We start from the raw sequence: 142,791 nt of genomic DNA, 5'->3' as shown, positions 1-142,791 counted from the left end.
CCTTTTTTAATTTGCTACAGTCCCATTAAGTAGCTCAAACATCTTCCATTCACATAGTGAAAGTCAACTACCTACACTAGGACACTAAGCTGGAGTCCTGTACAATAAAACAATGTCCCCAATTTAGTTGACGCTGTCACCACTCTTGCCCAGTACTTTCAAAGAGTTCAGAGCTTTATATTTGGTGTCTCCCAACTTAAATGTCCACAAGAGAGTGAATTTGCCAAAAAAGACAGAGCAAAAGTTCTAGATAAAGAGAGAGAGAGAGAGCGATAAAGTAAGAGGATTGTTCTTCCACTGAAGTGCGACCGAGACCCTCTCAGCTGCTTCGGCGGCAGAGTGAGGAATGAGTTGGCTGCCTCGCCGGGGTGCTGAGGGGAAGGGTGGGAGAGTGGGGTGTGTGGGTGTTGCGCTCCACGCTGACGCCAACCCCACCACAGGCTCCGCCAACCGCTGATGCCGCTGCCACGCTCCAGAGGCAAGAGGCTTCCCCTGCTCCCTCCGCCTCGCATATTAATGCAGCGCTCCGTTGCCTAGCAACCGGCTCAGGAGAGCCACCCGAGAGATGCCTGACGACAAGCAGTGCTTGTGACAGGAGCCGTGATGATGGGGAGGAGGAGGAGGGACCTCTCAGACCGCGGCTCGATATAAATACACAAATTTCATATGTATGACTTTTTTTCTAAATTTTCTATATTTGTCCCTTCAGTGAGCCCTTAGTGCTCTGTGCCCTGTTAGAGGGATTTGCAGTGTACATGCTGGTATATGTGAGTTTGTGTGTGTGCGCGCGTGTCTGTGTGTGTGTGTGTGTGGCACCACAGGGGACGCGTGGACTGACAGGTCTCCGCGCACATCCCCCCGTGGCCAGCGAGGCACAGCCTGGCCCGTTTGGGCCGACCGAGTTTGTCCACCAGGAGACACAACAGCGGCCACGCATGCAGCACTGAACCCATCCAGGCCTGACGGTCCAGTCCGCTCCAACACCAGGGAACCCCCACCCCTCCCCACCCCAGTGTTAGTCGCTCCCTGACTTACTTTCTCACTCCCTCATGTTTGCCCAGGGAAAAAAAAAACTCAAAAAGACACGATGAGCTCAGTTTGCCAGAACAGACCGGAGGGGCTCCCGTCATGGCGTGGCAAAGCATGCAGCTCCAACATGAATCAGCCTGGACAGTGGCATCAGCACACACGGGACTGAACGGGACATCCAGATTGGCCTCTGCTAATCCATCTCCTCATTTATTCAATCGTGTTAAAAGTTCCCCTCAGTGAAACACATCTCTATCTGAGGGGTAGCACAGGGGAGAGTAAAGCACGGTTCATTAAAGCTTTTGCTTTTCGGACGTTGGGGATACGTTTCAGGGAGTTATGATCAAGGGAGACAATGGTAGAGATATTTCATCTCCTCAAAGCAGACAGGAAACAGCTGTGTGAACTCAATGGTGCCTGTATGTTTCTGTGTCGGCGTGCTGCTCTGATCGTTTATGACATGCTTCTAAAAACCCATTTTTGTCAGTAAAAAAGATTAAGCATGCTTCTCCATTCGTTACCAACAACTAAGTAAGGAAGTGGTTCACTGTCAGACCAGTGCTTCATGACTGATGTTGCTGCTGTCACTACTAATGACAATGATGATAATTGATGATAATAACTATGATGATGATGATGTTTATATTAATAATGATGATAACAGATGACACACTGCCCTTACATTCTCCTTCATCCTTGATGCATAATTGTTATATGTTTAGTGTACTCATCAAAACACGCTACAATCGATTTAAGAAATTGTGTTTAGTTGGGAAGGCTGTTTTTGTGAAGTAGAGTGAAATAATTTGGAATGGAGCTTGTTATGATGAAACTGGCATTTGTGGCTTAAGATGCCACATACCGAGGGCTCACAATTTCATCTGCTCCCTTTTGTCATTTGCAGTGGAGGGGACATAACATTTGAGCGGTGTTCATAAAAGGGCCACCTGTTCCTGCATGCTTTGCAGATGTTCCATTACTCTGCACGGAGGAGAAACCTTTAAAAACACGGAGTGACGAGACATATAGCATGTTTTGCAAGTCCCAATGACAAATCACCCCTGTGAGTGGGTGACTGGGTTGCCCTGCTTTGAAACTCCAAGCTTGCAACACACAGCAAAGGAAAGTCAACCTAAATCACCATGTTGCTTAAATGCTGAATTCACTGTCCAGTGAAACCTAATCATGTTTCAGGTCATTTGGTCATATACTGAAACATCCTCTTATGATTTTTTTCTTCAAAACGTTAATGACACACAAGTGTAAGTCAAACTACAGCTCTGGAAAAAAAATAAGAGACCACTGCACATTTTTCTGATGTCATCCTACGGTTGCTGAGTGACATTCAAATGTGTTGACGGTCATATTAAAAATGAAGAGACCTCTGCAAATTTGAATATGACCATCAACTTAAAACATTAAGTAAAATAAAGCATAAGACCAAAAAATGTCTGTAATAAAGTACATGGCACAGGGTTTGATCTAATTTAATGGTTCTATGGAGGAAATTGTTAACACATTTTCAGTTTATCTACAGTTTGTTCTACTCCAGATAATTGTGAAGGCTTGCAAGAGAGATAAAGCAGTCGTTCTGTTGAGTCCAGTTTGTTTTCCTTTCCCAGTCGTTTTTATGTTTTCGCCAGACCGAATGCTAATACCACATTCTTAAAGGCAACATAAATGGACATCTTGATGGATGCTAGTTCTATGGCACTGATCAAATTCAGGTTTCTGCTCCATAAAGTTGATACAAATTAGATAACTTTATAGTCCCTGCTTAGTGATCCTTGATATGATTAGATTTATATGTTACGCAAAGTCCGCGTCCAACATTTTTTACATAGGCAATATTTCATTATGTGGGAGGGATGTTAATGGAAAAGTTTAAAGAAGAGTGGAAAAAAGTCCAAACAAATTGGTCTAAAGCTTGATGTTACTTTTGCGCATGAAATGGCCTGGAATGGACAGCAATAAAAATGGAAATGCACAGGAGAGAGCCTACAGACGGAAACCGCTACCACGCATAATTTCACTTCTAGCTCTCATTCCTTTCTCAGCTCGGAATTAACCGACTCTAAGAGTCCATATTTATCAAAACATTAACAATTAATAATCAGACAACCAAAACCCAATCCTTAACTGTCATTTATCAACCCAGTCATTGGGAGCCATTTTAAATTGTGATGTCCATAAATACATTTAACATTCTACTTCAGAATATGGGGAGCACACTGGTTCAACTCACCTGCGCGTCCTTTTGCTGACCCCCATGAGCAAAACATAGTCTGCATGTCTTTGCAGAATAAAGACAACAACGGCCGCAAGCAGTAACATTAGGTCCTTTCATTCTCAGTGTCTCCCAGCAAGTTGAAAAGGGCTTCGCAGGCATCAGGCATTTGCTTAGCATGGGGAAAAACAAACAGTTCAGCTCTACCGTCAACAGCACTATTTTCACTTGGTCAATGATGAAAACACTGACCTTGCTTTGGACTGTTTTTTTTATCCATGGGCACTTAATTGAGAGGCACAAATCTGTCCTTGATGTAGACCATGAGATGCATTTTTTAAGTCGATCAAGAAGCTACCGCCTTAAATTTGTATAACAGTACATTGTCTAATGTAAAACAAGTGCCATGGTAGGGTTTGAACATGTTGACAAAAACACATTTCTGCCAGAAAACTTGTTTTCAAAAGACCAGAAACTTCAAATCAAAATACATTACATTATGCACCCTGGATGATTGTGTGTGTGTGTGTGGGTGAGTGAGGACCCACAAGGGCTACAAATGTTCCATTTGGCCCCAAAGACAAACCTATTGATCCTCACTAATGAGGAACATGACAAGTCCATATGGAAGCCTGAAGGCTGGAGAACAGGGCCAATTCCAAGATCATGCTAGCTTGCCTACAGAGGATCTATGCAGAACAAGTTGCACCACCTCCCTGAAATGAACCTTGAGCTATGATTGAGACTATGAAGATTCATGAGCAAGAAGCCTAATTAGAAGCCATTTCTGGTTGGAGAGATCAGAGACATCCACAGTACAATTGATTAATATTGTCTCAGCCCGAGGTTATGCAAGTGTCTAAACCAGAACTATTCTGTAAACAGAAACTATAGATTTTGTGTTAAAGTGTTTGGTATGGTCCACTTGATCTAGGTATGGTCCACTTCCTCAGATGCTGCAGAAAAGTATGTTGATATAAGGAGGCATCCTCAGAAAACTTGGCCACAAGGTCTAAATGTTATTAAATTACCCATTCAAAAGTAATTTAATTTTGAACATTAATTCAATATGCATATAAAAATGCAAACACTAAGCTGATTGCAGGCAAAATGTTTCCAACAAAAAAAAAAACTCAGGGTTATTTAACATTCAACCATCCCTAAGGATTGAATTACGCAGAATAATTTTATAGCAGATGCATAGTCTACAAAACTAATGAAGGTTATAAATAATTAATATCATTATCATTATTTACTCATTTTGAACATCTGAGTCAATAACCATTCAGGGAGGAAACATTACCATGATTAAAGTCTAAATGAGAATTTCATCCTGGAATAAAACAAATATTACAATCCCTGACAAGCACTAAAAAGCTCTCAAAACTGGTGTTGTCTGGAGGTTACTTTTGGACCTAACCTACATTACATTAACCTATATCAAACGTGTACTATGCAAATATCAATTAACAAACATCAAATCAACACACATAAAGCGGCTACCTTTACATGTTGATGGGGTTTAAAATCAGTGGGGGCCCTGGCTGCTCTAAATATTATCTGTAAAATTATTAAGCCTTTTAATTAATGTGATAGACACTTTGTTCAGTCTTGAAGGTGCAGTGGAACATCCTTTCAGCCTCTAGTGGGAGAGAGTTTCAAAATAAGAGGAGTCCCACAGAGTATGGACTGACAAGAGCAATGCACCAAAAATTCAGCCAGGATTCCCTAACTTTCAAAATTAATTCATTATCTCCTTATTTGACTTTCTGTCTAACTTAGTATACCAGCCATCATATAATCTGTCGAGTGTTCAATACCTATTGAGAATAAGCATTTTTGAGGATAGCCTTCCTAAATGCTGGTTTTGCTTGAAATATTTAACAACCAGGACTTTCAAAGTTCAGTCTTGATGCAGCACTTCATCAGAACCATGAGTTGTCCAAAGCAACAGAAATGGCTGGTCAATTTGATTGGGTATAATGTGTGGAATGTACTTATCCAGTTACCCAAGCTGCTTGTGGAATTAGCTACAAAGCTATCCAAGTATATGCTGTATCACTTCCATCAGCTAAATTGTGGATTTCTTTTGCGTTTTTATGACAAGGGTTTGAAGGGGTAGGGTTTGGGACACCAGACTTTACTGCTCTTGAGCTCTTGTGATCTTCATCCACAACACATGTAAAGGAAGACAGCCACTTTACAAACCCTTGACAACTTGACACCTAGGTAGCTCCAGGAGGCTTAGTCAAAGTACGGAGAATCCTTGTCATAAAGTAGTAGAGTTTTCTTGTTATGTTAGAGTGAGGCGTTCTTGATGTTCTGGCCCTGTGTGTATACACCACGTCTGATGTTCCTGTCTGGGTGTCTAGACAGAGTTCAGGGGTTTATTCAGCCATGACCTGGTTCATATATCTACCGGTCTGTCCTACCATATTGCCTCTCACTAAACTGTGTTCCTATCCAATGTTACACCATGGCCTTGTCCAAGGATATTTCACCCCACACCCTTTATCCATGGTCTATGGGTGCTTAAAGACAATTTAGTTTTTCTGTTGAACAAGTGGGAAAGGTGATGCACAGTGTCTTTTTGTCATCACAGTCAAAAGGCAGCTGAAATTGAACCTGTTCTGTTAATTACTGAATACACTCTGGTTGCTTGCGTGATTGTCTGAATGAAATAGCCCTCACCCTCCTTTTGGACCACACCATGATTCTGTATAGGTCAGAAAACCACATCCCATCATGTCTGTCATGGAAAGAAAGTAAAATGTTAAAGTTGAAAATAAAAGCCCTAACCCTAACCCTAACATACTGTATACCAACTCAGCTTCATTAATCTGATGAGAACATGTTCAACTGACATGCTGTCTGACTGTGCTGATGCTGAAAGAAAGGCAAGCATGACTAACATCAACTGAGGGTGATGTTTTACTTGTCAAAAACACTCATGACTCCAACCTTAGCGTCAGACATAGACACGTTACATCAATCAGCAAGTTTAAGGATGCCTTATTGATTACTTTTACACATTTGTCTGTGTTTTAGCTCAGCTTCACTTTGTGGTAAGTGTTGGGCACTGAACTTATCCTTAAGACCAGCTGAAAGTACTGGGAGATCATTTTAAGCAGGTTTTCAACCAATGGTAGTTAGAGTTAAACCAATATGCGAAGACAGTGAATCAACAATACTAATGGATATTTGGAAAAGGCAATAAACCAGTCATCATTCAACCAATGTCTATCAGTAATTCTGTCCATTACTGTTGCCCAATGTAACATCATCCAAGAAGACCCATGTGTCTGCTGTGGAAACTGTTGCATAATTCCTCTGAAAAAAAGATGTTGCCTTAAAGTTTTAGATGTATAAACACCAGGTAGATTCTCTAAAGGAATCTCTGACTGAAACGCAATCTCATGACTCCAAAACCAGAATGTCTCCAATCTCTCCACTCCACGGCTTACTTCAAAAGCCTGTCAGGAGGAGAACATGAAAGCTTGCGAGCTGAGACAAAACAACCAGGAGAGTGGAGCACTGTGCCTATTTCACAGACTTCTTCGGGTCAGCGAGTATACACTTAAAATTGTTTTAATCTCATGGAAATGCATTCAAATGTATTCCCCTCCACCGCTGCTTTGTACAGTATGCGGCATATATTATATTTTATAATGACTGGGGTTACAGCTGCACAAACAACCTCCTCAACATCTCCAATATCATCAATCGGATGTGACTTTGGGAACAAAGGATTGATCAGTTTCGCTTTTACGGTCGTCTTCACCTATGCAAAAGTATCTTTTCAAAGATGCTGAAGGATCTCTTTGCAGGAGTGAATAGATGGCAACGAAATAGGAATAAATGAGACAACAAAATATGAGAGAGTTTGAGAGGCAATATGTAACGCTGAGACTCCATCTGGATCTTAAAAGTAGTTTTATTTAACCAGCCACCGTTCCCAAGTGATATTAAGCTCTTTAAACATCCACATTAAATCTAAACAAACTCATCCTTAGCCAGTGAGACCAGGACGCGTTGGCTGTGTGCGGCTGCTGCTAACATTCATGATTGATGTTTTCCTCTGGTACTCTGCTGATGCGAATAGTCTACAGAGGTTGCACGCTCTGAAATCCCATTTAAAACACAGTACTAAACGGATGGAGCAGCACACAAGTGATTTTCATGTTGGGTCTACTGGGTAATAACAATGTGTGCCTCGCCATCTGCAGAGCACTATGTTTTTTTCCCTCTAAAATTATACTACCACCTAAATGTTTTCATCACATACCACCGCCACACATCGAACTGGATAGAAGCTTATGTGTCAGACCCAAAAATAGGACAAAATGTAGAAGCAAAACAGGAAAAGAAAAAAAAAAAGCTTGCATCATAATGCAGCTGTCACGCTTGAAATGGACAGTAACATCTCTGCCAAGTCCTAGACATAATATCCATTTGGTAAGAGATATTAACATATTAACCATGCAACTATCTTGCAGTGGGATTAGCAAGAAACATGATCCTAGATACATCAGAGTGATCCAAGGTATTAAAAAAATGAAATAAGGAATCACTGGCTCGCAGAGTGAGGACCACTCTAAATTCAGGATGATTCTGAGGATTTAACAATGGTACTTATCCAGGCCAAGATAAGGCTTGAGCATTCTCTCCCTCTCCCTCGCTTAGGGATTATAGGATCTGGGCTTTGGCAGTGGTTCAAGCCTATCCTTCAGATCTCCTGTCATGTGGACACCTCAGTAGGTGGAGTATTGACTTGGGAGCCAGAGACAAGCTGTCTGCGTGTAGCCAGAGGATATTTGGGGAGGTGGAGGCCCAAGTTTTCCGAGCGGCACAATATGCTTGGGGAGAAAGAGAGAGGGAGAGAGAGAGAGGGGAGCTCGCTCCCATTATCAAACGCGGAGAGCGAAGGCAGCATGGATTTCATCCCTCTTTCAGTAAAAAACAATGGGGTTTGTGTGGTTTAAGCACTACACAATATAAGTCTGTATTTAATGGATCAATCCGTACGCTTGAAGCACACAGGCAGACAACTCTTAAAACTGAACAGGTGCTTTATGTTGCAAATAAAAATGTTACGGAATGCTTTTACACAGACTCTCCATCGCAGATGTCAATTTTGCCCTCATTCCCTGATGCTGTCCAAGAGAAAGAGAGACCCAGTTGCTTGGCAGTTGGCAGCTGCTGTTTCTAAAATCTCAAAGGAGAGGGTGGGGGGATACGGCAGCACATGCTGCCCCAAGTCTGTCAATCAGCAGTGCAAAGATACGCTGACACAAAATGCTTACTGTACATTACATATCTTGTGAGGATATACTTTCCTCCGCCTTTCATCTCATCCTCCTTTCCCTCTCTTCTTGTCGACATGGGACACATAAAACACTTTTGCAACACATTTTACGATTTCCAGCGTTTATTCCTTAGCGACTATAAGTTGCCAACCTTTCAGAATGAATCGGGACGTCTGCAAGAATGAGATAGTGATTACAAGAACGCGCAGAATGCTCATCACGTCTCAGCCTCTTTGTCAACACGCACCTGTTAATTACAGAAGCCTGAGTACATTTATGTAGCGAGAGCTCAGACGTTAAAAATGCAACCGCATCCAAACATTACAGTATCTGTTGGAAATTAGAGCACATCACAGTTTGATAAACGTTCCCGTTGATGCAAGGGTGTAAAATGAACGGTGCCTATCCAGATTGTGCTGCGACTATAAAAGTGTGGTGTAAAACATGACAGTTTTGAGATGATAAATTTAATTCTGTGGTCTGAGAAGACGCTGAGCATATGCATACCCGAGAATGTATTATTGAAACGGCCAATTCAGCTGCTCGGGTGCAATAAGTGATTGGGCGCTCCATGTTAATCTTACAGGCATTCCCTGGTGCTGACTGCGCGTGTATCAGAAGTTGAGGCCTGTGATTTGGGGTCTTATTTCATAATCAGGTGCAGCGTTTGCATATTTCACCTCCAAAAGCGAATGGGACTCGGCTTCTCTCCTCCTCAGCATAGTGATGGCATTTCTTTCTAGAGAATCAAGAAGTCGCTGTTCACTTGTGTTATTCACAGCTGCTTGTGCCTCATCTCCGTAGACAAAGTTTTGAATAAATCTCCACATTCAGTTGTGAGATGAGACAAACATGTCTAAGTCTACTTGGCTGTGTGTGTGTACAGTAAGCTACTGTATCTGTGCCCTGACTGTCAACTGGAATTTCTATTCTAATCCTCATGAGATTGTATTAAGAAGCGTAAATATTTGAATAGATGCTGCTGATAATATGGAATGAGGGGTTAGAGGGGTTTAGCAGGACTTTTTGCCTGAGGGATGTAAGTACAGTAGCTTCATAAACTGGGCTCTGTTATTGTATTAACATAATTACTAAATGGACAGTGAAAAAAGCCATTTCTATCATAACTGAAACTGGACGCCAGTGCACTACCATTGTGGAGCCAATATGAATGCTTTAAAAGTTTTGCTTAGGTTGACCTTTGACCTCTGATGTTTGGTCTGCATGTGTCATATGTGTGTATCACCAAGACAGGGTCACCACAGCAGTACAGTCTGCTCTGCAGTTCTGTGCTCAAAACCTATAGCCCTACTTGACCTATGTGGACTGCCAATGCAGTCTTTTCCCAGAATAAATTAAACTTTATTCACCATTATATTCACTTCATTTTTATTCATTCTTTTATTATGATGAACCTTCAGTATTTCCCCTCCAAAAAAGTTTCACATACCTCACTGGGAGTTGAAATGCAGCCCACGTTCGCCCTCTTTCTCCCTCTCAAAGCGGCACTCTGGAGCTCTTGAAACTCACTGCGCTATCTGCAAAAACGTTTTCATCAGCACTTTTTAAAGAATTCATTAAGGTCTTTAGGTCACAGTGACTGTCATATTCAGCTCTCACAATTTCAAGGAATCCCATTAAAATGCTTGTCTATTTTTAGCCGACTGACTGTAGTAGATTAATGAATACCTGTTGGTTCATTATACTGTATTTAACCTTTGTTTACCCAGGTAAAAAAAAACTATTAAAAGTATACTTTTTGAAAGTGTACTAAGTACAGTTTGTACTTTTTTCGTCAAATCCAAGTGTAATTAAGTGTATTGAATTATATATTAAGTTCAACTTAATACCAACTTGACTATACTTTGAGTGTAATTAGTGTGCTAAAATGGAACAACTTTTTTCAAACTTTAAGTGTTCTTAAGTACATTATACAAAAAGAGATTTTATGAGCATTCGGAACACAGTCGCAGTACAATTTTGTAACATCTCAAGTGTATTGGAAATGTACTTAAAAGGCATTACAGTATAACTAATAACAGTGCAGTAGTGTAATTTGAATACACTCTTATCATCCTCATTTCTATTCATTTGGCATGTTTCTGTAATATTTTAAATTAACTTCAAATGTACTTCCTGACTACAATAAGTGCCTTGAAAGTTTGCAGTTATGTTAATAAAAGTATAGTCTTAAGATACTTTATAAAGGCATTATAAAGGCATGCAATTTAAGTATAATATTAGTGTGATTTAAAATTACTACTAAAAGTACTATTAGTACTCTCCTACCTATTCTGTTACATGACAAATTACACTTTGATTATGAGAAAAACATTTTATTGACATGAATGAAAACAAAACATAATATTCATCCATAACAAAAGTACATTTTTTTCTGAAAGTTATGGATCTCTTGAGCATATCTTTTAAAGTTGAATGTGGTAACGTGATAAAACATGCATTTGGGCGTATTATATTATTTCACATGCATAGATTTTTCGAGTGGCTGTTTGGAGCACTGGTCAGATTTCTCCTCGCTCGCAGCATTTTCTTCCATGCTTGGGGAGCAGTTTCCTCTGAGTGCGCACGCGCAGAGAGAATTTGCGCGCAAGACGCATTTAATATATACGTGTGTGAAATAATATATAATATAATATATAATAATATATAATATAATATAAAATGTTTTATCGCGCAAGTGCTTTTTGCCACTATTGTGTCGCGATACTCTACAGCGTCATTGGTAGACCATCAATTCAAAATGCAGATTTCATGAAAAACAAAAGTTGTTTACCCTCCTAGGTGAGAGAATTTGCCCTCTAAGCTTGAAATTGTTTACTGGACACCCAGCCTACAAGCCAACAACTTAACAGTCTAACATGGCTAAATTTGTAATGCATGATCATTTATTGCTTATTTGTTTGCAAAGTCTTCTGGCCCAGAAAGAAAACCATGGTGGTTACGGATCATGGCTGAGGAGGAAAGGTACAGCTGGTAGAGTTGTGCAGTGAGTGAACTTCCCTCCCAACACTGAGATGTGGTGGCAAAAGCTGTGGTAGCTAGCTTCCTTACTAGCACACCATCTTCCAGTCCAAGATGCATAAAGTTTTCGGTGGCAACCCGGGGCTGGACAGCAGTCAAATGCATTGACCTTGATATTAGAGAATTTGTCTCTGTTGTCTGTGAACAGAAAGAAGATGGACAACATTTTACAAGATAAACAATATTTTACACAGAAATCCATTGGCAATGATGAGATTAATACAAATTATCTGTACCTATTTGACATTTACTTTTGGTCAAATTGGTATTGACACCATCTGTTTGCCATCCTGGTATGGGTAGACCTGGCTAGGTAGTCTTTCCTTAAAGCGTTGTGCAACTTGGCACCGATATGAGTGCAACCACCCTGTTTTCTGCATTTGATTACCTTAGATTCCTTTGTTTCCAATACAACCAGTATTATCGTTTTTTTGGTCAAATGGCATTTTAAATGGGAGTCGAAGGGGCACTAGCCTACTATTTTGATGCATGAATCAAAATCATCATGTATCAAAAAAGTTCTGCCCCTACGACTCCCATTCAAAATGGCATTTGACCCAGAAACGACAATACAGTCAAGCTTACACTCAGGTACATTCACAAAAAGACCCTAGGTTGCATTTTGGCTTGAGTTATGCTTTAAGAGTAATGGGGCAAGGTCCTGAATGAAGAATATTTACCTTTACTGCTGATTATTTGAGGCGTTCAGACATCTCGGTTTCAAAACTGTCCAGGAACACCAGGAAGAACATAGTTAGGCTACAGATTAAAACTAGGTAAATTACAAACACTAGCTTCTACCATGAAATGAATATGAATGCTCTGTCAAACACGAATAATTAAAAAAATCTAAATCTATCGCATAAACCAAGGCATAATATCAATCATGTAGCCTAAGCTTCATAGCACTAACTTAGAACACCAGGTTTAATTCCCCCTCTAATATCAATGGTGGAAAAAAACGTTCTACTTCATAAAATACATGTAATTTGTCCTGTAGACTCATTTTAAAAGATGTCTCCACGACTAAATAAACTTCTTTACCATTTAAAATACACTAACAACAAAGTACACTTTTAAAAAGTACATTACAAAAACACTTTGAATATTGCACAATAAGTATATTTAATTTTAGTACACTGAAGTTGAACTTAATAACATCTACTTTGAAGTATACTTTCTAAAAGTACACATTAAACATACTTTACATAAAGTACAAAAAGTGTAAGCATACTTACACTTACTTCATATACTTTAATCATATTTCTAACACACTAAAGTATACTACTTTTTTACCTGGGTACCCATGGGTAAGGAGACTGGGCAGCTACTGATCAGCTTCTGCTAGCAGCAATGCCCTGCCAAGTACACACACACACACACACAGACACACACACTCTCTCACACACACACACAAACACACAGCACACACACATGCAGCCATAGTATATCTAAGTCTGAAGCCCTCTGGGCTGTTCCGCTGGAGTAATGTGGGGTTAAGTGCAGTGTTCGGGGTCTTAAAGACAAAGTTCAAAAAGGAGTGGGAAGTGTTAACCTGTAACTTTCTGATTCCACATGGGTCTAAAGTTCCAACAAGCAAAGTTCCACTCCGAGATGTCGAGGCTACCACCTATGATATTAACTTCTGTGTGATAAATTTTAGTGACTTGTGCAAATCCCTGCATGTGTGTCCATCATGTTGTGTCATACATTTATTCTGAAACACACTTAATCCCTCATGTCTACAGTGACAGTTTCAGAGGATACAGCTGCAAAGGATATTTTGATGTTTATTCCACTTGCATTTGGGGAGTCAGCTCCCTTGTGAGGACTGCAACCTAGAGCAGAAACTACACACACTTTTTATTCTGTTCAATGTTAACACAACTTGGATGGTGGTGCCTGGGATAGTCTTGAAGTGGAGGAAACCAAACTCTCTTGTGTAATATACTTTTAAAAGGATTTATTGCACCATGCCCTTGACTACAAACGCGTCTCGGTGTCAAGCCGTCTTCAGTGTAAGTGCCTGGGACAGCACAGCGGAGTTATTCAAGGTCATACGTGTATCATGTAGCTTGCTTCTTAAAACCTGTGAGGAATTGGGAATAAACACACCTGGAGCACTGCAGTGAAAGCTCTGAATCCTAACTACTACATTCAAGGAATGTTCCAGTACAGAATGGTACACATTCTCCAACTTACATGCACCACATTATGGACAAAGGGGTGTGCACAACATAAAGCATTAAAAAGTGACAGGATACATTTTCAGAGACAGAGCCGAATGATTAGCTGCACCTTGCACAACTTAATTGAAACAAGGAGTAAAATAAGTAGGGTGGTCAATGATCTTAGAATAAGCCTGGAGGAGAATAAACTCTCAATTCTAGTACTTTTAGAGCTGACCGCCATGTTTGATATAGTTGACCACAGTATAGTTATAAGCAGGTTGCCCATCTGGGTTGCTCTATCTGGCGCAGTCCTAGGCCACTTAGATCAGCTGGTGCTAGCCTTTGAATCATTCTAGAAGTGAGGACTTAAAATACTTAGGGGTAGCTTTTAGTGTCTATGGTCCCCGTCTCTGGAACAGCCAGCCACAGGAGCTGAGAATCTTTCTGTCTTATCATTCCTATTATTTAATTTAGAGGTTTACTGTATTTGTGATCATTTCTCTACAGGTCATTCTTATCTGTCATGTCTTTTTCTATGGACTGGTGGAGTCATTCAGAACTTTGTATTTCAAATTTGTAGGAAAGGCACTATTAAATATAAATTAGATTGCTAAAAAACAAAATACAATACTGGCTGATACAATTATTGTTTTAATAGTATCTGAACACTGGAATTGCATTAGGCGGCTTGAAATGACTTTAGACTAGAAGGGCACTTGGAGAGCACAGCCCTCATACAAGGCCAAATGCCCTATCTGGCAACATTTGCGGAAATGAAACTAAATGCATGGATCAAGCCAGTGATTCAGATCCGGTCCAAAATTGAATGGATTCTTCCATTCAGTAAAAACAATCGAATATCTCACATTAAGGGACCTTTCAGCATGCAATAGATTGTAATTCAGGGAAACCATATTGTGTTTCAATAAATGTTTACAAGAGTGTATAGCATACACAGACTGGATGGCAATGCAATTAATGATGTTTTGTCAATTCAACTACAGATGTCAACTAAATGCTATTGAGAGGAGTTCGGGCTGTGAAGAAAAATGTGTGCAGGTGAGCGTCGCCATCGGCGCTGTATGTGAGTCTATCAAATAGTCTGAGTCACAGTGACCCTGTCACTCCAGACAGAAAAGCATTCGTGGCCGATGACCTCCATGATGGAGCTTGTTCTCACTAATGAACACTCTGTGATTAGCACAACTTCATTTTGGAGTCCAAAGCCAACATAGACAGCAGAGCAGAACAAAGGGGGAGACGGAGGCTCCAGTCAATAGCGCTAAGCCAATTAAAATCAGTCTTCATTTGAGCTGTGATCTCTATCGATTCGTCTTTCAATTCCCGTCCGCCAGGCCGTCACACTGCAGACTGCCTTGAAGGGCTCAGTGACTGACTGAAACTTCTTACAAACTTACATCTGCCAGCCAGCTCCTGAAAACCGTACAGTTATGTCCCAAGGTTGTTTTTTTAATTTGTTTTTATTTTGTCTGTACAGAAACCTTTTTCATCTTTCTACTCTTTTGTCCTTCCAGCAGAATACCTTGAGCAGCTGCGTCTCGCCAACTGTGTTTTTGTTTTCAAAGTTCAGCCACATCAAGTTGCCCTTGATTATGCCTCATGTTTTTTCATACTCGGTATGAATATGGAGGACCTGAAAGTAAACTATGACCAGTGCTACTTCTAACACAATATTTATGGAAACATACATGCAATGGGTGTTTCGAAAAACTGCTTTTGCGACGCTTGCTACTGTGTTCAAGTGAAGTGGTGGTGACAACTGTAATGGAAATGGTGTGGAAAATGGCAGCACATAGCAGCGTTTTTGATGTACAGCGCTGCAGCTCTTTTTCTTTTTTGCTTACTGTGTTTTAATACTGTCTTGTAAGCACACCTAAATGTTAATAATACGAGTGCTTACAGTAGCAATTCCACGCCGCCCAGTTTTTTTTTCTTCTTGCAGTCTCCAAGGCCTTGGACTGTCAGTACCTTCCTCCTCAAGGCGCAAAAGCAAGTTTCTGGTTCAGCAAGTTTGATAATAATCTGACCTCATCTGGTCTGGTTAGCTGAAATGTTGGACTGATCTTTTTTTCCCTCTTCTTCTTTCAGGGCGTGATAAATTCAAACTAGCATTTAGAATTCCATTGATGGCCGGCTCGGCCGCTCACACGGACAGCTCACAGGGCTGAGGTGGGCTGTAGCTGAGCCATCTCATTTACATGCAGTCAGAGGGCAGACCCTTTAGTCTGACATGACTTACTAGTGATGTGGGGTGCAACAATAAACAAAAATGTAAAAGCTTTTTTGAAATAGTCAACATGGCTGCACTTAAAACATGGAACTGGGAAAAAAACACACCATCCATATACCGTAGGTGAATTAAATAAACAGTTACATAGTATTATGTAATTACGTTCAACAAAACACACTTAAAGGCCTCATTTTGATTAATGAAATGTGAATCGAGGTGGTTTCTGAGATCTCAGTGATGGAGCATCTCAGTATTTATTGTCTGTCCTGCACATTGCACACTGTCCAGTGCAGGAGGACTGCCTGCTGTTCCCACCTCATGCAGAGAGAACTGGGCTCAGAGCCTCTGTGTGCAATCTGGCCATTGTTACTCCAGCCCAGCTCACCCAAAACCGATTCCAATTAAGAGTGTTGCTTGAGCACAGAACACAATGCGAACTGTGAGCAGATTTCAAGCAGTCACTTCATTTGTAAGCTGGCAGTTCTTCTTTGCGCTTGACAACAACTAAGCTATCAAGTCAAGGAGAGGCTCAAAAACCATCCACTTTCAGATGCCACCTTGTGCATACAGTGAGAAATTCCTTTGAAATGTGGTGTCCAAAAATATGTTTTGTGACACAAACACATCAGGAAACATTTGAAGTGATGAACTTACAAAATGCATTGTTATCACTATAAAAAAAAACCTAGCTCTGTCTCACCATCAAATCACAAATCAAATCAATCCCAGTGGTTTCTTTTAGGATGATGGCAGTTTCAAACAAAGTCTATTAGTTATGGTATGGAAAGTTGTTGAAAAGGGCTGCTTCCCACCGAGTCTTTGAATTCCTGGCTTCCCTCTTCATCTACCACGCGGTGTCCTCAAGGTGAAGAGCAGGCTGAAGCTGAGCCCCCAACCCCTGATAAATACCAGCTGACAGAACGTGTTGACAGTAATGGCTTTATGTGTCCACATGTGCAGCCCTGACTCCATTTATTATGCACACCAATGGAGAGCACTGTCCAAAACATTGGATCAACACAGGAAAAAGGTCACGTTGACAAGGTGGCGAGGCATGACAAGGCATTTTGCCATTAGAGCAAAAGAACACAAGGCAGGTGGATGGGGAAAGGTTTTTGGTTCACGATATGCAAAACCTTTTGGTATTTAAATGGTAACTCAGTACAAAACTGATGGAAAAAAACTCACCTTTAGGAACACTGTGATATGAAACAGCTGGTTTTATATGATGCATTATAACTGCCATCAAGGTCCCACAATCCACTACAATGCACTTTTTCCTCATGGGTGCTCAAGAGGCGAAAGGGCTGGGGTAGAGGGAATACAACAGCCATCATTAGCGTGAACTAGATGACAAGACTTCTGGGGATATGATATGTCAGTCCCTCAACAAATTTCCCTGTGACATTTAAACACCTGAGAACGGATGATCTGCGCTCCAAAACAAGCGGGTCCCCGCGGGAGAGAGACGGGGGAGAGCTGAGCGGAGCGGGCCCACGGGAGAGCATCTTGATATGGCAGCCAACAAGCTCTTCTTGGTGCTGGGACGGTCTTGACTGGGGCCCTAATGTTATTCCGTCAGCTTTTTTGGGGGTGGGGGTCGGGGGTGCTGGGGTGGGAAGGGGTTGTGCTGCATCCAGCAATATCAGTGTGAAGAGTGCCATGATGCTGCCTGGCAGAGCTCTCCCTCTGTCTTTCTCTCTCTCTCTCATGCCTGGCAGCCCTGGCTGTTCCAGGCCCGGCACATTGTTAGAGAGGATGATTAATTATGGCCCTGATGAGACGTGATGGCTGGGGGGAGATGTCACGGAGATGACACCGCTCGTCAACATGCGGCTGCGGGAGGGACGGATCACACGCCGACATGTGGACGCTTTTGCCACCCCAGCCACTCACTCGCTACCTCACCGGAGAAGGCCTCCCCTGTACACCCACAGCCTGGAACAGCTCGCCAGAGCATCTCCACGGCACTGATTTATTTCATAAAGTGACAATGTGTGCATGTATGAGGTATATTTGAGTCATAGAACTGATATGCTCTCCACAATGGCTCATATAAGTCAATATAATATGTATGACACATAACTTTGATCGGTCGCTCTGTCAATTGATTGAGGTAACAGGACAATAAAAAGCTTCATGGGCTTCATTGAGTTGATGTGGGTGGCAAGACGAGTAGTCATCGACAATCTTGACACATCTCGATACTGTCAGGCACCGCACATTCCCCGAAAAATACACTGAAATGAAGCCAGTAGTGCTCAGAGCTCGTGTCTGAGCATCGAAGGCATGTCTAGTATACGGCATGAGCCAGTTTCGTCCAGTCACTCATCCTGGCGAGCCTCTACGGCGCTTATTTATTTAATAAATGTGACAATGTCACGTGTGTGAGAGGCATTTCAACAGCCGGCTCACAGAACCAGTGAATGGCTGAGTTGTGAGTCATTCCCACTTGAGGGCAAACTTTCTCCCAGACTAAAGTTAGGCCGGCATGCTGCCAATCCTCACCATATCGTCATCATTCCCCTGCCAGGGCCTTTCTGGTGTCAGGCTGTCCATTGGTAACAGCAAGGTTTATAAGACTTTCTACAGGACTTCCAGTGGCTGAACCTGATTTCACGGTCGACATTTTGACATCTTTTTTTCCTCCTCCGTCTCTCCCAAAGCCTTTTTAATTTCTCTGATGTCTGCAGAAAGTTTTAATATAACCGTGGTCATGACAGAGCAGTAGGAAGGTGCCTCTGGCTGAAAATCACAGACGACACACCAAATTTCCCAGATGAATAGCTCTATTTACTGAAATAAATTGAACTGATGTGAAAGTTCCCAGAGGTGCGTAAGACTGTCCAGCTGTGGACAAAAGCCCCTCTCGTGCCCGCTGCCCTCGGCTTGTTCAAAATGAAACGCCAGAGGGATTCCAGTCCCTGGTGATTCAGTTATGTCAGAGCTAAACAAAAACACAAATCCGATGCAGTAAGCCATCTCTAATTCAGGTTTTGCTCATCCACTTCCAGACAGAGGTGAAAAGGACTGGGTGACGTGTCATTTCATTGTCTCATATGCAGAATTTTTCAGTTTCTTCTGCCGCTAAACTTGGCCAAATCCACAGCTTTACATTTTTTATTCATCTTCCTGCTTTTATATGATAAAGCTGAGCATGGCAGTAAAAAAGAGACATTTTGAATCCACATGAAAATTCATCCAGTCGTTTTTTTTTTTTTTTTTTTCATGGGAAAAACACTAACCATTGAATTAACCACTGAATGCAGACCCCTGCTTACTTGACAGCTGGGCTTATACGAGGAATGTCAAAGAAGACTGTTCTTCAGGCACCTCTTAAAAGACACCTCCATAACACACATATGGCCACTCTTCATCAACCATGTGTTTCAAAGGGCTTCTCATCTCTCTGAGCCCAAAGAGGAAGAGGGAGAGACTACCCACACAAGACTATTCATCAAAGCCAATGGTGAGCCAAAACTCTCCTCTATGATGGTTTTATTGTCTCAAAACGCACAAAAATACAGTAACATGCTCATGTAAGAGAGAAGTGTTGTTGATATATGTGGGGAAAAAAGGCTCTAACATGGGCATCCCGGAGGACTGAAACATTGACTGCATCTTCAAAAGTAGATGTTTCCCTTGCAAAAAAGTAAAAGAGGAAAGAAAACATGTATGTGCTCATATACTTCCAGCCTCTTGCAGTAGAACAATGTGAGCCACTGTTTAAAATAATGTACCGTAGGATACAAATCAAATCATATAGATAAATAAAACAATCCGTATAGTAACGAATACAAAAGTCTATGCTAAGTGTCAAAGTGACTGGTAAACTTTCCGCCCTGTGATTTCATCACAGCATATCTTAATCTCTGTATAAATACTGTGTTAAGCAACTCCACCTCCCCGATATCTCCTCATTGGGCTGCGCTGGCGCTGAAGCATATGGCAGACCTGATTCCCAGCCCTTCCTGTTCTATCAGCACGAGAGCAGATGTTATCTGCTGATTAAAATCCAATTGATCTGGAATGATGAGTGTCTAACAGAGCATTTCATCGCGGTGCGTTTTTAATGAAGCGCACACCGCTGCAGCAGTTTTCCTCTCGTGCTTTGCTTGCCATGCACATTTGGTACCACTGATTTCAGGCCAAGGAGGTCACAAGCCAACTTCACCATCTAGATCCCCTCATGCATTAGAACTCCCAAATTGTTTTCAGTAGCAGAGTGATTTAAAGGCTGCCTTGTAATAACTAATAGACTGTGCCTCTTCTAGCCAAGTTATGGTTGGCTTTGTACTTTTTCCTCTGAAGCGCATGAAAGTGTTGGTTGTGTAAAATATGTAGAGATGAATTATATGCTCTGTGTTACATAGTTTGGGTATTATCCAGTCTGCTACTATATTTTCTCACTGCATTGCTATTGATCTTTCACTTTGACAAACTAAGATGTTTCAATTAGCTGTGATTTGAAAGGACATAATACATTAATCGCCATCAACCCGTATTAAGCTGCTCATTTATCAAACCATTGATTTGCAGAGCAAGCAGTCAATTATCTTTTTATCAAGTTATTTCGCAGAGCCAAATGATTGCTTCCAAAAGGGAAAATGTCCTACATAAACCGCACCTCAGGGAATGTGGGATATTTATTTAAAAATGGCAATGATTTCAAAGCCTGATTAAAATATTAAAGAGATCGCAAGGGCAGAAGTCATTCATTTAATGCCTGCATCAGTTGTAAGTAAGAGATAATACAGCAGCATTTGCATGAGAAAAACATTCTATAGCGACGATTTGCTAGTTTGGCCTCAGATCCCCTTCAACCCTTTGGCCTATTGTTTTTTAAGCTCTCTGCGTAATATGCTTTCATGGTGAAGTGAGCACACACACTTTGTTGATTATGCATGCTAGGTTTTGTTTGATGACTCATAAATAGAATGTTATATTGACTGTAGGGTTTTGGGCATTTGATTGACAGCTGGAATTAGCAGGCACAGCACACTTAGCAGAGACCAGTGGTTATACCCAGTGTGCATCCCAAGAAAAGCATATAAACAAAACAACAGACTCCAGGTGGACACAAATAAAGCCATTAAAAAGAAGAAATTGGGACCTGGGTGAATAAATATCCAATATATTTTGCAAGAATCAAGTGTTTGTAGGTATCACTTGACCATCAACACTATCAGTCACGCAGAAACAAAACAGTTCTCAAAACCGATTGATGCTGAAGGATCACATGGAAAACAAAATGTTTGTGTTTGTTCATCCTGAAGAAAGGCAATCATATTCAAAACATAAGTGCAATCCCAGTAAGAAATGGTTGGCACAGTTTGTAACAGGAAGGCCAATCTTGAGCGGGCTTGGCCAGAATGTTTTGCACAGTACTTCTCTGAGGGTTTTTCCCAAAGCCAAGCCAGCACCTGTGGGGGGAGGGGTGGGGGTGGAGGTAGAGTTAAGGAGGTGTACTTGAGGTCTGTCAGGGTTGTGGTTTTTCTGTAGATGTTTTTTCTTGGGATCAATGACCATTAATCATCTCGGAAAGCTACTGGCTGCACTTTCAGGAGCAGGATCGCTGACCTAGAGCACTGGGCGGTTTCTGTGGCACAGCACAAAAACACACTTTTTCCTCAAAGTGCTTGGTGGCCTGATTGCTCTCTATGGGAGATTTCATCCGGACAGAGTTTAATTAAATCAAGTGTTAGATGGTTTAACTTGCGCTATGTGTTGTTGATTCCATAAATATCCACTATTATTATATTGTACAGGATTAGAAAGTCCTTGGACAGAGTCCAGTCCGCAACCCTAACTGCTATTGACATACAATGGCATCCAGTCACTGACTGTATTGATTGGATGCCTCCTTTAGTACAAACCTATTTTGCTCTGAGAGTCAACAACCTACTTAAGCACCGAAAATAACAATCCAAGACATTTGGGGGCATGCTATTTCTGCTCCCCATTCAGCTCCTATTAGGGGTGTCAAGGTATACAAACTGTATATTCGTACCAAACTGTTTAGGTACAGGATGTTAGGTCAAATTCAGATGTGTACCAAATGTACAAAATGCAATATTTAACAGTAATCAGCAGTAGGCTTTTTTGGGTGCGGCCAATGTTTCAAATTCAAGTTCCCAGACAAATGTATTAAGTGGCGGACAACATGCCAGTCTAGTCAATAACGTCAAAAAACATTTGACACCTTTTCAAAATACTATTCCTGCTGCGCAACAGCAATATTGTGAGTGAATTTTAGGCTAGCAGTACCTACAGGCTTACTGGTTTTTAGCGAAAATTGACCGAACTGTGACTTCAACACCGAGGTACACATTAAATCATAATTTTTGTGTACTGTTACACCCCTAGCTCCTATGCATAACACATCCTACGAGACTGAATGAGAAATCCAGGTCTAAGTCCTATAAACCACCTCACACTTTGTCAGCAAAGATCAGTCTGTCCTTTACAGCTCAGCACCGGTTACTGAGATATAGACCTCCAAATGACCTTGTACAACAGCAGAGGAGTTTAAAGACAGGATCACACACATCAGGACCCCCCTGCTGCTTCAGCAGGGCTGGGATGAGACGAGATCAGATCGGTGATGAGAGGAGATCAAATGATCAGATGAGATCAGATCAGATCAGCTTTGCAAACTGTGTTGCTCATGCCAGTGGAGGCAGAGAGACATGGAGTTCCTGCCACCTTCAAACCACTGGGGACTTGATGGAGGATATACAGAAGCCATTCACATTAGAACATCCCACAGAAACATGCAAATTCTCCATCTGCAGCACAGGGTGTGGTCATTTTTTTTCAAGAGGGCCTAAATTGTTTGGGTTTTGCTTGAGTTGAGCCAAGAACACTCCTGATTGGGGGTGGCATGTAACATAAAATGAATGAATCAATGAGAGTGTCATGAGATGTAAAATGAATGAAGGAATGAACGAGAGTGGCAAGAAATGCAAAATAAATGAATAAATAAATGAATGAATGAGTGGCATTAAACGAATGTAGAAATGACACATGCATTGAAGAGAGAAATCACAAGCCCCCCTTGCATGGAGAAGTTTTTGGTGTCAGAACAGGGCATGGCATACAATCGTTTTTATAGCATGCAATGGCTGTTAATGGCTGCATTCGCCTCATCTGTTGCCCTGAATAAATGCCGGCTCCCAGGGCTGGCGTCTCTCCACCTACCCCCCTCCCCCCAACCCCCCGACCCACTAAGCAGCCCACACTGGCACATTGATATGCTGAATGACAAAAAGAAAGCAAAGCAATAAAAAGGTGTGTGTGTGTGTGGTGAGGGGAGGGGAGGGCAGTGGAGATGAAAACCACTAGATTGCAACTATTAGAGTCAATACACAAATCAAGAATAAAAAGAGACAGACAGGGCAATAAATCAATTTAATAAGCTTCCTCCTCTGTTCCTTTTTTTCTGTTGTAAATATATAGGCCTACGAGGTATTGCAGCACGGCACGAGTGTTGGGCAAATTTACTGGCGTCTCCTTTCTGTTGTGTTCACTTTTCCAGGTGTCATTAAATCTTTAGCGTGAAGCTGTTAAATACCCTTTTGCATTTATTTTGACACCAAAGCAGATGGTGTGCCCTGATCTAAAGAAACGCTGAAATGTGTGAAAATGAAACAGACGGGAAAACTTACACAGACATACCTGTGGCAATAGACTGAGAAAAAGCTGTGAAGTTTTAGGTAGAACGAGTGGAAAATGGATTGCTACAGGGGTCAGTCCTAATATCCACACCACACACACTAGAGCCACATGATACCCAATAAGTTGGCCATTATTAACACGACCCAATTTATCGGCTAAAAACCTTGTTCAAATTTCCAGGAATTCTTTAAACTTTTTCATGGACTACACAGACCTCCATGCTCAGTCTATTCCCTGTGTGTTCCTGAGGAAGATACTGGGGGTGTTTTCCACAGCCAGACTATATAAGGGCACAGACTACTATCACAAAAACACCCAGGATATATTTTATGCATCGCAGTCATTATTCACTATGACTAATTAATGCCAAGGGGATGCTGCTTCAAAGCTCAGCACATCGCCCTCTAGTGGCAAGTCTTTAGCCTCAAACCAGTCTGTTTGTGTTCCAGCTTTCCTTTAAAATTAGGAAATTGATGTAGATTATTATTTTTTACGGCTCACAGCACAATTCCTTTGTGTATATCCACCATGGAGACCTGTGAGCTTGCTCCCTGAAAGTTGTCACAAAGAGCAGATGCTGAAAACGGGTGCGTGCCTCACAAGCAACCTTGCGTTCGTCACAAAGCCTTGCCCAGGGAAACAGGAGTGGAGGCACATCCTCATCAGTGAGGACATATTACACAATTTCAATTAGAGGCTTCTTCCTCAGTCGCCTATTTATTTCAAACCTCCAGGAGTGAAATAATGACAAAGAAATTAAAGTTCAGTCTTAAATGACTCCAGAGCTAGAGTGTATAAACAAGCTCTTGTTATTGCCTGAGAAGAGCTCTGCCCTATGGCTGTGAGAGGGATTAAATAATTAATGTTTCTCTCCCCTCACCCCACCCCCAGTGGGTCTCCAAAAAAAAAAAAAAAATCCATAGCTCTCATAAGCCTTTAAAACTCAGAAGCATGTAACTCCTGATAGACTGTGCTATCATATCTCAACCCTTCAGTCCCTTATACTACAGTTCCCTTGACTGGGGAGAAGGCGGATGGATCTGTGTTAGGAGCCGTGTGTTGAGTGCAGCCCAGTTATGGGCCATGGGGAGAGTAGAGGTTAGGAGCAGGAGGGCCAATGGCAGGATAGTAGGGGCAACCGCTGCTTCAGGCTTATAGGCGAGGGATCCCAGCTATGACTTAGCATAACATCATGACCAGAGTAAGCCAACGGTATATGGAATAATATGTTCACACACACGCAAATACAAACAGAGAGAGAGAGAGAGAGAGAGAGAGAGAGAGAGAGAGAGAGAGAGAATAAACAGATGTTGCAGTTTGTTTTTCAGGGTGAATATTTGAATTGTGTGTGCGTTGGCTGGCTGCTCTCTCAGAATGTGACACATCGGTCAACAACACATATAACTCCACACAGGACAAAAAAACACATGTAGGCTTAAACACCCCCCTATAAATGGCAAAAAACGCACCTATAAATACCTAAAAACAAGTACAATTGCACATAGAATAAAATACACAAGTAGGCTCACATACCACTCCCCTTCTCCCCCTTTTTCTGTGTCATGTTTTGTTTTGTATACATTTTTCTATCATGTTTTTTTTTTTTTTCATGTATTTTCTTATTTCTTTTTTTAGGTATAAAATAACAAAAAACAAAAATGGCAATGTAACATGTGAAATAAGTGAAGTGGGCACCTGACATGGATGTAGATAAACAATTGCAATAAAGTATATATATAAAAAAAGAATGTGACACACTGAGAAAGGAGGAGGAGAGATAAGCAAAGTAACCATCTACCCAGGAATAGTTTAGTTTATGATTATAACACCTCTTTCCTTATTTTACCAGACATCAACATGTGTCTATAAATGTACTGCTTTAGTCGTCAAGCTGAACAACCACAATTAGCCAACCCTGTGTCTCTTTTGCCCATAGATACAGAGTCTAGTCATCATCATGGTTAATGCCCCTTCAGAGCCACCTCTGCAATTCTACGCGGACACACACACACACACACACACACACACACACACACACACACACACACACACACACACACACACTCAACATTGAGATATTGGAGGTGAATTAAGTTGACAACATTGTTAGATAAACATTGTTAGATAAACATGATTCCCCCTATGATTCTATCATTTCCAAGAGATGAAGAAGAAGAAATAGCATGGGGCAAAAAGCAGCACCTTCACATGCACAGCAGAGTGTGAATAAGAGCTAATGCTATGGGGAGGACTTAACCTTAAGAGATGGGTCTGGTAAATAAATAAATAAACTTCCCTTTGATAGACAGTTTTATCTTTTAATGTGCTATATTCAAGAGCCAAGTTTACTGCTCTCAATACCCTCAATGTGGTGCATTATTGACGGTATTACATCATAGTAAATCTTTTGAACTATGTAGTATGATAAAACATAATAAACTTGGAAACATAGTGGATATAGATTACTTTAAACATGAATATAAAATATCACCCGTTTTAATCTGTGACAATTTATGTCAAATTAACTTTCCTTTATGCGTTACCCCAGATGATTATTAAATATTACAAACTTAGCAAACAAAAACAAATCAAACCGCGACATCAGCCAAGGCAAAGATGAAAGCATCTGTCTTATTGTCAGCGAGAATGAAAAGACCCTGTCAGGTGTCTTGGTGATGATGACTTCAGGCAAAATATTAAAGATTCAGGGGAAAACTTGACAGAATGTGAATCTAAGGAGTTTGGGAAGAAATGGGAAGTGGAGGCTTCTAGAGGTGAAACTCTCTCTGGCACAGGGAAAGAAAGTTGAGGGGAAGAAGATCCCTTCCCAATGATCGACAAGGCTATGGGTAGTAACGTACAACCAAAAAATATTGACTCACCTTCTAAAAAAACAAGCTCACAAATCACTACAATTTTAACAGACATATGAATATACTACGATACAGCAAGATTCTTTTTTACAATGTTAGCATTTGTAAACATGGCCAATTCTACACATGGTTCATCAAATAGTAAGTAAAGTGAGTCATCATAACCCAGAAGGTATTTGTTGTTGCCTTAGTTGTTTTCTGATATACTGCTTGTGTGTCATATTGGATTTAGAGGAAATGGCTAATATCAACTTGGGAAAAGACACTAAATGTGCATTGAATATGCAAGTCATTTAGCCTGGACCATGATTACAGGGAGGACAATATTGCACTCAACGTGTTAAGAGAACATGATTAGTAGCAACTTTGGAAATTGTGTGAAACTTGTTGCATTGCCACCAGTATAGTGAGAACAGTTGTGACATTAGACGCCCATTAGTAACTGTAGATTTGTATTGGGTGATGGCCATTTGATGCACAGGGGTTGGGAGATCCCATTTCATTGTTAATCCTTCTGAAGGGGTCACAGATTTAAGTGACATAACAGTAGCTCAATACCATCATCAGCAGCCATGTTGCCAGCTGCACATTAGTAGGCAATTAAGCCGTTGAGAACTAAAGTACTGCCTGGTAGTTTTTCTTGGGCACTGGAACAAGTTGGCGCATTTTCATAAATCTGGGTCTTTGTGTAAAGCCACCTAAATACCAGCCATAGACACTGAACATTTAATATATACTGTATTTCCTGCAAATTATAATGGTCAGTATATGTCCACAAACCAATGACGACTGTGTTTAATTTTTCCTACAGCACAGATGGTCCCTTCTTTCAAAATGATACTGTATCATTCCATAACTTCAATAAATCATAAGTCTTCCAAGACAAAAGCAGAAGCAGATGTACCTGTCCAAGGTCCTATTAAGTGCTCTTTTTTAAAATGCACATCCTAGTCCATCCTGCCAAGCAAAAGGCCAACTCCGATCTGTCCCTGGCTGAACATAACAAAAGGTTGTGGTGACCTTCAAGAAGGAGAATTAGAGCTGTTGTGACGTAGCATAAATGAAACACGGCATTAAAAGTGGCCATTGAGAGAGTTTAATTATGATCTTGGCAAAAGGTCAATGAATGGACCTGTTCATTCTCTGTCATCTGTAGTCTCAAAGATTCACGGTACCAGTCCATGCAGTCCATAGCATGTTATTCTCATGCCTCTACTGATCTACCATTGCTTCTTAGTTATATAATTCCCCTCATGCCTTACAGCTGCTTCATGTAAACCAAGCTAAATGGAACTCTCTCAACATCTATGGCATCTGTACATTCTACTGGGGTTTCTCTGTGTGGTTCAATACATTACCTCTTTTCTTTTCCAGCACTTTCTTAGTATTGCTGGGGCAAAGATCTGCTTTGGGAAATCGCATCCTTGACTCGCTCAACAGAAATAGTCTTCTACATGATGAAATTCCTCTAAAGACAACTTCAGCGGTCTCCTAGTCCTTCGCCCTACGCACCATATATTCTGATCCTTGTTCACTACAAATAATTCACCATGACCGCCTTCAATGGAGCTCATCAAGCTACAAGATGGCATCCAAGCATTTACATATACTGCCTGAATGAGCAGCTTGTTAAATGCCTTAGTAACAGTCCATGTCTCTTAATTAGCACAGCAACATGAAGGGACAGCTGGCTTTATGCTGGCTGGCTGACACACAGGGTAATTGCATTGCTAAAATGTCACCAGCTCCTCCACCCCAGGTGAGTCACTCTGCCTATTAAATGTCACAGTCTTACAGTATATCTCATATATGATATCAGACATGGATGTGAATGAAAAGATTTTAGTGAAGCGAGAGGATGCTGAGGCAGTATGAGGTGGTACCCTTTGTGAGGTGGGCTGTATCTGATCTCAGCTGTATCTAAAGATGTAAGGAATTCAAGATTCACTTGAAACAATTCTCGGTACTAGAAAGGCACCTGGAGTATAGACCTCACTCAGCCTCTCTCTCACAAAATGAAAGTAAGTGAAACAAAATTCTTGGTTCTGCCCCAAGAGACAGATCAATATAGAAATTTAGCGGATTGGCTCAGGCTACATACCTCCACCTGCTGACAACCAAACAAACAGCAATGAAAATGTAACGTCTCTTGTGGAACAAACAGCAATGGAAACATAATTTCCTTTTGTGGTGGCACACCCATGAATTCATGCAGCACTATAAAACAGTTTAGATTATTCTGAAGAGCTGCAAAGCTTGTTGCATCATGTTGTTACCTGTCACAAGAAAATAGTTTTATGGACTGTTTTAGTACTGTTTTGTCTAGTACTTTTTTACCCCATGGGACCCAATTATCCTGTCAGTGCATTCTTCTGGCCTTTAACTATGACTAAATATTCATATGCTTGGTCCTCGTAAAGATTGACAACTCAATTATGCAGAATGTGTTTGCACAATCAAGGCTAGCATGCTGCACTCAAAAATATGGAACATCTTTGTGACATTATGATTCAATAATAATACGACATCAGGAAATTAATATAAGTATATATACTATAATTGATAACCTAAAAGAAGCTCAAACTAAGCTGTGCTCCTGATAGGAGCTTTTTCATGGGAGTGAGATCTCCAATGAAAGGTGTGTGGTAGGTACATGCATGTTTGTGTGTGTGTGTGTGTGTGTGTGTCGGTGCTAGTGTGTGCATAAACATCCCCTTCAAGAGATGCTGAGAAAAATGCAGGAAAAAAAACTGTGTACGTATAGTAATGATGGGAACCCCCCTCCAGGACATATTTATCAAAGGAAATAATATTTCATGGATGATTTATCCAGTTTTGAAAACAAATGAGGGCCAACAGATGTTCCCTCCCTTAATCGTGACTGGGAACAGAAAAAAAGGAGCTGTTGAAAACTGTTTTGGAAAAATACCTGAAATTCGCTTTTGATCTGAAAGAAACCTTAAGGGAATTAACCCAAGAAACAGAATTTGTACGGTTGGAACGTGATGGCTTTGTTAAGGCAGAGACTTCAAAGTCGCTCTATGATTAAGTCTTCATAGCATGTCACTGCGACCAGAGGTCAGACTAAGGTTGTCAGGTGAGGGATGTTCCTACTCTGAACAACAGACTCCACTGTAATGAGGTGAGAGGGGCCAACTGGGGCCTTTGGCTACTAAAAACTCCCCACACCCATAAACTGGTATCCACCATATTTGTTTTATTTTAGATGAAGGGTATGAGTGCATAATATCTCATTACAATCAATAAGCTTATTCCTAATCTTCCAAATGATGGTTGTGCATACGACACTGGTTCTGTGCGAGAAGGTCCAAACAGCTCCTATAGAATTAGATAATGTCATCTGTAACTACACAATAGGTTAAAGTAGCTGAGATATTATAAATCTATGAGATATTATAAATCTTTGATTATCGAATACACAACATTTGCAAAAGTTGGAAAATGAATAAGGTGGACTGAATTGGGTCAAATACCAGTCAAATACCTGTGGGATGAGTTAGTTCTCAGCCCCGCAAGATATTTCACAAGCTTGCTCCCTGGGTGTGTCTGTCTGTCTCATATTCACCAATAATCCACCAATGGGGTTCGATTCCTGAACCCACCAGTGTGAGTCTGCTAAAAACCAGTCAATAACCACAAAATGTGCACAGTGGTCCATGCTTTCAAAGTAAAACGTATAGCATGCAGACTGTTCATAACACATGCTGTGTACTACCAATCTGAAGAATCATCTTGGGTTTAGCCAGGACTGGCATGCAACAGGCTTGGCTTGACACAGGAAGCGCTCTGTCACAGCATGGGCATTCTCAACCTTTTAGAAGCAAGTTCAGTTTCCCTGCTGAAGTCCATCTGCACACAGTTTTTTGGTCGGCCATGTAAGATAAACTGGCCAAGCATTTGTTCTTTCTGAACATGGCTATAAATGAACATGTCATATTATAATGGCTAGCCTATAGCAAAACCTCTGTTTTCAAATATAAAGGAGCATGTTAAAGAGGCCGTGGCTTACTGTTTTCTCAGCAATCATGTTGGCCTCGTTATACTACACCACGGCATGACTGCATTAATGGCTATTGATTTTGAATGTAAATGCTCCATTGCTTTTGTTGTTTCCAGAAAGCCTGACTCGAGGCTTCCTCTGGCTGCCAATTGCAATTATGGCCTTTCACAATCCAGTCCTGTAACCTTCAGGTTGATTCGGTTAAATCTCAGGCTTTATGGCCCTGACACAACGTAAGAGGAAAGGGCAAAGACCCACAGTGTACTTCACACTCGAGAAATGTCAGGCATTGCATCTCAGGAGAGCATGTGCTCAGACAAATTCATTTGGAGGTCATTTGCATAGAGTCCAACAAAGATTGGATTCCCTCCCTGTAGTGAGCATTTGTGCATGCGGACCTAGAATAAGAGTACACACAATGAGACAAATTGTAAGAAAAGTTATTTGAAGTGCTTATTTTTTTACATTAATTGATTAACTGATTTCATTAGTGCAATTATTATTGTTGCCATTGATGCTAGTTAAGAGTTTATCTTTTTGTTTGTTTCTGAAGGTCTGAGTTCTGTTGAGGTGAAGTTTTGGGGAAAGGAGGCTTTGGTGCTCGTCTCTCTCCAGCCAAGCAATCATCCTCTGTCTCACTTTCTCCTGTCGAAGAGGAGAGAGGGGCCGCTGGGCCGTGAATAATTCACACAGTCCGCTGAGCTCGGGCTAACTCCGAGAGCAAGAGTCAGTACTAAGCAGTCTTCTGTAATACCAGGCGGAAAAAAACCCTCGCTATACAAGATGCGTACCTGACGGTGCACATGGGTCAAATTGGAAAACCTCTCTCTCTTTCTCTCTCTCACTCTTTCTCTCTCCCTCCATCTGTCTTGAAATGTGATTCAAGATTGCATTATTGATTTAAAGTTGAGTGACTTTATGTGAAATGATTTTATGTGTTGTAGAATGTTTAGTGTCTTACAACATGATTGTACCAAAGCAAGTAAGACTTAAATCGAACATGTTCTTTGCTTTATCAACACTGTATCAACTCTACCTTCAACCCTGCAAAAAGCGGAAGAACAGGAACTACACTAACAGAGCAAATTTAAACTCTTCACTTTTCAGAACGACAAGATACCATACAGAAACCTATGAAAAGTCTAGATCGGAAATCCAAAAAGAAAACAAATACTACAATTACTATTAATTGTGAGAAGTTGTGAAAAGTGTGTATGAAATGTAAGTGATTATAAATTAAAGTAGAAATCAATAGACTGTTCACCAAAAGTGCCCCTGAAATGCACAATGAAATATGACATGATTGCACTACATAAGCTATAGAATGCCACAAGAGGGGTCAAACAACATGTCCTATGTAAGCATGTTTTCTTTGCACTATCCATGTTCAGGTTGTTAACTTTTATGATCTCATAAAAACAGTGAGGGGCATCGTCAAAGAAAAGGTCAAGAAAATTTGATTAGAATAAAAACACATTAATTACAGCGGGCAATGTCATTGCCCTAGGGCCACTTTGTATTTAAAATACTTTTGTTTTACTCCTGCATTTAATTAGCAAATGAAAAAGGTAACTGGGAGACTCTTGCTTGCATCACATATCAAAGTCACTAACTTACTGAAAATTCCTCAATTGTTGATCTTAAAATCTATAAAAATGCATTAAAAATACAATGGTCTTGTTGAACACTGTCTTCATCTCACTAATTTGCAACACAGGCCAGCAAAGCTGATGCCCTCAGAAGAGTGTTAGATTAAATGAAACATTTGTCCAATGTTGTCTGACTATTAACTACGCCACAGTTAGCACATACCCATGGACACCAGGCCTGTTCAAATCTCACACTAGTCCAGTGAATCAAGCCCCTATGGTGGAGTTTGAGCACAACAGAGGGGAATGAACCAGCCAGTGACAGAGCAGGTACACAGCCTGGCTTATTAATGGCATCTCATGGGCCTGAAAAAGTCAGCTCATCTAACACCCAGAGACTGCTTTCATGGTAAATCTCACAAATGTGAGCAGGAACATTTTTTTTTACTATGGAAATGGGACCTGGCCCAATCCCTGTATAAAACAGCCCAAAAAACACTGTTTCTGGTCAATTACATAAATGCCACACACTGTTAGATTGGCGGCGCAGGTTATTGCCCTGGCCAATTACTGTCTCATTGCACAATGAGAGGTAAACTGCATCAGTGGGAGATTCAGTTAAACAAAAAGCAAGAGACTTCATTATCTACTGACTGAGAGAATGAGAGATGGCTTTCACTGATGGAGATCACTGAATAGAGCTACAAATTATGCAGGCATGCATATCATATTAGATATCCTGGAATGTTCAACTCTTTTAATTACTGAACATATATGCCACTGGGGACCCTGGTCACAAGTGAGTCACCAAAGAGCAATGAACATGTGTCCAGCAAGCAGCTGCCAAATGGCTGAAGTCTGGAGCAGAATCTCATGCCTCTTATCATTAGAGTGCCCCCCTATGGATAAGACATAATTTAGAGTGTCCCACTATGGATGACACATGATTTAGAGTGCATCTCCTATGGATGACACATGATTTAGAGTGCATCTCCTATGGATAAGGGGAATCCCGCAGTCTTGCATTAAATAGGATATTTTAGATGAGAAAAATCATAAGGATATCATGATTAAATGCAAGCCTGTATAAATGCATGATTAAATGCTAGCCTGAAATGACATAGAACATTGCAGAAGTGCTGAAGCAGACATGAGGCAGTGTAAATATACAGCAAATAATGATCAAATTGTTTGTGAGGACTAGTAATGGTCTTAAACTGTGTGAATGTGTAATGTTTTGGGGCTGAACAACGTAACTTGCCTGACCAGACCAATCATAAGTAACATATGTCTCCCCCCTTTCCAGCTAACGGAAGTTGATTCCTGCTTCTACTGGCAGTCTGAAAATGCTGTCCTCATGTCAGCTTCTCCTACAAAAAAGTGTATTTTCATTACTTCCTCAATTCCAATGCTGCGGTGTCACTAATTGCCATGAATGAGAGAGACATGGAGCCAACACCTCTGGGCTTTGTTACCTCACAACGCCTCTGCTTTGAGCTGTGAGGTTACAACCAAGCATTACAATTTCTTGAGCATTGCCAAGTGGCACTCAGGCGGGAGAGAAAACATCTATTAGGCCTCAAATTTTAAATCCACTCAAAGAAAAAAAAACTTTCTTTGAACTGAGCTGAACCCTATATTCCTGCAGGCAGTTCACTAGACTAACAATAGAGTGAATATTTTCAAATGAACCAGGCTCTCTCTGGGTTGATGTAGCAGCGAGGGCTAAATGTAGGTTAGCACGGCGCGAGAGGGGCCGCAAGGTTACATCACCTAGTCCAATGAAAAAGATTGATTTTCCAAATCTCTGCAAGACACTCCTCAGCTGGCGAGTAATTAACAGCAGACCAGACACATAATTGACTAGTCAGCTTAAGAAGCATGGAAAAGGAAAGCAGCAAACAAATTCAGCAGACAGCTGGAGGGATGAAGTCATCTACAGGTCAATCAGGACTCAATTTGGAATTGATCTGACTATAAAACCACACCAGTTTATGGGAAGATGGTTCAGATAGTCGTTAGTGATTGACTTCATTAACTCTTTCTATTATAAATGAACAAAATGTCTTGCAATATACACTAAAGCTGGAAGATATCTTTTGCAGGCAACAGGAGACAGTGTAAGCCAGAGTCGTTTCTGTCTACGGCTCTGGTGTAACTTAAGCATGTCCGCCATCCTGTGGTGATATGTAAAATTGCATGAGATGGGTGGATGTGTTGAGGGTTTTCTGTTTCTGAGGTGTAATTGGAATGACATGACATGGAACTGACATTAACTTTATTAGAATTTCAAATTCGAGGCCTTTGAAATCAAGTTCTGACCACACACACAAGATCCAGTGACTTCCAAAGTGCAACTACACTTCTGGAAATGAGCAAAACCAGAAATTGACACCTCATATGCAAGCACTGTATGAGACTTGTCCTATTAACAAAAATGGTGCTCTGAGCTTACAACGGTCTAAAAAGGTACTTTGCATGTCTGTTTTAGGTCAGCTACACAGTACACAGAACTGTTTCGAGAAATATCCAGTATACACCCATACATGCAAAAATGCAAGAGAAAGTGATTACGACATTTACATGTAGCCTATTAATTATTCATTCATTTGTAATTATTAATTAATTTGATTTAAGCCAATTCGTATTATTCCATGTGATTTCCTGTATACATTTAAGGTATGAATAGTTTTTTTTTCAGAGTACCCCATTACAAAACAGTTGGATGCATGCATAGCAGATTTGATCTGATATGTCTTCAACAACTGGAAAACTTTAGGTTGGGTAGAAGGTGACTCTTCACCTAGTTTAAACAAATGTACTGCCTTAAGGTGATTTATGGCATGGGATGACACCACTCACCTGTGTATTCATCATGTACTTTTCCAAGAAAGTAAATAACAAATGGTTACACCACTTCATCCCCATGTCGTCATGGTCACTATGGAGTGCAACTAGGACAGTGATGCAAGGGCTGGAAACACACACACATACACACAATAAAACATGCATAGTTCCTGTTATATCAGATATAAAAGTCAGCTGTTCAGTTCACAGATGGAGTGTGTGTAATGCCATATGTATTGTTCCACAAAGAGCAGAAACTAGTACTGTATCTGTGTAAGGTCACAAACATGACTCTAACACACTGTTGTCAATAAGGCAGCAGAATTCCCATTGCTTACTTAGAGCTGAGGCATCCTGTCAAATCCCCAGTAGATGGCACACACAGGCAAGACACCAGAGAACTGATTATGAAGCAGAGGGGTATCCAGCAACTACATTAGTTTGGCCATTTAAATGTGCAGTCAGTTCTTATCCAGTACACTTGAGACATGTCTGCCTAGGGAAATGATGGACATGCAATGTGCAGCATGTACAACTCTGGGGTTTTGGTTTTCTTATTAGTCCTGCCACTTTCAGCTACATTTGAAGAGGGTTGCATCTAGAACGGCTTGCAAGTTAAGTGTAAGAACAGTAAAAGTGAAACAGAGACAGAAGTGGGGTGCTCTCACGTTTCACCTGACTGTAATTTCTGACTGCAGTGTGGAAATTAAACAAAGTGCAAAAGAAGCTCAACAGTTTATTGTTTAATGTGGCCACTTTGCCATATTTTCTAACTCAGTGTTTCTCAAACTTTTTCAGACGAAGGACCATTTAACCAATAAAAAAGAAACACACGGACCACCTATAGCAAAAAAAAAAAAGATTAGACCTACTTCAACAGTATATTAGCCTACACAATAGGCCTACTCACTGAACCACCTTGCTTATTGTCTTTGCACTTTGCTTATTGTGTCAGAAGATTCATATGATTTAAACTGGCATATCTTACATAGACAGTGTTCCAGAACTGTTTGGATTTACATACAAGTTGGTTCAATATTGCAAGTTACTCATCTATTACATTTTACCATGTCTGCTCGCTGACCACTCGGGATAGCTGGTGGACCACCAGTGGTCCCTGGACCACACTTAGAGAAACACTGTTCTAACTGATTACCCACTGCATGTGAGATGTTTATTTATGGTATTTGGCATGACAGCAACAAGAGAGTGAGGGCTCTCTATGATCTCTATAAAAACGAATATGAAGAAAATAATTTTAAAAAGCTTCCAGAGACAACATAAAGTGTTTGAGTGCCAGTAATTAAGCAGCTTTTATTCAGTACATCCCCATTACTATTCAGAGGATGTGTTCCCATGTACCTCTGTGCGTGATGATGACACATGACCCATGAGTCAGTGATAAACATTCCCAACTACCTCTATCCCTTCACTATAAATAGGTCATCAGAAGCGGAAATCCAAAATATGCCAAAAATATCAAACATCAACAATGCCGTGCGTTACTTACACCAATTTTAAAATTGACTCACGTGGAACTAACCCAATTTCATGATCTCATAATCCAACTGTTTAGCCTGGAAAAACAATGGGGCCAATGGAAAATGTCATCAGATTTTTAATAGTTTTTCATAGCTCGTCTGTCTCAACCAAGAAAAAAAAATCCTTTCTAATGTTACAGTATGAACCGCTCATTTCTTTGATATGTAGACACATTGATTGGTAAATCAAACTGTCCTTGCAAAACGTCAAGATACAGATGGCTAAGGAAAAAAAGAAAGGAGTGAGGGTGGGGGTGTTTTCCAGGGGCGTTGTCTTCTCAGAGACTTCTCGCAGATGAGCACCGCTGCCCGGGGGGATCAGGCTGCATGGCCTCCGGTCACGACAATATGACTGTCTCCGTGGAATCTCCAGGCCTGACCTCCAGAGGCTGAAGGCATCCCAGCTGTGTCATTACGGGGATTGGTGCGGGGCGGTACTGCTGCTGCCGCCGCCACCGCCACTGCTGATGCTACTGCTGCTGTTGCTGCCGTGGAACGCTGCACATTCACCACTGGAGGGATCAAATCTGTGCCATCTGACGCCGGGGGATTTGCGGGTTTAGTCAAAATTGCTTTTTTTTTCCCTCTCCCCCCACCGTGGAGATTAACCACTGAGGGATGTTTACAGAGCGTGACGACTGAGTGAGAGAGAGAGAGAGAGAGAGAGAGAGAGAGAGAGAGAGAGAGAGAGAGAGAGGCGAAGAGAGAGTGAGAGAGAGATGCCGCTCAGGCTGGATGTGGTGCAGCGCAGCTGAAGAGAATGTCTCTGGACCTGGGAGCTGTTTTCGCCGGTGCGCCCTGTGGATTCGGACTCTGAGGACTCTTTTTTTTCTTCTTCTGTCTTGTGTGTGCTTGAGAGCGTGTGCTTTTTTTTTGGTGTCTCTTTTGACACTCCGTGTGGGGTAGGGGCATCATGCAGATGGAGGCTGTCCTTGTGCTGATCTGTGTGTGTCTGCTGGGAGTCACCGCGCGTCACAGGGACCATAAGCCGGATACCTTCAGACAAAGCAGGTAGAGTGACCATCTTGTTGCCTAGGCACCACACTTGGACAGGACATACACAAAAGTTGCTTGTGAGGAGGCTTACACTGTGTTGACCTGGTTCTGTTGCAAACAAGAGTCATTTGAGGTTGTTTTTTGTAAACAGTAATCTTTTTCAAAAAACGTGTAGCTCCCAGAAATAAAGTGAACTTCCAGTTTTAATGTTCCAGTTAGCCGAATCAATGGTTGTCACGTCCGAAAATATTCAAACTGATTTGGCATTGTGAGCTTGATTTGTCCTACTGTGATGAGCTGTGCAGAGCTCATCTGCTGTACATAGAGGTTACGAGGTGAACCCTGTCCCATTACTGTGGATTCTCTTAGGGCATAACAGAGAACCGTAATATGTAAAGGAAATCCTTTTGTGCATACAAATAGAGACCTACTTTAGTTCCAGAGCGGCATACAGATGTTGCTTTGATCTGGGTGAGCTGCAAATTCATAAGAGAATACACTGGCACTACATATTAGTTCCTTGAAAAAGAAACAGGCTGAAGATATATCTTAACAGACTCAAAACCAGAGTTAAAAACCTAACAAAACTATTCTCAATTTCACAGGCATTGTAAGTCAACATGTCAGACAGTCACATAACAACCACTGAACTACTTCTCTGTGCCAAACCAGTTCAGTCATGACTGCTCTCATATTCCTTTTTAATAGTATCAACATGCTGCCATTTAGGCCAAAACTCATTACCAGACTCCAAAATCCCCCACACTCAAATTACATGATACAATTGATACCGTTGCCAACGCTGAGCGACTCATGGTTTCTTAATGTGCCCTAATGGCTCCTCTCACATAATCCTGCTAAGATGTAGTAATGAGACAGCATATGGTACATGTGATGGGGAATGTGACGTAGTTTTAGAGTAGACAGAACTAAAAACCAAACACGAGTGAACCTTGCTGACATGTCCAGGAGGCCTGTCCAAGCAGTTGATGTTCCCCAATGTAAAGGGTTTTCCCACTGTAAACTTAACAGAATAGGTGACTGAGGGTATGATGTTCTACATTCAGATGGGATTCTGGCAGCAAAGGCATAAACAATGGAGTATAGCCAAAACAATAATAAACTGTTGGCCTTCCCTGACTTTGAAACCTATGCGGCCCAGTCTGTCCGCCTAGATGCCAACGCTCGACGCAAAACATTGCAGAGCGTCAAATACCATCACAGGTCACGTGACCGTGACCTGTGGCGTTTCGCAGTGGCGTGGAACGTGAAGGAAACACAGGGATTCAGGCAGACAGACAGTCTGTTCTCTGGGCCAGGGAAAAGGATTGAAAAGACCTTTCTGCCAAGCGGATTAGCAACCAGCTGCTGGGGAGGACAGAGAGGAGTAGCAGCCATCAAGCCCACTCTGGCCTAGCGCCCCGCCATTGTCACGGTAGATAATATCAAATGTCACTTTGTGCCACAGTGACCACGCAGTGTGCCCGCGAGTCAATGCGTGCTCTCACTCTTTTGTGCCAACATTAATCCATTTTGGGTTTTCAAATTCATCTACGGTGACCTACTTAGCACTCGCTAACAAAAGACAAGCCAGCTAGCATTGCCTCTTGCATGGGACCAAAATGCCTCTGGAAGTATGAAGGATGGCTCACAATAATGGCCATTTCTAAGGGGCCTTTACAAAACCCATTATGGTCACCAAAAAATGACAGGGCAATGTCACATTTCTGTGAGAACATCTGTCATATATGTATGACCAACACATGAAGATAAAAAATTAAAACTAATCGGCCTAAAATATCCTGATGAGAGGAGAAAAAACTTAATCGGCCTAAAATGTTGGCTGATATAGATTCAAATGGAGTAGGATGAAAAGCTTCATGTTCAACAGGTCTGCTATGTGGCATTTGAATATAAGCCTAAAGAATCATCATTGGCTGCCTTTAGACATATAATATCATATACACACAAGCATCCAAGAGGATGAAATCCATACTGCTCAAATTAACTCAAAAGACCAACCAAATATTACGAGTGGGAACACAATATTCAAGCATTAGATTTACTGTCAGTCAACATATGTAAAAAAATTGAATGATAATTCTATTTCCGTTCATATTATGTATTTGCCTTGAGGAGAGACTGTGGAGGCAGAAGCTGCAAGTTGTTTGTCTCAACACAACATGACAAAACATTTTTTGAACGTTTACATTTACGTTGAAAAGTCTGAAAACTATTGGAAACTTGTGTTAAGTTACTCAGGTGGTTGCCAAAAGTAATCTTTCTCCCCTCTGATTCTGATCTACAGATTAAGAAGAGAGACATCGAAAATAGAAGCAGTTCCTCACAAACCCGGCAGGTCAGATTCTCATTCTCTCTGAATCATGAATGAAATCAAATGATCTATTCAAGTTTTTAAAGTTTTGTTCAGATTTTTTTTTTAATTGTTCTTTTTATTTGTCAGCCCAATCTTCAGAAGGAGTCCAGATATGACAAAATCACCTGTGACAAAGTCGGAACAACTGTTAAGAATAGACGACCATGACTTCACTATGCGACCAGCATTTGGAGGTAATGTCACATTACTGTAATATTTCTGTGACAGGTATCACACTGGCATATGCAATGCAGCTACTGCACAGAATAAATGCCATTAAAACGGCAATGCATGCAATTGTGCAACATGCATGCAACTGCAACGTGCAATTTCTACCGTGCCCAATTATTCCATCAATCTATAGATTGTGTGATCCATGTGTTGTTGATTTGAAATACTGGTACTTCACTGCCAAGTTGTTTCTGTTTACATTTATTCATTTAACAGACATTGTTATCCAAAGCAACAAAAATGAGAAATAACATTCAAGTTACAATGCAGAGACCTTAGGTAGCAATTAACACTACATTAATCAATACTATTACCAGAGGTAAAGAGTGCAGAAGGTTTAAGAAGTAGTCAAAGTTGAATGAGAAGGTGCTAGAAGGAGGTAGAGGAGAGAAGAAAGGGAAGTGAATGGTAAGTGCAAGTTAGGTGTGTTGTGTTGTTAGAAGTGCATCTATCAGGACATATTAGTATATCTGTTCAGTCCCGTATCTGCCCGGTCTAAATACCCTGTCACTGAAGAACTCAAAATATGGCTTGTGAACAACGGCAAGCAGCCTACAAAAACACCTTGCCTTTGGCTATGTGTCAACATGGACACCTAAACCATGATCGTATTTACAATTACACAACCAAACTGGTCCTCTTTGCTTTGAAGTTGCATAAAGGGGGGTTGTGTCTTGCCTATGGATGGGAAATCCTAATATTGTTGGTAACTAGATGTACCGCCGCCCGGTACAAAATATGACCGCCGCCCAGTCCAGCCCTAGCCTGGTAAACCAGACCCTGGAATCTTTCAGATTAATGGACACGAGTAATGAAAATGGCCCAATTCGAGGGGCGGCACCAAGCATGCATTTGAAACTCTCACTGCATGCAGTTGGATAACGCTACGACCAATCACAACAATTCATCAGTGTCAGTCATCAGTGTAGCTCGCCTTTGTCCCGCCTACACCGATTTGATTGGTCCCTCTCGCTCGAGAGATAGAAGAAATTTGGATCATTGCTCGTGACCAGAGTATCTTGCGGGCACAATTCAAATTGTGCTCTCGTGAGAACTCTGGATTTCCAGGGTAGTCCAGCCCATTTTTTCCACAAAAATAAATCACGCTGAAAGGCCTATATGATTCTAACTGTCTCCCTAAATTGCATTATCCACACTCAATTCTCATTGGTATCTGCTAGACAACAAGTACCAAAACATGATTAGTTCATAGATTTCACATGTAAAATTCATTTTATACAACCCCACCCCCCATCTTGCCTGTTCATAATTCTGAGAAATTCTTGAATTGTGTGCATGTGTGCGTGTACACGTTTATGTTTATGTGTGTGGGTGTGTGTGTGTGTGTGTGTGCATGCTTGTGTGTTTGCCTGCGTATGTGTGTTTGTGCATGTGCATGCATGCGTGCATGTCTACTGTGTGAGTATGTGTCATACGGTGATTACTGTGAATGTATGTGTGTGCGTGTGTATCTGTTTATGCACATGTGTGCACATGGAATGGGTTAACATGACCCCTGGAGGCAAACATACAGAAAAAATAGGTCATCCTAGGCCCTACGGTTCTCAAGATATTCACAGAAAACTGTGTCTGCCCTACCCTCCTTTCGGGGGGTCCAGTACAGCGGGGAGGCTACAGATCAAAACGAAAAACGATGGTTCCATGCTATCCATGTGGGGTTACATGCCCACCAAATTTCGTGTACCCCGGCCTTTCAGTGTACCGGGAATCCTTGTTGGTGTATGGTCACTAAATGTACACATAAATTATTTTATTGTAAGGCCCCCACAAACTTGGCATGCATTCGGAGGGTGTCATAATGATCCTACACTTTCAATTTCGTGCAGTTTTGACTATGTCAGCCAGAGATATTGTGATGAAAACACCAAAGTTTTTGCTTTTTAATTTTTAACTAGGTGGTGCTATACATGAAATAAGTGGTAATGGGATGGGTTGACATGCCCCCTTAAGACCAACATACAAAAAAGGTGGACCTCCTAGGCCCCACGGTTCTCGAGATATTCACAGAAAACTGTCTCCGCCACCTACAGGCCAGTTGGTGTATAGTAACATAAATTAATTTATTGTGTGGCCCCCCATGAACGGAATTCCACGAAACTTGGCGTGCATTCAGAGGGTGTCATAATGATCCTACACTTCCAATTTCGTGCAGTTTTGACTATGCTAGGTCACAGATACCTGCGATTACAACACCTCATTTTTACTTTTTGTGTTTAACTAGGTGGCTTATACATGAAATGAGTGGTTATGGAATGGGTTGACATGGCCCCTTGAGATCAACATACAAAAAAAATGGTCCTCCTAAACCCTACGGTTCTCGAGATATTCACAGAAAACTGTGTCTGCCCTACCCTCCTTTCGGGGGGTGCAGTCCAGCGGGGGGGCTACAGATCAAAATGAAAAACGATGGTTCCATGCTATCCATATGGGGTTACATGCCCACCAAGTTTCGTCTACCCCGGTTTTTCAGTGTCCCGGGAATCCTTGACGGAAATTTGGACATGCGAAAAAAAAAAAATCTGACTGTCGCTGCACGGCGGTCATAATAATACGGCTAACCACCAGTCCAGTGGTCTTGTCTTGGTCTTGTATGTCTAATAAAAACAATTTGTGATGCTTGTGGGCACTGAATGAGTTTCAAATTGGAAGGGAATTCAGAGTTAAATCAAACTACACTTGTTCAGTCTTTTTCAGTCAATTTGAGATTTGAGATGAGAGAACATCCATAAAAGTGTGGTAATGCCCAAGGAGGGGAGGGGAAGGGAAAGCAACTTACTAAAGTTACTGACCTACACAGATGTATGGCAACCGAGATCATAATTGCAGACAGAAGTAAATAATGCCTACAAATCATTTACTGACTGCCTTAACTGTATGATCTTATGCAATGTTAACCTAATAACATTCCAAACTGAGCAACAACTCAGGTGTCCTACAATGATCAAACAGAAAAAAAATGAAATGTACAAGATGTCTCCTCAAACCTGTCGTCTGATATCTGTCAGGCAGTGTGGGTCTATTTGGTTCTATGCATTCACTTGATGCCTTTCAAATACTTATTGCTACAGATGTAGCCCATTCCAAAAGTAATAATCTCTAACACTCTTATGCAAATAATTCCCCCAATTATCCCCACTGGAGGAAAAATATGTATAGAAATAAATGAATTTGAATGAATAAGTGAATTTCGTAATACATATTGGAGTAATTAACAAATATTGTTTAATTATTATGCTGTTAATGTTTTGTGGACATGTTAACATCGTGTAAAAAAATGTTCCATCCTGATGATGTTTGTCCTATGAGACAGTAATGAGACAAATAGAAGAAGACAGAACAGAATGTGAATGAGCAAACAGAAACCAATAGGAATGGCAGTATACTGACATGAACAATTGCGTATTACACATATAAAACCTTTGGGGTCTTATTCTCTTGATGGAAGGTCAGCATAATTTTAATTTCACCACCACATCATTCATCATGGATGAGTGGAATTATGACATGATGGATGGATGAATGTACAGAATGGATAGACAGACAATAGACGGGAGAGATAGAGGGATAAACAGATGCAGCAAGTGGTCAGGAGGATAAAGCAAAAGAAGAAAAAAAGAACACTGGCACTACCCTAAGAGTGACCGAAGGGTCACTAGTGTCACTAGATTTAACTCCCGGGAACATTTAATGACACAAATGTTCCTCATGCCGTTGGAACGTGCTCTGGGCGAGCAGAGCATTCTCGATTTGTTTGCTGGTTTCATGATAATGCAGTAGAGGTCTGCTGGCCGGGGCTTTACAAAGCCGAGGATTAGAATACAGCCCCTCATGATCCTGTGTGTTTGCACAGACTCCAGATGTGTTGTGTGCAGCACATTTCAAATGTACAGATAACATGTGACAAATATGGTCAGTTCTGAAAGCATGATGAAAACAAAATGGCAAGCAGGTTGTTGGACATGGTATTAATATATTAATATGTACACAAAAATATTCAGAAATAGAATTTGTGCTATATGCCAATACACACAAAAAACAGCAAGCCTTGTTTACTTTAGTATGTGTGCTGAGCCCTTCACACAAAGAAAATTATGGGCTTGAGCTTTTCTTCCTGGAAAAAAAGGAAGGAACACTTTCTGTGTGTTGCTCAGAGACAACGCTAAATAAATAATATCAGTCTGAGAGTCTAATCTGCAGAAAACATGACACCGAGAATGACCCTTTTGGGCTTCTTTTGCCTTCATTTCCAATGCCCACTCCTGCCAACAAAAGAAAGGATGCTTAGCAAAAAATAAAACTGGAGAGAATCCAGATGTCAGACGCAACCACAACTTTGATCCATTGTGACCTAATTGTATTTACGTCCGACGAAAGACGCTGAAGCGTGCTGGCAAAAATAGGACAGAAATCCTGTGGCAGGAGCAACTGCAAATCCAGCCGCTTCCCTGAAACTTCCAGAATCAAATGCAATGGACATAAAGCTGGGTATATGTGCATATGAAAATATACATATGACAATGACCAACCGTGTTCATCCTCAAGTTAGAACGCATGTTTTTTTGTTTTTTTTTAAATTAACAACATTAACATATTATTATTATTATTATTTCTGCTAGATATTTTTATCTCTTCGCTATTGCTACTGACATTGTAGCATTTTAGGAGATTTGTTTTCTATTTGTATTCTATATTAGGCTACTTGTTTCTCTTGTGCTAGGACCTCCTATTCCAGTAGGTGTTGATGTACAGGTTGAAAGCCTTGACACCATATCTGAAGTTGATATGGTAAGTACCATGACACTTTAACTTCCATCAGAAAAACACCTAAATGCTAAATCCCCAGTAAAAAGTTTCTTGCCAGCTATCCGACTCATACCATCTTTTCTCTTCAATCTAACTCTCCATCAGGACTTCACCATGACCCTCTATATAAGGCACTACTGGAAGGACGAACGCCTGTCTTTCCCCAGCACCAACAACCAGAGTTTGACCTTTGACAGCAGGTTGGTTAAGAAGATCTGGGTGCCGGATATGTTCTTCGTCCACTCAAAGAGATCCTTCATCCATGACACCACCACAGATAATGTCATGCTTCGGGTGTATCCTGATGGCAATGTCCTCTACAGCCTGAGGTGAACATCCCTGACCAGTCCTATGGTACACCATGATTACCCTCGCCCCCAACAATGTGCAGAAGGTGGACAGAGAAAAGTCAGTCTGTCTGTCCATCTTTGTATAGATAGATAGATAGATAGATAGATATACTTTATTAATCCCTAGGGGAAATTCAAGAATCAGATGGATTATGGAGTATGGATTCACTCATGTAAAAGTACAGGGTCTGATTCACTTTAGATGTTGATGAAGAGGATTAGGATTCAGAAGCAGGATTTCTTTTCACTTTGCCATCCTCATATAGGGGCAAAGGTCTGCAGTCGCCTGACTGCTGTTGTCTTCGTGTTTAGATACACACACGCAAACAACTTTCTGGTAAAAAGTGGGATTGGATTCATTTCTCTAACTGTGCCATGTCGCCTGTAAACAGGGTAGATGGGCTAAATCATGTTGTGATCAACAGAAACAGCAAAATATGTCATCTCCTGCCAATGTTGTTCAGCAGACGGATTAAATGAAATAAAATCACACAGCTGATGGCTAGAGGGGACACCGCAGTCCAAATGTCACACACTGTAACAAATGTCAAGAGCACAGAAGCTGTAGCAAACCAAAAACATTTCATAAACGCAGAAAGTTAACGTTTCGCTCACAGCGTGAATATGATTATAAGGCACACAGCAGACAGCTTATGCGCTGCTTTTAAAGAAAATCAGTTGGCTATACTAGCTAAAGGTGTGTTTCATTGTGATGTCAACTTAAAAATGCAAGGGATTTCTTCTCACATCACATGGAACTACACATTTCTTTTCAACCAGTCAAAACCAGGCCAGGACCACTGTGAAAGGCTGTCATTCGCAACAATGTTGTTTTGTTTTTCTTTTAGGGTCACAGTAACTGCTATGTGTAACATGGACCTGAGTCGTTTCCCTCTGGACACACAAACATGCTCACTGGAGATCGAAAGCTGTGAGGACAAGCATCCCTTAAATCATCTTATCCATTCATAACATCCTCTACATTATTTCAACATGGCTTTTCTTTGAAATTCAATGCTTTCCATTCTCTCTTTTCAGACGCGTACACTGATGATGACCTCATGCTCTACTGGAAGAAGGGCAACGACTCTCTGAACACAGATGACCGCATCTCTCTGTCCCAGTTCCTTATCCAGAAGTTCCACACCACCACAAAGCTAGCCTTCTACAGCAGCACAGGTGACCGGCAAGTTCTAGAATATCAGGAAGTCTTGGTATCTAGTGGGCCTGAGAGTCCTGCATAGTTCCTTACTCTTCCCTTGTCCTTCCCAGGCTGGTATAATCGTCTCTACATCCATTTCACCCTGCGACGGCACATCTTCTTCTTCCTGCTTCAGACCTATTTTCCTGCAACACTGATGGTCATGCTGTCCTGGGTGTCCTTCTGGATCGATCGCAGAGCTGTGCCTGCCAGGGTACCTCTGGGTAGGATGGTCCTGAGCACATCCTAACATCCAATGTGAACAATTCAAAATACTCGGATGCTATGTACAGGAAAAGCCTAAACTTATAGGTTGTGTTTGTGTGATGACAGAATATTCTACACTTTAAAGAGAGTCAAAGATTCCAGACAATTGGAACACAAATGGGAATAATTCACATGTTGGACAATAGTCAACTACAGTAGATAACTACTGCACATGTAACTAAGGGGAGAAATCCAAATCCAGAAAACATAGGCTAGCCAATTCATCTGAGACACAGCTGAGGAGAACAAAAAACTGTGAGTTCAGATGGGCTGCACTTGTCTCAGATGATTAAGGTAATATACTAATTCAAAAATGTTTCAAGACCAAGGTGATAATGGGAAAGAGTGATGAGCCCAGTGGATTGATTTGTATATCTTGCAGATGTCATGGTCACTTGATGACAGAAGTTCTTAACCAATCTGAAACCACAAACCTGGAGTAGACATATTCAATTTTAAACAAAGAATTACATGTGTAGGCTGTTGCACATTGGTGTAGCAAATCTATGCAATAGCTCAAGAGGTAGCCTATATTTAGTTCTTAGTTCTGCTTCACTGCTGTGCTCAAATCACCAGACCATTTAACCTTCTTTCTGCAGCCTGTGTCCTGTGTCTACAGTATACATAGTTCAATTATGGCACAAGCTAAAAATGAAAATGTGAATATAACAGGTTTAAGTTTTCTGAACTATTTTTAGGGTCCTCTATACCAGGATGCCAGGATTGTTACAGTACCCTCCAGAATTATTGGCACCTTTGGTAAAGTTGACTAAAAACCCGTTTAAAAATAATCTTTTGGTGATTTATTGTACTCTCACAATGAAAACAATAAGGGAAAATCAACCCTTGAAGGGAAGCAAATTTATTCTGAGAAAAAGGAAAATCTCATAAAGAAATAAATATTTTTAACAAAAACACGTTGCTCACTATTATTGCCACCCCTAAAAAAATCTAGGTTATATACAAAACCTAACAGAAGCATTTTCCAATCTAATTTCAACTTATTTAAGTTAATCAGTAGTTCCTGACGTTCTTCTTCACTAAGGTATGAAAATAAAGTGACACAGGCTAAATCCTCTAGTCATTTTTCAACATCGGAAAGACAAGTGAATACACTAAATTTAAATAAAAAGAATGTGTGTTGACATTTGTAAGTCAGGGGATGTCTATAAAAACTAGGTACTTTGTTTTTACAGTTAAAACAATGATTAAAATGATCTAATCAACTGGAAATGCGACCAACATGCTTGGACAAAGACCCATGTTTATCTTGCCCCCACGTACAGTATGGAGGATGGTAAGATAGGGGGGAAATCCATAACAAACAACCACTGTGGGAGAGTTACAGAAAAAGGTATCAACTTGGGGACCAAGTCCCCCAAAAAATCTTCAAAAGTGACCTCACTGCTAATAGATTATTTAGAGGGCATGATAAGGGCAGATAAAAGCCTGATCAGTCATTTAATTACCAATGTAAGCGGCACAAGTTACTGAATAGTACAGTGATTTTGTCTGGAAGTGTGGTCTATTGTCAGATTAAATGAAAATTGCGCTCTTTGGCAAGAAACACGTTAGGTGTGTTTGGCGTACATAGAAGAATGTCCATACTGAAAAGAACCCCAGGCCTAATGAGAATTATTGTGGCGGGGCTATTTTTATTTTTTGTCAACTTTAGCAGAGGTACCAATAATTCTGGAGGGTAGGCTACTGTATGTAAAACAAATCTAGCTGTTATATTTAGTTTTGATCAAAATCCACATAAGACATTCAGATCTACCTCTGTTTACTATTAATGAACAGCAGTGAATGCTACATGATACTCAAATATCAAAGTTGTGCTCACTTCCTATTTTCTACATTATATGCATGCTGTTTCTCTCAGGAATAACGACTGTGCTAACCATGTCGACCATCATCACTGGTGTCAACGCCTCCATGCCTCGAGTCTCCTACATCAAAGCAGTGGACATTTACCTATGGGTCAGCTTTGTATTCGTCTTCCTTTCTGTGATAGAGTACGCAGCTGTGAATTACCTATCCACCGTACAAGAACGGAGAGAGAGAAAACTCAGAGATCGGGTGAGATTTAACAGTGTTTATAGTGTTTATTGTACACAGTGCCAGCTTACACCCGCTTGTTTGTTCACTTGTTTGTTCAAAATCACAGAAATTGCACATAACCACATTTATTTTGCCATAAAATATGCATTCACAGATCACAGAAACCAGTGTGTATTTTGCATTGCTTTACAGCTACCCTGTACGTGTGGCATAGCAAACCCGGATGACATGATGATGAACCCGAGCTACAGTGATGTGGACCCAAACAACACTGGGACCTACGGGATGCCCGAGAATGGCGGGCGCCAGGAGAGGATTTTAGCCCAGTTCACTCTGGGGGACAATCAGACCACCAGCCAGGTGAAGAGTTCCAGGAACTACATTAACATCTGGATCGACACGCATGCCATAGACAAGTACTCAAGGGTGGTCTTTCCTGGCGCCTACACCCTCTTTAACATCATCTACTGGTCCATATACTCGTAAATATTGGTTCTGCCTGGGAAGGGGTGGACCCTGGTCCTGTGCATAAATATGCTGTCTGTGGAGCACAACGTGATTTTGAACAACACTGTGTCCTTCAAGAGAGAGGGAAGTCTCTTAACGTCATCCTTTTTTTGCCTCTCCAGAAAATTGGATACTTTTGAAAGACGTTTAGCACTGTCCAGCTGAAGACGAATACTACTATATATTGCCTTCTTTATTCATTTCAAAAGAAGACATTTACAAATGTACTATACTGTTCTTCAGAGATTACAAACCTTCTTGAACAGCACATTTTCTGTACTATTTTTTTTCTCTAAATTCAAGGAGTACCTTTACTATTTTATGTATATATAATGTCAGTAGAAATAAAGGACCTGAATCTATGTATAATGCTTGTGGGACGCAAAACGACAACTCAGGTTTTAAAATAACCTGTGGTGTCATTTGTGCATAATGCACTTTGTTTAACCGGCTGCAAAGTAAACCTGAAATGGCTTAATGTAATGGTGCCATTGACAGACTGTGATGGGAATGTTCATTTTTTTAATGCTGAAGCAGGATACAATACATGACAAAGTGTTCTGTTGTTTAAACCACTTGTTAAGATAGTCAGTTCATTCATTCTGATGAAACCAGGTAGACATTTTATGTTTCAGTCTAGTACCATAAATTAATTGTCTTAAAAACTTGTGTGCAACATGTACATGTATTTTCATACACCAACAACTACTCAGTACACTAATGATGTTTGAGACATCAGTATGTATAGTGGTTATGGACAGACAATTATCCATAAAATAACATGGTAAGCATTTTTACACTTGAAAAGCTTTTTATGCAGAGTAGAAGTAGTCAATAAATATAGCGTTTTCGGAAAGCTGTTGTGATGTTTTGATGTGATGAAAAACCTATAATTATGCCTTTAAAATGCATCCATGGCCTTTGTCATAATTTAAATTGAGCATTTCAATACAGTACGTTTTTATCAAAGCATTGGAGGATGGACGAGTGGAGAGGTTTGTCTGAGATGAAGATTTACCTCACCTTTACCTAATATGTGGGCTGGCACAAGTCTTCACTCCTGCTTCAGCTTGGCCTGGGCAAACTCCTCCTTCACCCTCTGAAGCAGGTCTGGCCCAAAGAGGACATCAACAGCTGTCATGGCCAATGCTTTGGCTGTGCGAAGGGTGTACATTTGGGCCTTCTCTGCACCTGAGACATTTTGGGTAGTTCATTATTTCTTGTCAGAAGATTTGTGATTAATCAAAATTCATCACAACATATTATTATCATTATTATTATTATTATTATTTTGATGATTGTGTTACGATGTCAACAGCTGGTAACAAGTTCGGCCATTTGGCATAAAAATGCATGGCCTATATTAACATTAATTGACTAATCAATTTAACATAAACACAATTTAAACTGCTAGTCCAAAATATATAAATGTAACATATCCAGCTCTGTCTGTTTACTTTCACTCTTGCCATAACATAACTGTGGCTCGGAATTACCTGCAGCTTCTGTGTACTGTGCAGTGTGATTTAGAGCCTGGGATCCAATGTAAAAGAAGGGGTGTATTCCAGGGACCACAAAAGACACGTTTCCAAAGTCAGTGGACCCTATCAAAAATGTTGTCTACTTTAGAAATTGCGATGTTACTGAAATACTATCAAAGTATTCTAGGATTCTGCTTAATATCAAAGACAGGTACATGGAAACATAAGAAGAAAATAATGTTGTGTACATTTCATGTAGATAAAATACTTGAATATGTTGTAATTAATAAACTGTAAACCAGTGTGTATAAATTGTGTGTAACTAAATGGACAATATATGCACATTATAAACAGTGTTGATTCCTTTAATACAGTGATTGGTTTTTAAGGCAAACATTTTAACATTTCTTACCTGCAAAATGGTTTGAGACTTCCTTAAACTCCATTCCAAGAGCCTTTCCATTTTCTTTGTAGAGGTTTTCCAGTGTAGTGTTTTGAAGAATATTTGAATATGCATGATTTGGGTAAGTTATTTCTACCTGCAAAAAAAAAAGATCATTAAACAGATATTAAAAGGCGCGCTGTTGCACATTTCAGTGAATGCCATCTTGCAAAATATACCTGTACTCTTTCTAGTTGTCAGCTTACTTGGCAACCAGTGGCCAGGGCGGCAGATCTGAAGCAAGCCTCTGCTTTGACTTTGAGCTCAGAGAGATCTTTGTACAAGGGAGTGCGCAGATAAAACTCAAGTTCAGTGTAGTCTGGGATGATGTTCGGCTTCTCTCCACCATGTTTGATGATACCTACACAGGAGAGAAATACATGCTGAAAGGATGAAATCATTTTCAAGATGAGTGTCCTTTACAATATTTTAATGATGCATTACATTTAGGAGCTGCTGAGTTATGCAAATTACGTCATTTAATTATCCATCACCTCATCACTGACTATATTAATCCCCATCACTGACTATTTTAATTCCCTTGTCTTCCAACAATGTGTTCCAAAATAAAAAGGTGTGATTTCAGCACTTTATTTACTACAAGACTAAACTTAATGAATAAGAAGTGAAAGGAAATGGACAGAGGATAACTGCTTACCATGAAGTCTCCATTCGGGCTTAAGCTGCTGCCTCAGCACAGCAAGGTTGTTATACGCCAGCACAGCAGCATCCAGCGCGTTAATCCCTTCCCAAGGGTAGGCGGCCGCATGGGAGGTTTTGCCGTGGTACTTCACCGTGCAGCTAAAAATTACACAGCATCTAATTATGATTACAGTGCATCACAAATCCTTTGACTATTGCTATGTAAAGAGTTAGCCTTTCTCACTCTGTGATAGCGATGCATGGGCTAAATGATGAATCTTCCTGAGCGGGATGGGCCATGAAGACAACATCCATGTCTTTGAAAGCACCAGCCAGGATCAGGTCCACCTTACCCCCTCCATCCTCCTCAGCTGGGGTACCAAGTACAGTAACCTATCACACAGACAGCATACTGCAAACTCATACCCATACATATGTCTCTGACACACACGTGCACAATATAGGCTAATGACTACACACATGAAATTCAGGAATTTTCATTTCAATTTCGTGGCTCAATCATCCCATAAGAGTAGGCCTATGTCGATGGTTTCATTTAGGCTACTATTGTAAAAGTGACTAACTGACATTTCTTCCTCTAAAAATAAAAAGGGCAGCACTGTCATACCGTTACACGCACTGGACAGTTGGGCTCACGCTCAAGTGAACTTTTTAGCCCCAGAGCTGCAGCAGCTCCGACCTCTGCTATCAGGTTGTGTCCGCAGGCGTGACCAATGCTTGGCAATGCGTCATATTCACACAAAAATCCAACATTTACAACTGGATCGCCTTCTTTTCCACCGAATGGGCCCGACGATGCTCGGAATGCTGTTTCTAAAATGAAATGACTTTCAACAATCCATCCAGACTCATTTGAAAAAAAAACGTATGAGCGTATCATGCGACTGTTTCTCCTGGTATGCGAGTTCTGGACAGCTCCATATCTCATGACTTAGAGTTTGCAGTTTGAATTTTGCCTCGTCCACAATGCTGACAATGTCCTGTTTCAATTTTTGAGCAACGTTATTGCCAAGAGACGACATGCCACCAACGATTTGGCACCAGCTGCCCAATGGATAGCACTATTACTTTGGGGTAGGCTATAGCCTATAACTTCATAACTTTGCGGTCTCTGAATGCAACCTCAGCATTTTGTTTTGTTGAATGTTTACATGTTCTTTAGCTCCAGCCAATTGAAACGTCTCTTCGTCTTCTTCTTTGGCATAGGGCAGGCTATCGCATAGACATAATAGCCTAGCCTCTATAGACGCCGCATCGACCGCTACTTCCTACTAGCGCTGACGAGATTTGGAGCCGCCATCTTGGACCGGTCATCCACTCCACTCAGTGTAATGGTGCATTCAGAGCACCTCGGAATAGGGAGGGAAAGTGAAAACCAGCGCCCCAAGTGGTTGCGTTCCTATCGAAGAGCAGCTCCAATGTTAAGTCCCATAGATCTATTTTTTAAAAAATATTGTGAAGCCAAATCAGCGATGTTATCCAGCAAAAATATTTTTCAGTGTCTATACAGTAATAATATTCTAACTGTGAAAATGTCAGACCCTATTTTGCCTTATTTAAGAAAATCGAAATTGGCTCCTTTTGTTTCATAAACGAACTACAAAAAGAAGTCACGTGACTTTACCCTTCAACGTTACTCACGGTAGCATGGTTTGTTTATTAGCCTGGTTAGCATTGACACTTAACACTTACAGCTAGCTCTTCATGTGAGTAGAAGCACAACACCAGTTATCCTGACATAAAGGTTATCACCACGCGGTTTACATCACGCCCGTTATTACAAAAATATGTTAAGCCAGTTAAGCAAATTGCGTATTGATCAGTTAGAGATTAAAGCCCAAACATGTGACGTCACATGCAGCTGTAGTTCCTTATCACCGTGTTACGACAAAAACTCAAAACAATTCAACTGATCCTAAAAATAAGGTATGACCACTTGAAGCAATAGAGGTGACCCCAGTGCCTAACATATGGAAGGCATTAAATTAAGATCCCAATGTGCACCGAGATATATTTTTTCTAAAAAAAAATCCCATCCACTCCGCTAAACTCTAGGAACGCAACCACTAGATGGCGATGAGATTACTTTAACAGCATTTGTTAGACAACGCACCCCAAAAAAAAAAAAAAATCTCCTGTTTTTAGAAAGCTAAATGTTGACAGGTATGCGTATCGATGATGTCATCGCCACACCTCAGCTGCCCTGGACTTGCACTTATAGTATTGCCTAACAATACTAGTTTTCATACATGACATTACCTACGATTACACTCCGTAAGATAAATATCACAGCTGGTGCTGCGCAGCGCGATAGCTTATGACTTGGTGGACTGAACACTGTTTTTCCCGGTGTTTTTTTTTATGCATTCTAGCTACTGTCAGTGACGCGAGAGAACTTAAGTTATTAGGAAAGTGCGGTGTAAGTTTAGGCTACATAAATTTGTGCGTAGTTCCAGTGTCATTCATTTATTTTACAAGTCTTGCAACATATATACATGCATTCACAGTCGAGTGAAATCAGATATAAGCATACAAAGACGCTTAGAACTCACGTTAAGCCAATGGTAGCACACTGAATGCAAATGCGCGATTTGATGCAGGCAAACGTATTGACTGTTACTAACGAAGGTTTTATAGCAATATTATAAATGTGGCGACAGAATAGCCTAGAACTTGGGTAAGCCTTGGCGCTTAGTAGCCTAATTGCGGTGATAGCCAAAACTAATGTGAATCACGGACTATCCTACAACCAAAGAAAGTAAAGGTGATTAGTAGGCCTACCTCCGTTAGCCAAATAAAGGACGGACTGCACCCTTCACAAACCGTAAAATAAAGTTTATTAGTTTTACAGTTGACAGTTCACCATCAGTCCACACAAACAATTCTGGTTTCCTTGCACTAGCCATTTCGTAAGTAGCCTATTCTGTCTGTTTGTAAAGCATAAGTTTTGGTCAATTTCTGTAAAGAAACAGTGCCACCTATAGGCCTGGGGTATGAAGTAACGTGTTGAGTCATGTTGAGATGGATCCGTTTGGACGCAAATATTCTTGATACGGTTCCAGGGAAGACGGAGGAAAAAAACATCGGTTTGGTACGTGTGGACTAGGCTAAGTGTAACAGTTCATCAATTCAAGACAAAAAGGTGACTTGTCACTTGTACAGTGTCAATAGGTTCATCAACAGCATCTGTTATTTAAAGTTCACAGAAAGGTTCCAGCCCCAATGAAGAGATTAAATAAAGAGGAATTAAGAAACATTTTAGAAACTGCTAAGATCATCCCCGTTCATTGCAATCAGTAAAGAATCAGGTGGGACACAGAGTGGCACTCAATTTGAATCTTATTAGCTTAAGGACACTTTTACTCCTCAATCATGATAACATATTATTACAGTTTTTCATAGTTGCTTTGGTGCTTTTCTCACATCACTACTAACATTTGCACAGCAGTTAGTGCATTTCTCAAAACAATTAGTGCAAACTGCAAAACCTAGTGGATAACCTGCAAAAGCACACTTGCTCAAAATGGATAGCCCATTCCTCAAAAGCAAGTATTTATATCAATGAAACTGCCAGTGTCATCAAAATGAGAAGTCTTGACACCATCGTTTATGAACAAGATAGTCAAATGGCTTTGTCATGTTTTCATTACGACAGTTTAAAACGTGCAGTAGAAGAGGGGTTTAGTAGATTAAGTGGCAAGGGCTGCATAAGAAAGGTGGGGGAGGATTGGGATTGGGGGCACCAACAAGGAGCACCCAAGAGCAACAGGGGCAAGGAAAAACTCCCTTACCAAGGAAGAAACCTTGGGCAGATCCACGGCTCAATGGGCTAACCCAACTGCCAGGGGTCTTGGTGTGTGTGTTTGGGGGATGACAGGGGAAATGGGATAGTGTGCTGTGTATGTGGGGAGAGGGCAGTGTGCAATATGTGTGTTGGAGAAGCTTCCTCATGAGACAATGTGCTGTGTATTGGGGGGGGGGGCAGTGTGCTGTACGTATGTTGAAGGGACTTACTATTGCAAGCAGAGTACTGTATGTATGATGTGAGTGATGACAGTGAAGATGTGTGTGTGGGCGGGAGGGGAGTGGAGCAGTGACCGTGTGTGTGTGTAGTGTGTGTGTGGGTAGGTGGGGGCAGTGTGCTGTAAGTATGTAGAGGATGTGTGTTGGAGAAGATCCTGAAGACAGTGTGCTGTGTATGTAGGGAGGGGGCAGTGTGCAGCAAGTATGTAGAGGAGGCTTACTGTAGCAAGCAGTGTGCTGTATGTATGTGAGGTGATGACAGTGATGATGTAAGTGTGTGTGTTTTTTTTGTGTGTGTTGGGGATGGGGGTGGGGTGGGGTGGGGGCAGAAAGGCTAGGCAATCAAGGACATGGGTAGATGGAGGAGAAATCAAAAATAATAAATAAAAAGTTCTATGGAGATGTGCAAAAGTTGGAGAAAGTCAGATATATGTGTGTGTGTGTGTGTGTGTGTGTGTGTTTTGACGTGTGATGAAATAAGAAAATAAACAAAAGGTCTGTAGCATAGGGAGAGGGATGTAAAAGTGCTAAAAGTCTTGTAGGTGTGTGTGTGGGGGGGCATGAGTGCTGATGAGTGAATGAGTGCAAAGTCAGTATAGTGTGAGTTCAGAGTTGGGAGATGTTTGAGAGTGCTGAGGAGTGAATGTGTGCAAAGTCAGTATAGTGTGAGTTCAGAGTTCGGATGGCCTGGGGATAAAAACTTCTCCTGAGTCTCTCAGTTCTGGCTTTGTGACTACATGCGTCTTCTTGGTTTCAGTGGTAGGAATAATCCATTGTTAGGACGAGAAGAGTCCTTCAGAATCGTTTGGGCTCTTAAGAGTACTCTTCAGGAATAGATATCTTGTAGAGCAGGGAGTTGAGTTCTTATAGTACGTTCAGCTGAGCGCACTACTCTCTGCAGAGTACTACAATCTCTAACTGTGGAGTTCCCATACCAGGTGATGATGCTACCAGTTAGAACACTCAACCGCTGAAGTGTAGAAGGCCTTCATGATGGATGTAGAAACTTTGAATTTCCTTAGCTGACGAAGGATTAGAGTCGTTGTCTGGACTTCTTCAGAACATATTGAGTGTTAACAGTCTATGCTAAGTCTTCAGTAATGTGGACACCAAGGTATTTAAAACTTGTGACTCTCTCTACAGGTTGCCCGCTGATCATTAGTGGGGTGTAACTGTAGTTCTGCTGCTGCCTTCTGTAATCTACTACCATTTCCTTGGTTTTATTGATATTCAGTGTCAAGCTGTTCAGCATCCAAGTATAGTTCATTTTGACTGACATGACAAAGCAACTGATACATGTTCAAAAGCATTTGCAATTTGTTCAGAGGAAGGAGAAATTGCTACTATGATGTGCACAAATTACTAAATGTTGTGGAGATTGAACTAATAGTTAGGAGAATTTTCTGAGAAAAGCACCAAAGCGACTGAGAAAAACTTTAAAAGAGAAGTGGAGTAAGAAGCCTGAGCCTTAACTGGCAAATCCATCCCTTTAAGCTTAAAATAAACATTGACAGCAACTGAAGTATATTTAATTGGGGGACATGTTGTCTTCATTGGAAACAAACCTTATTGTTGCAGTTATAGCTCTAATTAACTGAAGAATTCAAGAGTGTAGCCTACAATCAACATTAGCGTTGTTTAAACACGCTGAGTTTTGCTATTTTTATGAGTAGCCTTATGGAGGACCACAGGTGTCACTTAAATGGCAAATGAAGTTGGTTAATTTGCCATTATAAACAGTATTAAAAAATATATAATTTACAAAAAGTATTTTGTAAATCAATTATTGATTGATTTACAAAATAAATACTCTAATTTTAAAAAGGGATTTGCAAATATAATTGCAAAATCTTTTTGCTTTTCCATTTGCCAAATCATGTTTGCCAAATCCATTTGGCAAATCATTTGGAAAAGAATGCCTTAAAAGAACTTTAATGAAACATTGTAACCAGTGCCTTAAAATAACTTTAATGAAACATTGTAGATCATCATGGGTGCATTAATAAATCTACACTGTGACGAGTTGACACAAATTATTCACTTTGACGAATTTATGTAGTCAATTACGTCGTCTCACCCTATAACTTTACTTTGAGCCATGGTCTTCCTTACTTGAAACACCTTTGAAAATAGAGGATTGAAATAGCCTAGTGTTTGGGAATGAATGTTAGCTCAGATGCTTTTTGAGACTTTTTGTGGTCTTAATGCAACATTTTACAAAGCACTGACAGGGCCACCAAGGACTGTGAGCTAATCAACAGCAGAAAAACTATTTAGCAAGCAGAAATGTCCCAGCCCAGTGTTTAGGATGCATCATAGTTATCTTTCAGGTATATTTTCCATTAAAGGAGAACTTGACAACTATTTCAACGTAATAAACTTGTTTAGAAATCATTTGGATGGTTAAATGACCTGTTCCGGTGAAAATGGTGACTTTCCCCCTCTGCGCTTAGCTGCCTCCAGGCGAAAACCAACCTTGCAACATTGAGACTACCGTCCCGGAAAGAGAGGTGAGAAACAAGAAACTTGTTTTAAATCGTGTTTCTTACCTTGTAACATCCACATAGTTCTGCCAAACTTATGCTAACCGTTCGCTAGCTTGTAAATAAATCCATGTGCTTTATCGTTACCTTTTCCCACAGTTTGAAATAGCATAATGCACAATTTCTCCAGAAGAGGGGGAAATTCTGCCAAGTTTCCCTTTAAAAAACCATTGCGTTAGCAAACGTGTTGTGGCTAACTCACTTAGCTCCTGTTAGTAGGCTATGGTCAGAATGAGAAATGAATGAGATGACAGTCGAAAGATACAATTACAGTGCTGTTATCAATTTGCTTGGTATAACCGCATTTATGGTTTTCTACAAATACCAATAATCAAATTGGCCTCCATCACTCAACCAATGCTAACGGTAACATTATTTTACCTAGGTCCTATAGGATATAACTTGTATTAGATAAAAGCCAAGCATGTCCGATAAACATTCTCAGATTTATTTTGGCTTCAAGAAGAAATGGGAATTACATTTCATGTGAAAATCATCCTACCCTTATTAGACATTCTCTGCGGTAAACTACAGTGTTGTCCTTGTAGAATGTGTCCATTGTTTTTCCAACCCACTTTAGACAAACTTACATCTCGCTGCAACGATGTGCCATTCGGTGGACAAACTACGTAACGCCAATACTGGAAATGCTGCCTAAATGATGATGAATATTCGGTTTACCTTTTAACCTACTGAATTTGTAATTATGTATTGGCTGTTATAATTGCCGATACCGATGCCTGTGCGTGCCTGTGTGTATATGTGTGTGTGCGTGTGTGTTTGTGTGTGCGTGTCTGTGTGAATGTTCATGTGTGTGTTTTTGTCTGTGTGTGTATGTGCGCGTGTGTGTGTGTGTGTGTGTGTGTGTGTGTTTGTTTGTGTGTGTGTGTGTATGTGGATGCGTGTGTCTGTGCCTGTGGATGTGAGATTGAGTGCATGTGTGTGTGTGTATGTGTATGTGTGCATATGTGCGTTAGTACGGAGCTCTAGAGGGGTCATCGCAAAATGTTTTGCATGTTGAGAGAATGTGCGCTCGTTTTACTACATTGTGCGCTCGTTTTACTAAATTGTGCTCTTGTTTAACTAAATTGTGCCCTCGTTTAACTATATTGTGCACTCGCTTTTACTAAATCGCATCGCGTTTTACTAAATTGTGCGCGGGTTTACTAAATCGCGGTGCACAATTTACTATATTGTGCTCTCGTTTTACTATAGTGTGAGCTCATTTTACTAAATTGAGCTCTCATTTTAAGCATAGTAAAACGAGGGCACAATTTATTAAACGAAAGTGCACTATTTACTAAACGAGCGCACGATTTACTAAAACGAGGGCACGATTTATTAAAACGAGCACAATTTGTGAACATGGTTATAGAACATTGTGAGCAAGATCTACTTAAACGTGGCCACAATTTGTAAAACGTGCACTCAATATTGTCTTGACACATGTAAACATGAGCACGCTATAGTATATTCGAGATCTCGATCTACTAAAAAACGCACCTCCACCTAATAATTAAAACATGGGCTCAAGAAATTCAATTGTGTGCACAAAAACATAGTGTGGTGTCAAGGGGTATCCCGGAATGACGTCGGGAGGTGTGTCGCTTGTAGTGACGTGGGGAATCTCATTGATTGCAGTGCACCTGGTTATAGCCCCGCTAGGTAGGCTGTAGGTGGGAGAGCAGATGATTGTGTGTGTTTGTACAGGCCCCTTGCCAACATCGTCCAGCTGGATGTTTGGCGAAGTTTTGAGTGTTTGTTGAGGTCCAAGTGTATGCAGAGCTGTGGTGTTTATCGCTAACGGTGTGAGCTGGGCTACATAGCCTGAGAAGCTGAGCATCGTGAACGACACTGTTTATGTCTCCCGCTTCATAGTCCGTATCAAAGCTTACCTCGTTGTGTGCATCATTGGTGTGCGCGGGGTTATATGGTGAGGCCCATCGGGCTTAGGGGAACCTTATTGTATTGGGTGGGTATTAGGCGATACTACTAATAATACGCAGTAGCCTATTTGTACCAACAGTAGGTCTACGTGTTGTAATTGTTTGGGAGCTTGTCGCTGTGATGTGCTTCGATTGACTTCTAGACCTCACAGTTAAGTCAACAATCCAGGAGATAGTGGAAACCGGTCATTAGGCTACAACAGAGCCCGCGAGTAGCCTTTGTGGTAGAATTTCCCCATTATGGGTCTCCATAGCTGGCGGTTGACACCACAGTGCCCCTGCTACAAAGAGTAGAAGTCCGCTATAAAACATGACCACCTAAAGTCTTTAATTAGCTGCTTACGGTTATCATCACATTACCAATATGAACTGTTACAGACAGCTGTAGGCCTAGTCCATGTCAAGGTAACATGAAGTTGCCACCACAGCACAGCGAAAGCAATGAGAAAATGTCGGAATTACTAAATGTGAGCACGAAATACATATTTCCAGAGCTCAATTTAGGCCTACAACGGGTCAATGCGTTGTATTAATTCGAGGGCTCAATTAAAGGAAAACGTGCTCACGTTTTATTAATTCGAGGGCTTAATTAAAGGAAAACGTGCTCACAAATTATCACGACCAGAAAAAATATCACTTAAAGTGAGCTCTCCCAGGCTCCGTAATAGGGCTGCACGATATATCTAAAATCTATCGTTATCACGATATCAACGCTTGCGATGGACATACCGCAAAGATTACTTAATTTTCAATAAATTTCGATACATTTTCTGTGCCGTGCGCATTCCATATAGTCTGGCGTATTCACATTCTCAATGTCAACATATGTTACCAAACCGATGCTGTCATGCTGCCCTAGAAGCCCGTCCCCTACCAGTTTAGGTGTGTGGTGTTTTAGGTGTTGAGGCGGGAGCTAAGTCGTGATGGCTGAAGATAGTGAGTCGAGAGAGGTAGCTACACTTGGGTGAAGAGGAATTGGTGACTAAAAGGAAAAGCACGTCTGTTATATGGGAATATTTTGGTTTTATGAAGGATGACACGTTAAAAACACAGCGCCAAATGCGTCCTTCTCCACCGTGTCAAAATAAACAATTTCTTTCGTTATCGTAATATCAGAAGATCTGTCTTTCACTGCTAGGCTTGTATTTCATGATTTGCATTTAGCAAAAGCCCCAGACAGCAGCAGAGAGGTAATCAGGATTCGTTTGTAAAAGTTGTTTAGCCTGCTTCTTAGCCTGGACTGTGCAATTGCAGCCCAATTACTTTCACTTTCCGCTGCCCTCGTTGTCAGCATGCCGGTAATACGTGGGATGCGCAGAGTATGAAGTTACAGACTGAGATGACCGCTGCGATATAGCTTAATATCCGTCGATATCCGTCTTTTACAAGGATTTTCTTGGAGCAGATCTTCCACACAACTTCGATAGCCTAGCAGTAGGTCTCTTAGCTGTCCACTTTCATCAGGCCATATAGCCTATACATAATATTTTAGTTAATAGTTTATGTAGAAAAGTATGCATTTATTTCTGTAATTATACATTTAACCCCAACCCTATCTATGCTAGCAGCAAGCAGAATGGAGAAAAACATTAAATATACTGCTCAAAAAACGAAGGGAACACTTCAATCATACACTGGATTGGTACTCGATCTGTTTGGTTCTGAGCACAAGTAAAACTTTTGAGGCAAGTGTTTTATTTTGCAAGAACTGTCAGACATTCTGTGAATGTAGTTTAAGATTGGAGAAAAGGGTGGAAGGTTTCAAAAAATGTGTTTTAACAATTGTGGAAAACGTGTTCCCTTAATTTTTTTGAGCAGTATATTTAAATATCGCAAGTTATATCATTATCGCAGTACTCAATAATGCTATCGCACATCGCATGTTTTCCTAATATCGTGCAGCCCTAAATGTGCGTGTGTGTGTTGATGTATGTATGTGTGTTTATGTATGTATGTGTGTTTGCGAGAAAGAGTGCGTGTGAGACAATATCCTCTTCCAGCAACCCTTCGCTCAACACCACCATCTACAGGCCAATGAGTGTACAGTCACTAAATGTACACATAACTTTACACATAACCCCCCCATGGATGAAATTCTACGAAACTTGGCATACCCCCAGAGAATGTCAGGTCAATCATACACATACAAGTTGGTGCAGTTCTGAATATCTTAACTAAAGATAGGGGCGATTAAAGCAGAATGATATTGCATTTTAATTTTTTACCGGTGCCATGGTTCAGGTAGATATTTAGGAAAAACTGAATTTTTGGGTTTCGGGGGGCCCAGCGCAGGGGGGGGGTGGAGTGGCCCCCGGGACCAAACGAAAATTTTCTGTATAAGTCTATTGGGGCTACATACCCACCAAATTTCATGTGCCCCGAAGGGACTTATTTTCACAGTAATGACCGGCGTTCTATACATTATCCTGCTTATTATACGGCTACTTGCCAAAACGAAATAATAAACTCCCCACGATATGACTTTAGCCTACATAACCTAGCCTATTTGTTACCGTTCATCGTGGCATTTGCTGAGAAACAAATAGTTCGCAACACACGCTGCTGAACTTGAATCAAACATTCTTTAGAACACAGCTGATCAACCGCCTGCTTTCACGCTTGAATGAAGTTCCAGTCCTTGCGTGAGGATATGAAAGACATTAATCAGAAGCACAAAACCCGCTGCAATTGACAGCGGTGATTAAATGCTTTGCCGGTGATTTATGTAGATTTAACATAGGCCCGAACGTTGGGAAGGCCCATTCATGTGAATGGAACGTTCTGCAGCACTCTGAAGAGCCGTGAAATAAGCTATTGTTATGAATACAACCACACAACCACCGTTATCTAAAGGAGTAGAAGTCATCTCCAATCTCCAATCACCTGATTTTTTTGTGAGCCACTGCCTATAACATCCCAAAAAGCTCACACTTAAGAAGATCTGATCAATAAAGATGCCTTTCCAAGCTAGGTAGCACATGGCACCTTTGTTCGGTGTAGGCATACTCTGTCCAGTGCTAGAATGAATATGAAAGGGAAAAAGGAGTACAGGAGCATTTGCAGCCTTGTGTGCTCCTATGTTGACAAAGTCTGACGCAGTTGACAAATAAAAGTTAACAAACATTTTGAAGCGCCTTGTCGTAGTCTATACAAGCAAGAGAATAGCTTACAAATGCTCCAAAATAGCTAAGTGAGATTTTTGGGACATTGCTTTGTGTCAGACTCGAAAACACCCCTTAGTTGTTCTAAAGTTGTTCAGCAAGCTCCTCAGGATGTTCTACCAGTCTGTTGTTGCCAGCGTCCTCTTCTATGCAGTGGTATGCTGGGGAGGAAGCACAAAGAAGAAGGATGCAGGGCGAATCGACAGGCTGGTAAGAAAAGCTGGCTCTGTAGTGGGAGCTGAACTGAAGTGCATCACTTCAATATCTGACAAAAGGACCCTGAACTAACTGATCAACATCTTGGACAATGAGTGTCACCCTATTAAGCAGAATTAAGCAGAAAGCCTATTATTGTTAAGCAGAAGAGCCTGATCAGCTGGAGACTTCGCTCACTCCCTTGCACAACAGACAGACTGAGGAAGTCATTTGTCCCCAGGGCCATTGAACTGTTCAATGTTTCACTTAAGGGAAGAGGAGAGATAGACTTCTCTGCATAGTCTGTCTGCCTTTTCACCCCCTCCATGTTTGGATACTGTCTGTCCACTAGCCACTTTTTACCACTGTCTTTCTGCCTCACTGTTTGCGTGCTATATTAGCACATTAGCACATATGCATAACCCCTCCCTCCATGCCACACTGTGGCCACACTTGTACCTTTTCTTAAAATAGTTATATAGACTTTATTCTTGCACTGTTGGACTTACTCACTTGCACTATCACCATGACCACTATCACCATTGCACTATCACCGTGACACTCACTCACACAGAGCACACCATACCTCAGCACAGAGAATCTGCCTCAGTCCCTGCCTCAGTCATTGATTGATTGATTAATCACCACTATGTGGATACTGTTTTTAGAATTGATTTAGATTAAGTGTTAGTTAGTATAATTTGTATTTTAGTATATTTAGTATATTCTTTATCTTCTACTGTCCTTATTGCTTAGTTGTGTTTTTATATTATATACTTTTAATTACTTTTTCTGCTGTTGGTGAATGTGTGTGTGTTGTCTGTATGCTACCGAGACCTTGAATTTCCCCTGGGGATCAATAAAGTATCTATCTATCCATCTCTATCTATCTAAAGTCACTGCAACCTACAACCTCATTGAGCTTATTATACACCTGATGGATAATTTATATAATTGACTGACACTTGTCCCATGGCCTCTTTTAACTTAATTGGCGTATAATTATTTTATGTGGTTGTTACATATCACATACAGTAGAGTCTTTGGGAGCACTTTTCTACTCCCCACTTTTAAACACTTGTTTTTGCAGTTTCACATTGTTACCTCTAAATTGCATGTTTTTCAGGGTAGGCTACAACGTCTGTATTTTAAGAAATTCCAATGAAAATACATAAAAATATATTAAACTGATGTCATAAGTATACATGGGTCCTTTATGTTAAACCTTTAAAATATTTGTCAATTATTATCACTGCATCCCTCCATCTGCTCCTTGATCCTCCTGCCCACCTGCAAATTTCGTGGGGGAGTGGAGCTGTGCATGGGGTGGTGTATAGGAGCTAAGCTCACTGCTTCAACTAACGCCAACAAACACCAACAGTTGAGTCAGTGTGGGCCTGCCGTCTGTGTTTGTTGCCGTTTGTTGGATGGAGACACCGCAGTGTGGACTGGCAGTTGGTTTTATGAACATTCTAAAGACTACCTACTGACCTATGCTGCCCTACAAAGGCAAAAGGCAGTAACTGCATTTTTGGTCAAAAATGAGTACTTTATTTTTGGGATATTAACAACTTCCTTTATCATGTGGATAAATATCCATACTCAATGTGACTGTTTTTTCGAAAAAATAGAGGGTTGTGTTTACAGTAACTCCCAAAACCATACTGCTCTACAAAGGCAAAAGGCAGTAACTGACCAGAGTGTTAAACTGCGAAAAATAACTTCAAAGGTTTTTGTTTTGTCTACACAAATGTATTATAGGTAGAGCAATGAAAATCTGGTGACTTGTTGCCCTGATGAAGAAATGTCTGTATATAAAAAATCTTGTGCTTAAAGTTGACCTTTAACCCTTATTTGTCAGATACTGTACTCTGCCTTTGTATTATGTACTAAAAATAAGGAGTTGTGCAAAGGCAAAAGGCAGTAACTGGGGCATTGAGGAAACAAAGAAAGAAGACATTGTATAAAACATTGTCCTCTTATGCCCCCCAATAGAAAGGCTTTTTGGCTCTCATGTCTTGTGGAGGAGTGACAGCATAATTCAAATCAAGTTTATTGCATCCAAAACAATGGAAATTACATTGCTTATGTTATGCCCACCGTCATAAGAAACCTCAATTTAAAGAATGGGTCACTTGTTTTTATCTCCATACATGAATTTTAAACCATCCATTCATTTGCTATCTTTGCGTTCTCTTTCAAATAAAGTATTGTTTTTAATTATCAGAGATAGTTGTTGTATTTATTCATACTGTACACTCTTGTGTCATCTATCTGTAGTCACCCTGTTGGTTTTGCTGCACACAAAATTGAAGTTCTTTAGTCTACGTGTTGACTCCAATTGAATGCACTCCCAGCACTGGATAGCAACAACTATTATGTCTAAGTAATTGTGTGTCATCTAAAACAAATGCCATGATTTAGAAGGTGTTCAATGATCTATATGGTGGTAAGCATATATGTCAGTTACTGCCTTTTGCCTTTGCACGACTCCTTATTTTTTAATACATAATACAAAGGCAGAGTACAGTATCTGACAAATAACGGTCAACGGTCAACTTTGAGCACAAGATTTTCTTCATCAGGGCAACAAGTCACCAGATTTTCATTGCTCTACCTATAATACATTTGTGTAGACAAATCAAACAACTTTAAAGTCATTTTTCTCAGTTTGACACTCTGGTCAGTTACTGCCTTTTGGCTTTGTAGGGCAGTATTTGCCACCCCACCACCTAATCTAATAGAAATGGTCTCTGTGTATAATGTAACAACATTGCATTGCCATGACAACCCCTGCACAACAGCTTGGCCCCCTCATTGTTGTTTGCAGCTATATTTATTATAATTATTATTATTATTAATTTCTCAATTTTTACCGCAAAACTAGATCTTCAAGATGGGGGACATGTTCTTTCCCTTATCTCAAGAATCAGTGAACTAAATTCCCAAAATGTTAATGTGATTCTTTAATTAGATATATGTCCTGTTAATGCTCAACTTTCTTTATTTGATTCATCTCCTGCTAAAAACAATTGCAGGGTTTTAAACTTTGTGCCCAATCAGGGGTGAAAAGAAAACAGGTCTGATTGTGGGAATAAACTGCAGTCTAAAGTAAATAAGTGGTCCCTCAGAATCCGGAATGATCCGGAAAAACAATTATCGTAATACTCTTTTGATCCCGTGAGGGAAATTTGGTCTCTGCGTTCGTGAATTAGTGAAACACACTCGGCACAAAGTGAACACACAGTGAGGTGAAGCACACACTTTCAGAACTTACACAGAGGCTAAATCCTCTAGTCATTTTTCAACATGGGAAAGACAAGAGAATACACTAAATTTAAATAAAAAGAAAGTGTGTTGACATGTGTAAATCAGAGAATGTCTATTAAAACTAGGTACTTTGTTGAAAATGCCTATTTATAGTTAAAACAATGATTAAAAGATTCTAATCATCTGGAAATGTGACAAACATGCTTGGACAAAGACCCATGATTTTCTTGCTCCACGTACAGTATGGAGGATGGTATGGGGGGAAAATCCATAAGAACCACTGTTGGAGAGTTACAGACAAAGATGCATCTTGGGGTCTCCAAGTCTCCCCAAAAAAATCTTCAAAAGTGACCTAGCTTATTTAGGGGGCATGTCAGGTAAAAGCCTGTCTCGTCATTTATTACCAATGTAAACCTAGGTGTGTTTGGCATACATAGAAGAATGTCTATACTGAAAAGAACCCCATGCCTAATGGGAATTATGGTGGAGGGGCTGTGGTATTGTGGGGCTGTTTTTATTCCCAAAGGCCTTGAGAACCTAATAGGTGCATGGTATCATGAACACCAAGAAAAACCTAAACATTTTCAAAGGAAATCTGTCAATCTCTGCCTAAAAGTTGGTCATGATTGGATCATTCATCAGGTCAATGAACCAAAACAAACACCCAGATCTAAACAAATATGGTTTGCTGAACACAAAATCAAGCTTCAGACATTGCCATCAGTCCCCTGATAAACTCCATAGAAAAGCAGTGAAGTGGAGAATGTACAAGTGTGGACCTAGGAATCTGGACGATCTGGGGAGATTTTGTAAAGACGAACGGTCTTAAATCCCTTGCTTTGTATTCTCCAACTTTATGGGGTGTAGGAGAATATTACAAGCTGTTTTATTGACAAAGGGAGGTTTAAGAAGGTATTACAAGCAGGGGTGCCAATAATTGTGAGCAACGTGTTCTTGCTACAAATATTTATTTCTTTATGAGATTTTCCCTTCAAGATTGGATCTTTCCTATTTTTTTTTTCATTGTGAGATTACAATAAATCACCAACAGATTATTTTTTATACAGGTTTTTCGTCATCTTCAGCAGAGGTGCCAATATTATAATATAATGTGGCCAATATTAGATTTCTACGCCAGTGAGGACTGGTGATATAGGCTATACTGAACTGACCCGCATGCACACAACAACAAACAAACACACACTGAACCCAACTGACTGACTTGAGTTGCTAGGTTACGGGGACGCTGGCGAGACACGCCGCTCCGTCTGGCATCATGTTTTTGTTTGTTTTTCAAGTCAAGTCAAGTCGGCTTTTATTGTCAATTTCTTTACATGCACTGGTCATACAAAGAATTGAAATTTCGTTTCTTACTTTCCCATGCAGACATAGACATACTTTAAATACAGACATAGACATACTATAGACATAGCCATAGACAATAAACATTAAATTAAAGTGCTGACTGAAATATAGAACATGGATGTATCAAAATAGAAATATAGGACATATATATATATATATAGAGGTAGTTGTGTTGTATATTTATATAGTCTTAACAGTTACATGACAAGTTTAAACTTAAACTTGTGCTTGTGTGACCTGTATATTTTACATTGATATGCAGTATGCAGTAATTTCAAGTATATCAGGCTTGATGTGAAGCAGCAACACGTTAGGGCTGCCCACTGAGTCACAGTGCAGTTCCACAGGGCGGTGTTGGGGGTAGACAGGATCCTAGTTTCCTAGGTTCCTGGCTGGCTGGTGGGTGGGGGCTGTCAGTGATGGGAGAGTGGGTAGAGTGTTCAGCATCCTGATTGCTTGCATTGCTTGCCAATGATCCTCTTAGCTGTGTTAACAGTGCTGGAGGGTCTTCCTGTTCTGATCTGTGCAGCTTCCCCCACACTGTGATGCTGCTGGAGACGATGCTCTCGATGGTCCCTCTGTAGAATGTAGTCATGACGGGAGGCGTGGCACTTGCCTTCTTCAATTTGCGCAAGAAGTAGAGGCGCTGCTGGGCTTTCTTAAGCCAGTGATGCTGTGTTGGTGGTCCAGGAGAGGTCGTCGCTGATGTGCACCCCCAGAAATTTTGTGCTGCTCACTCTCTCCACAGCATCTCCGTCGATGGACAGTGGTGGCAGTTGTTTGTGGCCTCTCTGAAAGTTGACAACAATCTCCTTGGTCTTGCTGACATTTAGCAGGAGGTTGTTGTCTTTGCACCATTTAGCCAGCAGGTCTACTTCTTCTCTGTAGTGAGCCTCATAAGCCCTTAGTGATGAGGCCCACCAGTGTTATGTCGTCCACAAACTTCACCAGATGGTTGGAGCTGTGAGTGGTTGTACAGTCATGTGTTAGCAGTGTGAAGAGCAGGGGGCTGAGCACACACCCTTGAGGGGCCCCCGTGCTCAGGGTCAGAGTGCTTGAGGTGTTGTCCCCGACACGTACTGCTTGTGGTCTCTGCAACAGGAAGTCCAGCAGCCAGTTGCAGAGGGAGGTACTGAATCCTAGCTTGTCCAGTTTGCTGATGAGTTGTTGTGGTATTATGGTATTGAATGCTGAACTGAAGTCTATGAACAGCATTCTCACATGAGTCTTTATTGTCTAAGTGGGTGAGGGCTGGATGGAGGGCAGAGCAGATTGCATCCTCCGTGGATCGTTTGGCTCGGTATGCAAACTGGAAGGGGTCCAGGGTGGGGGGTAGGGTGGCTTTGATGTGTGACATGACTAGCCGTTCGAAGCACTTCATGATTATGGGCGTGAGTGCTACAGGACGGTAGTCATTGAAGCATGATGGTGATGATTTCTTTGGCACGGGTATGATGGTGGCAGTTTTGAAAAGTGATGGGATGACTGCTTGCTCCAGAGAAGTGTTGAAAATGTCTGTAAAAACATCCTTCAGCTCTTCTGCACAGTCCTTCAACACTCTTTAAACACTTTAAACATAAAACACTTTTTCTGTAATGTTCGTAATTTTATGTGATGTCATGTTTATTTTTTGCATTGGTTTGTCTAGTTAAATGTTTTCCCTATTTATTTACGCTATTTTTGATAGTTTTCGTGTTATTCTTAGTCCTTTTTACTGCTTCTAAGTCAGCTGATGTCGTTGATATTTGTCCATTGGGAGCTTGCTATGGCTAGCTTTTGCCCTAGCTTGGCATCGGACATCCTTCCATCTATCCGTGAGCGGTGCAGCACTTCACTGTCTGGTGGAGGGGATCTCTCGGGACAGCTGGACGGTCCTAGGCTACTCTGCGAAAGATCTGCCGTGGCCGCCGAGCTGTTGCTGACCTGCGAGCTGCCATGCCAACTGCAGACTAACGTTAACGGTGAAGAGCTGCAATCTCACGGAGCAACAAACGGTCGCTGTTAAGTCCACCGAATTGCGGATTGTCGCATGAACTTGTATAACTTTTCAGACTAGGCCTACAAGTTGCATTGCAAAACATCAGACTTGTATTGGATTTAGCCTGGTAGTGTGAACCTAGCTTGAGTCGATACTAATAAGATGTTGCATGCAGGCTTGGAATTTCACCATTCTGGGGGCAAGGCCACTTGGCCTTCAGTTGGGCATATTTGGTGGGGGGCACCAAGGCCAAAGTTAACTATTAATAGTAGGCTATACAAATTATCAAAGTTGTATTTAGCCTATTCACTGCAGTAGACCTGCATCACTGTATGAAACATTACAAAAACATGAAATGAAAACATGACATATTACATAGAACTGTAAATCATCTTACTATCTAATATTTACAGATATCTAGGCTATATATAACATTTATTTTATATTTGGCCTGTTATGAAATCATGTATTGAACAATTTAAGCACAGCTCAGCTAATAGCCTAGATGCATGCTTAGCATTTTGTGATCATTAAGGCTACTTTTACAAACTCTTAGTCAGCTGTCCTCTGATTTATCAATATATAGGCGATATTTGTAACATTTATTTTATATTTGGCCTGTTATGAAATCATGTATTGAACAATTTAAGCACAGCTCAGCTAATAGCCTAGATGCATGCTTAGCATTTTGTGATCATTAAGGCTACTTTTACAAACTCTTAGTCAGCTGTCCTCTGATTTATCAATATATAGGCGATATTTGTAACATTTATTTTGTATTTGGCCCGTTATGAAATCATGTGTAACAATTTAAACACATTGTAAAACTTAAAGCCCAAATTTGGAGACATCCATGTATGTCGAACTTTACTGCAAATTCAAAACTGGAAAACCTCTGATTTTCAAAGGGGCCTCACGGCCAACGCAAGGGGCTACGCCGTCGTGGCCGCCGTGAAATTCCTACCCTGGTTGCTTGTATCATTTTGCACTTTTATATCATCACTGAACGCATTCTTCAGTATTTAGAGGATATAAAAATACAAACCCATTTTCTTCAAATCAATAAAATACAAATGACAAAATACTATTTTATTTTAGTAATATGTGTCAGAAATACTGCCCATCCCTGAGAAGGCCCTAAAGGCCTATGGAGCATAGACCACAAATTGACCTGAAAATGTATTGACCTTATGCCAACAATAACACAAATTATGTTTTTAAAGCTTCGTCAGTAATGCCAAAGCGATAGATATATGCCAAAAACTGTCATCCAGTGGTAGGTAAAAATGAAACTGCAAGCCAGGATAGTAAAAAAAAAAAAAGTAGTATAGCCCAGTTATGGTTGGTATTTGGCAGCCTAATTAATGGTCAGATCTAATGGTAAATTAACCTTGTGGAGGACAACGAATCTCGTAGATATTAAGTTTTCAACGCCAGACTAGCCATAATTAAAGCCATTTCCAAATGCAGTAGTCCAAATGACTAGTCTCTGACTAATCGTGGAGGACCCAGCCGGACTACAATTACCAGAAAAAATGAATTGCGCATGCCCATCAGTTCAAATTTACGTCATCAAAACGCAGGAAACGGTGGAGCTATGTTGACGTCCAAAACAAAAATTGTTCTCTAAAAATCTTCGTCGGCTTATCACCATCGGCTGCTAGATCGATAAAAAGGTCGATCGCCAGGAGATTCGTTAGGGAAGAAAAGTAGGGGACAATACAGGTGGAAGTACCTTGACCGCCTTCTGTTATTTTCTTGGGATTAAGAGGAGTTTTCGTAAGCTAACGTTAACGTTGGCTATATTGCATTATCTTAGTTAACGGTAGCTAGCGAGGCAGGTTACTGTGTGAAGTTGGCATTCGAACACGTTAGTCGTTTGGCCATCTCACAACACGCTAGCCAAGGCCCGACAATCTGGGAAAACTTGGTGGTGTGAATAAATAGTTTCTAACTGGATGGACTCAATCATCTCGTAACGTAGATTTTATTGGGGAAGGAACAACTAGCTGCTACGCAAGGCGTTTTTGCTTTTTAGTGCTCTTGGGCCTGTGCTAGCTAGCTAACCAACGTTATGGCGTGTGGAGCTACTCTGAAAAGGACAATGGATTTCGATCCTCTGATGAATCCCACATCACCTAAAAGGAGGAGGTGTATTCCAGTATCACCATCGTCGTCTTCACCGAGGAAATACCTTCGAAATGAACCCTCTCCATTCGGAGAAGTCTCCTCTAAACTTACAACAGGTTGGTAGCTAGTCAACTAAGTTAGCATAGCTTGCTAACGTTAATGCTCTGGTGTGGTTGTGTTTCAGTTAACCTACTTTGCGTTATCTAGTCGGGTCGTTACCCTCAATGATTAGTAGTTAAAGTGTATCAAAAACACAAAATTGACGACTACAATGTTGCCAACTGGTGTTCCAATTACCTCTGCATGTCTAGCTCTAACTACGTTATCATAGCAAACCACATTTGTGTTAAGCGTAGAGACAGGGCCTCAACTAACGTTAGCTTCCTTATTTAACGTTACCTCATTAGCTGACTTTAGGTAACGTTAACGTAGTTTACGCACGTTAATTGTTAATTTGTATCTTCCAAGTTAATGTAGGATTACTTTAGGGTTACAACCGCTATCAAATGATATGTCTGTGTAGGTATGTCCATTGTCTAAGGTTAATCAGATATATTACGTTTGTCCAAGTTGGCCTAACTTAGCTGTTAAAGCCTGCAAGTAACTTGAAGACATTCTTTGGCTTTTGGCTCTCATGGCCAGTTATTTAAAGTGACGGATTTCATAACCTGATGTTGCTTTTTATAGGTTATTGTATGTAATAACCGATGAGGCGTATACGGTGCTAAAGATTATGACTAATAGTAACGTTAATTGTAAGAATGACATGTAGCTCTTGGTAATTCGTCCGGCTAATTCATTTTGTGATTGGAATCGGCGCAGGTATTTGTGGATCTCTTAAATAACCCCTTTGTTTATACACACAGAGCAAATTCTTCATAACATTAAGCAAGAGTACAAGAGGATGCAGAAAAGGAAGCATTTTGACGGTAGTTTTCAACCGACGGATGGCCTTTCACCTGAGTCGCAGCCTGGCATGTCCATCTTAAATGGCTGCAGTCTTCAAGGTATGGATGGTTTATCGTCGTATTATCGAGCTGTTTAACTTGTTGCCCTTGTTGATGAACAAGTGCACAGTAGTTAGAATACTGTTTTGTTTTTTAGGCGCATCCTCAGGTTCGGTCTCCCCATCGAGGAAAGAGCAGCCGCTGTTCACCCTCAGGCAAGTGGGCATGATCTGTGAGCGTCTTATTAAGGAGCGGGAGGAAAAAGTTCGTGAAGAGTACGAGGAGATGATGACTTCCAAACTGGCGGGTGAGTATTCTAGTGTAAAGGTGGTGCATTTATGATAAGTATCATTTTGGTGCACCAATATAAAAGGACGAATTTTGTTTTGCAGAACAATATGATACCTTCGTGAAGTTCACTCATGATCAGTTAATGCGACGCTTTGAAGAGCAACCCGCTAGTTGTAAGTACCTCATTTTTGAACACCACAGTTGCATGAGTAGGCAAGAGTCGGTTTGCATTAGGCTGTAACACTTCGTTCTCTCTCCTTAGATGTTTCCTGAGAAAGACCCATCCACCACTAGGACACAAGCTGATGTACTGCTGTGACTGATTTGAATTATTCTCTGATGACGTCAATGCCAGAGACTGTGTTTGATTGCAAATAAAAAGTGCCATATTTCACTTGTTGGCAAAGGCTACTTAAAAGCTTCAGTCAGTGGTATACACCCTCTCCTAAGCATTTAGGTGCCTCTTGGTGTAAAGCTATGTTTTTGACCCTTCCTGATTTTTCTACCAGTGGCCTACCTATCACTTGCTGTAAGCCTTTTTCTCAGATTTTATTTAGTCTTGGCATTCCACATCCTTTGTGTTTTATATTATTTTTGTTACTTGTATATCAAAGTTATTCAGAATGCCATGTAACATTTACTGATCAGCCATTTTTAATGAATACAGGTTGATGTGGTCAGAAAGTGAAAGGTATCCCAGGTCAGTGTTTTTTCAAATAAAGGGCAATACATAGTTTGTAACATAGAAACAAGTATTGTGTGGGCCAGTTTTGGTTCAATCCCGTGGTTGCTCTCTCAATATTGGAAAGTCTCACTTATAAGTAACAGCAGTGAAGATTGAGGATTGCTGTTTTGGGTAGTGTGAGCCTTAAATATGTTGTACTGTAACACATAAGCAACTACTAGAAAACATCACCAAATCACACAATACCATCTCATATTTATTTTGATCTTTATCCTGTTCATTTTTTTTCCTGCTTACATAGTTGAAATGTAAACAATAAAACTTTTTAATACAGACTTCAACCCAGCACTTGTCATTATTTGCCTCGACTCCTCTGACACAAATGGCACTGCAGAGCAGCTCAGCAGCCTCCCCAGGTCAGTCGTGCAACATGGTCGGTTTTCTGCTTGGTGGACTTCACAAATCCCAAGAACTCGAGTTCTGATACTGCTTGGATGAATCGAGCACTTGAAACAAGCGATTAAGGAACATCACTGGTAGAAGGCATGCCTGAACTTTTTTCAGTCACTAAAGTAAATGGGCCAGAACATTACTAAGATGGTGTTTAGCAGTAAAACTGACCTGTCATGACTACAGATCTGAGAATCAGGCCATACACTTTGAAATAGTAATACAATTCTTATCTATTAATGAAATATGGCTTAAGATAATAAAACACTGCATAGTTAAAGTAAGGATACTGCTTTAGTTCATTCACTTTGCCGTAGTCACTAGAATCAGGATCTTTACCCTCTGCTGCACTGACAACTGTGGAGTAAGCCTTTGAGGAGAAAAAACATGAATTACTTTTCTGACATGTCAGGGACAAGGTTCCCACAGATCATGGAATTTCTGAAATATGACATTTTTAAAAGTCATTGCAGAATTTAATATATTTATAATGTATTTATAATACATTAATACAAATATATTTCCATGCCGAATTGGTGTATATCTGGTTATTAGGCTTAACTGCTTGCTTGAGTAGCCCAACTTTGTTTATTCAATGCCCATTTATTCTCCCACTCTAAAATACCAATCATTGGTTGGTATATTGTACTAGTCATTTCATAGTAAGTCATGGATTTTTTTGTCAGGAAAAGTCATGGAATTTTACATTTGAGTGGGAACCCTGTTTAGAGTAATTAAGGCATGTCAACACTTGAATAGAGGATTGTTAAAGTTTTGGATCAAACCTACCTCCAGCCAGTCAAAAAGGTTAATTAGTCTCCCACACTCAAGGTGGAGTTTGTATACAATGCAGATGTCTGGAGCTGCGTTTGAGACTGTCCCACTCTCCGTCTTCAGACCTTCATGCTGTACAAGAACACATTCCCATGAACTAACTGTCGGTACAAAGACCTACAGTTGGCACACATGCATATGCTTGGTTTACCTGTAGGTAGTAGTAGGGATGACTGAGGGCAGTCTGAATGGAGGTACGAGGGGTGGCATTGAGATGTCTCCGTAGGACCCCAGAGGAACCATAATAGCAAACCTCATTCAACGGCTGTGTCTCAGGTGGAACCAGGTGCACTCTATAAATGCATATAATATAAATCCATTGTATCACAAGAATATAATCTTGCAAATAGCTTTACTGCAATTCTTAAATGGTCTTGCTTGGCACAGTATGGCAGATGTATGTATTCTCCCTACCTTACAAGACTGTCAAAAAATTCCAGAATTTGATTTCGGAGCACCTCAAAAGGAGTCATCTTCTTGGTTCTTCTGGATTCCTTCATCTCTAGAAGAGTCTGATGAAATACAGAACATGAGGAGTCTCATGTAAAAAGGCTGACACCGATTGCTACCATAATATGCATTTTGACTTACCTTCTGAAGCTGGAAAAGGTCTGTTTTTTTATGAAGATCCTTTTCTGGTGAAACAGCCTCTTGGATAAGCTCCTCTGCCGATAGATCTAACAGACACATGATAAATGTAAACTGTTGCTTGACCGATGTTTCTGATGCGTTGCAAATTGTTGACAGCTGTATACAATTGAAGATTATGAACGGCAAACAGTCAATGTACTTGAAACCAATGTAAACATACTGTCAAGTTGATCGAACTTTGCCAAGTAGTTCTGAAGCTGTCCAAGTGCAGCCTTCATTTTCTTTGACTTGCTGGAACTCAGAATGACCTCACACTTCTGCAAAACTGTAACAAGCTCATCTTTGGCCAGCAATCTGAGAAAGGACAAAATTAGTCACCTCTATGAAATATTCACATTGTGTCTCATCACACCCTATATTACTACAATGTCTTACTTAAGTAGCTGCATTGCAGAGTTGTATTCTTCAGTCTCCCAAATATTCTTCTCCAAACAGGATATGTGTAGCTCTCTGATCTGAAAACAACAGTACCAGTCTATATGAGTGATGCAGCAAATCAACTTGACTGGTTTTACAGACATTTATCTGGGCCATAATTATTTCCCTCCTTTCTTTTAGCCTGACAGTACCTGTTTCCCCAAGGGGTATTTGGGTAAAGAGGATGTCAAAGTATGAAGACATCTGACAATGGGGTAGTAGTTCTTGTGATACTTCCTGAGAGCTTTCAGCAAAGTCTGACACACTTCCTGAAATGATTCCAAAGCAAATAAGGTCAATATTCTGAGCAGTTTTAAAACAATCCACAAACTGAACAACAACAAAGAGCTAGGCTATTAAAAGAGAGGCATTCAGTCACCTTTACACACTCATCGTTGGTCAGCAATTCAACCTGCTTTTGTGGCTCCTGATTTTCCACATACCTTAGAAGAAAAAATATGTGCCTGTGTTAAAGCAACGTGACAGGAATACTGCTGTTCACCAAAACAAAAGTCCTGAAAACAAAATATTCTGACATGGAATTCATCTTAAAATAATCTTCTTGGTATAAATGTTTATTAAATTATAGTACTGAATAATAACAAAAATGCACCCACTAGTTCAACACATAATGTACTGTAAATGTGTGTGTCTCTGACCAGAAACATCATTGTAAGTGTATGTTTTTGGCATGTAGTTTGCCCATTCATGTTTTTTAGGTGTATTGACTGAAATTATCACGAATGACATTAAAACACACCAATAAAAAGTGAAATTATTATTATTTTGACCACGTACAGAATTAAAAGTAACACTGAAGTATCCCTCTGTAGGACTTAATATTGAATAGTGTCCATACGCACCTCATAAAGGATGGCAGCTGTCTGACCCTCTCCACATCCTGGTGGTTGAGTGACTGGGCATGGGCCAACACCTCCTTCTTAGAGCAACACAGCTTGCTGAGGGGCTGGGAGTGGAAGTGCTCGACCAAGGCCAGCTGAGCAGGGCACAGCCATCACAGATACAACATACTTTAGGTTACAACCGAGAAACAACCACGGTCAACAAAGATTATAGCTGATCTGTTTTGTTCAGGGACTACAAGAACGAGGGGTATAGCTGTGTATTGACTATGCATTACAGCAAAGAATAGAAAGCTAAAACAATAATGGTGAAGGGATTTTGAGTATGCCAGCTATCTGAACTATGTATTGTATAACAAAAAGTACTTTGTGAGCCTGTGTTAACTTTTGTACTACGTTCTTAAACAGTACTCACCTGAAGGCCCTTAATGAAGTTGCGGACTGAGAAGTCGTGGTAGAGAAAAATGCTCACTAGCACCTGCAATACCTTGCCAGTGAGCTTGAAGGGGAACTGGGGATTCAGAACAAGCTGAAATAGAAATCATTTAAAAAATACATCAGACACAAAACACAGATGGTATGATGCAGTCAAAAATCCTTAATTTCCTGTATCCCACATGTTGGCCGTGCCCTATAATCTGATCAATCTATAAGATATAAAACAGTAGGACGATTCTAGGGCCCAGCACTAACAGGCTCCAATAATACTATATATGATCGGGCCCAGAATTATTCTGTCATAAGGCCCGAATTATCTAACAGCGCCCCTGCCAAGGACAGCTGCATGAAGTCAGTCAGTCAGTGTCCACGGCCATTTTGCAAAACAAAAAGAAGGGAGAACAAAATTACCAACAATGTTTACCTTGTCAATGACTGTGGCCAGGTGTTGTGTGCAGGACAGAGACTGAAAGAGCTCAATGCAGAGCAGAGAGGACACAGAGTGGGGCAGCATGTGCTGGATGGTGCTGGGAGACGTGGCGATGCCAAAGATGAACATCAAAGGAAGTTTCTGGATGTAGCGACTGAAGAACAAAACAGTTTGAGGGGAAAAAAAAAGGAAATGGAGGAGGTTCAGCTTCAGGTCTTACTCATTTTCAATCCTAGCTCTTTGAGTAAATGAGCTAGAGGGTTTGGTTTTTATTGTGTCCCTGAATACCTGCAGATCACAATGAAGTCTTGTAGCACCCGAGGGCTGAAGGCTTCAAGGTCTTTGAAAATGACTACTATAGGTGGCTTAGATAGCATGTATTTGGCTGCTGAAGTACGTTTTTTGCCTGGAGATGTAACGGCAAATTTCTGTAAAAACACACACACACACACACACATTTATCATGATACTCAATTAAATACTTAACGTATCTGAACATACATCACATAATTGTTTGTGTGTGTCCTGTGGTGTAGAGATAGGTGATGTATTTTTCTTTTAAATATTTCTATTTAAAACCACTTAATCTAAATATGATATGTTTGCGGGTGAACATCAAAAAGGGAAGCTCTTTAACATTTACCTTGGTTACCGAACTGTACCAATCACAGAGTGAACTGAGGGAGCAGTGCACCCTCTTCTGGTGGACAGGAGCACTGCACTGACCTCCATTGTCCTCATCATCATCCATGGTGACATCAACTCCCATGAGTCTCTCCAACACCTTCTGCATCAGGTGCTTTAGAGCTAAAGAGAAGCATCGGAGGGCTAAATATCTTTTTCATTGGCTTTTAAAGAATGAGATGGGTTTTTTAAATGCACCAATCACTGAAACATCAAGTCAACATTTACATTTATTCATATAAGCAGACACTTTTATCCAAAGTGACTTACACACGTCAATTATATTACAAGGGCCATTTGGCTTTTAGCAAATGGCTTTTTGTTTGGCTTTTAAATAATTATTTGGGTGCTTGAAAATGCTTGAATCACTGAAACATCATTCTAAATCCCAACATGGATCACAAAGCACGCTTACATTCATGTCACATTAGGAGACAGTACACTTGGAGACAAAACAGTTGATGATTAAAGTTGGGTTAAAACTTTGGATGGAAGCCCTAAGATGAGCATTATAAGTATAGTATAAGTATAAGTATACTCTTTTGATCCCGTGAGGGAAATTTGGTCTCTGCATTTATCCCAATCCGTGAATTAGTGAAACACACACAGCACACAGTGAGGTGAAGCACACACTAATCCCGGCGCAGTGAGCTGCCTGCATCAACAGCGGCGCTCGGGGAGCAGTGAGGGGTTAGGTGCCTTGCTCAAGGGCACTTCAGCCGTGCCTACTGGTCGGGGTTCGAACCGGCAACCCTACGGTTACAGGTCTGAAGTGCTAACCGTAGGCCACGGCTGCCCCTCATTCCCCGCATTCAGCAAGGTAATACTGAGAAACAGATGCCTTGTTTGCAAAAACACTGATAACAAGCATAAAAAAGAAAGCATTTGTAGCAACAAGAGCACACCTGCACATTCTTTGGCTTGCACAGAGACCACAAACGGAGTCACAGACTGCTGCAAGAGATCTGAAAGGCTTTGGAATGTCATGTCATGATCTGGTACATTCACTCCTAATTAAGGAGAAAAAGAAATTTGTGCTTTAGAATGAATAATAATAACCTATTAATAATAGTAAGGATTACTGCAACATACACACACACACAAATATAGAACTGTCCTTTAAGCCCACATCACCGACTTCCCCTTCCTTACCTAGCACCAAGGCAGCTGTAGGGATCTCACTGGCTCTCATAATAGAGGCCCAGTCATTCACTTGTGACTGAAAGTTTGAGGCACACTTTTTAATGAACTCAAGCAGGCTATCCAAGATGTTCTTGTTTAGCTCATCTTGCAGCATCTGTTGAGACATGACATTGGGATTTGGTTACATGTCAATCTATTATTGCATGTCAAATACTATTGCTTTATCAAAAGCACCACTAAATCAAAAGGCAAATAAGACATTCAGGGCCATATTGCTAATGATGGGCAAAGTCAGCCAGTAAGTAAAATATCACGTCATGTGAGCTTACCCACCGATGGTATTATCTCAGCAAATAGGTTTTACACAGTCATTGAATTAACTTTGGCTTCGAGCTTAGATTTGGCCTGTTATGAACATCAGAGCCCTAAATGTACATCATTTAATTACAGTGACTTGATAACTGTCCAAAGATGGAGATGAAATAGACCCCTTCATCAGCAGGGTGGGCAACTGTGGCACTTCTGTGCACTGCCAATAAATTTGGCATAAAACAGGCACTGTGGACTTCACCAAGCTGATGAGGAACAGCAGCAAAACAAAATAACTCATAATAGACTTGTAATAGGAGTGTCAGAGCCAGCACTGAACTAAACTTAACAACAGCCATCTCACACCTACCCACCTAATTAAGCCTGTCAGCCAGCCTTAACTGTCCATTAATACTTGTCCACAGTTACAAGTGCAATAGGACAATTTATTTTAATATCCAAAACCTGAATAAAAAGAACAAAAACATGTATACTACTCTAGCCATAGTACAATCAATAGACTGTGGAGAGAACAGTCTTCTTGATTAGGAACTGTGGAAAGACAGGGTCATGCTTACCTCAGTCTCAGATTTCGTCATGTCCCAAAGCCTCTGACAGATGCCGAACCGTATTTTTGCTGTTTCTCCATCATCACTACCTTGAATGAAATAGTCTTCTGGGAAAGACAAGTGGTACAAATGTTAGTGGGTTTTTTCAGTATTTTTCAAATAATTCGGCAAGACTTCAGAATCAGAGAGATAACCTTTGTTTATACAACCCCATTCCCAAAAATGTAAATAAAGTATGAATGTAACCATCTGCAAATCACTTAAACCCATACTTAACTTAAAAAAGAACATAGATTGTTTATCAAATGTTGAAAGTAACAAATTGTACCATTTTATGAAAAATACATGCTCATTTTGAATTTGATGCCAACAAAAACACGTTTTCAAAGTTGGGATAGAGGCATGCTTACCATTGTTTAGCACCACCTCTTCCTTTAACATCAGTCTTTTAACATTTGGGAACGGAGTAGACCAGTTGCTGGAGTTTTGAGAGCTAGATGTTCCATTCTTGCCCGATATAGGATTTCAAGCAGCTCAACAGGCTTCTTAATCATGTTTTTTATTCTATGCATGCACTATGCACTAAACTTGACAGATTTGGACTCCTTAACTATGGAGCCATACTGTTGTTGTATGTGCAGAATGCGCCCGTGCCATAAGCACGTACATCCAATGCCATCATCGATGCTGGCTTTTTAACTGTGAATTAATAACAATTTGAATGGTCCCTCTCCTCTTTAGCTCAGAGGATGCAGAATTCTAGCAGAATCCATGATTCTTAAAAATAATGCAAAAGTTTGATTGGTCTACAGGAGTTTGGGCCCAGATAAGATGGCTACATGTCTGGATCATGTCTAAATATGGTTTCCTCTTTGCATGGTAAACTTTTTAACGAACATTTGTGGATGGAGCATCAAACGGTGTACATAGATGATTATTGAATGTTTTCCTGAGCCCATGCAATGACTTTCATTAGAGAAACAGGTCTGTTTTTAATGCAGTGCCATCTGAGCCCCTGAAGATCACGGCCATCAATATTGTTGTTCATTCCTGTCACTACATGCAAGATTTCTCTGAATATTTCAATTATAATTTAATCATAATTCGTCACAATTTTACATTGAGGAATGCTTATGTTGCTGCATTATTTGCCCTCACAGTTTTTCAGAGTGATGATTGCCTGCATCTTTACTTCTGAGATATGAGGCATCTGTCTCTAGGATGCCCCTGTCCCCACGTTTTTGAGATATGGTTCAAAATAAGCATATGTTTTTGTTCAATTCAAAATAAGCATATGTTTTTCATAAAACAGCAAAGTTGTCAGTTATAGATATTTTTTTCTATGTCCTTTTTGTAACAAATTATGGATTTACCTGACTTGAAGACAAAGAATGTCACATTCTGTTTTTAATTTACATTTTACACAGCGTCCCAGCTTTGTAGGAAAGTGGGGTTGTATTTTGAAGTATAGTTTTGATCGACAGACGTACCCATGACTTGTTAACTTTTTATACTTCTAGCACTGTTACTTTGACCAACCTTTGATAATATCTTGCTGTCAGAGTTGAAAGTTGTCTCAACTAACTGTACGTTGCTGTCAACTATAATTCTCTTCAGGGAATGGTCTTCAGTGCATGAACTACGTTTTATATTACTCACCAACACCAGAAATCTTCTTCTTCTTAGAACTTGGCTTGAAAACAAAACATCCCTGTGGATTGACAACATATGTAATTACATATGTTTATTTTATTAGCCTATATTCAAAGATTGCCCTGCACACTATCTGCATTCAATTACACAACGCTTGCTCAAACCAAGCTCGTTCAATTCCGGACTAAACTCCCTTAACTTACCTTCGACACAGATGATGTGGCCATGTCTAGCGTATGTCCGTTATTTGGATAATATTCGAAATAGCTTTGTTCCTTATCTCATAAACGTAAACAGAATACTTTATTGCAACAAGCTGATAGCTAAACTTCAACGAGTTAGCTGGATCTCACATTGTTGCACTACTTCCTTGTATGTTTCCCGCGGTTGAACACGTCATGAGAGAAGAGAAGGCTATGCGTATGTGATTGGTTATTTTGATATGTCACTTCTTTGTTGATAAAAAGGCAGGAGGGGGTTACAGTAGATGCTTCCTTCAGAGTATGTCTAACTTCAAACATTCTCTTAAAGAAAAATCTAATTTCGTTTACAAATGTCTTTTTTTGACGAAAATGTACTTTTGCTACACTTTGTTTCGCCTTATTCTAGGTAGATTCTGGAACATTTTAAAAAAACAGTGAGTCTAAGCCTCCTAATATTCTACATCAATTACAAATCCACTGAACTGAGCATATGGGCTAATCATGCACCCATATCTTACTATAAATACTGTTGTCATTGCCTGTCACACATTTAATTTACCTTAATTTACCTATACCTCACCTTTCTTACATCAATTCACAACTAGTAACATTCACATGAAAAATAAATAATGAAATGCCACACATTTAGAGCCTCAAATACTTCTTGATTGAAGGTAGCCTAGGCTACACTGAAGTGATCATAGTTTCACAAATTATAATCTAAAGAATTTAATGTTTATGTTTTCAAAAAAAAATAAAAAATTCAGCCTCGATGAGTGAAACATGTATTAAATGAGATGAAAACTTGATTAAGATTATAAACACATTTAATTACACAGTGCAGTCAAAGTCATTACACAATTCACCATACACACTGCTGGTGTTTGTTGTAAGAAATGTAAACAAAGTTTACAAAAGCAACCATTTCCATTTTATTGAATACTTTGTGGAAGACATGTAAATTTACAGACACTACATTGATGTAAAAATTAAATACATACCAAACAAGAGGAGAATATAAATCCCATGGGGATATATCAAAATGTCTTTTTTTATTCTTTAAACAAAATTCAAATCATATTTTAAAAAGAAGCTTTATAAATACAAATGATTCTAGTCTAAAACCCTACATATTACCTGCTCCTGGGACATGTCCACCAACATATACTGTATAATGAATGATATATCAAAATTTGTCAACAATTGTTCTATTTAAAAACCTATACAGTCCAATATCCATGGTCTACTTGCAATAAATGTTATCATGTTAAGAAATTATGGGTCAAATGTGTTTATGATGTACCACTCTGCAGCATGTTACATTTCTAATCCTGAGTGCAAGGCATATGAATGGGTATTTCAGCTTCCAAATAAACCATCAACTATACAGCCACTTTTTGAGTATGACTATAGGACGCATATCCTGAAGCTGTTTCAGCAAAAGATCAGCACCATTTGAAAAAGCTTTATCCATCACAATCTTTACATTTTTCACAGACTTAATATTTAAGGGGTTTCTAAAATGAACGAGATTTTCACTACTTGTTGTCCTTCTCTTAAAGTCACTCGGTCTTTTCCCCATTATATTGGAGGACTGCTGCTGAAGAGTGCGCTGCTTTTTAGGGGGAGTCTCAGTCTTACAACTCTCAGTTGCTTTCCTTTTCAGGGAATCTGTTGATTCCTCCAATAATGAAAGAAATGCTGGCTCCAACTCAAGAGAGTTCATGGCATTTTGACTCTCCTCACAGAATTCCTCTTCAGAATAATGCTTCTGCTCCTCAGTGTTAAGCTCTGATTCCTTCATCGCATTTTCAGCTGTGTGGTCTTGCTCGTCTAGTCTCTTCATCTTCGGAGGACGACCCCTCTTGCGTTTAACCACCAACTCATCGGGTGTTATTTGGGTATTTTCACTCCCCATCAGCTGACTTTCAGATGGCATTACGTCAGCACTCTCATCTTGTGAGGGCGATTCAAGGGAATCCTCTGCCATTTCACCCGAACTTTCGCCATTCACCGTTTCATCTTCATCTTCTGAGCCCTCTGTTGATGTCCCATCTGATTTGCTGGCATCCATATTTCTGGAACGTGGGTATTTCTTACAAAATATAAACTGACTTCTCTGATCCTCAATGTATCGCTCTGTGAGACCATGGGTAGCATAATGTTTAAAGATATTCCTTTCAGCACTTGAAACTGAATCACAGCCCTTTATCATGCATGGATACTGCAAGGGAAACCGTTTAGTGCACATGGCAGAGGCTTCATCCATAGATTTCAGAGAGGGCTGGCCAAAGCTTGTCCAGTGATTGAGTACTTTTCCTTTTTTCTTCAAATTTTTCTTTTTCATTTTCAATTTGTTATTCACCATGTTCTCTTTCCCATTGTTTGGACTAAGCCCTGGTTTCGTTTTCTTCTCTGCTAGATCTTCGTTTCGAAAGTTTTTTGGCTTAATTTTGTCCTCATAAACGTCTTGATGTTTTTTCATGAGATGCCGCAGAAGATTTGACTTGGTGGTGTAGCTACGATCACATCCATCACAATCACATTTGAATGACAGGTCCACCTTGGCAGATGACCCATCACCACCTTCTGATACTCGTATTGCCTTGTGGTGATCTTTGACGTGGTCAATGTATTTCAAGAAAGAAGTGAAGGATGCAGAGCACTTGTTCTGGTCACAAGGGAAGGTGCCAACATCTACACCAGTCAGCATGGTACTTGATTTTTGGACCGTGAATTTGTGATGTAACAGGTAATGTTTAAACAAACTTGTGGCTTTATGGAGTACCTTTGAACAGTCTTCCACTTGACACACTAAGTCTGAAGCCTTAAAAGAGGCATCGGCACCATCGCCTGACACTCCTTCTTGCTCAGCAACATGATCTGTCTGGTGCACAGCTCTATAATGAAGAGTCAAGTTCTGCTCAATTGAAAAGGCAGCCGTGCACCCTTGATGTACACAACTATATGGTCTGAATGATTTGGAAAGCTCACTAATAACAGTAGTGTCAATTTTAAGTTCTGGGCCAGTGTCATCTTTAATCAGTTCTGGGCCAGACTCAACTTTAATAGCTTTTATGTCCCTTACTTCCGTTGGTGATTGTACCTCTGTCTTAAAACTACCCTTTGTAGTCTTCTCGTTACTATTAACTGGATGTAGTGGCCCTGCTGTTGAGGGGTCCACAGAGTTGTCCACTGATAAACGCATATCACTTGACAACATATCTTGATTTAAAGTTCCCTGTCCAGCTACTGCTGAAATATTCGTCTTTTCAGGCAACTGGCTAGTAACTTTCTTTTTAGGTTCAAAAGGCTCTTGTAGTCGTTCCACCTTCAAACCGTTGCAATGATTGACCGGATGATTAACAGGAATTGATTTTGGAGTTAAAGAAGCCTTCCCAACTGCTGTGGATTTGAGAGTTCTGTCGATTTTGCTTACTTTTATCTTGGGTATCGCCTCTTTTGCCATATGGTGAACATTCATGTAGTGTATACGGAGACCTGTTGTTCTCGTAAAGTTTTTTTCACATATATGACAGCTGTAAGGAGAAAATTTGTCTGGTAATTTTTTAAGTTCATTTATCATGTCATCAGTGTAGTTATGAATCCTGAACAGATGCTTGAATAAAGCTTCTTTCGTCATTGCACCATAGGAACAGTCTGCCTTTTCACACTTGAATGGTTTAGAGACATTTGGGTCTGCCTCCTTTTTTATAGCCCTTTTCGGCACCACAGTTTGTTTTGGTCTTTCTTTTGAGCAGTCTTCACTCTTTGACATGTTTAGAGAGGAACTCTCATTAACCTTTAAAGAATCTTTCAGGACTGCATCAACCAAATCCAGTCGTTGCAAGGCTCTCTGAATCTCCACAACTTTACTGTCTTCTCCATCACCTGTGGATGCAACATCCACAGCATTTGTAACAGATTCCTTCAAAGTTATTCCACTTGTATGCTTTTTCTCAGAGACAATGTTTACTTCAGCACCTTTGCTCTGGTCAGCCAAAGTGTTGGGTAACGATTGTGACGCATCTGCTACAAGAGATTCACTCTGATTAAGAGCTGTATGTTGTACAGCATCAGATGTGCATGAAGAGGCAATGCCATCCTCTTGTTTTGGAAAATTCATGTTGTAAGTTGATTCATAAAAGTCAGGAAAACTACCATTTTGCACATAGTTAGATTCTGCTGACTGATACATGCAGGACCCAATAGGTTTGCCCTTGTAGGCGTCCTCAATCTTAACAGTTGGAGTAACTGCTGTCTGGTAGACGGTTGAAACATCAGGATCATTCAAGAAATCAAGGAAGGATGTTGGCAAATCAGCATTTAAATCAACTTCATCAAAAGCTTTACACTGAGACCGCTTTGATAAGTGACCACCAAGAGATTTTGTGCTAGAAAACTCCCTGTAACATCTGCGGCAGATTACTTTCCCATCTTTTATAATAGCAGGCCATTTTGTCCTCTTGGATGATCGTACCTTTTTCAGTTTCTTCGTCTCATCAGCCTCACCAGAGGTTTCCTTTTTGTCAGTGGAGTCAATGCCTGGTGCTGCATGAAATGTTCCTCCATCAGAATCCAAGTCTTGCATTTGAGAATCTGACGCCTCCCCTGTATTACTGAAATACGAATTTGTACAATCTAACATCTCTGTTGGACTCTGTAGATGGGTTGCTGTATTATCAACATGGCTCTTGTAAGGGGGCGAGTTAAGGTGAGCCATATTATTAACATCCAAGCTACTGACATATCGGTCATGATGGTCAAAACTCAAGGACTTGTCAATGCTTCCCAATGGTTCCACTGACTGAGCATGCACCTCAGTAGGCATGTTTGACACATAAGGATGAAGGCCTTGCGCTGGCATACTGTCTGAATGGGACAAACTGTTATTGTGAGTGATCCCGCTTGAATGACTTTGCATCGGAGACTCCATGTGCCCTACGCTTCTCTCTGTTTGTGCAAGATCGCACTGCTGTCCACCCTCTGTTGAATGTAAAACCATAAGAGAGCTGGATATGTACTTTGATGCTTGATTCATCACGCTGGAGTCCTGGCTCATCATGGGAAGGACATTTCCATCATCACTTGGGGCTGTAGTATGTAGTGTATCATTTTGTGTCTCAATAGCAACCTGAGCCCTATTCATCTCGGGGGAGAATGAGTGGAAGCCTTGGAGTTGATCAGGTAAGACTTTTGAGGGGCAATCACTCTGCTGGGTATAATCACAACTGTAATCATTTGCTGTTGGTGAATGCCATAGTTGAGTGATATCTGAATGTATCAGTCCGGCTGGATTTTGTAAAGTTTCACAAAACGAGGTTTCTGGTTGAGAACAAAAACCAGAATAGAAAGGCAGTGAACAATTAGACATAGAGTTGGGTGAGAAAGAAGACGGTTCAGATAAAGATCCACTTTCTACTGAATAGGGTAACTGCCTGGTGCTTGCATCTTTTTGCGGTGATGCAAGACCTGTAGTATTCATCTTCTGAACCTGTTTACTAGGAGACCTCTGTACATTGGACTGTTTTCTTGCAGCCATTTCAGCAAGTCGTTTGTACCTCCTAGACAGTTTCCATTCCTCAAAAGCCTCAGAGTGCACTTTCTTGACATGCCTTGCCAGACTTTTAGATGTACAATACCTCCGAGTGCATGCCTCAAATGGGCAGACGTGTGTTAGTTTATCATCTGCCTCTTGACTGACGCTTCTTTGTGATGCACTGCCTTGTTGAGACATTGAAGAGGAGCATGTGGTTAGAGGTTGCTCACGTTTTATTTCAACCAATAGAGGTTGATCTTTTGGACAGGAGAAAAGTTTTTTGTCCTGTATAATTGTCTGAGGCTGAAGCTCAACAGCTTCCAAAGTGTTAATTGGAATTGGTTTCAGTTTTACTGAACAAGGCTGTGTTATTGGCAAAGGCCCTTTCAAGTTAAACTCAGTTGAAACTTTCGCCTCTGTGGCTTTTAAAGGCTGAATGACGGGCACACCACCAGCTGTGGTCTCAGGCTCACTGCGACTTGGTGCATTGGCTGCATCTGTAGGAGTCTGTGTCCCAGCACCATCTTTGATCTCCTCTGCAGTTGCAGCGGCAGCAGCAGCAGGAATATCATTCAGCATACTTTCTACAGAGTGCTTTATTTTTACTGAAGCAGATTCCCCTGTGGCATCATCAGCTTTACTTGGGGACTTTCCAAGAACCTGCACACTGTCTGGATTAGTTTGTTCTGTGAATGTGGAGGACATCTCTTGTTTCACATGTTCCTTCATGTGTGAAGTCAGAAGAGCCTGTGAGTAGAAGACCTTACCACAGTTTGGTGCTTTACAGGTGAACATTATGTAATGCTGTGCTTCATGGTCATACAGCTGGTAGGTTTCTGTAAAAATCCGGCCGCAGTCTGGAAACATGCACTGGGCCTGAAATCCAGTGTGCACTTTCCTGTGCATGAGAAGCTCAGCATGAGAGGGGAAACTAGCTTTACAATTCAGCTGAATGCAATAGTATGGCTTTGGGCCACAATGCATTTTCAAGTGATCATTCAGGTGTGTCATGTTAACAAACTGCCGTCGACAATACTGACAAATAGCTTTTTGGCAGTGTGTTTCGAGGAAACACTTGGCCTCTTCATCATCTTTATGCACTCTCATATGGGCGACTAGGTTCCTGAAATACTTGAATACCTTCTGACAGCTGGTAACAGGGCAAGAACAATCCTCAGTATTTTCTGACACAGCCGCAGCACGTTGAGTTTTTTCTGGTTTTGATTTTGGAGTGATAATTGCACTGCTGCCAGGAGGTCCTGTGATATTGGGAGTGTTTGCAATTGCTTGGACTTTTGCTTCAGGATTTACCTTAACTACAGGTGATTTTTTCAGAATGTAATCCTTTAGGGGTGACTTTGTGGGAGATTTCGGGAGCTTCTTCTTGGTGATGTTCATAGCAGCTAGTCGTTCCTTGCTGGACTGTTTAACATGTGAAGCAACATGTGGTTCAAGAACTTGTCTAGTCTCAAAGGACTGTGCGCATATGGGGCATCTATATAATCCATCTTGGACATGTTTTAGGGCATGCTTTACAATTCTGTGACCGAGAAATTCCTTGTCACACAAAACACAATACTGCATATATGCCCGCCAGTTTCTAAATCTTGCAGAAACAAAGCCCTGTTCTCTCAGTTTCTTAATCTCCCTTTTCTTCTGTCGTTCAGCATCAAGATCACTAAGATCAACTGAGGGACTCATTATCAAATCCATATAGCTATGACCACTCTCGCCATCCTCTTTACCATCTGGCTCTTCATTATCATTGAGTTCATCAATGGATGACACTATCGAGGCTTCATCACCCATCAATGTCAAGCAGTTACGTTTTAGAGTTTTCCAGTCCCAGAATTCAGGGTCAAAAGGCCACTGTGTCTTCAAGGCCAATAACAAGTCACAACGTAGTGAGTTGGGAATGGGCAGAGACTCCTCCTCAAGCTTTTGGTCTGGTTCATTGAAGAGCGTTTCAACAGCATAGTATGAATCCACAGTGGGTTTCAGAAGGAACTCTGTGAGTTGGCATGCACGTTTCACCTCCAAGTCATTGGGCATTAGGCAGGAGATAGTCTTGCATATGGTGGCTTTGCTGTCTTCTCCGTCACTGGCTCCCATTTTCAAAGCTTGAATGCACATTTCGATGCACACTGGAAGTCCTACATTTTCAACCTGGAAAAAAAAAAGTATATGTCATTGGAGAATCTGTACTTTGTGCTGATTGAATAGAATAATTTTGAAACACTCAACACTTCAAACACTTTCAAAATACTTACTTCAGACTGGATGACTTTGATGAGGAGCAGAATATGGTACACACTTGTGGACAGAATCACTAACTGTCTGCATTGATCCAAGAAAGCCTGTGCAGATTCTAACCGCATCAGAAGCTTACTCCACAGCAGTGTGAGTTCCCTTTAAATAAAACAAACATAAATAATATAAGACTTGTGCTAAGACAACATTTGACAGACACCTGATGCCTCATTTATTTAACTAGTACTAGGGTCATTCCATGTCAGTTCAACCAGGGCCCACGCACTTAGGTTTAAAAAAATTCTGAAAAAATTACCAGGTGTACCTATGTTACCCAGGAGACACACTGTAAAATTACTCTTATGTAAGATCAATACTTTCCAAGATACAGCCAGTTTTTCAGGGGGAGGGGTTTGTCAAAGTTCACAAGCCCACAGCGCAAGAACTAAACCATGTAGGAGGCTCAAATTTTGCATGCTGGTACATAAATAGGAATAGTATGTAGCAAAATCGTCACGTTTGGTCTGGATAATCCTGCATGGTCATAGCGGTCCCTCAAAGTTGATACAAATTTTATTGGAGTTTTTGGCTGGGCTCTGTTTAAGCCTTCAGAAGACATATTTGTACTCAACATAGGCTCTTGATTTATTTTCCTTACTGAGATAAGTAGAAACACGCTCACAAAAAGCAATGAACAGAAAATAAATCCTTCAGGGTCTGAACAGCAGACCTCACAAGTCCTGAAAAATCATTTTGGTTATCATTTTCAGAGCACCCAAACACCTTGTGGGAATATACAAAGATTTTTAAATATGTTTTTCCTTATTATCCATGATCCCTTCTTTTTGAAAACACCAATTTGACTTGTCTTATGCACATCTTTCTTTTTTATTTTCCACCCTGAACATGGGCAAAAAAAAAAAAAGATTTGCATAAGACAAGTCAAACTGGTGTTTTTAAAAAGAAGAAGATCATGGAGAATAAAGAATTTAAAAAAAAAAAAATCTTTGTATATTCCCACAAGGTGTTTAGGTGCTCTGAAAATGAGAACCAAAATGATTTTTTAGACTTCTAAGGTCTGCTGTTCAGACCCTGAAGGAATTTATTTTCTGTTCATTGTTTTTGTGAGAGTGTTTCTACTTATCTCAGTAAGGAAAAATAAATCAAGAGCCTATGTTGAGTACAAATATGTCTTCTGAAGGCTTAAACAGAGCCCAGCCAAAAACTCCAATAAAATTTGTATCAACTTTGAGGGACAGCTATGAACACGCAGGATTATCCAGACCAAACGTGACGATTTTGCTACATACAATTCCTATTTATGTACCAGCATGCAAAATTTGAGCCTCCTACATGGTTTAGTTCTTGCGCTATGGGCTTGTGAACTGACAAAAAAAAGAGCCCGAACAAAATCGACACCCCCCTCCCCCTGTAAAACTGGCTGTATCTTGGAAAGTATTGATCTTACATAAGAGTAATTTTACAGTGTGTCTCCTGGGTAACATAGGTACACCTGGTAATTTTTTCAGAATTTTTTGAGACCTAAGTGCGTGGGCCCTGGTTGAATTGACGTGGAATGACCCACTAGTATGCCATCTTAATCCCATTTTAAAGGAGAATTCTGGCAATTTTTCTACCTAGCTTGAGTTGCTGCAGCCAACAGCTAGAGCTACCAGGCAGCTACAGTGCTACACTCTGGGGGCATGTTCATGAGCCCCCTTGTTCATGTCCCCAGAGTGTAACATAGAAGCAAAAACATTTAGTTCATCATATCAACTAGGATCAGGATTGGTCCGATACTGGCTAAAATTACTGGATTGGATATTAGAAGGTAAATTACTAATCTGAGCCATCCATTCATCTGAAGTTATCATAAGTATACTTGGAAAGACACACTGTAAAGAGAGTTGCTGTGTCACATCGAACACAGACAAGCAGCATATTTCAATGAAGAGTTGCTACAACATGTGTGAGACCTGTCAGCAACACAATCACGGAAAACAGCAACTCTCCAAATTTTCCTTGGTCTCAAAGATCTTCAACTGTCTCTGCTCATTAAAAAATTAACTAGCCACAGTTGTGACTCCATGTAACAGTCTAGCCGAGCAGCTAATTAACTTTATGCCCACAGTCATGCACACACTATTACAAACCCTCACTGTAGGGCGAACTCACAAAGGAATCTTCACCTTGTATCACAAATCCAAATAATTATAGCTCAATTAAGCATTTACTTGATACACTAAGAAGCCTGTGTTCTAGGTCGGAGTTGACAAAATCTTTATCCAAAGACAATATCAGGCTCAGACTTGCTGGTCTACAATACCTCAGTATCTAATACAAGTTATTCCCTCTAAGGAGAGGACTATGAATGTTGCTGCAACTACATAATCCCACAGAGTGCAGGAACGTATATAGTTTAAGTACAATAGTTTAATTGGACAACATAAAATTAGCTGACCGAAACCATAACCCCATCTGCCATGAAGCACTCATTACATCACCATTGTGCAAGAACCTAACATGATAGCTACTGGCATCATTGCCATTAGCAACCACCCCACTACAACACAGCAAGCCTGTTATCCACATAGGCTGAATGCTCAAATGACTAATTAAATTGTAGCCTAATCCATGTTTGTAAAATAATTACAGTAACACAATACAGTGAAACTAAGATTGCATATGGTAGCACTAGTTTGTATGGCACCCAACTGTTCCACTCAAAGTAAGACAGCATGAGTGTGAATACTACACTGAATTCTAGAATCAGTAGAACACGAGTCAGAAAAAACAAGTTTTCTTTAATATACTTCAGAACTACCCATGGATTATTCTTTACAAAATCCAAACAACAACAATAGATGTGTAATGACTACACTGCTAGGAAGAATGCTATGGAGACAAATATGTAGTTGGTCTACAATGTTACCAACAAGATTTATAAGTAGCTTTATGAAACTCCTAAACATACTTTGTAATTTAGACGAACATTGTAAATGACCCTCTATAAAAGTGGCTTTAACTTAGTAGCGAATTCACCCATTGTTTTAACATTTGGGGTTTCTCCATCATGTTGTTTCATCTTACACCATAAAAAAATAACATACAAGATGGGGGAATTTTCCAAAAACATAGTATTTTAACAGACACATTTAAAGTTATTGAGGGAAAAAAATGGTCAAAAAGATGCCACGCCTGCAATGAAATAACCCTACAAATGTTTCACTATGTACACATATTAGAGCACCTTGTGGGATAATTTGAGATGGATACAACCTAACATAGGAAGTAAGTGTGGTTAAGAATGAACTCGAAAACTCTGTGTCCCCAACAGTATCTATAAAGGCATGGGGACAGATTATGAATGTTTACTCTCTTACAGTAATGTTGCAATGAAATTAAATTAAATGAAACAGCCATGTGATGCTGAACAATGGGTCAAAGCTTCTCAAATTCAACATAAGTAAAGTCCTGAATGTCATCCTTGCAGTCCTGGTGCATAACTACACTGAATTTCACAATGATTCAAATTTCAAAGTATAGTACAGTATATAGTATAGTATATATACTCTTTTGATCCCGTGAGGGACAATTTGGTCTCTGCATTTATCCCAATCCGTAAATTAGTGAAACACACACAGCACACAGTGAGGTGAAGCACACACTAATCCCGGCGCAGTGAGCTGCCTGCATCAACAGCGGCACTCGGGGAGCAGTGAGGGGTTAGGTGCCTTGCTCAAGGGCACTTCAGCCGTGCCTACTGGTCGGGCTTCGAACCGGCAACCCTCCGGTTACAGGGCCGAAGTGCTAACCAGTAGGCCACGGCTGCCCCCTAAGTAACCAACCAATTCAAATATGATGGTGTCACAACAAAGTGGACATAATCGAAGTCTATGAGCAAAGTTCGCCATGACCAAAAGCTTACTAACTGTTGCATTAAGGAGAGACACTACATCATCCTGTCACCTTTCTCATATTTTTCACAGGCTTTTAGACCCTTACTACAAAATTGCATTGTGTATAGCCTGTTGTTAGTAAAAAGAGTGGAGGCAACTGCCTACAATGTAATCGGCCATTGTTCTAATCTGACCCTTCATTTGGGGTAAATGAGGTTCACCTTGATGACCTTGAACACTCCATTTCTGGGTTTCTGTGATGGATTTTCTCTTGTGTCTCTCCCTTCGTATGTGTGTGTGCAAAAGTAATGTGTCTGCCCCTCCATGAAAACGCAAGGTTCAAATATATATGTGGTATCATCGAAGTAGGCCATATCCTCTGACCGAATTTCAAGAGCAGCTTCTCCACTGGACCTTGTCCCAAGCCACTGAGAAAAAGATGTGCCCTCATTTGAAGGTCTTGCAAAAAATGAAAGATAGCAACAACTCACCAGGCACAATACACATCCCCTTGAACTAGCTGCCGTTTAAGGAATGCAGAACACAGGCTGAAGGCTCCCTTCTCGTCCCCTTCAGACTCCAAGTTACAGATCATGTCCAAGGCATCTTTGCAGTCTACTTCTGCTATCTGTATTGTAAGACATAAGCAGCTGTTAAACTACACAAAGAAAACTATTTTCTACACAGCTATTCAACAAAACACCAGATAATGTATTGCAAAATATGCAATTAATCATTTCTTGACATGAAAAGCTTACATACAGTACAGTAGCACACACTAATCTATGTAAATGGTGAGTGAACAAATGTTGGTAGGTGTGAAATACTATGACAATTATATGTAAAATTAAATACATATGGCTGCACAATTTGCACTTTGAATGAAGGCAATTGGCAAATTGTGAAGGCTGACATTAACCATGCAGTTTGCAACTCTGTCCCAGTGGCTAATCTTGTCACATCTATGATTTTTATATGCATGCCATGCTCACCAAACAAGAGTGCACTAGGCATGCACCAATCAGAAGTGGCCCAACTTAAAGCGAAATTTGGAATATTGAACTGAAGTTTGACTTTCAAAAATGATCTTGCAAATCAAACTGAAATTGGATCAATTCTCCAAATCGTGCAGCCATAACATGTATGATGCACTCTAAGAATACTCACCTCTTGCTTCAATTGTTCTGTTGAACTTGTCCCACAGAGGCATACCAGGTAGGCTTGTTTGAAGTTCCTTTTTCCTCCAAACTCTGGAAACTCTGTACAGACCTTGGCTAGTCTGGCAGCCTTTTCTACTTCATTTTGTTTTATAAGGTGCTTGATGCGCATATCAAGAAGTACAGGCCCCTCGACAACCAAAAACTCATTAACTTAAAAAACATAAAGGAGAAGAAAAAAAGAATGAGGAAAAAAGGAAGACCACTAGAGCATGTAATGCACAAGATAATTAGAACATTTCAGCACATTCATCAATCAATTTATCCACAAGCATCTAAACAAACCGCTCAAAAATTCTTACCTTTTTCTGTTTCTGGTGTCTCATTAGATAGAACACTGCACAGGGTGGAATTGGTCCAAATTCCACTTTCTGCAGCAACGGCTGATAGCGTCTGAAGTTGTGAATTCCCACTCTCCAGCAGAATGGCATGTGCCAACTATAAGGAGGGGTGCAAGGAACGGGATGACAACCACTTCACGTATGGAACCATCAAATGCAGAATACCCATGCCATTGTGTTAATTGTAAATTGACAAATGAATCATTAAAATTGAGTCCACATTTTGCAAAGGGCTTGTGCAATACGGTTTCTCACCTTCACAGATGACTGGAATTCCTCCCATAAGGCACCTGGGACCTGCTCAGACAGTGACAACAGAAGATCCATGCAGCTCCTACAAACAAAACAGAGGTGATTTCAGGAAATCTTCACTTTGAACATACACAAGATAAAGAGGTTTGGCTGCGAGAACAGAACATGAATTAATCCGAATGCAATAGAAGAGATGCTTTCTTTTAGTTCAGGTCGTTGACATGTAAAGTTATAACATTACTAGTGCAGGCCTCGAGTACAGTGGTTCTTAAACTGGGGGTTGCCAAAAATATGGGAGGGGTCATAAAATGATTTGCATTTTCTGCCTCTGCCACGAATGCCCATCTCGTAACATTTTCCAAAGTGAAACTAATTTTGCCGGTTGGAGAGAAGGGGGTCGAAAGACTTGGCCAATGTTTTTTGGGGGGGTCGCCAGACAAAAAGTTTAAGAACCACTGCTCTAGTAGACAACCGACAACAATGCATAGATTTGGACCACAGATGCACACACGAATAACAACGCAGCCAATTGTAACTACCAGTGCTATTTCAATTACGCATCATATCTGTTGAGCAGAATGAAGGACTGTTGAAGAATGAGTACTTACAGGCCTAATTTATCAAGTACTAGTGGTGCCTGTTCACATTCAGGAGAGAGAGATGGGGTGGCCTCTGCGTAGCTGAGTATGGCCACGGTGTACATCTCCAACAGAGGCAGTGGATCCTCCTCTGTCTTCCATCGACTCCCATGTTCCACCAGTACCTGGTGACACATATTGCAAAACTGACTTAATTTGATTAAATTAACGCCAATCTACCAACAAATGTTATCCTATCAAACAGTCAAAAGTGTATCTATAAGACCATGTTCCCATCAACTTTATACAAACTCAACTCTTCAGATCTAAAAAGATATCTACAAATTGATGGTCAGATTGTTTAAAAAAAATTCCCTTGTTCTTAAAAATTTTTAAACCTTTAATTTATTGCACAAATTACTTGAAAATGAGCCCCGTCATAACCAGTCTTCAAAGTGGCCTTTACCACACAGGCTAATTAAGGCCATTGCACACCATGCATTTTCTTGAGATCTGTTGTCTAATGGTGCATATTAATATCTGTACATATTTAGATTTTTTTTTATTATCAAAAGTGTCGAGATTGAACAGCATGCCAGTGATAGTCATCAAATGCATCACGGCTGGTCATTAGCGGCACACAAGACAGGTCAAGCAAACCACAATATGTCAAAGCAAATTTTCCGTTGTCTAGCTGACCAAGTCATATCAAATTGCATTTTGCAAACTCTGATACATAACTTGCTTTTGCAACATTTCAGCTGCACGAGGAGCGTGGTGACAAATGTATCATGCTTTCTGTATTATATCATAAGTCAACCATGCAATTAGTCCATATTTGCACAAAAAGCTAGCTAGCGTCTAGCTTGCTCGACCAGGGAACGGGAGGCTTGGCCAAACCTGGTACGAGTAAATTTGGGCAGTTATCAAAATTAACATTAAGAACTTCTTGAGCGAGCTATAGTCTTTGTAGTACAACTACAGCGTGCATATATTTCACATGATTGTAATGACTATAACACTGTGCAATTATGGTATCGTGAATTTTAACCATCAAGCAGGTTGGATATTTTTTTTGCAGTCGGTCATTTGATGGTTAGCAATCAAGATAGCAAGCTAACTAGCTAGCGTGCTAGCTGAGAGCAACATCATCAATCAGAAAGCCTGCGGGTTTGGTAGCGTTAAGGGAAATATTGCAGACCTGGCAAAACTCCTGACAAAAACTAGAAGAGGCGTCCAGTGCCGATTCCGAACTCTCTTTCAGTCCTGTGATCAATTCCTGGAAGCGTTTACGGAGGGCCACAATTACTTCCCTTGTGTTGCACTCCCTCTCTGCCTCCTCCTCCGCCATCTTCACAACAATCACGGCCGCGTTCGGACAGACCTTCACGTACTCGTTCACGCACAGTGACGCATGGGCGTGGGGGTGTTCGAATGACCCACTGAGCCACATAGAGCACTGTTTATAACCTTGCCAACACTTTCCCTGCAGTTTGGGAAGAAGGCTTATATTTAACCTTGTAAATGGCAGGCATCAATATTTGTCAGTTAACCTTTAGGGAAATTGTGCCATATGAAATGTGCATATTAGAATGTTCCTACTGAAGCTCAGAGGCCAACCTAATGTGTCACATAATCTGGCAAGCCCATTTGGCCATCTATTCCACACACATTTATAATTATGTTATTATAAAATGAATAACATTGGCAACTGAAAGCAATTGAAAGTCAACTTTATTATGCACATTTAAGTCTACCTTTTATTAAGTTAAAACAACCAGGGCAAAATCCAAATGAATACATTTAATTAAGGGGAAAGCAATGTGAACTACAAATAATTACGTTGGCAAGGACATGGAGCATTTAAGGCATTTATTTGCTTGCACTGAGACAATGTTTCTCATACACATTTCCTAAGCCTTGTGATAGTAGCATGTGCTGCAGTGGCAGTCTGTGTGGTTCTGCAGCTTCACATCATAAAATGTCACCTGTAAGACATGAACAACATTTGTTAATATTTCAGCTTTTCTGCCGGTGCATTACTTTGTCTTAACTGTGAGAATAAATGCACTTTTTTTCATAGATAGAGTTATTTCTAGAAGATACATATCATACCGATTTAAATTCTCTGGCCACACAGCATGTTGCCTCAGAGGTGATGTTTTTTGGCACGAGCATTGTTCCCTTGGATCTCAGAGGAGTAGGATATGCTCTTGAGAAGCAGCATCCCATGCACTGATAGACTGGAGCCCCGGGCTTGGAAAAGATGGGGTTCTCTTTCAGTTTACACTCCTCACAGCCTGAACAAAAAGGCAATAGGGTACATGAGGACATGCTTTAGCATTCTCTTGCATTAATCTGTAAGTGCTTTCAAATTGTGCTGCACTCATAACAAAAAGTTTTCAAAAAGTTGTTTTTAAAACTTTGCATCATTTTCGCAGTGTTATCCCATAATGACGTTTTACTCTTTTGGAGTTTACTGCATGGATGGGTGTGCAATTTGTCAATATGGTTCTGTTGAAGCTGTTACTTACTGGATGCCATCTCGTTGTTGGGATACAAATCTCCTATCTGAACAAGTATTGATACCAGCAGAAGGGATGCTACACAAGACTTTGTTTGAGTAACCATGGTGACTATATCCTACAACACACATGCAAAGAGCAGTCTTAACGTCTTACTTCATACCAATACAAAGCAATTTCCACAAGTATGTGTTTGTCAATATAACAGTAAGATGAAAAAACATTACCTCTGGTCTTCACCTGCTGCTGTTGAGTGAGAGCCTATTCAGCACCAAGCAGTCCTTTTATACTAGTACCTTTCCTCTTGCAGATGCCTCTTGGATTAAAAAAGACCTTCATCCTCATGTTGCCAATGCTGTGTTCAGAATGACTCACTGACTGCTTTTCTGATTTATAATCCCTTAAGTGAATGAGAAATGAATACTGAACTTCAGTGGCAAAACAGTGGCTCATCAGTCTAATACACCCTTAATGTTGGATGGTTTTGATTACACTGATAACAGTCAAGGGCACATGCCCCATGAGGAGAAACCATGTATCCTGGCAACTCATGTTGTCATGACATGGAAAGGTTAATCTACCTGTTTTTTATTATATGCTATGATTAGAAATGAAGGTGAAAGTGAACTACCGGATGGGTAAAGATGAACACGTTCAAGAGAGCTATGAACTGAGCTGAGTGTTGTAAAAATGTGAATGTAATATAGTTGTTTTTCCTGTCCACCGTATACAATTAAAAGCCGAGTTCCCACTAGAAGTGAGTATTTGATCCCACATTTTTTTCAAACCCAAAATCTATCCAGCAGTTATTCTTTTTCCCATGTCATGTAGAAAATGTCAAGGATGAACTAAGTGTGCTTTTCCTTTTGTCGTTCTAATTAGGGGCCTAATGGTTTAGTCATATCCAAAGAAAACAAAGCAGACAGGCTGAGATTTTATGACTTCAGACACCTTTCTCTGTCTATAATACGAACAAAGTCCACCAAACTCATCTCTCATCTGTTTCTAGACTTTTACTTTAAGTATAGTAACTTTTATTTATATGAACTCAGTGTGTTTTTCCTTTAGTCTTTCTAATTAGGGGCCTATTAGACATAGTCATATCCAAAGAAAACAAAGCAGACAAGCTGAGATTGTATGACTTTTATAGAGACACTTTTCTTGGTCTATAATGTGAACAAAGTCCATCATCAAAGTCATCTCTCATCTGTTTCTAGACTTTTATTCCAGATTGCTCCTTGGCATATAGTAAGTAACTTTTATTTATAAAGTTGTGAGACATGAGACAAAAGATGCCGGACGGAGCGTCGTAATCGCCAGCGTACCCGTGACACCAACACATACAAAACAGACAACAAACAAAATAGTAAAATAATTAAATAATAAAATTATTAAAAAAAATCCATGTTAAATTAGTTAAATTGGTTGCATCTAACCGGCTGATAAATGTCCAAGGGCAATGATGATAATGATGACTTGCGTAAAACGGCACACAGCTGTGTCTTTATAACAGACCAACGCGGAGGATCATTTAAAATTACTGGCAGTCTGCAGAGCACCGGAAGCACAGAACAGTCAACATAAGTACATATGCATTGTACTGTATATTTCATTTCTTTCAAACAATACTAATGACTGAAATACTGTCGTTTTCACAAACCTTTTACAACAGACAATTCATTGTGACTTTAGTCATACTCTCCTGCATTGCAGTAGTCTTTTAAAGGCCTGTTTGAAGTACTCATTAAAGCTTGTATACAGCAGTGGGTTAATGAGTGAGTTAGTGTAGCCTAATCAGGTGAGAAAGTTAGACACGTGCTGCGTCGGCCGGAGTATCCCAAAGCCAACCATCAGCTCTTTCACAAAGAAAGGCAGCCAACAGAGCACAAACGCTCCCAGGATGAGACCTAGTGTTTGGGCTGCTCTCCTCTCTCGTATGGAATACAGTTGACTCCTTCCTTTGTCTTCCTCGAGGGTCCTCTGAAACGCATTTGGGCAAGGGCTGTCACTGTCTTTGTTGAGCACAAGCTCTACTGGTTTTCCAGGATTGGGCGTGGTCCTCGGGGACACACAGGAAAACTGAACAGCAGGGTAATGTCCATGAATTTCTCCGTTAGAACACAGATCTGTGGTGACACCTCTCCTCTGGTAGAGGGTTTTAGCAGCAATGAAGATCCTGCAGTACAGTACAAGGATAAGAGCCATGGGGATATAGAAAGCCCCAAATGTGGAGTAAATTGTATAAGTAATATGATCATGTTCAATGGTACACTGAGTGATACAACAATTACTCCTCCAAAACAATGGTGGAACTGAGATGAGGACAGAGAGAATCCACACGATGGTCACCATGACAGCAGTGAGTCGTGTTGTCCGTCTGCACGTGTACTCTAGGGCACTGGTAATGGACCAGTGACGATCCGCAGCAATGGCGCATAAGTGGAGGATAGAACAGGTGCAGCAGCTCATGTCCACACTTAGCCATGCCTGACAAACTACGTATCCCAGCATCCATGTTTCTGTGGCAATGTACAGAATATACTGTAAGTGGCATCACCAGTGTGGCTACCAAAAGGTCTGTGACCGCCAATGAGCAAATTAAATATTTGGCCGGCAGGTGGAGTTTCCTGGTAGTACAAATAGCTAGAATGACAGTGCAGTTTAAAAGAGCAGAGAACAAGGTCAAGACAATAAGAGGGCTCACAATCAATACTGTCCCCGTGTCAAATGGCTTCTGCTCCTGTACTGAAGAGCAGTTGCTAATGTTCATCCTTCCCAGTCATTCCAAACCGTCAGCAATGGCATCAGTCCTCTTGTGTGAACTTGCTTATTTTTCTCCATTGGTGTTTCATGTCTTGTGACCCTGTAAAAAAATTATGATAAATAATACATTGCAATTATGGAGACACCTTTCTCTGTCTATAATACGAACAAAGTCCACCAAACTCATCTCTCATCTGTTTCTAGACTTTTACTTTCCAGATTACTCCTTGGCTTATAGTAAGTATAGTAACTTTTATTTTTTTATTTTTCCTTTAGTCTTTCTAATTAGGGGCCTTAGACATAGTCATATCCAAAGAAAACAAAACAGACAGGCTGAGATTTTATGACTTTTAGAGACACTTTTCTTTGTCTATAATGTGAACAAAGTCCATCATCAAAGTCATCTCTCATCTGTTTCTAGACTTTTATTCCAGATTGCTCCTTGGCTTATAGTAAGTATAGTAACTTTTATTTATATGAACTCAGTGTGTTTTTCCTTTAGTCTTTCTAATTAGGGCCCTATTAGACATAGTCATATCCAAAGAAAACAAAGCAGACAGGCTGAGATTTTATGACTTTTATAGAGACACTTTTCTTTGTCTATAATGTGAACAAAGTCCATCAAACTCATCTCTCATCTGTTTCTAGACTTTTACACACAATGTGACCCTGTAAAAAATGATGATAAATAATACATTGCAATAGCAAATGTAACTAAATCAATATGAATGACATGACGATTTATATGTTAACCACTATTGTTGTGCTGATATAGGCCTATATACCTGTGTTGTACTTCAACCTCTCTGGTACATCAACCAATGCTAAGAGAAAACATCACTTCAAACATGCAGCCTTAGTCCAAAATAAACCAGTACTTCAATGTAAATATGATAACTTTCTTCCAATGTTCATGTTGTAGTTTTCACCTTATCTTACCTTATCTGTGTAACATTTGTACTGATTATGGCATCGTCAGCTTGTGGGGGCTGTCTGCTCACCACTGTAATTCTGCAAGGATGAAAGGGATAGTAAACATATTTCAACACAGAGGTTTAAATGTGCAGGCCAAGCAAATAAATATCATTTGCCCTGGTGATGGGTAAACTTGGAACTCTTTGAATAGGCCTACCACAATTTTTTGGCAAAACTGTAACCATACTTTGGTATAGATGTTCTCTCTCTGGCAGAGGAAATCAGTCCAAACATTTTCTAAACACAAAAAAACACCCTGAGTTCAGTCTATTCCTTAAAACAAACACATTCACATACAACCAAGAGTGTAAGCTTGCGAAACACTCTTCTACACAACACAGCGAAATGGACCTCTTTGCAGAAGAGGATTTTCATTTTGCACCGCATGCATTCCCTTTCCCTGTAGAGCTGATGGATACTTTTACTGGGCCAGCTGCTCAATTTCACACTGAAATGGGCTATAAGACAGGCTGAACGATGGGATAAGGCACTTAAACCTTCAGTAATTGTTGCAAATGCCATATTACAAAATGCAAGTGAGTTGTTTTGTGCAACTCTGGAATCCTGTGTTGCTTTTCAGGCAGCCTTGGCTTTGATCACAGGGTCACTATTTTTCATATCACCATGTAGCAATATCTGTTCAGCCAGAGAGCCTGGGGTTCTGTGTCAAATCACCATCAATGTGATGAGCCGTCAATCACACTGACCTGTCAGATAACCATCTCCTCAGTTCCCAAACTGACAGATTATGCAGAAATGCATCATGGGAGAAAATGTCACAGAGAAAATTGTGGTGGCATATCAGATTTCGTTATTAGCAGGAATTGAATTCACAATTAGTGAGACCCTTACTGTGGGTGGTGAAAGACCTATTATTATTATTATTATTATTATTATTAAGAGAACTAGATGTACCGCATAGCGGTACAAAATATGACCGCCGCTCAGTCCTGTACATCCGTTCCGCGAAAATAAATCACACTTCAATTTGTCTCCATATTTTACTCCATCCCCCACTCTTGAAACTTTTGTGTATGCTTGTTTGGCATGCCTGAGTGTGTGTGTGCGGCTGCACAGAAAGTACCCTACTGGTGCTGAAAAGGTGAATAGATTGTAGAATAGCCAAAGAAGATGTAGAATTGTTATAAAACCTTTAAAATCTCTAAACAATCACAAGTAGGGCAGTTCATCACAGTTCATCCATTGCAACTGGATTGATGAAAGGTCACTTACACCTGTAGGCTACATTGTATTTGGGAAAAGCAAAAGGTATCAGCATAATGTTATTTATTTATTTATTTTTTTTATGTATTTATAAACAAAAACATCTCTGTCAGTTCCATGCCGTTTTCAACAGCTATCAAAAACAAAGGTCATTTTTGGATGGATGGATTTTTTTGTGAATGTTTCTTCTTCTACATAAGATTTTAGTCATCTTTAGTTCATGTAATACTTTATTGTCAATGCACAAATTAAGTAACAGTAGTCTGAAACGTTATTGTTAATGCACAAATTAAGTAACAGTAGCCTAGTCTGAAACGAAATGCTGTTTTACATCTAACCAGTGGTGCAAATAACTGACATGTCCAAATGGGCCTTGATGAAATGCGCCGCTTGACTGTTCATACACATTTTAACGGGCCAAAGTTGAAAAGCTTTTGTCCGTTATTGTTAGTGCAAATATAGGCTGATTCATGTTCCCTTGCATTGTTTAACTGAGGTCCATGGCTAGTCTGGCTTTCATCAGACCAAGCTCAATCTTTTAAGAAATCAAAAAATAAATAGCGGGCAGATCAGGCTGGGTTCACCCAGCCTAGTCCATAGGCACCGATATTGTTTAATTTTCGATTGAGATATACACACTCTGGCTATTCTAAATGCAAAAATGCATCAGGGAGTTATGACAAAACGGTAACTAACAAACTAGATCCTAATAGAAAGTTGTTAGCTTCCCTAAGCTACAGGTAGGATTATAAGGTAGGCCTATTGACAACATAAATTGTCAATAGGCTATGCTGGCAACACAAATAAAATCTCCTTTGAAACCAATGGCTTACGCCTTACAGTATCAAGCGGACTTAAACTGTCATATCGTGGGCGAAAAGTTGTAATAACATTCACGCAGCTCCATGAGTCAAGGAAAGCGAAATGAAGTAGCCACTTCTAAATGGGACCCACTACACAGTAGCTTAAGGTGTTTTGCTAAAGCAGCCATAATAAAATGAAGGTGTCATTGTTTGGATACTTCACACACACGTGCTTTTTAATTTCACAGACTACAACTACCAAGCTGTAATCAAAGCACATCGATTCCCCTCTCACACCCTGCACGCACTTAAAACAAAATAAACAGGCGTCTCAGTCTCACGCATGTATAGGCAAAACTGTATCAGACCGGTTATAACGTTGGTAAATCTTCCATTGCACAGAATGATTTTGTAGCACGTGCAATAAATGACAGTCGAAAGATACAAACAGTGCTGCTATCAATTTGCTTGGTATAACCGCATTTATAGTTTTCTACAAATGCAATCAATCAAATGCCTCCATCACTCAACCAACGCTAACGGTAACATTAGCTAGGTCCTTATTGATATTACAAGATTAACGCATTACCTGCAGTAAAACCAAGCATGTCCGAAAACATCCTTAGATTTATTTCGCTTCAAGAAGAAATGGGAATTACACTTCATGTGAACATCGTCCTATCCTTATTAGATGTTAAATGCGGTAAATTACAGTCCTTGTATGAAGCGTCCATTGTTTTTCCAACCCACTTTTAACTTCCAACAAAATTACGTCTCACTGCAACGATCATGCCATCTAGTGGACAAACGACTACTTCTGCCAATACTGAAAATGCAGCCATGATGATGATGATGAATATTTATTTTGGCTTTCTTTTAATCCTACTGATTTTCATTTTTTTTACGGGGGCAAATCACAAATGAGTGATTATGAGCCAGGTTGATGTGGGCCCTTGAGACCAACATACCATAAAAGATTCACAGAGAACTGTGTCTGCCCTACCCTCCTTTCGGGGTCCAGTCCAGCGGGGGCTGCAGATGAAAACGAAAATGACGGTTCCATGCTATCCATGTGGGGTACATGCTCACCAAGTTTTGTGTACCCGGTCTTTCAGTGTCCCGGGAATCCTTGTTGGTGTAATGCGTCACTAAATGTACACATAAATTATTTTATTGTAAGGCCCCCATGAACGAAAGTACACAAAACTTGGCATGCATTCAGAGGGTGTCATAATGATCCTACTCTTTTAATTTCGTGCAGTTTTGACCTTGTCAGCCAGAGATATTGAGATGAAAACACCTCATTTTTGCTTTTTAATTTTTTAACTAGGTGGCGCTATACATGAAATAAGTGGTAATGGGATGGGTTGACATGCCCCCTTAAGACCAACATACAAAAAAAAAAGGTGGACCTCCTAGGCCCTACGGTTCTCGAGATATTCACAGAAAACTGTCTCCGGCCACCTACAGGCCAGTTGGTGTATAGTAACATAAATTAATTTATTGTGTGGCCCCCCATGAACGGAATTCCACAAAACTTGGCGTGCATACATAGGGTGTCATAATGATCCTACACTTCCAATTTTGTGCAGTTTTGACTATGTTAGGTCACAGATACCTTCAATTACACCACCTCATTTTTACTTTTTTGTGTTTAACTAGGTGGCGCTATACATGAAATGAGTGGTTATGGAATGGGTTGACATGGCCCCTTGAGATCAACATACAAAAAAAAAAATGGTCCTCCTAAACCCTACGGTTTTCGAGATATTCACAGAAAACTGTGTCTGCCCTACCCTCCTTTCGGGGGGTCCAATTCAGCGGAGGGGCTACAGATCAAAACGAAAAACGATGGTTCCATGCTATCCATGTGGGGTTACATGTCCACCAAGTTTCGTGTACCCCGGTCTTTCAGTGTCCCGGGAATCATTGACGGAAATTTGGGCATGCGAAAAAGAAAAAAAAAAAAAAAAAAAAAAAAAAAATAAACCTATATGACCGCCGCTTCGCTGTGCGGCGGTCATAATAATTCATAGCCTAAGCCTACTCCACATATCCTGTGCTATAGGTAGCCTATTCTCACTTCAGTTGATAAAAACAACACGAGTAAGCTATTTTATTTTCTGCAGTAGTCCATTTAACAGCCAATCTACGCATATCCATTGAACATGGTGAATTGATAGAAGACTGGACAACATAAATCAAATCGTAATTATTATTTGTATAATCATATCATATCAAACACATGTCTAAACAAAGTTGTGGGAACCACAAAGGCTAATCATTTCAACAAATATTAGCTTAGGTTGTAAACACTGTGGGCTACTACAGTTTTTGTTGGCTATAGTAAATGCACCACGAAAAGGTGTGTAGCCTACCTTGGAGACCGGTTGCAGATTCAGATGATTAAATCTGCACCAGTTGTTGTCCTCGCCTCTGCCAGCCCTGCCAAATACGCTGAGGTTATTCCGATAGTTTACGACCAGGTTGCATTCTCCCAAGAAGCACGAGGTAGTCTGCTACTACATGCTATTAGATTGCTGTCCCGCAAGCATCTGCTGTCAGACTACGCAACCACACGCGAGCACGCAAATGTTGGTTGGCTAATTCATAACTTTAAAAAGTTAAACCTCATCTTAGCTACTGTAAGCGATCAGTTTATTGTCGTCGATTAACTCACCCCTAACCCACCCCCTTTTCCTGCTTTCAGCGAATGCATAGTGAAAGCATGGACCGTTTTACGCTCTCCTATCTACCGCTGACCGCTGGAGATTTTGTCTGTCAGCATTTTGCTGCACGTCAAGGATGAATGTGCCGGTCCCAAGTGGGACCACTGGGATACCGATTATGACCATTAAGATCATTGTATCTTATCTCTCCCTCTTGTCTATTTATGTGTAAAATAATTGCTTCATTCACTGTCTGCAAACAACTTATTCCATGCCTCTGTATGAACAAGGTGTAGAAATGAGGTGAATGTCACACCAGCAGGTCAGCCTGGCCCTGGACTGACCAATGTGCGCAAGCATGCACGCACACGCACACTCTCACACACACACACACACACACACATAGAATAATGTCTTGAAATGTAATTTATCATAGGAAGGGGTGGATACATGGGAATGTATTGACAGCCTTTGCTGAAGGTGATCTGCATGGTATTGTGGTTACCAGGGATGGGCAGAAATACATCAAAATGTATTTTCAAATAAAAGATCAAATACCCCTAATTTTAAGTGTATCAAAATAAATTACACAATACTGAATGCACACCATAAATACGTTTTAAACAGAGCATGAAATCACTTTGCAACTCTTCCACATCTGTCTAATCTATTCCTTCATCATGCACACTGACTCTTGATTACTGTTGATTAAGTAGTGTTTGGGTACTGTGTACACTAAATGGGGTTATATTGATGCAAAGGGGCATATATATGGATGCTGCATGCGGCAACCTTTTGAGCAATGTTGCACATAATGCATAACCATAACTGATGGTTGAAGTTCTCAAGACTTTACAAGGAGACTTTGTGCACATCCCAGGTACTGAGCAAAAAAAATAAAGTTTTTTATGAAAAAAGTTTGCACACTCCTTGGTAGTCTTAGTAGATAACATTATCTGCCAAATGAGAAAATAAACTAAAAAAAAAAGAGTAACAAGGAGTGTGCAAACTTTTTTCATAATAAAGTTCTCAAGAACCAAATTTCTCAAGAAACTTGAGAGAGGGGGTGTATTGTGTGTGGGAGCAACCTACAGATTTCTCATTCATCACCTTCCTGAATCTTAATATTCTGTTCACAACAATCTGGACAAAAAAGTCAACACCAGTCAGAGGCTACATTCATTGTTTTGCACTTTTATGATGTCATCACATCACCAAAACGGGGGGGCAGCCGTGGCCTACTGGTTAGCGCTTCGGACTTGTAACTGGAGGGTTGCCGGTCTGAACCCAGGCACGGCTGAAGTGCCCTTGAGCAAGGCACCTAACCCCTCACTGCTCCCCGAGCGCCGCTGTTGATGCAGGCAGCTCACTGCGCCGGGATTAGTGTGTGCTTCACCTCACTGTGTGTTCACTGTGTGCTGAGTGTGTTTCACTAATTCACGGATTGGGATAAATGAAGAGACCAAATTTCCCTCATGGGATCAAAAGAGTATACTTATACAAAAGTATTGGTTTTACCAGGCATATTTGGCAATATTTTTAAACTACAAAAACACACAAAAATATTTTGATACAAAATACGAAGCCATTTTCTTCAACCCAATAAATACAAATGACAAAATATATGTATCATAATTACTGCCCATCCCTGGTGGTTACCCAGGTTTTGAGGCTGAGTTTGCCAGGCAACTTTGTCAAATGTAGCCTACAATACGTTTTAGTAGTCTGCTATATTTTAATTACACTGCAATGTTGCAACATTCCACCAGCTGCTAATGTGTGAATTTCCAGTTCAGGTGATGTTCCAAAGCAAATTTCTAGATCATGTTCATACATGAAGAACTCCTTCTGTAAATTAAATACTGTATCTCCAGCTGTAACTAACTATTTAAGCTCTCTTGATAAGTAATTGAAGATTGTAAGGGCCCAGTACTGACAGGGGCCCCCCAGAGATCATAATTATTGTCTGTCATAGGGCCCAAATTAGCAGTGCCCCTGGTAAACAAGATGTGACCATATTCTTCTGATCAGTAAAGTAAGATATCACCAAAGACTGAAAAAGCAGGGCAGGCCAACTGGGAAAAGGGGGACGGGCCCTATGAAAAGGTGCACCTGAATTTGGCTGTCATCTGTGCAGACTCTGGCTCTAGATCGCAGCAGAAAGTCCCTATACTCAAACTGTGCATGGCTCCAAATTTAATATGGCAGAGGATTTTGCTTAATTTATAGAGCGGAAGGAAGCCAAATAGTATTTCCACTTGGCTTGGGGCATTGTGTTATAGAAGTGACACAAACTAACCAGACTTCATAAATGGGGAATATGATAAAAGTGAAATCACATTAAACACACAGCATGTGTGTATATAAAGTACATGATACGATGTGGCCATGAATACACATTGAGAGAATATCAGAATCAGAGTGATACCAATTAATTAAAGGTGCTCTAAGCGATGCCACACGTTTTTTAGGCTAAAACATTTTATGTCACTTACTGCAAACATCACCTAACCAACCGCTAGCTGTATGTGTCCTGAATACACTATAAAAAAAACGCGATTTCTGTTGACAGCCCAGGTTCCAAAAATGGCAACAAAAACAACCTGGGCAAACCTAGCCCATAAAAACATAACAAACTGTTCCAGCAAATCACAGACAAGATGCGCGTTTAGGAGAGTTTCAATTGCACGGGAGCAATCTCACAAAATGGAGGAAAGTGTCTGGCTCCCCTTGGGACTTGGGGCCCCATTAGTGAGCAACTATTGATTAAAGGTGTAATTACATATTGTCTGGGTGAAAAGCAGGAGGAGCAATCCAATATCATTAACAAAGGCTGAGAGGATAAAGCTGAATACAGTCCTGTTACTTACAGTAGGCCTATGTTATAATCTCAAAGCCAATTTATAGGCTATCCTATCCTTGGTCAGTTTAACTTTCTGAATCACAATGATCTACAATATGCTGGCAGTTGCTGGTTCTGAAAAGCTATTCGAATCCTGTAACATTTGTTTCAGCAATGGTATGAAAATAAAACAATATGCGATAGGGAGAAAATCCCTCAGTTATTCTACAGACAGATTCTAGAGTTGGGCGCTGTGGAAATTAACTTGAAAATGAATTTAGATTAGACAGTTGCCATCAGTGATTCTGGATGACATCGCGTCCATTGACATTTGAACTAAACACGAACAAAAACACCAAAGAGCGAACTCAAACCCCTCCCCAAGATCCTCTTCCATTTCCTAAGTCCCATCCCACCCTTTCGATGACTGGCTGGAAATGTTTTGTTATGCTTGGGGGACAGGCTTGCTCCACTTTGTTTGTTTCCAGTTCACAGAGCCAGGGCTATGTATGAAAACTGTTTTACAGTGTACTCACAGAATTGGAGCTAGTGGATTGTGAGGAAATATTCGCTGAATGTAACAAAAAGTGACACGGATTAGAAATTGCTTAATATCTGATGGCACCTTTAACTCGAATTTTGGATGATCCTTAGAAAGCCTGAAATGGTTCAGTATTTTAATTCACAATGATATTATAATACTAAAATTATTCAAGGCCTAAATTCCTTTTCTGACATACCAACAAGTCTGGTTCCAGACCCAGGTTACAGGCCGGGTGGAGTGACTGCTCCCTCCCTTCGGTACATATGGTGTCAGAAGTGGGATGGCGCTCTGACTACCATGCCAAAGAGCTGGCTCTTTGCCGTTGTGGTCAAGCAACACCCTGGGGTAAAGGTCAGGTTTGGTACCCTGGAGACCCAGGTTCAAGGCCGGGTGGAGTGACTAATAGTATAATCTATACCAGCTATTCTCCAACAGATCAGCATCCTGGCTCACCTCCAGCCATGTTGGTTCACAGCACAATATTCAGACAATCAGACCCTGTCTTACACAATTTGTGATACAACTTTTTATGCAGGCCATGGTTCTTTCCAAATTGGAATTGGAAAACTCGTCTGAAGAAGGGTGATTACCTGAAATGTCAGGGAAAAATAAAAAATAAAAACAAGTGGGAGCAGTAAACCCTGGTTGAAGCGGACTTTTTTTTTCCTCTCTTTTTTGTCTTTCCAAATTGGACTATTGCAGTGCATTGCTAGTTGGCACACCTGCTTGTGAAACCACAGCAGATGATTCAGAATGCAGCTGCGTGTCTGGTCTTTATAGCCAAACAAGATACAGAGTTACTCCTCTGTTAGTTACTCTTCCTTAGCTTCCTATAGCAGCCAATATTCAATTAAAATCCCTCACTCTGGACTCACAGACAAACAAGCCTGCCTAACAAGCATTGGTCCAGTGTAAGGACAGGGGGCTTGAAAAACTGCACTAAGTGACTCTCACACAGGCCGACTACTGAGCAACTCTCAAAGTCATAGCATTTCACAAAGGGACATATACAGTAGGCCCCCAGCCTGAATGTCTGATCATATTAAATTTCTACGTAAAATGTATGTTTTGCATTTTGTGTGAAGTCCTTGTCTAACGTGTGCATCAGTGACAGGGGCTCTACAAGCAATTTTAAGCTCCCTGTTAGAATTTTTCACTCAGGATCTTTGCATTTGAATACCCATTTTCCCTATGAATTCTGAATTGTTAACATAATGGGTTAACATAATTGTTTTCTGCTTAGAACATCCAAAGTGTGCCAGTCCTACAAGTATGCAGAAGTGGCATAACAGATGTACAGTACTGCACTGTAGGCCTACTTCATTTTCAGGTATCTGCACTTTACTGGAGGCCTATTTATTTTTCTGCCAATTTTTACTTCCCCCTACATTTGAACAGAAATAGCTGTATTTTCTACACCTTACACATTCAAAACAGGTTTGTTACTTTCCTATTAATGCTTAAGGAAAGTTATTGATTATTTTATTTCATGTCATTGCGCCTTCCAGATATAAAGACCAACATCATGGATAGTGGTGCAATTTGCAGGAGCCAGGGTGCCAAAACAATGGTTATGTGATGAAAGTGTAAATGAATGATTACAGGTAGGTTAAGAAGGCTAGGATACTTTTTACTTCTATACTTTCAATACATTTCAGACTGCATACTTTGTGACATTCACAAAGGTAAACAAGTTGAAGCAGTAGGCTTACTTATACTTTTACCAGGGTTTTAACACAGCGAGGTCATCTATAGGTTTCAACTTTTAAAGTGTGTACTTTTTACCATCTCTGCAAGCAATCAGTCTACATGAGGTAGTTTTTTTTTTATAGAATAAAAGCAATAAATAAAAATAAATGGAAAATAGGGAGTAAAAACAAGTCTAACATAAGGACATGAGACATGTTGGAAATCCAGTCTCTAATAGTTGCCTTTCATTTTTTGTGCACTTTTTTTTTTATTACTCTTTCATTTGTAAACAAAAAAGCATTTGGCTTATAGTAGCTAACTGAAAAAAGAAATGGAGTGGGGTTAATATCTAGGAGACGGTGCAATTGTACAAACTTCTACTCGATGCCTATTCTGGATCGTAAATAAAGACGGCACTGCATATTTTGATACAATGATTCCTCCTAGTGGTATATTTGCTCATCGAGAATGATTTGTTACAAAGCTGAAAAAGGTAGTCCATGTATATGGGTGTGAGAAACCCCGTAGATGGGAAAAACTCGCGGCGTGAACGTAGCCGCCATTTTACATCCTCCAGAGTGAAAGAGTGGAGCCGGAGCAGCGGCGGGGATTTCGACTCTTTTTTCTCTTCACGTTTCCCTCCCATTCAGTACAGTTCAGTGGTCTATCATCAGGTACGATAAATACTTATTCATTGGTCACATGTGCTGTTTTGTAGCCATCGCCAGCCTTCGGTTATATTGTGTTTTCAAACAAAGTGGGAACTGGTTGGGACGTTTCTTCAGACCGGCTTTTTGAAAATGGACTCCCCTATGTGGCGGCACGTTGGCAAACTCGTTCACAGGCGAAGCAACTTGCCATTCACCGTAGCTGTGTTAAATAAATCATGAATGCAGGTGTTTAGGTTTGTTGAAGCACAGATGGTCTTAAATTGTTTGCACCAGAAGGTCATGTGGATACTGGAAACTAGGATAAGTAAGCTAACATTAGCAAGCTAGCAATACAGTTTTCTAACATTTGCTAGGTGGCTAACGTCACATCAGCTTTCAAACTTGGTGAAGTCGTTCTGCATTTCAGTGGCTAGTTGACTGGGGTGGTGTTTGTGAAGTTGGCCCGTGAGATTGACGCGACAGTGACCAAACTTGTGTTAAGATGGGTTGTTTTTCTTCCAGACACCGCCTACTAAGTAGTGTTGCACACGTAGTTAGCTTGCTATCTGGCTTCCTTGCCCGTCTAAGTTACGCTCGGTAGCTTAGTGGGTACGTATGAATTTGCTAACGTTTGCTTGCAGTGGAGCTAGTTTTCGTGTCTTAACGTTATCTGTTTGCACTGCCTATCGGATGCTAGGGTTAGGGCTTGTAAGAATTCTGGCATGGTATGTGATTGCTTTCGACAGTGAGGAAGAATAATTGTCTAGCTGTACTCAGTAATGGTGTCTAACTTGGTGTGAAGCAAGCCATACGCTCAATAAAAATGAATACTTAGCCAGCGCATTAAAGCGAATTTACGTTAACGTTAATTGGATTAAAACCTTGAATAATATTAGCGAATTTGAAAAATGTTGGTTGGTACTAGACCTCAGTACTAAACGGCCGTCGTATACCATGGGTATCCCAAAGGAACTTTAACTTGATATAGTATGCACTTACCTTAATTTATGCATTAATAACATTATTGTGAAATGATAAGCTAGCAACTTTGGTAGCTAACATTGCATTGTGGCGCGGCACATGCTCGCTAGCAAAGTAACGTTACCGGAAACAGTGCTAAAGGAACACGTGTATTAGCAGGCAGGGCTACAGCCGAACCCTACCCCGTCATATGCCTCTGTCCGAGCGTCAGAGACAGGGCAATATCAATGACTTCAGCGTGCATTCACGAATTGTTGGTATAATGCTAGGTGTTCTCAAAGGTTTTTTTTCTGGAGGTAGGTTGAAATATTTATTATGTTTTGACTGACCACCATGTGGGTCCTGTACAAGGAGGCACTTATCCCAACAAGTTAGGAAACATTTAACGCCACAACTGCAAACAGTGGAAATTCTGCATGTTTTGATATGTTTTCAAATTTGCCCAATAAATGTTACGTACTGTTAGAAGGGTTGTAGATGCATGTAACTTTGCATTGCCCTCAGTTGGGTAATGGGTCAATAGGTTATTCCTGTGCGCCTCAGCGCAAGTATTCTAACCGGATCTGGATAGTCAACACCCCTGCATGGGATCAAATACATAGTACCTCGCTTTAATATTGTCCAGTTTTGGATTAATTTGGCTCATTGCATCTGTGCAGATCTGGAGACATGGCCACAGAGCATATAAATGGCAACGGTACTGAAGAACCAATGGAGACCACTGCTGCAGTTACCCATTCAGAGCACTTCCAGACTTTATTAGACGCTGGTTTACCAAAAAAAGTTGCAGAAAAACTAGACGAAATTTACATAGCAGGTAAGGCCCACTAAACATTCAGCTCAACCACATTCATTACCATATTTTGTTTTTGTCTAATTGCATGTACTCCAAGATGATATCTTGGAATAATGGAAATTTTGACTTTCAAGCAACTTTTTGTGGTTTCCTGTCAAAATGGGTACTGCAGTATAAAATTTAGAGGCAAAATGATGAGTGCTCAGTAATGTTAAACCATGGACATGTACTTATGATCCGTGCATCGTCAGAATTTCCCTGCGTCTCAGAATTTTATCTCGGACACACTGGGTTTACTGAGGGAACTGGACGAGGTGGTTGAGTGAGTAGTCCACTTCGTTCAGTCATGCGGTGGATGCGCTGCATGTGCAGGTTTTCATAAACACACAATGCAAGCAGCTGTTAGTGGCTGTAATACAAGACAAGTTAGAAAATGGAGGAACTGGCCAATGTAAAGCAATTATTTGTGTGTGAGCAAAATTCCCCCGTAACCTATGTTTAGCAGTCGTGGACAGTGCTTCAGTTCAAGTCTCGTGTTCACCTGAATGTATATTTTGCCAGTGACTTTTCCAGCCCGTTAATGTGTTCTGACTTCCATCTCAGGCAATGTGGAAAATGTAAGCACCAGTTCTTGGTTAAACACTGTCTATATGATGGACATCAATGGCCCACACTCATATAGTTTGTTTCCTTTGAATGTGTCTCTCCCTCAGGGTTGGTATCACACAGTGACCTAGATGACCGCGCAATCGAAGCCTTGAAGGAATTCAACGAGGAGGGTGCCCTGCAAGTACTACTGCAGTTTAAGGATAGCGATCTCTCACATGTTCAGGTAGTGTATGAACTTAGGCCCAAATTACTATGTCTTCTCAAATATGCAGCTTTTTGGCCTTTCTCACTGGCAAATAGTGAACTTCATTTTGAAATGTAATATGGATTGGAAGGATAGGATTCTTTTCGGTTAGCCTAAATGATGGGGCTCTGCCCTTTTTAGTTTTTATTGCTGGGTCATTCTGGCCAGTTGGACTTCTGAGAACCATCAAGATCTTGCCAAAGCATCAAACTCAAGTAAACTTGTAGTTTTGTCATAGCAGTTTAATTTCAAGTATTAAAGCAAGAAAGGGGTACAGGAATATGCAGGCATGTAGACATGGTGTCAGTATTTCCCTGTGTTTCTTCATTTTATAACATGTGTATTCTTGTTTGCTTCCTTGAACAGAACAAAAGTGCCTTTCTGTGTGGAGTGATGAAGACATACAGACAGAGGGAGAAGCAGGGGACCAAAGTGTCAGAATCCAGTAAAGGACCAGATGAAGCTAAAATAAAAGTAAGTCCAGTGTTTTTTAATGTGACTGAAGAATTTTGAAGAAAAAAAACAATGAAAAAGAAAATTGATTTTTCAACATGTTGGATGTTAGTGGCAGCACTATGAATGTAAATAGTTAGCACCTGCACATCAGTCTTGGTTATATATTGTGATGATGTGCTAAACAGATTAATCTTCTCAATGGTCCTAGGCTCTTCTTGAGAGAACTGGTTACACGCTTGATGTAACAACAGGTCAGAGGAAATATGGTGGTCCACCTCCAGAGTCTACCCACTCAGGAGCACAGCCCACCATTGGCACAGAGGTGAGTAAGCGTAGGAGTTGAGGTGATTACACTTTCATTACCAAACACATAAATTGTGCAACTGGGGACTATCCTTGCTGATGTTTTACAGTAAAGATCTGACAGGCTAGCCCTTTCAGTTAAGTTTTTGTGTTCTGGCACGGTAAAATACTTCATGTTGCATGGAGCTTGACTCTTGCTCCCTGTTTTCTTTCCTTTAGATATTTGTGGGGAAAATCCCGAGGGATCTCTTTGAGGATGAGCTGGTCCCCCTGTTTGAAAAGGCAGGTCCCATCTGGGACCTGCGTCTGATGATGGACCCACTCAGTGGCCTGAACAGAGGCTATGCCTTTGTCACCTTCTGCACTAAAGAGTCTGCCCAGGCGGCAGTTAAGCTGGTAAGGATTGTTTGTGGCACAACAGTGGGCACCAATGTGTAGTCTCCATTCGCTGCATGTTTTGAATAAAAGAACATGGGTGGTGTTTTGATGACTGACCCTCGGCTGTGTTTTGATCCTCTCTAGTGTAACAATAGTGAAATCCGACCTGGCAAACACATTGGCGTGTGCATCTCTGTGGCCAATAACAGACTGTTTGTCGGCTCCATCCCGAAGAGCAAAACAAAAGAACAGATTGTGGAGGAGTTCGCAAAAGTCACCGGTAAGCACTGACTTAGTGCAGGCTACACAGAATCAGTCATGATTGCATTATGACCAGTGTACATTCATGTTCAAGACTTAATAATAATCTACACTCAACAAATAAAAGCAAAGTGTTTTATCATCTGTGTACACTGAGTTTAATTCATGATTTGTTGTTTTCAAGATATCCATTTTTTTTGTGTGTGTGTGATTTTCTCTGTTCCTCATTAGCCTTTTGCCTCTCTTATTTCTCCATACAGAGGGTCTTAATGATGTCATCCTGTACCATCAGCCAGACGATAAGAAGAAGAATAGGGGCTTCTGCTTCCTGGAGTATGAAGACCACAAGACGGCCGCACAGGCACGGCGCAGGCTCATGAGCGGCAAGGTCAAGGTCTGGGGCAACGTGGTGACTGTGGAGTGGGCGGATCCTATTGAGGATCCTGACCCTGAGGTCATGGCCAAGGTGAGGGGGTCAGACAGTGATGATAATGGTGCATATGTTTGCCACCAATGTAAACATTTTAATTGAAATGCATTAGGCGGTCTGTGTCTGATTACTGTGTTTATGGATCGCAGGTCAAGGTATTATTTGTGCGAAACCTGGCAAGTACTGTAACAGAAGATATACTTGAAAAGACATTCAGCCAGTTTGGTAAACTGGAACGGGTGAAGAAGCTGAAAGACTACGCCTTCATCCACTTTGAGGAGAGAGAAGGAGCCGTGAAGGTGCCTCTTTTTTTCCCCACTCTTGATCTCAATTGCATTGATGTAAATTCTGGCTTTTTACAATTTTCTTGTCTTGTCCTCTAGGCACTTGCTGACATGAATGGCAAGGAGCTGGAGGGAGAACAGATCGAAATTGTTTTCGCCAAGCCCCCAGACCAGAAAAGGAAAGAGCGCAAGGCGCAGAGACAAGCAGCCAAGACACAGATGTAAGAAAAATCGGATGCTGTCAGTTACATTTAACATGGTTTGCTGACTGATCTGACAGTTGAAAAGGAAGTGAACTCTAATTGCAATCATATTTCTCCTCACCCCCAGGTATGATGACTATTATTACTATGGTCCCCCACACATGCCTCCCCCAACGAGAGGCAGAGGACGGGGTGGACGAGGAGGCTACTCCTACCCCCATGACTACTACGGTTACGAAGACTATTACGATTACTATGGCTATGACTATCACAACTACCGCGGTGGCTATGAGGACCCCTACTATGGCTATGACGACTTCCAAGCCACAGGTCGGGGCAGAGGAGGGCGGGGTGCCCGCGGGCCCTCCATGTCCCGGGGTCGAGGAGCCACTGCCACGCCCAGGGGAAGGTCCACCTACTCCCAGCGCGGAGGTCCTGGAACCAGCAGAGGAGCACGTGGCTCCAGGGGAGGGTCCCAGCAGAGAGGCCGTGTGGTAGGTGATTGCGGACTACTTTGGGGAGGGGTGGGTAAGCATGAGGTGATGAGTGATGGTACAGTGGATGTAGTTCCTAATGTAAATGCTTTTAACTGTTTATGGCAATTCATGGTTTGTCCGTATGTCTTTTGTGAGTTCATAGGAAGCTCTGACTTGGAGTCTTGTGATGTTAAGGTTAACTGACGTCTGTGGAGCATTTGTATTTAGTACGTTTTCTTGAGTTTTTGGTTTGTTGCTGGTGTAAAGTAGTTGTCCCACTCATTGAGGCAGGGAGTAATTTCTGGGCAGTAGAACATTGTAAACCATCTCGGAGCTTTTGTAGACAAAAGATGTTTGGTGGACTGTGGTGTGGAAGTAAAGTTAATCCGCATGCAGACATGCGGCGATTCACTCATTGCTTGTATGTCGCCTTAAAAGTTGAGATTCATTTCACTTTGTTGTACTGCCAATGTTTATTTTGCCTATAATTGTTTTCATCTTTTGTCACTACATCACAGCTACTCTCTTCCTGTCTGAATGCGGTTTTAGACAGATACAGCTGATTGCCATTTATAGTTTATGAAATCATCCTGGCCTGGACAGGTGTTTGTTTTAGGCTTTGAGATTTGGCTTTTATCTTTGATCTGTTATTGAGACTTCCCTTATCTCAACAACTATATTTCACTCTAATGACCCAGCTATACTAATTTAAACTTTGTGCTCTGGCTATTTCTCCTCATTTGTGCATACTTGTTGAAGGCCCCATGTGGAAGGAATGGACCAAAGGTTTGCATTTGTGGCTACACTAGCATGCTGTGAAGTCCCATAGACCCGGAAATTCACCCTCTACATCATTTGGTCAGTTGAATGTAGACAGTGCTCATTCTGGGAATGTCATGTTAGTGGGTGTTGTCCACATGCATGTCTCCAGAGGTTTGAATCTAGGGCCATGTACCTTCCCAGGATAACCCATGACTAAACAAAGTTAGGTGCTCATAAGGTGCTTAGGCTCTGTATTCAGAATGTCCGCCTATACGTTTCTTCATTTGTCTGTACCATATGCAGCTTGTGGTGGAATTCCATTGTTTTCATCTCTGTGTGGTCCATTGAAAGGTAGTGTGATCAAAGTAGGAATCGGATCAGGATTCTGACTTTCTGTGTTTCTCTTCAGCAGGGAAAAGGGGTCGAGGCTGGTCCTGACCAGTTACTATGAAGACTGACTTGTTACATGGGGTTACACCGGAAGCTGCCAATGATATGATGGTAAGGTCGACGCAATGGTCCAATGATATTCCAGCCTTACAGAAGCATATCTCCCATACTGCCACCCTACGAATCAACGGAAATTCAGAAAGCAACATGCTTGGACTTACTCTACTCATTGATGGAAGCCTAGCATTTAAAACATTATATATAAACATGCCACCCTCTGTCAAATGCCCCAACGCCCCCAAGGATGCCATTTTAAATCATTGAAGTTCAGTTATCCTAAAGGATACTGAAATGTCAAATGAATTTTGCACTTTTTGTTTTTAAAAGTTTTTAAGTTTGAAGTGGCTCAAAGGAGCTTGATGCTATTGTATATTTTTGTGCTAATTGCAATTTTATTGTCCGAAATATCCATGTTGATCAAAATTGATACAAATTTTAAGAAAGAAAATAGGTAATTAAAATCTGCAGGTTTTTGGTGTAACCACCTTGCATGGATAAGTCAGGCATTCCAGGAAAGTGGTTCTTTTCAGAACTTGTCTTTAAAGGGTTGGTGTACTACCTCAGTACAGAGGATTCAACTACCCTGCCTGTACTGTAAATAGGGAAACTTATATTGATGAAAGCAAGGCTTGTTTACCATTTAAATATGCACAAAGGCAGCAGCCAGGCAGATGTACTTAATGTAATATAGTCATTTAGCTGTTGCCCTGACACTGCGAACAGTCTAACTGGGCATGCAAAATCTCATATGATGAGCCTAAACAAGCCTTGCTTTCATCGTATTTTTGAACTGAATTAGCTGCCTTGCTTGTTCAGCTGTAGTTACTGGTGTATGATTGTATAATAGTTTGGAATAAGATGTTACTTTTTTTGTAATGGCTTGAACATCACAAAGGCATCTGAGTGCTTTTGAAAAAAGCCCTGCAGTGTCCCTTTTCTCCTCAGCCAGACAGGTTTTTACTTTTGGATTTTATTTTACGTTTTCCTACTTAGCAGTGGAGCATTGTGAGGGTCACAACAACCAATTATGTCCAGTACCATTAAATCATCCCTGTGTGTTGAGGTTTGAAAATCTTAATCATGAACAACTGGTAAACACACCCACGCCTAAGCCAACTGCCTTTTGGTTTGTATTGGACCGACAAGAGGCCTGAGTTTTTGCCTTGGGTTTAATACAGGCCTGATTCAGTTGACTGGTAAGGTGTAGGGTCATTCAATGGAAAAAGGGATGCTGCAGCTATGGTTTCTATTCCATGTTCTTTAGCCAAAAAGGAAGACTGAACCATACACCCGGTTTTGTACACAGGTATTAACTCCCTCTCAATAAAGCTGTATCCATACAACCTTTTGAAAAAGATGTTAGCAGTTTTAAACTATTGTTGGTGGCCAACAACGTTTTTGCATTCCTGCAAATAAATGTTTTATACTGTAAAATGAGGTTGAGTGTAACTTATTTTTGTAATAAAGTTGTTTGATTTTTATCTGTGTCCCAAAACTGTTTACTGTGGTAGACATTTAACAGTTTATTTAAAATTCCCATAATGTGTGTGATACTGGCATGTTGAAATATTTTATACAGTAATTTTCAGGAAAGCCTTAATGGCATGGTTGCGAATCATTTGTATTGAATTTGTGTGGTTCTACTTGGTAAGGCGTGGCCAGATAATTATGCTGCTGGATCAATCCACTACCATGCGGATCTGTGGGGAATACAACCCGCCTGTCTAAAATCTTCGGTGATGTTGGTACAGTGGGTCATGCTGGGCAATTGCCATCTTCGAAGACCGGAGGTGACATCAGCTAGAAGCAAAACAACTGAAGTAACGCTGCAAACCCGGTGTGGGACGGCAAGCAAGAACATGCCTCGTTTCAAGTGCGTGGTAGTGTCGCCACTACGCTGCATCACCATAGCCTAGGAATATTGCAGTCATTTGAAAGGTCCTTTTTAATGGCTGAGTACTTTGTGAACGCCAGATGGAAATGGCAGCGTTGATTATGAACCAAGCCAGCTAGCCGACTAGCTTAGCGTTAAATAATTTGGGTCAAAAAAACAATGCCGTGACAGCCACAGCGAAATCAGAATAAATAGCCCCCTGGGCATTTGAGTCGGTAGGTAAACACAATATATCTTATTACCAATTTGTAAGTTTGTGCATGGGATGGATCTCAAAAGATTGCGAATTACATCTCCTACGACGACCTGGTCAGTGAAATGGCCGGATTGTCAAAGCGCCAACGTTAACGTCAGTGTTATTGGGGATAAAAAAATATGTAACCAGTGTAATGCAATGTACTGGTGCACAGCAGTTTTAGCGCAATAACACTTGCATGAGCGTAATAGGTTATGTATTCTGGATGCAAACGCATCCTGGTGTGTAGCTGAACCTGTGGTTCCTCCGATGCAGGATTAAAAATGACAGGCATAAGGGCACGTTTGACAAGTCTGAGACAGAGGCTGAAGCTGGACTTATTCAAAGAAGTCGGGCGACAGTACCCAGTGTTCTGCTTTCTCCTTGTTATTTTGCTTCTATCCACCGTCCTTCTGAATAGGTATTTTCTACATTAAATATACATCCTTAGTTTTTAGACTAGGTGTATAGGTATGAATAATAATATTTCCGACAATGTTTCTAGATTTCTACACATTATTATGGTCTTCTGGTCCTTCCTGGCGGGCGTTGTTACATTCTATTGCTCACTTGGACCAGACACTCTACTACCCAGTATATTTCTATCCATCAGGCCAAAGGTTAAGGTTAGTATGCAGTTGTGGTGCATATTGTTTGGGCTGAGATTAAAATGGAAAGATGAATATATTTGTTACTGTTATTACAGCAAGATCAGCAGGAGCTGTTTCCATTGGGGCACAGTTGTGCAGTCTGTGGAAAGATTAAGTGCAAAAGACACAGGTGAGCCAACTATTTTTCATTGTTTGATCATGGCATCTTTTGTTTTTTTTTTAAATTTGTAATTAAACTGGATCAAATCAAAATCTTGTTTTGTCTTTGACAGACCAACATTGCTTTTAGAAAACTATCAGCCTTGGCTAGACTTAAAAGTGCATTCCAAGGTGGATGTCTCTCTATCAGAGGTATGAACTTCAATAGACTTTCAGTTCTTTTCATTTAGCTTTAATTCAGAAAATAGTGTTTGTTTAGCATATGCTACATCTTTTACCCTTACAGATTTTGGAATTGGTCCTTGAAAATTTTGTGTACCCGTGGTACAGGTAAGGTTTCAGCTGCTCTTTTGGATTTTTATCATTTTTGGCCCATTCCAGTAGTCAAATAGATCATTAACATTAAGCAACTTCCTTTGGCAGAGATATCACAGATGATGAGGCTTTTGTGGATGAGCTCAGAGTCACCTTGCGCTTTTTTGCTGCAGTGTTGGTGCGCCGGACACAGAAGGTGAAATTCAGTTTTAATCATAAGGATCAGTGGTTGCAGATCTATTGCAGGTGTATAGGTTTACTGGTTTAACAAAAACTCCATTTGTAGTCATTAGATGGAAAAATACAAACTTTCCAGTGTAGTAGCCTGCTTTGTGTGGTCACATGGCTATATTGAATTATTTGCAGGTGGATGTCCCTTCACTCATCACACAAAAACTGCTCAAGGCTGCCATGAAACACATTGAGATTATTGCCAAAGCAAGGCAGAAAGGTTGGTAAAGTGATCCATATATAAACTAGGGAAAAGCCATGTTAGCAAAATGACAGTGACAGTAACTACTGTCAATACAAAGTCACACCAGCATAGATTGCAGGGACCTGAAAGAGTCGACTGCTGCAGTGTACAATGCATGTGTGAGGACCAGGAGGAAGACATTTTGTGGAAGCTTACCTGTATGCTGCTGCTTTCTGTTACCTCAGTGAAGAACTCAGAGTACCTGCAGCAGGCTGCCCTGGAGGAGTATGGGCCCGACCTGCACATGGCCCTCCGCAGCCGCAGAGACGAGCTGCTGTACCTGAGGAAGCTGACCGAGGTGCTCTTCCCATACATTCTGCCACCCAAAGCAACTGACTGCAGGTGGGCCTCTAAATTGTGCTTAAATCTGGTTAGCATCATAACCACGCTGTGCTAATTTGTTGTATTCAAGTTAATTCTGAAAACCAACCACCACAAATGGAATTCAGTTCTGTGGGAAACACTGTCTTGGTAAAGGGTTGTCTGTCTTCTATCAGTCTGCTTACAACTTAACAGAGATCTTTCTTTGGACTTATTATACACAACCACTTAAAGATGGGGTACAGTGATAAACAGACTATAATTTCAATATAAACATAAATATGAAAACCAGACCATAAAGTCACTGTGTTGATGTTTGTGCTTCTGTCATCCTCTCAGCATTTCTCTTGCCTTACAACCTCCTCCACCAACTAATTTCCTTTTCTACAGGTCTCTCACTTTCCTCATGAGAGAAGTGTTGTCTGGTTCTGTTTTCCTCCCGTCTATGGACTACTTGGCTGATCCTGTAAGAGACACCAAAATCCTTATTTGACATACATTTCCATATTTAATTTCCTAATGTGATGCTGACCAGGATGCATTAGGGCATGGTTGTAATTGTAGCTGTGCTTTCTGTACTAGGATACAGTGAACCATCTGCTGCTGATATTTATAGACAGTTCTCCGGTAAGCAAAAGTAGTTGAACTGTCTATGTCACATTTGTTTGTGAGTCCTTGCCCTTGACGTAGTAGCTGTGGTTGTGATGTGTTTGTAATGGAAGACCTTGAATCCCTCCATAGCCAGAGGCTGCAACAGAGCCAACTTCAACCTTGGTGCCATTCCTGCAGAAGTATGCTGAACCTCGCAACAAGAAGGTCTCGGTGAGGGCTCATGGTGCTTGCTTCTTTGTCACTACGTCAAAGTCAAAGTCTGCTTTATTGTCAATTTCTTCACATGCCAAGACATACAAAGAGATCGAAATTACGTTTCTCACTATCCCACAGTGGAGACAAGACATATTTTATCAATTAAGTCCACAGACAAAACATAACATTCAAGTAAACAATAAAAAGTAAATAAGAAGGCACATACAATGAATAAATAAGAGCAGCAAAATTGGGTTGAAATTGTGCAATTGTGCATAGACAGTCAACATAGTAGTGAAAAGTCAGGCCAATAAATGGCTGAGGTAGTTCTGTTTGACCTAAGTAAGCAAGTGGCATAGTGGTGCAAGTTATGTAAGAACAGCAGAAGTGTGTTGTGTTTTCAGGACAACAGGACAACAACAACAAGTTGCAAAGTGTGCAAGTGTACAAGTGGAGTAGTGCATGGCAGCCATTGTGGGTCCAAAGTCCAGGATGTTATTGAGCTGAGGGTGGAGGGGGGAGAGAGTTCGTCTTTTCGTCTTTTACGTCTTTTCCTGATGCTGACTCAAGCATTGCCTATTTTTTGCCTATGCTTGTGCTTATGGTCTTGTTCATGGTTTGAACTGGTACATTTTTTTGCTGAGTTACTAAATTGTCTAGATTTAACACATTGCACTTTTTCTGGTGCTGACTCAAGCTTTGCTTTTGGCCTGTCAATGCACAGGTGCTGAAGCTGGAGTTGAAGGAGATCCGTGAGCAGCAGGACCTGCTCTTCCGCTTCATGAACTTCCTCAAACAGGAGGGTGCCGTGCACGTCCTGCAGTTCTGCTTGACCGTAGGTCAGTTGGTCCACCCATCCCACTAAACCTTTGTCAGTGTGTGAGTTAAGTATGGAACACAGCCATCATAAATCAGAATGAAATGTTATGTCTCATTTCACAGAGGAGTTCAATGACAAGATCCTGTGCCCAGAACTGACTGATGCTGAGAAGCTCATGCTACATGAAGAGGTAAAGAAGATTTATACCACCTACTGTCTGGATGAGAGCATTGACAAGATTCGCTTCGACCCTTTCATTGTGGAGGAAATCAGAAACAGTGAGTTGCTGATTTCTTACTTCTTACATGTGTTGGATTTTATCAGTAGGCTTCCCCTGTGAGTTCCGAAGTAAGTTTAAACAGGTCCCTCAGTTCCTTTACAGTTATTTAAATCACAGTGAGAAAGCGGACATCCCTCAGCTAAAAACAGACCTTCCCTTTAATTCTGACACTTATCATTAGCTACACTCTTTTTATGAGTCATAAAAACATAAAAACATACTTCCTCCCCTGCAGTTGCTGAAGGCCCATATGCGGATGTGGTGAAGCTGCAGACCATGCGCTGCCTGTTTGAAGCCTATGAACACGTCTTGTCCCTGTTGGAGAATGTCTTCACACCCATGTTCTGCCACAGTGATGAGGTAACCCAGAGGAAAGCCTGCCCCCCTAACCCCACACACACACACACACACGGCCCCTGTCCCCCACTGACCAATGCCCCTCCCCTTAATCACAGAGCAGCCCTCACAGCGCTAATCTGCCAACTGTGCACAATCAGTGCTTGTGTCATCACCACAGGAAGACACATGACTGGACGATGACTTCACTCTGGCAACGAGCCCTCAGACAGGGGTTTATGCCACGGGGGCATCTGTAGCACAAGAGATGGCTGTCTTTGGTGTAAATCACACGTAATGGAGGGTGTGTTGAATAGTGGAGAGAGTTTCTAGAATCTTTTGAAGATCCTGTTGAATTGTTTATGTCTACATGGTCATGAGATGAAATTGATGGTAATGCATCAATTTCAAAATCTTGCCCAAAAAAGAAAAGCGGTTATAACCAGTAGTAATGGAGTAATATTTTATGTATGTTTCAGTACTTCAGACAACTTTTGAGAGGGGCCGAGTCCCCTACCAGGAACTCCAAGCTGAGCAGGTGGGTGTGAGTTCACCTCCCTGTGCAGTTCATTAGTCTCAAGTGGTGGGTATATCTGAAGCCAGTCACTGGATTTCCTTTGATGTTTTCAATGGAATTTTTTATTGTATTTTTTGTACTACCACGTTGTGCATGAAGCACAAGTTGATGAATTGGCGTCCCTCACCTAGATGCTTGGTAAAATACGTCACTAGTACTTCAGATAGACTAACATCACTGACACATCTGAATATCACTGTTTTGTTTTTTTACCAGCATCTTGTGTTTAACTTTCTGTTGGTTGTGTCCACTACATGGTTTATGTTGACAAACACGGTTCACCAGTTGTATATTGTAGTGTCCACTGGTGTTTGATCATGGGGTAAGCTTATGGGCCAGTTATAACCCCCTGTGCCTGTTATTTCAGAAATAGCGTGAGTTTGGATGACATTCGGTGAGTATGCTGTGCAGCTTTCCTCTGCCCTTTTCATGCTGCTCGCAGGGTAACTGTACTTGCTGGACTGCAGTCAGAATACAAAGCTGCTTTTGATAACCGTCTCATCAGATGATATGGATGCAACAGTTTCAGCCACTGCTCATGAACTATTTGAATTGAGATGGCTCTTGGTGTCTGATAGCATTTAGCCTCTGCTAAGGTCCATGCATAAAGCCTTTTCAGCAGTGGCGGTGAAGCCATCTTTACAGTAGGTGTGACTGGTTATGCTTCTCTGGGTCTAAGCAGCAGTCAGGTGAGAGAGAGTGGAAAACCTTAACTTAACTTTGCTACTCGTTTTCCCCTGTGACTGTTTTTGGGGGATTTTTTCTGGAGATGACTTTATGTCAATGACAGAATAATGAAAAGGGTCTGAACAATGTGCAAAAGTTCAAGAAACACTTTCCTAAATGCTGAAAAGTCCTGTGACATACAAATAACAGGTGGTGTAATCATTACAAGATGATTGAAGAAATCCAAGGTCTTCCTGCTTGCTGTTTGATTTTATGATAGGATCGTTAGCTTGTTTTTCTTGGCTGTAGATTAAATTTAACGCACTCTCGTTGCCTTCCTCCCCCTATAATTGGGAAGCAGCAGATGCACAGCAGCTCTCCATCTGTCCTAACATCCCAAATGAGACTAAGTGTCATGCTAGAGCATTTCTGATAACCAGAGAAATACAACCAGCCTTCATACCTTTTGAACAGACTGTGTTTACCAGTTTAAAGTAAACTGATTGTCCAGCTGATTTAAAACCTTAACGTATTTACAAATTAAATAGTCATTTGTCAGTTTACTCAGAGTTAGCATCACATAAGCAAGATGCTGTTTAGCCACTGGCTTTGGTTTAAAAAAGGCAGCACTTATGGTAACATGGACTGAGGCTTTTGTCGCTGGAATGAGGAAGAGGCAGAAGAGAATGGCACTGTTTCTTGCGCCACCCCATGTGTGAACACCTTCCTACTCTGCTAACCTCCGTCCCCCACGTCTCTCTCTCTCTCTCTCTCTCTCTCTCTCTCTCTCATACCTCTCCACCACCATTGGATTGTGCTTGTTGTCTGTCTCCATCCCTGTGGCATGCTGTGTCGGTTAATAAAAAAACTGGGCTCTAGTTCTTCAGAGTGGGATTGTCCGCTGAGTGTGGAGTGCCCGTCCATCTCTCCGGGCTCATCACCCGCATTCGTCTCCCCCCATTTCCAGTCCATTCACACCTTCCCGCCCAGTGGCCTAGCGAGCCGTACTGCCTTGCAGAAGTAAGTCGGGCCCCATCACAAGTCACCAACCCCCGCCCCCCCCGTCATCATTCCCCAGCATGGGCCGTTGTGTTCCCTCCTGATTTTGTGTTTGAGTATGTTTGTGTCCTATGTGTGTTTTATGTATCCTTGAGGCTTAGCATGACTGTTGTGATCCGATTTGCATACATGGAACAAAATGCAATCTGATGTGTATTTATTTGTCTATTTATGTACTAATGTATTTGTTTATTTATTCCTTTCTTTATTTACTTGCTTTCTGTGCTTCAACTAATGTCAGGCAGGTTCCCATGCAATTTTGTGCGTAGGAGATGTTTAAAGCTGACATTTTCAGATTTATTCCATTGTTCCATGATATACTAGTATATGTTTTAACTTTGATTATGTGTAGCATTATCAGTAGTATCATAAAGATGCTGCATATGTTTGGCTGGACTTGATTTAAACCTGTGGGTGTTCAAAAATCTAAAACCCAAAGTGTCTGCTCTGAATGGGACAAATGCTCCTCAACCACTTTACATTCTGCATGTGCAATGAGATGGGGTCTTCATCATAAATGGATTCACAAATAAGGGTGAAGATGATGACTTCTGTGTATTTTGTGTGTGTGACCTGCAGAAACACCTCAAAACGGGGAGAATCGTTTGGGATCAGTCGAATTGGGAGTAAAATCAAAGGCGTGTTTAAGAGCACCACTATGGAGGGGGCCATGCTGCCCTCCTACGGACTGGCAGAGGGAGAGGACGACATGGTCAGTGAGACATTCTCATTTCTGACTAAAACATAAAATAAATGGCCTGATAATGCATTATGAGTGCTGAAGGGAATGTATCATTCATTTTGTGTGCATTTTAAGTGGAAAATGTATTGCTCTTCTAAAGAAAATGGTGTAAGAAATTACACCCACCAAGACAAATAATGTGTTATTTAAAAGGCAGTATTTTAAAGACTTTACACAACAATAAAGTAGATAGATAGATAGTTTATTGATCCCCAGGGGAAATTCAAGGTCTCAGTAGCATACAGACAACACACACACATTCACTAACAGCAGAAAAAGTAATTAAACATATATAATATAAAAACACAACTAAGCAATGAGGACGTAGAAGATAAGTAGAAGATAAAGAATATACTACTAAATATAGTAAAATACAAATTATACTAACTAACACTTAATCTAAATCAATTCTAAAAACAGTATCCACATAGTGGTGATTAATCAATCAAGAGGCGTTTGCAATGACTGAGCCTGTGATTCTCTGTGCATAGTAAGGTAAGGTAAGGTAAGGTGCTCTGTGTGAGTGAGTGTCACGGTGATAGTGCAATGGTGATAGTGGTCATGGTAGCAATATCATGGACTCCTTTGCTGTCCATTTCAGAAGATTTAATAGATAACAGTCTGTCAATTAACTATTACTTTTCCTATGAATATTATTTTCCAGCAGTACCACCATGAGGGCTTTTGCTGCAGTATGAGTTCTTTTTGTTGAATGTCAACCATATTTTGTAGTCTTGTCGTAGTCTCCCTTGTAACAGCTTGCCCTAGAGACCCTTCAGAATTTGACGTCATCCTCTCCACCCTGTATTAAAGCTGAAACAGTTAGGAAAACCCATTTTAAGCAGTTAGTTGATCCCTGATAGTTGAATTTGCCTAGTGTGAATCTAGTGAAATAGAAAATTAATTTATCTGAATAGTTTGTTATCTGTATTGTTGACCTATAATTGTGATGTCCTAATATCATTAAGAATTGTTTGTCAAGGATGGAAATGTAACTCAAACATTTTTCTTACATCCCAATCACATACTGTGGGAAATAAACAAAATGCCCTATCTTATAAAGGTTGTAACTAGAAGACAGCAGTGTCAAACTTTGTCTAGAGAAGTAGACAGAATACACCCAGATGCAACAATATTTTTAATTCAGGTTCCCAGCTTTTTTTCAACCTTATTATTTCAGCTGAAATTGGTGAAATACTCAACAGTAAACTGCATCATCAATGACAGATTATGTTTGAACACCTTTCCCCAAATCTGCCATTGTAGACACTGATGTTCTGTCCCATCTTGTTATGTGTGTATGTGTGTGGGGTGCTCAGGTGGAGGAAGCCATTATGGTTCTTGAAGACGACGCTCCTGTGGAGGCTATCGGCACCCCCAGCACCCCTCGCAACCTCTCCGCCTGGAGCATCACCATCCCTTACGTCGACTTCTTTGACGACGAGGTCAAGAAAGAAAGGATCCCCGTGTTTTGCATTGATGTTGAGCGTAATGACAGACGTGCTGGTGAGTGTTTAACAGTCGCATTATGAGAGTAATGTTGGAAATAAGAGAGAAAAACGTGTTTTGTATAGAATTTGGACAGAGCAAACACCACATTTCACCTAAGCCACTTCTTGTTAATGCTTCTCCCAGTGGGCCATGAGACCGAGAACTGGTCTGTCTACAGACGATACCTTGAGTTTTACGTCCTGGAGTCAAAACTCACTGAGTTTCATGGTGTGTATGCAAACCCCCACACACACACACAGTATGGTTAGATCTTAACTGTGGATGACTTCGCTGGGCTGCAGCTGTTGTGTTGTGTTTATGGCATGGAGTTACCATAGAGGAATCACCTCACCTCTTTGCACATGCTGGAAATGAAATTACCACGCCTTCTCGCTCTGTCACTGTTTCTCACAATGCTTTACTGTGATAACAGGCTCCTTTCCAGATGCACAACTGCCCTCTAAAAGAATAATCGGTCCAAAGAACTATGAGTTCTTAACATCTAAACGGGAAGAGTTCCAAGAATATCTACAGGTACAGAGGATGTTGCACAACATTACTTGCTTTCACTTTGATCTACTGAGCTTTGTAGGCTTCCTTTTGAGTTTTTATTGTTAACAATGCAGAATTAATCAGATTAATTGTGGATTTCTTATGTTCTTACACCAGAAACTACTACAACACCCTGAACTCAGCAATAGCCAACTGTTAGCAGACTTCCTCTCCCCTCATAGTATGGAATCCCAGTTCCATGACAAAATGCTTCCCGATGTCAACCTAGGTATTTTTGTAATGCACACACACACATGTGTAATACATTTCATACATACCCTTATATTTTGTGTCAGATTTCCTAACCAACAATTGTATTTTACTCCTCAGGGAAGATCATTAAATCTGTACCTGGAAAGTTAATAAAAGAAGTAAGTCACTCAATTATCCTAGTGGTAACTATGTGGTACCTTGTGATAGCTTATTGTCCTGCACTAATAACTAGTCTCTCCTCTCTGTCTTTAACCTTTGAAATCTAACACTTTGTTTTGTTCATTATGTTGGTTAAACTCTTTAACCTTAGAGAGGACAGCACCTGGAACCGTTCATCCAGTCATTCTTCAACTCCTGTGAGTCGCCAAAGCCCAAACCCAGCAGACCTGAGCTGACCATCCTCAGCCCCACATCGGAGAACGACAAAAAGGTATGTCCAGAGAGCCTCAGTAATGATGCTTAGTGCCCCCTAGTGGCATTTTAATGGTGTCCGCAAACAAATCCAGCTTACATCAGCATGATAGATATACCTTCCTCAAATCTTTCAAACTATTTTTAAAGCAAACTGATGGTTCTTGTTTATTTCTTTCCCAAAGCTTTTTAATGAGTTGTTCAAAAACAATGCCAATCGATCTGAAATCAGTGAGAAGAAGCATAATCAGAATTATTTCATGGAAATGATTACTGTGGAGGGAATTTATGACTATTTAATGTATGTCGGTAAGTGCAGTCTGTATTCACAGTCTTTCTTCATTTCTATGTTGTGGTTAAAAAATAATATACACAAAATTAATACACACTGTCTGCTTTTTTTTTCAAAAAGTACAATTCATCTGAACTGAGCCTTAAAAGCACTCTCTCATCAATACCAGGCAGAGTAGTCTTCCATATCCCTGATTGGCTGCACCACCTTTTGATGGGTGGAAGAATACTGCTCAAAAACACACTGGAGGCTTATACAGATTACTACCTGCATCGCAAACTGGACCAAGTTATGCTGGAGCATCGAGTGGTTTCCCTCATCACACTTCTTAGAGGTACTATATAGTAGCCTGACAGAAGTCTGTCCATATATCCACAAAATGAATATACCCATATATCTGGACAGTACCTGAGGTATAAAATATGTTGTTAAATGTACTTCCATTTTAGATGTTTTGTAATATTTCAATTTACTGGCAAATGCTTACAACATTTTTGCATATGTTTTTAGATATGAAATCATGTGCCAATATTTATTGTTTTAGATTCTGTATTCTGTGAAGCCAGTGAACCTCGCCCCCTTCAAGATAAGCAAAAAAGAGCTAAGAAAACATTTGAAGAAATGATGAAATATATACCAGGTAGATTTGTGTATTAGTCTATACATCAAATGATCTAACCAATAAAATTAAGACATACGCTTTAATTGAAAGTGTTAATATTGTGTTTATCTTCAGATTTTCTGACAAAATGTATTGGAGAAGAATCAAAGTACGAGGGAGTTCGGCTCCTCTTTGATGGACTCCAACAGCCAGTGTTAAACAAACAGGTAGGTCTGTTGGTAATCATAGGTAGGTAATGGAAGTGACTATGATGGGTGCATTTTATTCAGTAGAACAATGCCTGTTCCCATTCTCCATATGCAAATGGTTAAGTGTATTTTGTTTGATCTGTTAAGTTGACCTATGTCCTGCTGGACCTGACAATCCAAGAGCTCTTCCCTGAACTTAATAAGGTAATTATAAAGGACTGTGATTGACATTCCAGCTACATACTTAAAGCACCTATTGGAGAGGTCGTCTCATGCCATGCCATTCTTGACAGGTACAGAAAGAAACATGTCATTTGATGGCTCCATGGATGTAGGAAGCTACCTAGTGACTGTTGTCCTTCCAGCACCTGCTGCATGTGCAATCTACTGTATGAAAGCATAACACACCACAATGATCCTCTGACTGTAATGATGTTATTCTGTGACCAGCTATGTATAGCATGGGGAATGACACTGTAATGAATTTTGAGAAAAAAAAAGAACTGTAATATGTAATACAGAGAACTAAATAAAATATTTATTGCTTACTGGTATGGCATATTGATTAAAAAGAGTCAATCTAAATTCACTACAAGTAGTTGACTACAACTGATGGCAGCACATAGGCTTTTGGTCATCGAGCCAAACAGAAAAACAAACAGAAGATTCCAAACAACGGACATCTGTAAATTTTTTCTCCAAGTTCCAGTTGTCTCTTACAGTACGTACACAATTCCTCAATTCCCTTGAAGATATGGAGAGAGCGTGCCTTACTGTTTCCTGCAGGCATACACAAAGTGCTGGAGCTGATGGGATCCAATAATATGATTAATATGGGAATGGAATTTAATACACACATAATAGATAACATCTATTTTCAATGAGTCATTCAGATAGTTTCCCAGGGGTGTATTTACTACATCCACTTAAATGTACACATATGAAAGAGATTATCACTGGATACTAAGCAGAACTCCATGACAATCTAAGTAGGCCATAGGTGGGAATGATGGGTTGGTCCCATTTAGGGAAACAATATCCAGTGCTTTTGGCATATAGTATAGGCTGTAATCCTGTCCTTCCCCAGTTGATTACTTGCATTTGGGCACATTTTTTTGTATTTTGTAAGTTTTATATAAGTATATATAGTATAAGTATAAGTATACATACTATTTTCTGTGTATTTGTATACATAATGCAAATTATGCATGATCTATATCTGAAATATAAGCTAATTTGCATACATGTCAAAATAAATTTCAACAATGGATAAGGGGTCAACATTTTCAAGGTTTTCAGAATGTTCAAAGTTGTATGAGATTTTCTTCATTGAAGGTGGTACTTGGAGGAGGGAGGCACCTAACAAATCACAGCAAGGGGGGGGTTCGTCAGTCCGAATCTCAATGAAACAAAAACTCAACACTGCCATCCAGGGGCTGTTACACAAACATCACTAAATGTCGGTATTCGGCGGTGAAATGTAAGTTGTTTTCCCACATACGAAATTGCTTTCAAAACCTGTAGCCAACATTCTGTAAGTAACTAGACAGCTCTACAATTTTTCGTTATAAAAATGTTCATTATCTTCCAATCAACAAAAAGCCTTCTTAGGTGACACTGATACAGCTAGCAGCTGGCTACTCAAGCGGATGTCGAAAGAACGCAGCACTGCAAAAATAGCTAGGACACCTTAACGTCAGTTGAATCTCTCTTGAAACATCTTCAGAGTGAAAGACACTGTGTTCGCACGTGTTTTACATTTCAAGAAATTGGAGGATAACTTAAAATGGCCATGGAACTCAGTGTAAGTGAGATTCACAGATAGCAGTGTGTGATAGCTAACTAGCATTGCTAGCAAACTAAAGTGGTTAGGAAGCTAGTTACAATGTTTTAATTGCATAAACTAACGTTAGCTTCTTTGCGCCTAGTTTGTAACTTAGCTTGCCTCTAAAATTATTTCAGTTATAGTTTCTCGTCTTGTCTGTTTCGTTTCTACCAAGTTACTACTTATGATGGAACTAGGTGGAAACTGTTCTCAGACATTAACTACATATTTACCTGTCAACATAGCCACCGATGTCCCCCACCACCACTTCCTTCAGGAACGAGCCCAGACCTGTAAAAGGCAGGGTAAACAAACTATTCAGGTGCATAACCTTTGTTGTTGAGATTTGTTTGTAACTTTTATTTGAAACAAAATGCTCAAACAAGCCACTTTGAAATTACAGTAGTGTGTGTTATTTCCTTTCAAGCCATGTGTCCCAGTCGATGTATTTAAAACCAATCCATTGTGATTTGGTGGAGTTACCGACTACACCACGTGTGACTCAAGGGCGGCAGTTCCATCACACCATTAGTCTTTTACCTCTACAAAGAAAAGTGGAAAGGTTTGACTACTAGTATACATTTAATTTGTTTGTTTAGAAAGACTCCACAAAAATCTAAGAACAAATTCAAACATCCATTTTTTTATTCCATCCCAGGAGTGACCGCACACAACAGCTTCATCTGAAAAATACAAACAGTCCATTGTGCACAGGTACAGTAGAACCTTAAAATAGATAATAAAAAAAATGCATTGAGGGGTGAATTGGGCATTGGAATGGCTGAAATTGTTTGACCACACTCAAATGGCAAATTAAACCAAGCTGAATTATACTTTTTATTTGGACTACCTTTTCCAGCTCTTTTCCCTAGTGGTGATAGGTCTCCTCAAGAGGTCCCTGACTTTGGAATCTTCTCCAGCATTCCCAGTTTTGCTTCAAAGCCTTCAAGTTCTCTTCTCCCATCCATGGCACCCACTACAGATTTCAAGGCTGCTCTGAACTCTCTTCCCAAGTTCACTAGCCCCTACTTCTCAGCCTCAGAGTCCAAAATTACATTGCCAAGAAAATTCCGCATGAGAGATGAGGTATGGAATGAATTGTTAGATATGTTTATTTTTGTTGCATAGCAGTGTATCAATGTGGAATGGGTTTCGGAGAAGGCATTTAAATACTCTTTGACTATTAGTGTCTGTAAATTATAAGGAGACACTGGGCGCATCACTTTGTGTGGGACTGACATATCTGTGGATTCCTGCACAGCTTGGAGACGTGGCGAATAAACCTTCACCAAAGAAACGCAAAATCAAGTTGCATCTATCAGCTGTTACTGAACCGGCATTCAAGAAGCCAGAGCTGACAAATGTCTGTCTGGATATCTCAAGTTGGAGACTGGGATCATTACACAGTGTGACCAAGTGCACCGTTTCGGTAAGATTGTTTATTAAGAAAGTTTAGTTTATTGTTTTTTTTTTATCATAGCAACATTTCATGTAAGTGAAATTGAAAGTGAAAGTGTAAGTGATACTGACTGAATCATTATAGATTAATGTATTTCTTGAATTTCCCCTTGAGGATCAATAAAGTATCTATCTATCTATCTATCTATCTATCTATCTATCTATCTATATTTTATTTTCACTTTTATTTATGTGCAGGTCACTCATGAGCAAATTGAGATTAACCAGTGTGGTAAGAAGCCTGACTTTGTCCTTCCTATTTTGGAAAGTCTTTAAATATACATACTCATCCTTTAATGTTATCTTATGGTGTAGTGTTTGTGTGTGATCAGTTGTTATCAATGTTAGTCATTTTGGAACAAACTCATGTGTATTCTAGAATGGCAGACACTTGCCATTTAGGCAACACTATAATGTATAATTCAGTATCATCTGGTAATGTGTATATTGTTTGGGTTGTGACTTGTGATGCATTATGGACTATTTGATTTAATAGTGCATGTGCGGTCATCGGAGTTGACCAGCTGTGAGTTGTGCCTTGATCAGAAACTGCCAGTCATTTTCATCCAGTCCACCCCTGCTGGTAGTCTGCGACTACGGGTACAGCTGAATATGTCTCGGGAAAAATGGGCAGTGTGGTACGACTGTGGTTCAAGTGCCAGTGAGTTCTGTCAGCATTTGGAGAAATGCACCATATTTTTATGAATAATGCATCTAGAAAAAAAATTCCTACATTGGTGAGATGTCTTTCTGGTCCAGGTCATTCCAGCTTAAGGTTTTGGTAATGGTTGTGTCTGTCGTCATGTGTTTTTCCATAGGCCCAACAGAGAAATACATTGTGCTGATGCTTGAGAACTTGCCCTCGGCACAGCAGCAGAATGCTCTGGAGAAAATCCTATCCGACATTGGTAGAGCAAATCAGCTGAATGAGTTCCCACGCAAAATCTCTTTAGATGAAGCCAACAACAGACTAATGGCACAAGACAAGGGGAGTTCTGTTGCATCACTGTATGGAATTAATTATTTATGCTGGGAATGTTTATTACTCATTAATCTACCTTGGCTGACCTCATCACATGACACATTTTTATTTGTTTGATCAGTATAAACATTGCTCAAAGACTCTGTGTTATGGTGGGTTTCAGTTAGTGTTTCATGATTATGGCAATCAACATGATTCTGGAATCTCTCTACCTCCGTTTTAATTACTGCCTACAGGATGAATCTTATATCTGTGTTTGCGTTGTCAGCAGGTGGCACAGAGTCTTCCAGCCTCACCACAGAGTCAGCAGTTTAATGTCTTAGACACCGATGAGGAGGACTTGCTGGATGCTGGCGGCAACGCACTGACGGTCATTCCCACAGCTATCGCTGACTCAGTCCATAGGCAAGAGAATGTGATGCTGATAGTCGGAGTGCTCTCATTTCAGTTTTTGGACGATGTTTTTGGTTTAATTTGTGTTTTGTTCCAGGCTGTTGGTTTTCCCTCCTCCACCAGCTAAAGGAGGCATAGCAGTTACAAATGAGGACCTATGCTGCCTCAAAGAAGGGGAGTTCCTGAATGATGTAATCATAGACTTTTACCTGAAGTAAGGACATATTGGACATATTTTATATTCTGTCAATAGCATTGGAAACCTGTTAAAAAGTAAAACGACAGTAGCCATCAGTAATTGGTACTGTTTTTTCTTTTTCTCAGGTATTTGTTGTTGGAAAAGCTGAAGAGTGAAGATGCAGGGAGAACTCACATATTCAGTACTTTCTTCTACAAGCATCTCACCCAGGGAAGACGGAGGGATGGGACAAATGGAAAAGAACCGTAAGCATATTCAGTCCCGAAGAAAGTTTTATTATTGACCTGTTTCTTTTAGCCTGTTGCTTACTCATGCCAAAATTACGCACTATAACTATAAAGTTTTTTAAACCATTTCAGACAACAATGCAAGAAACTTCATCAAGGTTAAAAAATAATTCAGTGAAAGAATGAATATAAATAAAGAATTATATAGTAATGTTTAAATGCACTGTAACGTCTGTGGTTAAATGAGTTTCTCTTTTTCTGTGCCTTATTTACTCAGTCTTAAGAAGAGGAGGCACGATCGAGTCAAGTCATGGACCAGACATGTTGACCTCTTTGAAAAAGACTTTCTTTTTGTTCCCATAAATACGTCGTAAGTTTACTTAAGAAAGGTACACCTGCAGCGCGCATATACAAATAACACAAAACCACACATGCGCAAGCATGCACCCACGAGAAAAGACACACACACACACACACACACACACACACGAACACACACACACTTCATGTGTGGGTTTGTCTGGACTGAGAGAGTCTCTCCTCTGCCATGCTTATTCGATTTTCCTGAAGGGCCCACTGGTTCCTGGCCATTGTCTGCTTTCCTGGACGATGTCAACCTGATGCAGAGAGCCAGTCTCCATCCAACACCCTGGAGGATGTCAGCCCACAGGGGCCTGCTCAGTCCGACTGGCTGGAAACCAGCTTCTTCTGGAGGACTGGCCAAGACTTATCCTACTCCCCCAACCCCTTGTCATTGTTCTACAAGCCCACCAACGCAGCCACATGGCCAAATAAGGGGAGCACAGGGCCAGCAGATGTCTTTTCCTTTGAAGATGAAGAAGAGCAGGAAATGATGGTATGGTCTTTTAATCCTACTCTGAACAGTACAATGTAACGGTACAAACGGTATTGTTACAGTTACAATTGTATTTTCAATCAATTATTGTCAGTTTTTTTAACACTCTTCTTTTTGGTTTTGTCCAGAGTGAACTGCTGCAATACAAGACAAATGTTCAGAAACCATGCAGCACTGATCAGTGAGTTGTGAAGCTTCTCTCTTGCAAGAAGCTAAATGTATAGCATTTTTATGCCTTGGATGCTATTATTTTACTGACCACTAGATGGCATAGTTATTTTGTTACAAGCCTGAGGCTTTAGAAAAGTGGTCCTTCAATTTATCCATCAAGGGCAGGTATGATTGCAAGATTTGTTCCACCCAAAAGGTAACATATCTTATACAAGTAATAGATAACATGGTAACTTATCGTTGAATTACATCATCATGACAGCATGCTAACGTTGTCTCTTGGAATGTAAAACCACACCCCAGCCCTTAGTTTGCAGAATGCCATACTACTCTTCAATCGGATCCTGCACCTATGATAACACTTGTTTTATGAAGTTTCAGCTTGAGATGAATGAATAACAACTCTGTCTCTATAGACCCTGCATTCTCATCATGGACTCTCTAGGTTGTGGTCGGTCCAGTGTGGTCAACATCCTGAAAGAGTAAGTCACGGCCGTGTCATTAGGCTTAGCTTTCTAGTCCCAGGGGCTGGTCAGTAATGAGCTCTGTTCTGTAACAGGTACTTGGAGGAGGAGTGGAGGGTAAGAAAGGGAATTCAATGCAGTTTTGAGGTGAAGGGTTTTAGTCCGTCGGTCCCACAGCAGAACAACTCAAGTGACTGCGGGATTTACTTGCTACAGTATGTGGAGAGCTTCTTTGAGGTATGAGGCTGTATCACATACTTTGTTCTTTTTGTCACTAATTTGCACCGAATGTTTTATAGTTGGCATTTAAACTGGTACTTTTGCTGTGTTCTGTTTTGTTGCTCTTTTTCTTCATTTCAGAGTCCTCTTCGAAGTTTTGAAGCACCCATCGACCTGAATGATTGGTTTCCGCAGCCCCGTGTGGCGAAGAAGCGAAACGAAATTAGAAAGCTGATTCTGAAAATTCAAAACCAGCAACAAATGGCAGGAAAAGCTGAAGATGGGTAACCCTAGCTAGATGGGTCTGCTGCTCTTTCACTCTCATACATACACACACATGGACACACTCACTGACACACATGCTTAGAGGGCTACATACACACAATAAGACGGTTTCGGTTTGAATTGTTTTTTTAAAACCTGTTGTTACTTTTGCATTTTTGTTTGTGTATCGTACAGATTGGTCTGTTTTGTTCCTCTCCTCCTTGTAATTCGTAAATACAGCATGGTTCTAAATTATTTACGTAAAAAATATTATTTTGTTCCATTGGATTGTATTGATTAAATAATAAATCTTATTAAGTAATATATAAACATTCTTTTTGATTTTTTTTTTTGCCTACTACTAATGTAATGCTGTATTATGGTCTGCAATTTGAAGGGTAAATGGCAGCATTTTACAGTCTTAGCCACGGATGTTGAATTTACTAAGTGCCTTGCTGATCAATTATTTGTGAGACCCTTTGGAGTAGCCCATCTGTTCACTAAGTAAACAGACATATGGAATCTGGGTAATTTAAGCCCAAATGTCCAAACAACCCAGGGTAATCTCAATGAAGTTGTGACTAAAGCCACGGAAATTAGTCACAATTGACAGAATTGATGATGAGAATCTAGGAGGTTTCTCATCATGTAATATCACTTTTGCCTTTCTAACAGAACCATTTGCCATCTAATTGCATTATCAGCTTAGCAAGTCTAGGCATGCATATTGTAAAGGATTTAAGTCTAGCCTTAGCACACAAGGCTATTGTCCGCTTAATTGTGTGACTTCATAATGTCACAATGAATGAACTAATCTTAAATTTCCCTGGAATTTACACACAAATCTGTTTATTGTGTACTTTAATACTTTCTGAAGTACCATCTGTTTTCTGTCTTGAATGCGAGGTTAGCTGTTTTTGTCATTAAAAAATTAAGATGCTCCCTAGACATACAGTGATATATTTCTGAACAGATAGTATTTTGTATCCCCATGTCGTCTTATTGTTTCAGGTGTTTCTGGTAAATATTTTGTATTTTTAGTATAGCAAAATATTGTCAAATTCTATGAAACATATTCTTAAGTGCAGCATAATCACACCACTGGAAAAACTATGTTGATACAAACAAAAGAGTGGCATGTTATGGTAATGGTGCCCTGGGATATCTCTTATCCCAGATGGTTACCTGGACCATCAAGATGTTGGGCCCAGACATTGTTCTGGACTAGCAACAGCTGATGAATAATAAATGCCATTGTCCTAAGTACACCGACAGGGATGTATCATCAGAGATTTCCTGTGGTGCCTGTCCACTGGATTGGTCGAAGTATACAAAGTATAATATACACATTCATGCATAGTAATGGTCGAGCCCTGCTGTCCACCTGGTTGGAGTTGTGCGTTTGTTGTGCATAAAACATACTAATCTCCCAGCATCAGATCTTTTGGCAGGTTTGGGGGACTCCTGCAGAAAACAACAGGTGACAGAGTGTGATATGAGAGCGCAGGGGTGGGGTCTTACATCAGAGTCAACCTCAGAAAGACCGATTATGTCTCAGCACAGGTTGGTATTCATAGTGGTTTAGTGACAAACTAGGGTAGCCAAAGTATGTAAAAGAAAAACCCCATGGCTCTCAAAACAAAGCCATAGGGCTGTTATTAAGATTCTTACATCTTACTCTTAGTTGACTTGCAGCTTTGTCACTAAGCACTTGGAATGCCTTCCTTTACAATTAGACCAACACAGTCATCGGATCAGACAGCTACAGGACGTGTCCCCTGTTTATGTGATGGGAACTGGTTAATAACAAAGTGAGGACATTACTCTGTTTACTAGTATTTGTGTGTTGGATAAACAGAGAATGATAGAGGTCATGAAAAATATAAACAAAACATAAGAAATGTAAACATCTGTATTGGTCTGCTTATATAGGCTGCTCCTTTGCTTGGAAATGTGATAGTCCCACAGAGCAAAGCCTATCAGATGTCCTAATTAGATTTACAAACGCAGTGTAGGTTTTCAATGGAGGATAGAATATCTACTTCAGAGAAGTTTAAAACGGTTCAAATGACGTGCTCATCAATTATGAATTGATCTCAAGTTTGTAACTTAGCCTACCTTA

At 40.6% G+C, this 142,791-nt stretch overlaps 9 protein-coding genes, 2 long non-coding RNA genes and 1 pseudogene across 21 annotated transcripts; 5 read left to right on the top strand and 7 right to left on the bottom strand.

The window, feature by feature from the left end:
* Positions 1-11,475: 11,475 nt before the first annotated feature.
* On the bottom strand, positions 11,476-17,632 carry LOC125312312. The gene is made up of 3 exons (XR_007196599.1): positions 12,901-17,632; positions 12,285-12,330; positions 11,476-11,742 (listed from the first exon to the last, which is right to left on the bottom strand). It is a non-coding gene; the product is annotated as an uncharacterized LOC125312312 (long non-coding RNA).
* A 19,227-nt stretch (positions 17,633-36,859) lies between these two features.
* LOC125284174 (gamma-aminobutyric acid receptor subunit rho-1) lies at positions 36,860-49,799 on the top strand. The gene is made up of 10 exons (XM_048227972.1): positions 36,860-37,585; positions 39,879-39,929; positions 40,035-40,141; positions 44,917-44,984; positions 45,108-45,331; positions 46,201-46,283; positions 46,391-46,531; positions 46,625-46,777; positions 48,703-48,899; positions 49,074-49,799. Exons 1-10 carry the CDS (start codon positions 37,488-37,490, stop codon positions 49,365-49,367), a joined length of 1,416 nt encoding a protein of 471 aa, XP_048083929.1. The 5' UTR covers positions 36,860-37,487; the 3' UTR covers positions 49,368-49,799.
* A 94-nt stretch (positions 49,800-49,893) lies between these two features.
* Positions 49,894-53,265, bottom strand: LOC125284175 (peptidase M20 domain-containing protein 2-like). Its single transcript, XM_048227973.1, is given in 8 exon segments — positions 49,894-50,579; positions 50,885-50,992; positions 51,282-51,408; positions 51,518-51,672; positions 51,970-52,112; positions 52,198-52,346; positions 52,582-52,831; positions 52,833-53,265. Coding segments are annotated over 8 exon segments (1,233 nt in total). The 5' UTR covers positions 52,997-53,265; the 3' UTR covers positions 49,894-50,442.
* An 18,754-nt stretch (positions 53,266-72,019) lies between these two features.
* akirin2 (akirin 2) lies at positions 72,020-74,849 on the top strand. The gene is made up of 5 exons (XM_048228323.1): positions 72,020-72,701; positions 73,452-73,592; positions 73,690-73,839; positions 73,925-73,996; positions 74,086-74,849. The coding sequence occupies exons 1-5, from the start codon at positions 72,530-72,532 to the stop codon at positions 74,094-74,096; spliced, it is 546 nt and encodes a 181-aa protein (XP_048084280.1). The 5' UTR covers positions 72,020-72,529; the 3' UTR covers positions 74,097-74,849.
* Positions 74,747-83,327, bottom strand: orc3 (origin recognition complex, subunit 3). 2 transcript variants are annotated; one of them, XM_048228321.1, is made up of 20 exons: positions 83,153-83,327; positions 82,956-83,007; positions 81,306-81,403; positions 80,428-80,572; positions 80,181-80,285; positions 79,235-79,398; positions 78,880-79,019; positions 78,586-78,745; positions 78,139-78,252; positions 77,724-77,857; positions 77,240-77,303; positions 77,013-77,129; positions 76,819-76,898; positions 76,604-76,737; positions 76,384-76,469; positions 76,207-76,304; positions 75,944-76,085; positions 75,748-75,864; positions 75,249-75,328; positions 74,747-75,014 (listed from the first exon to the last, which is right to left on the bottom strand). In XM_048228321.1, exons 1-20 carry the CDS (start codon positions 83,174-83,176, stop codon positions 74,909-74,911), a joined length of 2,160 nt encoding a protein of 719 aa, XP_048084278.1. In that variant the 5' UTR covers positions 83,177-83,327; the 3' UTR covers positions 74,747-74,908. The 2 variants fall into 2 exon arrangements, with proteins under 2 accessions (XP_048084278.1, XP_048084279.1); XM_048228322.1 differs by having other exon boundaries at positions 81,306-81,400.
* A 634-nt stretch (positions 83,328-83,961) lies between these two features.
* On the bottom strand, positions 83,962-98,611 carry znf292a (zinc finger protein 292a). Its single transcript, XM_048227825.1, has 8 exons — positions 98,430-98,611; positions 97,259-97,413; positions 96,654-96,732; positions 96,360-96,495; positions 96,008-96,210; positions 95,332-95,468; positions 90,962-91,100; positions 83,962-90,857 (listed from the first exon to the last, which is right to left on the bottom strand). The coding sequence occupies exons 1-8, from the start codon at positions 98,577-98,579 to the stop codon at positions 84,531-84,533; spliced, it is 7,326 nt and encodes a 2,441-aa protein (XP_048083782.1). The 5' UTR covers positions 98,580-98,611; the 3' UTR covers positions 83,962-84,530.
* A 355-nt stretch (positions 98,612-98,966) lies between these two features.
* On the bottom strand, positions 98,967-114,995 carry cga (glycoprotein hormones, alpha polypeptide). The gene is made up of 5 exons (XM_048228406.1): positions 114,912-114,995; positions 99,981-100,153; positions 99,763-99,871; positions 99,344-99,528; positions 98,967-99,216 (listed from the first exon to the last, which is right to left on the bottom strand). The coding sequence occupies exons 3-5, from the start codon at positions 99,857-99,859 to the stop codon at positions 99,142-99,144; spliced, it is 357 nt and encodes a 118-aa protein (XP_048084363.1). The 5' UTR covers positions 99,860-99,871; positions 99,981-100,153; positions 114,912-114,995; the 3' UTR covers positions 98,967-99,141.
* On the bottom strand, positions 100,912-114,991 carry LOC125284451 (annotated as a pseudogene).
* Positions 113,789-122,026, top strand: LOC125284450 (heterogeneous nuclear ribonucleoprotein Q-like). 3 transcript variants are annotated; one of them, XM_048228403.1, is made up of 13 exons: positions 113,789-113,936; positions 115,553-115,710; positions 116,403-116,521; positions 116,909-117,016; positions 117,207-117,320; positions 117,521-117,697; positions 117,824-117,959; positions 118,201-118,406; positions 118,520-118,669; positions 118,754-118,875; positions 118,985-119,351; positions 120,093-120,119; positions 120,508-122,026. In XM_048228403.1, the coding sequence occupies exons 2-13, from the start codon at positions 115,563-115,565 to the stop codon at positions 120,544-120,546; spliced, it is 1,713 nt and encodes a 570-aa protein (XP_048084360.1). In that variant the 5' UTR covers positions 113,789-113,936; positions 115,553-115,562; the 3' UTR covers positions 120,547-122,026. The 3 variants fall into 3 exon arrangements, with proteins under 3 accessions (XP_048084360.1, XP_048084362.1, XP_048084361.1); XM_048228405.1 differs by lacking the exon at positions 120,093-120,119; XM_048228404.1 differs by lacking the exon at positions 120,093-120,119 and having other exon boundaries at positions 120,505-122,026.
* Positions 122,027-122,236: 210 nt separating this feature from the next.
* On the top strand, positions 122,237-134,159 carry LOC125284448 (sorting nexin-14-like). Of its 6 annotated transcripts, none has more exons than XM_048228394.1 (31): positions 122,242-122,418; positions 122,951-123,095; positions 123,180-123,300; positions 123,381-123,454; positions 123,558-123,636; positions 123,731-123,774; positions 123,868-123,955; positions 124,126-124,210; positions 124,420-124,576; positions 124,946-125,021; positions 125,138-125,182; positions 125,297-125,377; positions 126,087-126,201; positions 126,305-126,460; positions 126,698-126,822; positions 127,278-127,336; positions 127,743-127,769; positions 128,921-129,061; positions 129,680-129,812; positions 131,162-131,348; positions 131,478-131,561; positions 131,767-131,867; positions 132,003-132,114; positions 132,216-132,256; positions 132,409-132,528; positions 132,695-132,818; positions 132,971-133,135; positions 133,346-133,441; positions 133,538-133,629; positions 133,759-133,815; positions 133,905-134,159. In XM_048228394.1, the coding sequence occupies exons 2-31, from the start codon at positions 122,959-122,961 to the stop codon at positions 133,944-133,946; spliced, it is 2,964 nt and encodes a 987-aa protein (XP_048084351.1). In that variant the 5' UTR covers positions 122,242-122,418; positions 122,951-122,958; the 3' UTR covers positions 133,947-134,159. The 6 variants fall into 6 exon arrangements, with proteins under 6 accessions (XP_048084355.1, XP_048084351.1, XP_048084350.1 ...); XM_048228393.1 differs by having other exon boundaries at positions 122,242-122,654; XM_048228395.1 differs by lacking the exon at positions 127,743-127,769 and having other exon boundaries at positions 122,242-122,654.
* Positions 134,160-134,889: 730 nt separating this feature from the next.
* LOC125284453 lies at positions 134,890-135,920 on the bottom strand. Its single transcript, XR_007191865.1, has 3 exons — positions 135,838-135,920; positions 135,670-135,727; positions 134,890-134,970 (listed from the first exon to the last, which is right to left on the bottom strand). It is a non-coding gene; the product is annotated as an uncharacterized LOC125284453 (long non-coding RNA).
* Positions 134,996-141,561, top strand: senp6b (SUMO specific peptidase 6b). Of its 3 annotated transcripts, XM_048228399.1 has the most exons (19): positions 134,996-135,091; positions 135,214-135,415; positions 135,682-135,758; positions 135,864-135,998; positions 136,095-136,150; positions 136,296-136,522; positions 136,698-136,865; positions 137,093-137,126; positions 137,391-137,555; positions 137,713-137,882; positions 138,148-138,281; positions 138,367-138,483; positions 138,594-138,713; positions 138,973-139,065; positions 139,266-139,551; positions 139,680-139,732; positions 140,139-140,204; positions 140,282-140,423; positions 140,547-141,560. In XM_048228399.1, the coding sequence occupies exons 2-19, from the start codon at positions 135,398-135,400 to the stop codon at positions 140,691-140,693; spliced, it is 2,208 nt and encodes a 735-aa protein (XP_048084356.1). In that variant the 5' UTR covers positions 134,996-135,091; positions 135,214-135,397; the 3' UTR covers positions 140,694-141,560. The 3 variants fall into 3 exon arrangements, with proteins under 3 accessions (XP_048084356.1, XP_048084358.1, XP_048084357.1); XM_048228401.1 differs by lacking the exon at positions 135,682-135,758 and having other exon boundaries at positions 140,547-141,561; XM_048228400.1 differs by lacking the exon at positions 135,214-135,415 and having other exon boundaries at positions 135,014-135,091; positions 140,547-141,561.
* Positions 141,562-142,791: the final 1,230 nt, after the last annotated feature.

This window comes from Alosa alosa, chromosome 19, assembly GCF_017589495.1.
Source record: "Alosa alosa isolate M-15738 ecotype Scorff River chromosome 19, AALO_Geno_1.1, whole genome shotgun sequence".
NCBI lineage: Eukaryota > Metazoa > Chordata > Actinopteri > Clupeiformes > Clupeidae > Alosa > Alosa alosa.
The sequence above is the reverse complement of the archived record's forward strand: the minus strand, read 5'-3'. Positions and strand labels throughout refer to the sequence as shown.

Bases quoted from the DNA above. Each gene is read 5' to 3' on its own strand.
- LOC125284174 (XM_048227972.1), top strand. From the start codon at position 37,488: ATGCAGATGGAGGCTGTCCTTGTGCTGATCTGTGTGTGTCTGCTGGGA. The intron at 39,930-40,034 runs GTCAGATTCTCA...TTTATTTGTCAG, and splicing joins GTTCCTCACAAACCCGGCAG to CCCAATCTTCAGAAGGAGTC. The intron at 48,900-49,073 runs GTGAGATTTAAC...ATTGCTTTACAG, and splicing joins AGAGAAAACTCAGAGATCGG to CTACCCTGTACGTGTGGCAT.
- akirin2 (XM_048228323.1), top strand. From the start codon at position 72,530: ATGGCGTGTGGAGCTACTCTGAAAAGGACAATGGATTTCGATCCTCTG. The intron at 72,702-73,451 runs GTTGGTAGCTAG...TTATACACACAG, and splicing joins CTCCTCTAAACTTACAACAG to AGCAAATTCTTCATAACATT. The intron at 73,593-73,689 runs GTATGGATGGTT...TTTGTTTTTTAG, and splicing joins AAATGGCTGCAGTCTTCAAG to GCGCATCCTCAGGTTCGGTC.
- LOC125284448 (XM_048228394.1), top strand. From the start codon at position 122,959: ATGACAGGCATAAGGGCACGTTTGACAAGTCTGAGACAGAGGCTGAAG. The intron at 123,301-123,380 runs GTTAGTATGCAG...CTGTTATTACAG, and splicing joins CCATCAGGCCAAAGGTTAAG to CAAGATCAGCAGGAGCTGTT. The intron at 129,062-129,679 runs GTAAGTCGGGCC...TGTGACCTGCAG, and splicing joins AGCCGTACTGCCTTGCAGAA to AAACACCTCAAAACGGGGAG.
- LOC125284450 (XM_048228403.1), top strand. From the start codon at position 115,563: ATGGCCACAGAGCATATAAATGGCAACGGTACTGAAGAACCAATGGAG. The intron at 118,670-118,753 runs GTGCCTCTTTTT...CTTGTCCTCTAG, and splicing joins AGAGAGAAGGAGCCGTGAAG to GCACTTGCTGACATGAATGG. The intron at 120,120-120,507 runs GTTTGCATTTGT...TCTCTTCAGCAG, and splicing joins GTGGAAGGAATGGACCAAAG to GGAAAAGGGGTCGAGGCTGG.
- orc3 (XM_048228321.1), bottom strand. From the start codon at position 83,176: ATGGCCACATCATCTGTGTCGAAG. The intron at 76,470-76,603 runs GTATGTTTACAT...TGTGTCTGTTAG, and splicing joins AAAGTTCGATCAACTTGACA to ATCTATCGGCAGAGGAGCTT. The intron at 76,086-76,206 runs GTAGGGAGAATA...ATGCATTTATAG, and splicing joins TTTTTTGACAGTCTTGTAAG to AGTGCACCTGGTTCCACCTG.
- znf292a (XM_048227825.1), bottom strand. From the start codon at position 98,579: ATGGCGGAGGAGGAGGCAGAGAGGGAGTGCAACACAAGGGAAGTAATT. The intron at 96,211-96,359 runs GTAAGAATTTTT...ATGTTTTTTAAG, and splicing joins GACACCAGAAACAGAAAAAG to TTAATGAGTTTTTGGTTGTC. The intron at 90,858-90,961 runs GTAAGTATTTTG...TTTTTTTTCCAG, and splicing joins TCAAAGTCATCCAGTCTGAA to GTTGAAAATGTAGGACTTCC.
- cga (XM_048228406.1), bottom strand. From the start codon at position 99,859: ATGGTTACTCAAACAAAGTCTTGTGTAGCATCCCTTCTGCTGGTATCA. The intron at 99,529-99,762 runs GTAAGTAACAGC...CTTTTTGTTCAG, and splicing joins CAACAACGAGATGGCATCCA to GCTGTGAGGAGTGTAAACTG. The intron at 99,217-99,343 runs GTATGATATGTA...CATGTCTTACAG, and splicing joins TGGCCAGAGAATTTAAATCG to GTGACATTTTATGATGTGAA.
- senp6b (XM_048228399.1), top strand. The intron at 136,866-137,092 runs GTAAGATTGTTT...ATTTATGTGCAG, and splicing joins TGACCAAGTGCACCGTTTCG to GTCACTCATGAGCAAATTGA. The intron at 138,484-138,593 runs GTAAGGACATAT...TCTTTTTCTCAG, and splicing joins ATCATAGACTTTTACCTGAA to GTATTTGTTGTTGGAAAAGC.